This window comes from Takifugu flavidus, chromosome 11 (genome assembly GCF_003711565.1).
Source record: "Takifugu flavidus isolate HTHZ2018 chromosome 11, ASM371156v2, whole genome shotgun sequence".
In the NCBI taxonomy this organism is placed as follows: domain Eukaryota; kingdom Metazoa; phylum Chordata; class Actinopteri; order Tetraodontiformes; family Tetraodontidae; genus Takifugu; species Takifugu flavidus.
In genome coordinates this window covers 6,567,169-6,696,501 of record NC_079530.1, presented here as the reverse complement: position 1 = coordinate 6,696,501, position 129,333 = coordinate 6,567,169, and the positions used below count along the sequence as shown (strand labels likewise).

The window sequence follows — 129,333 nt, the reverse complement described above, 5'->3', positions numbered from 1 at the left end:
TTCTGAGTCTGGTTCTTCAACATCCACCGCTACTGAATATGGCTCTCTCTGCTCTCGGAGGCCCTTAAGTGTCACAATCCCTTCCTCTGGCCTGTTTCTAACCTAGATCAAATGTTAGGCTTTAAAAAGCTAAAGTGTGATGTGGATGAGCAACTGCCTAAGAAACGCTTTAATCCGAAATGGTGTAATGTATTTAATTTCACACCCTCTGATGGTGTTGCCCCCTTCTTAGGATTACCCAGGGGAAGCAGGGGGTGGGGATGAGGGCACGAGGGCATGGCGGGAGAAGAGGGGGTGGTCACTGAAGCCCTTGGTCGCAGAGAACAAGGCCTAAAATCAGAGGGAGAGCAAGACAATAAAGAGCTAAATAAGAGCAACAATGAAAACGGGAAAGGATGCAAAATTTGGGAGTCGGGAAGAAAAAATAAAGAATATGTGAGGGGAATAAAGCACCTCTAAAACCGAGGAGAAATCTGGCGACACGGAAAAGGAAGAATGCCACTTTACAATTTGGAATGCTTGTATTCAAATAGGAGGTCGGAGCTTTGCAGCCCAAAGAATGCAGCTATATCTGCATTGTCACATCCCCCCTGCTTGGATAAGGGGAAAAGACACCCTGGCAAATCCCATTGTAGGGCTTGGGAGCTTCATAAAAGTTAAGGAGCGATGGATATAGTCTTGGCCCCCTTATGAGATGAGGATCTATCTGGCCTGGCTTCGGAAGCCCCAGACGCATATGCAGGGATATTGGAGGCAATAATTCCCCGGGACGAGAGCACACACAGGCTCCTTTATATCACCCACTAATATCCAATTTACGGGCTCAGGCCCTGTGCCAGAGCAGCCCCCGAGAACTTAAAATGCACAAACGCCAGTGTGAGATGGAATTAGGGCCAAGTTCTTTTTTCTTCTGTTCGCCAAAAGTTTGAGGCTTACAGAAATATGAAACTATTTTGCTCCCTCCTTCCCTTCCCGCTCCCCCTCAGCATCCCTCTCATCTGTCCATTAGCCCGGTTCATCCATTAAACAGACAAGGAACCCAAAGTCAGGAAGAATCGGGGCCTGGGATGGAAAATGACCTGATGCTTTGTGGTTTTCACTTAATTTACAGGTTTTCCAGCAGAATGAGGAGGAAGCCTTGTAAACAAGCAACGCTGATTGAACGTCGCAGTCGATTAATGCGGGTGGTTTTTCTTTGAAAGCCAGCAGTCTCAGGGCAGTTGGCTATTGCCAAAGTCTGTAAATAAGGAAAACTAAGGGGGGAGGCGGGGGGAGTGCTGGGGCGTCGTGCTCAGATGAGTGGGGATTTATTCAGATTCTGAGCGAAGAAAGTAAAAGTTAGAAAGTGTATACATGCTTAAGAGGCATGATATTCTCCCTCTGCTGATCTCCTTATCCTCTCCTTAGTCTCCCTAAGCAAAAGACTAAATCGCGCACACACACACACACACACACACTGGATGAATCTCCCCTGAACCTTGCCAGCCCGCCCTGCCTGTGGATGTATTTACTCATAACAAGGGCTTAGGCCAATCAGAATATATGGTGATTTATACTGTGACCAGCAGGGGATGGTGCTGCATTGGTGCTTTAAGCATTTTACACTTTGCTAAGCTCTCTGACACCTCGGTGGATAAAATCTCACAGTTGTATCAGCGCCATCTGTACAAAGCAACACAGTCGGCGTGACGACGCCGGCGTGATGGTGAGAGGCGGCCCGAAAACTGCCGCTGCCAAGAGGAACTACCTAACGAGAGACTCTTCTCTGACAAGAAGAAAACGAGATCAATGATGATGAGTGTTTCTCATTAAAGTGACCTGCAGCAGCGGTGTAGTAATGCCAGGTTCTTGGCAGGTGAGAAGGAAGTGAGGTTTTGAAAAGTGAGGATCCACAGGAGAAAACTGGGCAGACTGATGCTCCTTCGAATAATTTAATATTAACACCGAGACCACTGGAGACCTCTGAACCCTGGTTATGTCCAAACTGAAAAATGATCCCAGCATGTCCTTTCAATCATAAAATATTCCATCTATATTTCATACAAATATCTTAGTATTTAATTCTAACTCCTGTCTAAAGAAGTCAACATGTTTTTCCTTCGCTGTTGTGATTCCGGAAGATTCCGATGTTCCAGGACAATTTTTAATTTGCTAACTTTGGGCAGCCGCTCGCTCATTATCTGTTAATCTCCTTCTGAACCCAGCTCTGTCTTAATTTACCAGCTCCATCAGGCCAAAGTCTCTAAATGCCATCACGCCAGAGAACCCAATGCCAATATCATTCATCCAACTCCCAGGAAAGGTCAGGCAGAGTGTGTTTGAGTCATAAAAATCCACCATCTCATTATTTGAGCATTTCTCCAGCAGGGCTGCAGCACCGTGGACATGGAATGATGTATTGGAGCTGGTCAATAGTCGATCTATAATGACTGTGTTGTCGGGCTTTCACTTTAGACTAATTTATAACTGTGCTGATCAATAACTAATCTTGGGCATAGTCAGCACTGAAATAAAGAGGAAAATGATGACAGCAGGAGGAGAGGCTCTGCTGGAATATGTGGGAAACTGATGCCCCTCTCTCTCACACACACACACTCTCTCTCTCTCTCACACACACACACACTCTGCTGACTATAAGACAACCTCAAAAGTTTGCCCTCTATGTAGGCGAATTGTTGATTCGTGTAATATTATTATCATTCAGATTGAATTTACTGAATGAAAATGAATTCCTTGTGATTCCACAGTGCATTGCTCGTGCGCTGTGTGCGTGTGTGCTGCTCAGTCAAGCATCTTTCCTTGCGCGGACGTGTGCAGTGGACGAGCTGTACCTGTGTGCGTGTTTACGAGTCTTTTGACTTTTGCACCTGTGCACCAATGCATGTGTGCGCACGTGCGTGCATGTTCCTGTGTGTGTCCCTGTGTGCATGTTGGCCTGTGGATCTGAGGGGGCTGAACCCCATGCCCTCAGATTAGCCCCTGGTTGATAGGATTAGGCTCTAATGACTGGGACTTGGAAGACAAAGGGAGTTTCTGCAAAGAGGCTTAGATATGGAAGAATTAGCAGCAACCTTCCATTGCTCTTTCTAGCTCTGTTTTTTTTAAACTTTTTTCCTGCCTTGTTCACCCTCTCTGTCCCTATTCTCCTCTCCTCATGACCTTTCCTCTCATTGTCTCGTGCACCAACTCCGCTGCTTTGTCCTGTTCCTGTTTCAGGCCCAACTGTTTAAATATGTCTTATAATGTTAAAGAGTCTCAGCAGAGCGAGGCCGCCTCTGCCGCCCTGTTCTACCTGGAGGTCATCTGATTTTCTGGTGTGAACATCGTGCGCGCTACGTTTGACGTGTAAATTGGATTTAGATTTGCTCCTCAACTCTGAGCTCTAAAACTTTTATTGTTATATCAAAGTTTATTACTTAACAAAACGGGCTTTGTCCTGAAACAACATTACTCTCTCCCGCCGGTTCTGTTGCTTTCACTTCACTTCCATTCTTCTCAAACATTATCTCTTTTCATTTGCGACGGAAAGGAACGAACAAGAGCAGCAGACGACTGTTGCCATGAGACTTCTTACTTTTGCTCTGGAAAAATGATCCAAATTTGAGCTCTCAAGCATCTTTAAGCCCTCTGATACGGCTCGGTGCCATTGATTTGATTTCAGCTCCGCAGCACCAGCGCGTCCTTCTCCCCTTTTCTGATAGCGGCCTTATTAGCGTCTATGCTAACTGGTCTGATGCCCAGAGGCCCCGCTCAGGTTCTAATTGCCCCGGTCTCAGATGCTGTCTGAGGGCGAGCACCAGCCGAGACGCAAAACAACAACGGCAAAAGAGAGGGATTTAAGAGATTTTATGCCAGCTTATGTAAGAGGAGCAGCTCCTTTTGGCGGCAGCTGAGGGGCTGCATGTGTGTTTATGACTGCAAATATAAAACCATTGGTGGATGGAGCCATTAGAAGAGCGTTGCTCAACAAGCTCTGGTTCTTTAATTTAGCACAGAGCATGTGTGTGACTGGCAGTGTGAAGAGCGAAGAAGTGAGGGGAGAACACTAAGCCTGTAATAAAGGAGGCTATGGGCGGACATCAAGACTGGTTTGGGAAGTCAAGTATGTTGGTGTGAGTCCGAAGGCTCGAGTGTTGGTTTACTGAGCTCCAGCTGGGCTCTAATCTGACTGACTTTCATAAATCTGAGTGGGCAGAGCAGACGAAAGCACTGGCATTAGCATGGAGGCAGCGATGTGAGGTTGTCCACCAGCCAATCTGCTGTCACTCCTAATCCTGTTACTCAGCTGTTTATTTAGCTTCCTGCCAAAGTGCCATGGCTTTAAGTTAATATTTTAGACTTTCTATTTTCAATACATAGGGCCCTATAAAGCATATTTAAGTAAGAATGTAACTGTGTAAAAAACAAGTTACTTCTGACTTTGGAGTGAAACTAAAACACAGAAAAAGGGAATAATTAGTGGGCTGCGATTGTGTTAATGCTTCATTTTTGATTTTTCGGGGCGAGGTTCAAAGGCTGGACGTGGACGAGGGCTCTGCCAGACAGCCTCGCTGCACATGTCTGAGAGGCCCGAGCCCTCAAAGCCAAATCAAAAGCGTTTACGGAGTAATAACGGTGACATCATACAGTTTTCCTTAACTACCCCGGGAGTTCTGTTCAGTCCAATTTGCCCTAAACACACACACACACACACACACACACACACACACGCACACACACACACACACACACACACACACACACACACTCTCTCTCCTCTCCTGCGTTGAACACTCGGCTGCGAGTGTTGGCTTTTATCGCCGGGCAGTAGATGAGGACCAGATGCAGCACAAATACAGTGTGGAGAATTGGTAGAACAACAACAGAACATTTTAACGGACCACAAATGCAGGTAAGGGTCTTTATTCAGCCGGATCAGGTTGCACTGATGTTGCCAGGCACAGAGTGGCTTTCAGGTGCACCAAGTGTGTTTAAGAGCGTGTGTGTGTGTGTGTGTGTGTGTGTGTGTGTGTGTGTGTGTGTGTGTGTGTTAGTGGACGGGCATAATGGCACATGCAGTCATGTATGATATGTTTTTCATGATAAATATGCAGCCTGTGAATAAAAGGGACCGATCGGCTTTACTTTTAGGAGCGTTGAGGTTGTTGGACCAACAGTTTGAGTTTCTGTGTCTGACTGTGTGAGGAGCTGACCTGGGGTCTGTAATGGTTTGGAAACGTCAGCCCATCAGGCTGGTTGTGCCCCGTTTCTGATGGGTGACACCAAAGGTCAGCCCACTAAAATGTTTGGAAATCACTCTGATGTCGCAGAGGCAACCCCAATCACCGCCAGGTTTTAGATTACCGCCGGCTGCAAAGAGTGCAAACTTATTCCTGCTTTCATATTTGTCACAAATGTGAAGCAACAACAGAAAATTCTGAAAAAATCATGAAATGTATTATTCTGATGTGTGTGGAGTATCGGATTTTATTTTCCTGTAGATATTTGTGAGGACAAACTTGAATAAATTACAATGGATAAAAGAGCATTTTAGATACTGGTGCTGATGTTACATAGTAAAAGAAAAGTACAACATAACAGATTTGTAATTTCATTATGGGTGTGATTAGAAACTCACATTATTTTGTTATTAATAGGTGAGAGCAGATATCAGGTACATGTGAGATTATGAGCAAATATTTGAAGTAAATTAGAGGCGTCACTCCTGGATCTGCTGCTGTGAAGGTGTTTTAAATAAATTTTTAAATTTTAAATTTGTGGGTTTTTAAATAAAGTTGCAGAAATCAACTTTTGCTGTATCCAAAGTGTGTTTTGCCTGATTTCTCTAAAAATGTGTAAGTGAATAAAAACACCAGTATAATCAGCTTTAAATATAGAAGAGGGATGGGATGTTTATTAGCGTAGATGAAGACCGGCCTTCTATGAGTAATAATCTAATGAATAATAAGTCAATTTGTGATAGTGGTTCTCTGTAATTCATCCATCCTGGAGAGGACGTATAATTACAGCTTCATCCTGCCTGGCTCAAAGTTACGACCGTTTGGGTAAACAATGTCTGAATTTAGCGTTTCTTCCTGCTTTTAGAAAATCAAGGATGAAGCAGGCAAGGCGACGAATAATTACCTGAAGCAGGTGTGTCGGAGCGTGTGATCAACAAAGGAGAACAGCAAGAGTGACAGAACAAAGGCGGGGAGTCTGCAACACGGATGCGAGGTCGTTTCTTGTCTTTTGACGGTTCTGACACTTGTGATAATTAACAGAAGCTAAGTGGAATAAATTTACAACAACGTGACTGTCGGACTGCGGATTCAGAGGAACTTTTCCACAGACAACAGGGATATCTGTTATCGTGCGTGTGTGTGTGTGTGTGTGTGTGTGTGTGTGTGCGTGCTGAATAATTGCTTCCATTTACTGCTGCAGCGGTTTGTGTGCGGCAGCACCAGCCTTCTGTACTTTCACTTACTTCTGGCCCTCATTGTTATGACAGGAATTTGTGCTTTGAAAGCTCCTTTATTGCGACGGCGCGGGGTCGTGCGGCGTGACCCCTGACCTCTTTATGATCTTGACTGGAGATCAGTTTATTTGGAGAGATGGCTGCGGGTTCAGCACTGCAGTCAATCAGGCTGTTTGGTAATCTGATTCATGCTACCCAAATGGATGGGTGCCCCTTTTCTGAACCGGTATTCAAGTATGTGGCCTCATATTTATTTATTCTTTTATTTATTTATTTCAGGTTGCCACAGCAACGCCATCAAACCTGCCTTCATCAGTGCGTTGTCAAGGTGAAATTTATTTTTTTCTGAAATCGGCAATGTGCAGCTTGACTGCAGGTCATTTAAACTGGTAACACATGGAGTTTATGGGCTTTTTAACAGAATAAATACCCCCCCTCTCGGTTTGCTCGTTAGATGTTGGACCTTCACCTCACAGGCAGGAGATTTTTCAGAGACGTGCCCAAAGACCTCAGTCTGGCAGTTTTTAAGGAGGCAAATCTGCTGCTGCCTTTTAGATCTCAGTTTTAAATGCAGAAAACCTTCTTTAATCTCACCAATCAGGGTTTGGTGCCACTTCTGTACCTGAGATTTCATCATTTCTATATAGAATAATAAGGAATTCTGAATGAAATCGGCTGTTACCTGGAACATTACCTGGAATATTAATAAAAAGGAGAACAAAACACTGAGCTCTGATTTGGAGGGTTTGGATCCTGCAGTGAAGGTTTGCTCACCACCGTTCGTGTCGACCTTCGTCGTGTAATTCACTTGTAGCTGATGTTTCTGGCCCTCTGCTTGGGCGGTGCTCCCAGGCCACTCTCCACTCCATTCCTAACTCACACCCATCCAGGAAAAGATGAGTCTTCACACCTCTGCCCCCCCCCCTCCGTTTTAAAGCCCAACCACAACAGCCAGCCTTCTCCACTGGCTCGCTCTTCATCCTCATCCTCCAGCACACTGCTTTGCCGCTCTCCTTTTTCTCACTTCCCCTTCCTCCATCCACCCCCCTCTCCAAGGTGCTGATCAATTCACAGTATTCCTGGGAGGTGTGAGAACCCCCCACCCTCCTCACCCATACACCCACTGCCACCCTTAACCGTGCAACTGGCTGCCCAGCGCAATCTCTCTCACGCCTTCGGTCAGCCGAATCACTCATCCATGGATTGTATTTTAGATGTGGAGGCCAAGTTCATGGGGGGGGGGGGGGAACTTCTCTTCTACTCTTCCATGTCTCCTTTTGTCCTGCTCTTTTCACTCTGTCCCTCCTCTTCCTCCCGCACCAAAAGTGTCTGCGACACCATTAGCACACCTGGAATAATAGCCGCGGCGACAAATGCTGCAGAAAGGGGGAAGAAAGAGGGAGGGGGGGTGTGATGGAGTGATGAGCTCTCAATCTATCTGTGGGGTTAATTCAGACCCAGCAGCCTTTCAGAGTAAAAGTGGAGCCGGTGACCTGGTGGCCGGTGGCACAATGTGAAAATTGATTTGGCAGTATTCAGCACAGCTATAATCACAGACCTCAGTGCGCGTGTGAGTGTGTGTATGTGTGTGTGTGTGTGTGTGTACATACATAATTCTGTACGTGTTTGCATCTAACTTCACACATTTCCCTCACCATATAGTAAAGCAGCTGTTCTCCACATATGTATCTGTAGGTGTGATGTGTTGATGTCACGCTCACTGTCACATCTGAGCAGCAGCTCTATAAGTTTCAGATCTATTCTTTGTAGTTCTTTACAGCCCACGGTCCACCTACGCAGAGAAAGCTATTCTCATTTAAATGTATTGTTTTTGTTGTAAAGTATTGAATGACTTGGTGTGTTAAAATATGATAATTAAAGTGTACATTTAACTCAAACAGTCCCATAAAGATTTGGAATAAAAAACAAACAAACACAGAATAACAACTAGTGCATTTTAGTGATGTTTAATGGTTCATAGGAATAAATAGAATTATGTCTACCTTACCTACAGGATCAGGCTGTGCGATGAATAAAGAAAGCAAACAATATCAATTAAAAATGGTTTAAGCAGTTTTCGCTCCGCCGGTCCTGTAATTTCCCACACGCCCGGTAGGAGGCGCAAATGATTAAGCATTAATGTGTGTGAGACGCAAGAGCAGCTCAGGAATTAACATTTGGGCCAAAAGTGGAGAATCCAGCAGGAGTGAATACTCCCAGAGGAAAGAGTCACACTTAGCAAAGGCTGTAACCGATTTCATGCTTTGAAATTAATACGGCGACACGTTATATTATTGCTATTGTACAAAAATATGGTTTTACTTCACTGACCACGAGGCAAAGTATTTACCATGATATTTGTAGCGCCGTGAAATTTAAATCTTTAATAGAATAATGGTTATCGCCCACCTTGTATTAATTCCAAACTCAAACTTTCTAATTATTTAGACAAAGTGTGGACCTTTCGTGCCTGGAAAAAAAAAAGTTAAAAAGATTATTTGCTTTCACAAAGACGATCTTGTAATTCTTGAATAAATAATTCCTAATTACAACAAGGGGTCTCCTCAGTCTTGTGTCGTGGGTGTTGCTGGTTACAGCTCAGATAAGCTGTGAAATGTTCCAGGTCTCTGCGCGCAACTGTGCCGCAGCAGCAGTGACACGAAGCAGAGCCAAACTGCGCTTGCAGATCCCGACACGTTTGGGCGCAGAGCTGCGGGGCTGCGAAAAAGTTTGACCTCACTTTGACTCCCTGGGTTGCAGCTACTCGTCGTAAACGGCGACAGAATAGATTCAAATAATTCGTTTAAAGTGTTTTTCTTTGAATTGAACAGTGAAGATAAGTGGAAGAGCGCATTTATTTCACCGATTTATGTCTGTGTGTTTCCAAAAAGCAACATAAAGGCTGTGACTTCTTTTTTGTTTCCAGACTGCAGCAGGTCGTGGCTCACAGACCTTCTGATGACGCTTCCATTTGTTTGGCCATTCACATGTTCTGTCAGTTTACATCCAGTGATGTGAAAGCAATACCTGCTGCTTTTATTGAAACGACCTACAGCATTACCGTCACTGCAAAGGGGATTAAACAGAAAAAGACGCCCCCCTCTCATTGACGAAGGCAAAACGCGCTGACCCCTCAGGAAACTGCACGACAGAGACAAGAGGGGTTGACTTACAAAAGTAAAGTCCCGTTTTTAAGCGTAAACCTCAGATTACTGAAGTGGCTGAATTATCGAATAATATATTTGTCATTATTTAAGGCGGCCCAGCGCGGAGTCGAGGTACTTTTATGTCAATTATCGTGACTTTTCTTCTGTGACCCTCTGAAATGTAGAGTCCTGAGGTACCTTGGGGGGCAGTGAGCTGTGCAATCCAGAGTCCTTTCACAAAAGCCACGACAGTGGATTTAAACGGCGCATTGCCCTTGATTAAAAAAAAACAATAATTGCGGAATAAAACGTTATAAATGATTAAATTCGCCTGCAATTATAGCAATAGTGTATGAGAGCTTCTACTCACCGTTAAGTTATTTACTTTACCAAAGCTGTACAGTTCATTATTTGCTCCAAACCCTCTGTGCGTAAAGGTCCGCGCGTTGCCGTGGCTCGTCCGCGCCGGGAAGTGCAGCAGGGCGCTTTGATCGTTCTCCCATGCCTCTAAATTTGTCTGATCCGTTGGCAGCGCTCAGGTCTGACCGCAGGAATCGCCTCTTAATGTGTGAAGCCGCATTCTCGTGTTATGACAACGTCTCTGGCACTGGGGGCACATGATCGATGACCGGACGCGCCGCATCGGAAAGAAAAAACTTAACGCAGGCTGTCACCGAGCGGCAAGACTTTATTAGCGTGACCGGAGGAGAGCGCGTCTCTTTTACACATCCTTCAAACCTTTAACAATTAAAGTTTGGGATCCTTCACACGAGCAGGAGTTAGAATTCGAAGAAAACTTACTCTTATTTTAAATTAAATTACTTTGCGGCTCATGAAATGCATCCTATATATTTTTGAGACATTTAAGGGTTTATATATATATATACTAAATTAATTATTGTTTAACACTCACTTTTATTCAGGTGAGCAATCAACCGAATAAACTGCGTAAATGTATACTAATTAGCAACACATTTATTTTAAATGATATCAGTACTTTACCTTGAATTCCCTGCAGTCGTTTATGAAAACTTTTTATATATTGATATTTTTTTCCTGCACTTTCTTTACGGCAACGCAACGAACGAGCCGATATAATATTTTTAGAGTAACTCTGTTTAAGTTGGGAGTGAGGATTAATAAGTAATGTGTGTGTGTGTGTGTGTGTGTGTGTGTGTGTGCGTGTGTGCTTGCGTGTGTGTGTGCGTGATAGAGGGAAAGATTAATAGAAGAGAGGATGTGGGCTCCGTCAAGTCTCTCCCAAATATTCCATGTTTTGTGGAGTTTATAGCCTGTAAAAGTTCACTTTAACGTAGATCGAGTTTTCAATCCGCCAACGATGTTTTGCTTTGAGCCTCCTCGCGAATGTGGCCTCAAACCGATCAATCAGACCCGGATCGATCATATGGGCAGCCAATAGGGGGCTCCCATTCCTTAGCCTGTCTGCCATTGGACAGCGCGGGCTGACTGGAGCGACCCATTCCGCGCTGCTGTGGGGGAGAAGGACGGAGGACTCAGAAGATGCTCCAACAGCGACTTATTTCCAAGAGACGCAGAATAAACTCTGATCCTCGGACCAAAACACTTATGTTGCTTTCACCCACAGCAAACGTAATTTCCCTAAATTACAGGCAGCCAATAGTCACGTAGAAACGGCAAAAGTGATATTTCTTTACATTAATTCCAATGAAAAAGTTCTTTTTTTCTAGTTGTGACGCACTTGGCCACTGGTGTAGACCACAGTGCATATAGAATTTAAAGCCAGTACCACACTGCAGAAACTACTGAAACTGTATTGGCAGTTGGAAACATCCCCAACCAGATCAGAGTGGAAAGATGGATCAATAAGGTGATAATAAAGTGATCACCGCCTGATCCCAGACGCGCCAATCTGCCCTAATCATGAGCAGTTTCTAGGAGTTGAGAGGTTGAGAGGAGTGGGAGAACAAACTTAAACGTTGCTCTTCCTCCCCGTGTTGTTGCAGCTCGCAGTGAGGCTGGCCGGGCTCGCCTCGCAGGGTCCTCTCACCCCCCCGTCCTCTCCGCGCGACTTGCTGCAGCCCGGTGCGTTGTGTAAGACGCGACCTGTTATGGCCACCACTACTTCCGGGTTTCGGCAGTCTGGACGCGATCCTCCGCTCCTCCTCATCTCAACACACACATCCATTGTACAGAAACGGACAGGCGGCTCATGCATACACACGCACTCGCACATACAGACGCATACGCACACACGCTCAGCATCGATCGTGGCTCCTTTAAGAAAGCCTAAGCCAGAATTATCACCCCACCTCCTCTTGATCTCCTGTAGACGCTTTTGCATAAGAAAATCAAGCCGGGATCTGAGAGTGATCAAAGAAAACGAGAGGAGAGCTGCTTCATTTTTTAACCGTGATTGTGACCATTAACATTTAGGTGGTGCCGATTCCGTGGAGACGCGCGTCGGACCATCATTCATCCGGCACTTTTGACAAGCCCTCGCGTTTTGACTGACAGGCGGAGTGGCAAAAAACATGAGAGTCTCCAGTTTTGTTTGAGGGCTTATTTTATTTCCATCCTGGTTTTTGAGAAGGAGCCTGACGCCGCTGCCCCGAGGATAGCCGAGGACCTATTCGCCGCGCCTGGGCTAAACTTGCACAGAAAGCGGGGTCTTGGTTTCACCGTTCTTTGGGAAAGAGCAGGCTACGGGATTTTGACTGAAACATCCTCCACGTTCATTTGGATTTTCTTTCTTCCCTTCGTCTCCACCCTGGCACCAGAGGGGATTTATCTAAACTGAAAGGACGACCAGGGAGTGAGGAGGGTTATGGCGCAACGGGTACGTAGGGCAATCCCCCCGCAAAAAGTTTCTCCAAGTCCGCTGGGCGATGTGTACGCGATTACTCACCGTGCCGTGGCTCAATGGCACACATTTCCGCACGGATTCACACTCGCGGCCAAAGTTTTTGCCGTCTTCGACACGCACGGAGACACCGTGTCATTTTTGGCGTGTTTTGGCACGGGTATTACGCACGGCCGGACTCGTTTGCTCTCCGATCCGGCCCGCCGAGGGACACTGGAAGCGCGATCATACCTCACGTCGACTGTGTTTTTTAGATTAGTTATGACAGGCCAGTTACTGGAAGCGAACTGGGGGAGGGTATGGAGGCAAAACAAACCTCCACTATTCTTTTCAGACAGTTCCATCAAGATTTTATATCGAGGGGAGCGTTTAGAATTAAACCAAATTCACCTTATTCCGCCATCGCCTCTGCTCCATCACTCAGATTTACTCCAACAAACCTTCCCAATCACCATCATAAAGCCAATGAGGTAATTTTTTGGTAATGAGGTGATGACAAACGCTTTGATTCATACACCCCAGGACTGCCTGAGAACAGAGGCTGGGATCTTCACACGGGGAGCAAAGAGTGCAAACGCAGGGACGTCAGAGACTTTCCAGTTTGCACTGAGGCTGCATCACGCTGGGGTTTGCACCTTTGCCTTCAGGGTGAAAATGCTTTGAGTGATAATGCCTTTTACTCTGTCCCCTCAACGCGTTTGGCACAGCTCGAAAGCTTTATCAATAATTCACGCTTTTAAAAATCCGTGAAGATTTTCTTTGAGGGATTCCTCTTGCTTGTCCACCATATTAAAGTATTTAAAATCTATAGAACAACAGCGCGGAGGTGATAAAGGCAATCAGCTCGAAAGGGAAAATTCAGATTAAGTGAATAACACGTTTATAAGCTCCTGTTGCTTCCACTAATCACAGTGTTTCTGATCCGTAATAACACGCTGCACAACTACGCGTCTTTCAAAATTAGAAAACACTTGCAAGGACCGAGATTTCAGGCGTTTACTCTTACACAAACAACAGCCATAATATTTTGAACAAATTCAACAATTCATATTTCATCCCATAAATATCCAAGCACGTTCTTGCAAATAAAAGAAATGCCTCCTTCGTCTGCTCAGCCTGAAGTCTTGATAGCAGAACTTGCAGAACTATTTTTTTTTAAACCCAAAGCTCTATTAACTCCTCTAAAAAAAATTACGACAAATATTGAAACGTGCAAATAAAAAGTTACCGTCGTTTTACTTATTTTTAAAGTGAGGAACTATAATTCAAACCTCAACTCGCCAACCTAAAAACTTTGAGAATATAGCACACACACACACACACACACACACACACCACACACACACACACACACACACACACACACACACACACACACACAACTGTAGTTTTTCAGTTCTGGGCATGTTTGACTTATTTGCCTCCTGTGTGTTTGTGCAGTACGAAGACTTGCCCCACTACGGGATGGACGGGGTGGGCATCCCGACCACCATGTACGGAGACCCGCACGGCGCCCGGTCCATGCAGGCGGTGCACCTCAACCATGGGCCCCAGCTGCACTCTCACCAGTACCCGCACACCGCCCACACCAACACCATGCCTCCCAGTATGGGCTCATCGGTTAACGACGCGCTCAAGAGAGATAAAGACGCGATATACGGGTAAGTGCGAGGCTGCAGTCCGCGGGCAAACGGACTGTCTGGCGGGGCTGACGTGCGTGATCCAGCCTGACGTGGGACAGTCGTGAGTGCTGCAGATGCAGAGTGACTGCCGTGCAGGAGAAAAGAAGGATAATCATGGCCGGATCGCGCCTGGGACTGCAGAGCAGAGCTGGAGCTGCAGCGCTGGAGAAGAAAACTTTGGTTCTAACTTTAATCTGGGGGATTTTTTTTGGGATTACTATTCGGTTTTTTAATCGCGTTTCTATTGAAGTAACAATTAGACAAATTAAAGTGATAAAGAAAATGTTGAGATATTTTTTTTTCCATTTTGGTGAGAATTGTTTAGGAGCCCATGCAATATATTAAATTAAATTTTAGAATGACCTTGTCACGGTGTAGGGAATTAAAACTTCCCCCCCAACAAATGTATCGGATCCAAGTATCGCCCGTTAACTCTTAGAATAACACACATTTAAGCAACGGGGTTAATCCGTTTTAATTAAAATTACCACATAAAAGGTTTACGTGTCACCTTTAATTTATTACAGTTTATTTTAAATCCGAGCATGTTCACTGCTATCAAAGCTAATAGTGCTAGTTTGACCGTCGTAAAGTTTGGATCCCCTCGTCAAGAGCTCCATATTTACTCTTATGTGTTCAACAACAAACACTCATCAAATGTGCGCGCATTAGGGCGCCTGCAGCCCCCAAACACATACGCGCGCCTACTGGATCCAAATGGAGACTTGAGGAAGAAAGTGTTTGACTGACTCTAAAGCTTTTATACTATTAGGTGCAACTAGATTTAATCACAGAGTCTGCTGGCTGTTTGCAGCCTTTCTCCGAGCGTCTGCATAATATAATAGCAGGGCTGCTGCAGCAACAGTCCCCATGGGCGAGTTGTTGAGGAGTAGCATGGCTGGCTAAATCTAGCCTGGAGTAGTCTTGACCCCGGCGCTGTTCTCTCTGGTGACATTTGCTATTGTGTGTGTTCCCAGGCACCCCCTGTTCCCCTTGCTTGCACTGATTTTTGAGAAATGTGAATTAGCGACTTGCACCCCCAGAGAGCCCGGGGTGGCGGGAGGAGACGTCTGTTCATCGGAATCTTTCAATGAAGACATAGCAGTGTTTGCAAAACAGGTCAGGAAAGTTTGACTTTAAAAAAAAAAAAGCCTGCGTGGTGGAATCTTTATCTGACACTGACTGCGTAAAGTTAATTATGGTTTCTGAGAACAAAGCGTGAGTTTTAATGTAGATTTTTTTATACTCGCTGTGCGTAAAAGACGATTTAATTCACCAATTTACATTTTACCTTAATTTGTATTCACATGTTTTACTGAAATGTTTTTTTTTAACTTTTAGATTCGGGCGGAAAAACCTTTATTTTCATCAAATCCAGAATTGGATAATCTGGTAAGATACATACTTGGTTTCAATAATTCAGATCGTATCTGCATGTTAATTACGCGTGTGTCAGAGACGCGTGGGGCTGTAAAGTAAGGCAGAACTGGAGGTGGTGTTCTCTGTTTGGGGCTCTTTGATATCACCCCCGGTTGAATGTGCAAATGAAGGGCGGCTGTTGGACAGCTGTCAGAAACCTTTCAGCTGCCTGGAAAAACAGTCAATTCCTGGTCCTACTGTCCGGTTTGGTACAGTTGGTGGCTGAGAGAAAAGCTCCAGCACCGGTTTCCACGGTCTGCTGACCATATTACAATACGTCCAAACTGTATCAGTTCTATATAAAACCCATCACGTCAAATTTGTGTCGAGCATAAAACTGTTTATCACCCAAAGATGCGAGTGGCTTATTTATTCCATTGTGTTATTGTTATTTGAAAATTTTCAGATGATTCAAGCCATTCAAGTTTTACGATTTCATCTTCTGGAGCTGGAGAAGGTAATATTCTCTCATCATCTCTTTCCAACGTGCCTCCTCAAACCTACATGGGCCGCACTTGCAGAAATGCATTTTTGCTCGTCGCTTGTAATTAGCGTCAAAATCAATCACGGGGCCATTTCTCCTCCGCGTTTAATCACGACGCAAGCTGTTACAAGTGGAACGGCCAGCGCAGAGCTCCCAGCCCGAACCTCTCCGCGCGTTTTAATGAAATTTTATGTCGGCAGAAATTGCACGCAAGGTGAACCATACATGCGAACTTTGTAGGTTTTAGAAACAAGTCTTCGCAGAGGGTGAAAAGGCCCCGGGCAGCCTTGTGTGGGAGGGGGGACGGGGGGCACTGTCTGAAGGGCTGCGTATCAGATGGACTCCAGTAGCATGTGCCGTCAGTCTAACCGTGATGTGAACCATCATCAAAGCAGTTTAAACGGTTTTTTTTCTTTCCCCTAAGCGTGTTCTCGCGCACTCGCTCCTCTTTGGAAATGTCTGGAGCAAAAGAAACTCCAAATGAACTTGCCCTGCGCGTTTCTCCCCACGGCTGACCTTTCCTGGGCGCCAGGATGCGCCGCGTTGGCAGTGATAATGTAATAAGCAGCAGAAATTACACAGTTTACCTTAAATGTCAGTCAAGCGGGTCACAGTCCTCTAATGGCCACTACCCGGGGCACCAATGGCGGATTTAACACGGATGTTGAGTGCGTTGTCGCCCCTGAGCCCTCTTGTCACTGTCAATTTTCAACGATATCTCTATTTTGAGTGCAGTAAGAAAAAAAAAAAGTTATTAAAAGGTTTCTGCGGAGCGCAAAGCTCTGATCTCCGCGCGCAGGATTTTACATGGAAACATTTTTGGAAAAACGGGAGAAAAACACGGACTTTGGAAGGTGGTAGAGAGATCACACCTGTGAAATTACCCGTTTGCCTCAGCGTGTGCGTGTATGTGTGTGATGCTCTGTTTAGGGTGTGTGTGACGGTCTGCCACTCTCTCTCTCTCCACCCCCCCCACCCCCCACCCCCCACCCCCTGTAGGTACACGAGCTGTGTGATAATTTCTGTCATCGGTACATCAGCTGCTTGAAAGGAAAGATGCCCATCGACTTGGTCATAGACGAGCGGGAGTGCGGCTCCAAATCAGACAGTGAGGAGATCACGAGATCATCGGTGGCCCTCGATCAGGTACACCCCCCCTCCCCCTCCCTTGCTGGCTATTCACTCATTCTGGGTCACTCCTATTTGCATAATGATTACGGCCTTTTACATTCCATCCATCGGAATGAAGAAATTGGGAATAATGTCGCCATTATTGGCCCATTAAGACCTGAACCCGGGACCGACCCGGGGAGATTAGCTGGAAAAATCGCCGCCACAAAGCTGACCCGCTTCGTGTCGATTTTAATTTAGTGCCACTCTCCACTTTTCTGGCCCCTCTTCTCTCCCTTCCTGGACCCAAACGGAGCGCTGCCGGCTCGTCAGTCCTGTGCGGCCCAGGAGAGAGCAGCAGCAGGCTGGGCTGCAGAGTTTGAGGTGCTTCGGTTCCGCCACTGCTGAGTTCACGGTTCATTAGGCGTCTTGTCAGTATTTTTTTCTTAGACATGAGTGCACATTGCTTATCGAGACCCCCGCGTCTCCTCCTCCTTTATTTCGCTCAGGGCGCACAGATTTAGCAGCAATCAAAAGGTTTATATTTGAAAGCTATAGAAACGGCGGACATTAAAGGTAGATTAGGGAGTGTTTCCTTTTGTGCCGATTTCAGAGATAACCACAGTCTTCATTATGTGCTCCACTGACTGTTGGCACTCCGGGGACATTGTAGTGTGCGCGCAGGCATGACCCTAATGGCCCATACACTGCCGTTAAATAATGATAACAGAAACCAATGATTAGAATTATGCAAATCTGGGTTTTCAGCCATTAATAGCTGCAGCCATTTGTGCTGCACTGACAGGGTTGCGGGCTATGAGACGACTTTTCACCAAGTTAAACTCTCCCAGTCAGAGTCGCGCGGAGAGCGTCGGCTATGGATCCCGACGAGGGAAAAGAAATCAAGTGTCCAAATTAAAGGGATTAGTCGGATTGTCCGACATAAAAAGTAATGAAGCGATTAGACTAAATAATTTAAATCCGTGGACTTCCATATGGTTGAGTGGCTGGTCTGAGAGAATCAGCCACTGGCTTTTATGTTCTGTGCTGAATGGTTGGACTGGGAGCCCGTGTGGGAAGACCCCCACCCCGCCGCGCATGCACTCTTCCATCCCAGGCCCTTATGGCTGATTATGTAAATGAGAAAGATCACCCGGAAGATAATACTTCATTTAATCCAGAAGCAGAATTAAATAACACAGACGCCACTTGTGCATTTAAGTGTCTCTTTGAAGGGTTTATTGTTCTCACTGGGAGATTTCAGTTGTCAAAAGTTTTTTTTTTTCTTTTTTAATAGATAGGTCAAGGCATAGGCTTTATGATATATAGATATGGAAATAGAGTCTCTTAAAGCCCTTGGGTTTCTAGGTATATGAAGAAAATTATGTTGTGCTCGGGGCACTTATCCAGATCTTTAATTGTCTGTAAGATGGAGACATGGCCTATTTTAATACGCGACAGTCCCCACGTATGGCCCATTCAGGGCAAATCCACGTAAGCTCGTATTAATGCCGCTATGTCAGGGTAATAAAAATGACCTACAGGCAGAGTTTGCATCATAAATGCAAAGAAAACTTTCTGACAGATATGTCAAATTGAGAGATGGGCTCATGTTCCAATAGGATAACATGGGGAGCGTCCACAGAAGCAGGCTGTGTGTAATGGGCATATCCAAACAGGCAGAGGGTGCGTGCCTCTCACTCTGAATACTTACATTGTCAGTGTAATGGAAGCACACTTCAGAACTTACTAGGGGTTTGAATATATATATTTCCAGTGTTGTGGGCTATTTTTGCGTGACATCTTATCTGCTGTTGTTAGGCAGCGACATCCTTAACGAATTTGCGTTTTTGTGTGTGCATTATCTCTTCCCATATGTATTTTTAATATATGCCCTCGGGCATAAAGTTGAAGTGGACTGGAAAAAAATGCTGAAAATTTGCACAAAAGAACAATGTTAACAAGAGGGAGACAGCAGGCTCATTTATTCATAAACCAATTTATTCCAGTAAGGCGACTGTGGCAGCCCAGAAAAAAAAATACTTTGAATTTATTAAACTCAACAATCCAACAACGCTGAGTCTTGCGCTGCATTATACACCCCTGCGTCATAAGGGTAATTTTCCAAAAATTCTCGTCTTTACATTGTTTTTCGAGTCCGCCCCTGCGCGTATGGAGGAGGGAAAGCAGCATAGCTGAGAGGTGAAGAAGTCAAGGAGGCTCTGCACTGGCTTGTGAATGTAGCTCAGCCAGTTTGGGCTCACCCTCCTCTGTTTGTGTGTTTCTTTTTTCTGTGTAGGTGTGTATGTGTGCAAATATGCTCAAGCTGTGTGCATGCATCTGTCTGCAAGCGTGTGTGTGTGTGTGTGTGTGTGTGCATGCGTGCGTGTGTGTGTATTCAGACTGGCTTGATAAATGCAGCACCCCCCTCAGGTGCTATGTGAGTGGAGTGACTGCTAGCACCAGTTGGACTTCTTTAACTCTTTCCTTGCTGCTCTCTACCAATCCTCCCCTTCCTCAGCTCCAGCTGCATATTTCCAGTTGTCCCATTATTGGTACGAGCATTAATTCGAATCCGGCTGCATGTAAATGAAAAAAAAACAGCACAATTTCTACTATTGTAAGTGAATCTCACAGAGGCATTTAATGACCAAAACATATTGCTCCTTGCTGTGGAAATGTGGCATCACTGGTGATTGTGTCTCCTTCTACCGGGAACACGGGTTCACTTGATCCCACGGAAGTGCAGAGGAACGGCAAGGCTGCACATCGTTTGCACAGTTGTCTTTAATTGCACAACGCACATGGGGAGGGACTCTGCAATTTGCTAATGAACTCCAAGGGCCCTGGCTCTCTGCTGTAGAGCAGAACACCACTAATAGTGTTGAGGACTCACTCCAAGTCTCAAGAGCTCCTCTTCCTGATTGAGCCGTGCAGCCTGAAGTGGGGTGGAAATAATTGAAATTTCTCTTCAAAATATTCTCTGCCTGCCTTTTTTGTGGGCGCCAGAGTCGTCAGCGAGTGCTCAGCAGTTGATTTGTTGAGAGTTTTTTTTTTTTTCACAAGAGAGGCGCTGATTTGAACGATTTTGTTGAAATCATCAAAAGAATGCTGTTGAAATCTAAGCAGGTGATGCTCATTTGTTGGTTAGCTTTAGCGTTGCGGTCAGGGTGTAAGAATTTACGCTTGATAACGCTGTTTTGGCATCTTTTTACAAACAATTGTCACTGTTATTCCATACAAGTGCTGGTTTCCAGGTCAGTGAGACCCAGCAGTGTTAGTTTAGGTAACTTTGGTAGTCAAAGGGTGACCCCTACTACCTCCCCCAACAATTCAATAGAAACCCTGACCGCTGGGGTCAGCCACTCTTTTCCTAATCAGTACACCGCTATCGCTAATCTATCCGCCTCTCGTTTAAGTATGGATCGAGTTTCAGTCAGCTTCACGGGCTCGCACACATTCCATCCCTCTCCTACAGTGGCACGCTGCTGCTCTTCATACAAAGTTGAATCGTCGCGGCAATTGTCGGTAATAGCAGCTTTTGTCGTTGAATAGAGGAGAGGTTTGAACCCCCTCCCTCCTCTGCACCCCTTTCTCCTCTTCCCTCCCATGAACTACCCCCTTTTTTCTCCTACTGGAGAGTGAATGCGGGGCGGCTGTTAAGGATTCAACAAGTGATACAAAGAGGCGACCACGTGACTTGTGTGTTCCTTAGCCTCTTTATTATTGCGGTGGAATAGCAAGTAGGGGTGATTCTGATTAAGCAAATCAGGGCCAGTGTGAGTTCAAAGAACATGAATATGAGGAGCTAAGTCTCTACTTCTATATGGAGTGTCAGAATTCTGCTCTTGGCAAATGTAGAAGTTGTCATCTTATAAATGAACACAGCCCACCAAAAAGTCCTCGGCTTGTGTATCCAGACACTTATGATGGGGTGGCCACGTATGTCCGAGAGGCCTGCTGCGGTTTCTTTGGTTAAGTAAACAATAACCTGGCTTAACACGTGTGTATTTAGCTAATGGAAAGTTCCTCTCCCCCTTAACCCCCTGCAAGCTTCTGACAATGGCTGCCGTCACAAACAGCCCGTCTCCAAGGGATCCGGCGAGAACATCCCGTGGCCCTGGCTGCGGCTCGGGCTAAGCTAGGCTAATGAAGAAGCCGCAGTAAAACATGTCATTAAGAAATTACGGCTGCCTTTTCACCAACAGCTGAAAGAAAGGGAAAAAAAGTGCTTTGTTTGGGGTTAGGTAGCACAGAGAGCACTCGAGTTAATGTTTCTGTTTGGATTTCAGCTCACAGCAGCTAAACAAGGAGCCTGTAGTGAGAACTGAAGCGGAAGAGGCCTCAGAGGAAAAAAAAAATCAGTTTGTGAGTTTTTGCAAGTGTCATCTAAATTTAAAAGCTTGGGTAATTATCTTAAACATGTAATTATCTTTAGTTGTCTCTATGAGGTTAACGTACTGGTTTTCAAAAGCCGATTGAAGAATACCTGAAGGCTATTCAACGTAGCATACTTTACTTACTCAAGAGACCAAATCCAGTTTTCTCCCTCACCCCCTTCAGCAATTATAAGGTTATTTCTTCTTCTTTGTCTATTGTGAAGAGTTGGGGAGGAAGGGAGCACCGAGCAGAAGAGAAGGGAGGGGTGTCTTTTGCTTTCTCGCTCTTTTTTTTTGACCCGTGCATACCATTATCAAACCCTCTTTTCATTTTGGAAAGCGCTAATATTGCGGCGAGGGGAGAGAAGGGGCGGAGAAAGCGGAGAAAGCGGAGAAGGAAGAAGAAGTCGGCCCAGTTGGGCAAGCACTCGTCTGGCTGGTTATCAGAGAGGCAGATCCTGCTTTATCTAGTCACAGCGAAAGCAAAGTAAACAGGAATGTACAATAGCTGGCCTTTCACTGACAGCTTCCCCGCCAACATGCAGCTGAGTGCGGGAATGTGTTCGGAGTGAGCGCGAGCCATCTCGCTGCCGCTGTAGCGCATGGCATTCCCGCAGCTTTGGACCGCAAAGGTCAAAAACGGTGTTAAAGAAAACAACTACAGAGAACAGATGCACCAAAGCATTCTGGGGAATGGAGTAGCCCAACTGTCATCTTTGATTCAGATGTACCACCACTGAAGAGTGTTGCCGTGTGGGGGGTTATTTGGATATTTATGTCTGCGCCGTTAAGTATGCACATACGATTATTCCTGCACGCTTGCTGGCACCGAGTAAATATCCATATCACCACAAAAGATATTTCAGAGGGGGGGAAAGAGCAGAGGGTGGTGGTGGAGGGGGCACAACAACAACCTTAGCCATTTTCTTTATTATGGCAAATGAATTGGCAAGGCAACATTTTTTGCATGAGTGCTTGTATGATATGGGGCCTGGCACAGCGCGAACCCCCCCCCCCCCCCCCCCCCTGCATCTTAGACGCAGCACAATGAGAAGGCACTGGATTGGAATGCCTCACCGATCATAGCGGAATCAGAATTTCCAGCAAGGAAAATCTTTTCACGGCGAATTAGGGTGGTGGAGAGAAGAAAAACGGTAATGAAAAAAGAGGGGTGGGGGGGGGAGGCATGTGTGGCTCACAAACAGGGTTCCCTCTGCTTGGCGCGGCAGATTTAAGAACTTTAGCTAAAGCTAGACAGAATAGAATGTGGAAAATTGAATTTACTAAACAATTAGGCATTGAATTAATCTACATCCTGCACAGGAGAAAGAGAGAGAGAGCGAGAGAGAGAGAGAGAGAGAGGGATGGAGGGAGGTAGAGAGAGCGAGAGAGAGACCATGGTGGCTCATTAAGGGGACAGAATAAATGAGGTGTGTGTTTGTCCTCTGTTTCCTCCATCTTTCTGTATTCCCATCTATCACAGACCATTTTGTTCCATCAGCACCGTGAGCACTAGTTTTGTTGGCACATGGTGCGCGTGTGTGAGTGTGTGTGTGAGTGTGTGCGTGTCTGTGAGTGTGTGTGCTTTAAACACAGTGTGCTGTTGTTAAATAGGACTTTGACTACAGCAGTTGTGTGATGTTCTGTTTGCTGTTCTGTTTGCTAAAGGTAGTCTTAGGCTCTGTGCAGGTGAGGGGAAAAAAAAAGGGGTATTTTATTTGTGCACGGGTGTGTGCACGGGTGTGTGCACGTGTGATGTGCGCCTGGTGCGGTTTTGTGTGATCTCAGCCGTGTGCGTATTAATTGCGGGTTAGATCAGCGCCTGGGCCCGCTCTGACCAAGGGGTGGCCTGTGATTATAAATAAACTTCCTGTCCCCGCGGAGATGCCACCAGGTCCTGTCTCGGCCCCACCCCCTTTCCCCGTGGGGCCTCAGCGGCCAGCTCCCGGCAGGCTCAGCTCTCTTTTGTTCAATTACAGCAAACGCGGTAGTTTGCCATCTCTCCTCCACATTGTAATTATATTTTCAAGTGGAATTTGTTACAGAATTAAAACAAAAAGAAAAAAGAAAAAGAAAAAACATATCGTTTTCGCGAGCCGGGGCTCTTGGGTTCTTGAATACTTACTGTCCGGTCCCCGGGGTGCTGTGCTATTCTGTTTCGCAGAGCTCTGAATAAACAAGCTCTGCTCATTTTTAACAGCTCCACATTTGGAGGAGCTGGCAGAAGCCGAGGTTAACCGTTTGCTTGCCGAGCATGTGGTCTGGATTACCTCACTTCTGAGGTTCTCTGAAGGTTCGCGCTCATGCACGGGTGTTTCATTTTTCGCGTCCCGCAGTATGAAAAAAAAGTCTGTGAGAGCTGAATTTAAAAAAAAAGAATTTCTTTTCTTATCCCCGTGAAAATCACAGTTTATCTCCCTGATCACAATCCCAGTCATGGCTTGTTCCGTGACTTTCCTCTTTATTGCAAAGCCTCAGAGCTCACTTTAGAAAACAATGATTTTATCATCCATGTAAGCGCGAGGATAATCTCACAGGCCAGGAACATCCAACGGGCCCTAATGCACCCCAAAATGAATTTTCTCTTATTCTACTACGCTTACATTTAGTTTAAAGCACGCGCCTTTCCTCCAAAATCAAACAAAAAGAAGTCTTTCTCACCCTGGCATCATAATCCGATTAAAACCAGTTGCTCCGCTTGAGGTTTCTTGGACCCTCACATGTAACTCAAACATCCCGTTGCCCTTTAATATCAGTTTTATTTGCTTAGTATAAAACACAGATAGGCACATGCTTGTGGCAGAGGAGGCTCAAAGTGTGTGTGTTTGTTTGTAAGATGTTTCCTTGTATTGTGAAATCCTCTTCTCTCCCATCTTGCATTAATGTTGCTTCTCTGAATCACAAAGATAAGATGTTACATCTGCTTTAGTTTGTGTTTTATACATTGTTTATCTCTCTCTCCCGCCCTCCCTCTCTCTGTATGTGTGTATGTCTTGTCTGGACCACCTGGTCCCCACTAGACTGCTATGTTGTGTCCAAACGTGGGTCATCCATCTTTTTTGTGTCTTTCTGGTCAGCTCAGAGCGCTTTTACAGACGTGTGTAGCAATACTTATTTATCTCTTTCTGGTTCTGCTCAGTTCTGCTCGGATGACATCACTCTCTGGCTCTGGCTGCAGTCTATCTGAAGTTGTAGCTGTTTTGTATTTTCATCTGCTAGCGGTTTGAGCCAAATGGAGGCAGCCGTGGGTTGCATGCCTTTGAAATCCAGGGGAAACAATGCAGCATGTTTGCTTGCTGTTTCATCCAGGCTCTTCTCTTTATTAACCTCTGAAACCGTTTCACACGTTCAACGCCGACTGATTTCTTCCGTCTCCAACAGACGTCCTGGAACAGAGATCACGACGACACGGCGTCCACGCGCTCTGGAGGGACGCCGGGCCCGTCCAGCGGCGGACACACGTCACACAGCGGTGACAACAGCAGCGAACAGGGTAAGATACCCCCCCCTCCCCCGGAGGAATACACCAGGAGATATAGGGCTGGTATGTTTTGGCTCAGAGAGAGGTCAGAGGTCGTAACCAGGGAAACCCTGTCACTGTACGGCTCGTGGGTGCTTTGGCAGAGCAGACTCGGTGTGCTGGAAAGCTAAATTGAATTAGCTGTTTCTGTTTTCAGTTCTTTGGCATCCAGTCACATCACATCAGAGCAAACGTCTGTGTTTGCGGTCTCAATATTCAAGACTCGGTTTCGATTTTACGTGCTGTTGGGTTGACTTGCAGGAGTCGATCTGATTACAAGGATTCACACCCAAGCGACAGCTTGCAACTTTGTCTACAAGTGGATTTAATGTCTCAATTTGCAACATATAAACGTTGCGTGTGACATAATTAAGGTTTGTTCAGAGCTTCGCATTCTAAGAATTAGCATGTGTGTGTGTGAGAGAGAGAGAGAGAGAGCGAGAGGAGGAAAAGCAGAGGCAGCAGAGGGAGAATGGGCTGTTATTGGGGGCAGCGCTGCGAACAAACTGTAGGCAAAAAAGCAACTTCATATATTATTGAAGGCGATGTCAAGGCAAACAGTTTGCAGGGTTGCCAGTGCCAGGAGGCAGAGCCTGGGTGGGAGCAGAGAGCGCCGCCATGCCTTCCACTCCAATGAGCAGCCATTTATATAGTCAACCCACACACACACACACACCACACACACACACACGGTCTCTCTGCCTCTCTTTGTCTGTCTCTCATCCTGTCTTTTTGTGTCTTTCCCACACGTTCTGTCTCTTTCTGAACATTGAAGCTGAGAGACTGAGAGGTCTCTGAGAGACACGTGTGGTGGTAAAAACAAGGAAATAGACGCATGACGTGGAAGAGGAGAACACTGATAGAAAAAGGAGACATCACAGGACAACACAAAGCGTTGCTGAGTGTGTTTCTACGTGTGTGTATCCGCTCACAACGATGACTAATCATCTGAGGGAGGAGCCGATTGGCTGTGCTAATGAGCGTGCTCTTCATTGGGTTCTTTCCTCCTGTGACCTTTGTCTTACATTGACCAAAACAGTGCTTCATTTTTCACATCTTTGACAAATATAGGGCCCCCCCCCCCTCCTCTATCCGGACCTCCTCACTGTCATAGTACATTTTAAGTATCTCTTTGTTGCTGAAGTTGATCAGAGAGGAAAATTTAGGCTTGCCTGTGTTTTGTGTTTTTGTGCATTTTGTCAATATGTGTGTTTGGGGTGTGTCATCGTATTGAACGGGATTCTTTGAAGTGTTTGCCTCTAAAATGGTGCGTTTAAGGTCCTATTGGTGAACTACAGAGATTCATATGATGTAGGAATTTAGATTATCGTTTTAGATTTTAGAAGTGGCTACTATTGCACAGTAACAGGAGACATTACAGTCTACACACACACACACACACACACACACACACACACACACCCGGGAGGCCATCTTGGATGGCTTTCAGCTTCATTTGGGTTAAGATATGTGCCACGTCACGTTGACTCTGGTAAACTGTGTGTCAGTCACTCAGTAATCCCAGTAAGCTGGTTATTTATCTGTTTGGCACTTTGCTCGCTCTCTCCCAGACTGTGTCTCCTCCCTCGTTCTCTCTTTCATCTCTGCATCCTCCCTCTCTTCTCCAGTTTTCCCTTGTCTCCCTCCTACTCTCTCGTCTCCCTCTTTTATTTTGCTCTCGGTCGGTTTCTCTTTCCTTGTGATCCCCGATGCTTCTCTTTCACTCTCCTCCCTCTTTGCTTTGCTCCATACCTCCCACTCACTCTAAAAACTCTATCTTTGTTTATCCTTCTTCTTTTCCCACCTGTCTTTGTTCTTTTCGCTCTTTGTCTTCCCCGTCTCTCTCTCTCTCTTGCGTTTTTTAAAAATCTTGTCTGTTTTCCTCTGTCCTTTTTTCTTTAGTTTTATTGCTGTTTCCCTTTCACACTCTCTCCTCTCACTTTATCCTCATCGTCGTTCTCTTTCTCTTTAACCTTCTTGCATTCTACATTCTTTCCATCCAGCCCTCTTTTCTTATTTCAACTTTTCATCCCCCAACCTCCTTCTTTACCTTTTACAGATTACTCTCGGACTGACCTTTCCCTCTCATGTCCCTCCTCTGCTTTCTTCATTTTCCTCTCCATCTGCACAGCTACAGGCCACCTTTCTCTCCTTCAGCCATTCCCCCCTTCTTTATTTCATCTAACCTTTATTCTGCCCCCTTTGCTCTTTCTCCTCAGTGGATTATAACATCTTGCTCTCCCATCGTTCACTCAGCATCTTTCTGAGTTGATCGATAAGCTAACATTTGTTGAGACACCGGAGGTGATCTGACAATGAGAAATTAAAGCGTAAATGCTGTCCAAACAGAACATGCTGCCTTTATTTTTGCCTGTGGTGACAGTTCTCCCCTGCTGGGCTGTGGGTTATGGCTGCTTATGCTTTTGACCACAATACCGATGGTATTTTTTAGCGCTGAATTCCATTCACAGAAAAAAGCGAGAAAGGCTTTGTATTTGCCACACACGTCATTTAAAACAGTCCTGCGTGTTTCAGTCTTTCTCTAAGAGAACACATAAGACAGATTTTTGTTTATTTATTCTTATTTCTCTGGGATGTCTTTGTAAACATCCACTAGCTGTAATGGGGAGAATCACAGAGACTCCCTATAGTTAATTAGTCCCACTCCATTAGCCAAGCTGTTTCCTTGCTAGGTCCAACCAACAGGCTCCTTTGTTTTGTACCCAGAGGTTCTCTGGAGAAGCCTCATGTAGCTGTTGTTGCCTTGGAACATGCGTTTCTGTAAAGAGCAATGCTCGAAGGGCTGAGGAAGAGGAGCCGTGTTTTTAAGCGAGGGTCTTTCCCCCAGCATAAGACACTCCTCTTTGGCTGTGTGAATTTACAAAGGACATCCTTGGCTTCTCCGAGGGTCAGCGAATAACGTTCAGGCACTGAGTTGGGCAGCTGCAGCCTTGTGGATGCATGTGAGCTGAGCAGGGGATGCAGAACAGAGTGTTTGCTATGTTTTGGAAAAATACAGGGTTTCCCTTTCTGCTTGTCAGAAACATCCAGGGAGTGAGGCGATGACTGGTGCGATTAGATATGTATCACCAATTACCCAGACCGTTTGTAAAGAGCCCGGTGTGCTGCGCCAAGGCAAATAGCTCCCTGTAAGGCTATGTGTTAGCGTCTGCATAAATTTCTAATGTCTGAGTGGTGGCCTGTGATTTCTGGTGGTGGGATTGATATCTAACACTGAGAGTTTTTATCCTTTCGGCTGTTGCTGGAGGAGGGATGCCCTTCGTTAAACACACCTTTAAAGGTGCTGAATGAAGAGAAGGCTGTTAGTAATGGAATGTTCTGTGTCACTGCTGCTTCTTTCTCAATAAATGCGATGTTTCCATGTGTTTAGGGTCAATCCAGCCTTTATAAATGACTGTATCGAAGCTCATCATCGAAATACTCCCGATTCCTGTTTTCATGCCTCCATCCTCACTTCGACCTCTATGCCCTCCAATAAGGTCAGGCCACAGAGGGACTGTTGCTTCCTGCCTCCTCATTGGCCAGTTTCCAGCGCTGGGGCGAGCAAACGGGGACATGTGCGAGAGTGCCAGGCAATCAGTTGTTAAAGCCGGCTCAGCCAATCATTCGGCATCACGTGGCCCCCTCAAAGTCACCAATTAATTGGTCCGATTGTCCAGTAGACTGGAAGGGAGAACTGCGAGTGTCTGTGCGCTTCGTGTGCATTCCCATGCATGAACACAGTCACTTAATGAGCACGCTCCGAAGTCCTATACATGTTTTTTATACACGTTTTAATTCATCCTGTAATTTCATTACATTTAAATGACTGCAGAGGAAAATATAGAAGCAGTAATTAATTTCATATGTAGGTTGTCTAGACATTGTCTAGACGTCACAGAGGAAGGATCCTCGGTCCAGTAATTGTCTTATGGTGTCCAGCTTTCCTGGTAATCTCTTTAAATGTGAAGCTTGATGGCTAGATAAAAGGTATGTGGTTCCCTTAGTCTGCAGTCTGTATTACTGGAGGTGTGTGTGCATGTGTGTGTGTATAAGAGAGAGAGCGAGAGTGGACAAGGCTGCAGATGCACATATCTCTTTGATATCAGAAATGTGAATAAAAAGACAAGGAAATGGCAACTAAAGGGCAGAAAATGCAAGAATGGGACTGAAAATATCTAAAGACAAACAGTTAAGAGCGTAAAGTGCTGCTGAGTGTTGTTTTTTGCCAGCCCAATTCTGAGTGTTAGTTTGTGTGTTTTATTAAAACCATTTAATGTTTGCAGGCTGTTAATGAGAATCAGTGTTTGAGAGGTGCAAAGAGGAAATGCATCTTAAAACAGCTGGGGAGTCTTCTCATGGCAACCCGGGAGGAATGTTTATTCAGCTTCAGCTTCAGCTTCAGCTGGATTTATTGCATCTCAAACACGTCTACCTGTGGTTACCTGGGAAAAGAGATGTTTGACTTGTCAGTGCCATGGCTGGGATTCACTCACATCTTTATGATGTCGCTCCATCACAGAACTGGAGGCGTTGCCTGAACACGCAGCAACTCATCCTGCAGAAAACGATAGCCCCTTTTATTGCCTCACGGGCAATAAGGATGCAGAGTGGCCTGAGTTTGCCCCTCTTGAAAAGAGGAAATTGTATCAGGTTCCCACAGTGAGGGGCCAGTTTGCTTTTAGGATTAAGGCTGGTGTCACTGGGTGTCTGGGGTCATGAGGAAGAAAGAATCAGAAACATAAGTAAACAAAGTGACTTCCTCCTCTCCTCTCCTCTCCTCTCCTCTCTCTCCTCTCCTCCTCTCCTCTCCTCTCCTCTCCTCCCCTTCTCCTCCTCTCCTCTCCTCTCCTCTCCTCTCCTCTCCTCTCTCTCCTCTCCTCTCTCCTCCTCTCCTCCTCCCCTTCTCCTCCTCTCCTCTCCTCTCTCTCCTCTCCTCTCCTCTCTCTCCTCTCCTCTCTCCTCTCCTCTCCTCCTCCTCTCTCTCTCCTCTCCTCCCCTTCTCCTCCTCCTCTCCTCTTCCTCTCCTCTCCTCTCTCCTCCTCTCCTCTCTCTCCTCCTCTCCTCTCCTCTCCTCTCCTCCTCCCCTTCTCCTCCTCTCCTCTCCTCTCCTCTCCTCTCCTCTCCTCTCCTCTCCTCTCCTCTCCGTGAACATATCCTCCATAAGAAGGGAGCTGTCATAACACAAGCAGGATGAGGTGTCAAACCTTATTTGATTGTTTGACTTTGGGATTTCTGTCCCTCCTAGTGCTGACTGTTGTTTACAGATTATTGTGTGAGCTTGACACTTGTACATTTTGTCGACGTGTCCTTGTTTGATTGCTGTCATTCGATTCAACCATAATTAGCTGCATTGCTTTTTCCCGTTTTGATCCACAAACGCACCTGAAACGTATCAAGCGTGCTGCTGTGCATGAAGGAGCACAACAGCTGTTGTATTGGGAGAAAAAGCCGAGGTTCTACATCATTTGCTTCAGCGAGGGGAGAGGAAGGGAGGGAGGGAGATGTATCTTTAGCTCCCATGTTATAATTGTGGCGCGCTAATGATGTAGACACATTCTCACTCTCTGTTTACAGGAAGCGCTCTTCTTTAATTTGTGACTGACATGAAGCCAGATGCCTCCATCTAATTACTGGTGTTTGTTAAAAGATACTATTTACACACACTTTTGCCTCATATAGGTCTCTTGTGTGATGGGGTGGGGAGATGTGGAGCGCCAAAGACAAGGTTTTTATATAGAGTAAAGAAAAAAATAGTATAGATAGTGATGGCGACAAATTCCTGGTATCAAATGAGACCTTTTTTTGTCTCTGAATCATCGGACCTCATTTAGCGACGCGTGTACAAAACTCACAAACAAGCAGAAGCTGTTGTGGTTCCTCATCATGGCCGGAACACTTTCACGGGGAATCACAGCAATGTGTCGCAGGACATTACATCTGGTTGAAAAACCTTGAACTCTCCACACGTCCTCCCTCCTCATTTTCTCACCATCGCCTCCCTCCCTCCCTCCCTCCCTCCCTCCTTCCTCCTTTCTCCTTGAAGAGGAGCTGAGCTCAGGGCCCAGGAGGCCCGAGATCAGATTGATGTTAACTTTTCAGGGAAAAGGCTGATAGCAGGCTGGATGGTTCAGGCGATCAGATCTGACGGTGGATGTGAGGATCACATGAGCTTTTCTCTGGAGCAACAGAACCCTGCCACGAAACCCTTTATTTCTTTTAAATGTAGTTTGGGCATGTGGAGGGAGAATGGAAGGAGAGAGAGAGGAGGAAAGGGGGTGAGAAAAGAGAGGGGGTATTAACACTTTGTTTAGTGGAGAAGCATTGTTTGGCCTCTTGGCACGCATGAGAACACACACAAATAAGCAAGTCACACACACACACGTTTATTTAAGCTTTTGATGAAGAGATTAGCCCCATCATCCTACGCTCCTAAGCTAGCTGAGGGGGTCCCTGTTCAGGAAATCCTGGCTTTCCTGAAACACAGTCAAACCTGGCTCAGGCAACACATACATGATATTAGTGCAGTTCCTCTTGGTCAGGTTAGCAAGAGTTTCTGGTGGGTGCAGAGTTTTCGGGGTCCTGAGAGCATTAAAGGAGAAAGGGTCAGGTGGATTCACTGGTGAGGGAGCAAACTGGAACAAAGGGGCAGAGTGATCATGCCAGCTGGACTGTTTTTTCTTCATTATTAGGCCTATCACAGTAGTCAGAGTCCAGCTTAAGGCTGCAAACAGCGAAGTGCTAATTTTAGCCCACAAAGAGGATAAGGATAAATAGCTTGCCGCCAGTTTGCCATATGGTCCCCTGGTGATTGTATTGTGTCAGGAATATTTTCACCCCACATGCACACGGACGCAGACTAGAAACAGATGAACACGACAAACTGACACGTCTGTAAAAGCGTTTAAAGGTCCCTAAAAAAAGTGACAATTTGTTTATATTTTCTGAAGCGGAGCTCTTTGAAAGGAGAGAAACACATGCCACGCTGGTACAGCGGTAGCACTCGTCTTTTATCCACTATAGCTCCCAGCTGCAAGGTAACACTTGGCCTCTACTGTAATCTCCTGCAACTGGTTTATATTCCCACTTGTAAATGTGAGCCCCGTCAAAGAATAAAAATGAGTCTCTTTCTCACCCTCCATCAACACACACACATGTGTTTCACATGTAAATGCATCACACACTCGCACAGCCACTCTCCATTATTCTCCCTCTCTCTTCCCCTCAAATTGAAATAATTCAATTTATGGACACAGTTCCAGACCTCCCTGGCTAAGACTATTATGCATGGAGCACCCCCCCCCCCCCACACACACACACACATACATACACACACACATACACAGTCTTTTCCAACAAAAGAAAAGGAGACTTTACCAGTTGGCTCTCCCAACAACACTCACACAAAGCCAATTTCATGCCAGGAAAGCACCAGCAGAAGTGACCAACATTCCCGTGGACATTTCTTTGACTGGAAATTGAACATTAATTGAAGTATGTCGTCTACATAGGTGAGCGCTCATTATGGCTCATTGCTCCTTTCAGAATGAACACAACATGCACCAGTGACACCATAGCTGAAGGACGGAACTCTGGTTTCTACAGTGTTGCTGGAAAATCATTCTGGGATGCTTGTGAAGATGGCCATGGTTTCCAAAAAAAGAGTCTATTTTGAATACCAGCGTGTATTTTAAGCTAATATGACTGGTGACCCTGGAGGCTGAAGGCAGGGTGTGTGTCAACTGGGCAAATGTTTGACCCAAGGTTGACCTGCACAAAACATGCAGCATCCCCCCGAGGCTGCACCAACCAACTGACATGGATACCTGCTTTAGGGACCCTGCTGGGAGATAAGACCTCAGCTGAGATTCTATTTGGAAAGGAAAAGGAGAAAGAGAAGGGAGATAACAAATACCTGTAGGTGGATTCAAGAAGAGCAGGTTGAGCCGGAGGGCAGCGTCACTGTTTACTCTGTATGTTTGCAGAACAACATAAGGCAGGCCGCTAAATGTACACACATTCCCCAACACACAGTTGGGTGTAACCCGATCGCCTCTTCGCCCTCCAAACCAGCGAGACTCAAAAAGAAGAGCAGGGATTCGGGACCGAGAGCCGAGATGCTCCTAAATGATAACCTTAAACACACACACACACACACACACACACACACACACACACACACAGAATAATATTAGGGCATTCTCAGGTCCCCACTGAGATTCACTTTTAGCAGAGAGGTCATAGATTTAGAGGAAGTCACCCTCAGACATGGCTGCCTCCCTCAGGAAGTGACTCGATGGGACTATGCGGCATGAGCACCAGTGTCCACAGGAGGCATATCATTGCCGTCCACATGGACATTCTCCACAGGAAGTGAGCCTGCTGTAAAGCCACTCACTTCCCCTTCCTCTGCCCATACCCCCCGAAGCCTTATCAGGGTCGGGGAGTGTGATAGGACTACAAACACCCCACAACCCTATATCACCACATCCTGTGCCTATTCACGGGGTGGAGGAAGCCAGGAGAATATTACAGGTTTGTTTATCTATCAGCGTCAGTCGCACTAAAACAAAACTCTTCACAACAGTTGAGACCTTGTTTACTTGCTACAAAATCCCTTAAATATGTGTGTTGTCGCTCTGATTATGACTGATCCTGTTTTTCTAACCACCTCTTCAGGAACCGGAGCATGTGGGTGCAGACCGTGCTTCCCTCCACAGCTAAAATCTTCTGTTATTCCCCCAAAAAGAGGAAGCTAATCTGCTATTTTTAGCATGTGCCACCGCAGGGTTAGTGTGCCTGCATTATCTAACTCCACACCGCTGTGTGACTGCTGCCTGATAGGTTCGTATGAGTGGGAAACATTAAATGTGTTTATCAGGGGGTGTGGAGCTAAACACACATGCAGAAGTTTGGTTAGTGGATCTACAATCCAAACATGAAGGACTCGCTCTCAGGCATGGATCTTGCTAAAGGTCGATTGAAGCGGTTGCTTTGATCAATTTTGTTGAATTGAATGTGGTGGCTCCAAAAGATGCAAAGGAATTTCACCAAATTTAGCTCGGAGGAAAAACGCGATAATCCAACAAGTTACCTGAAAGTGACGCAATACTTGGATCTCCGTGAAGCTGGACACGAGATATTTTTTCCCCCTCCTCTTAAAAGAAAACATCCAATAATTGTACTGCCAGCAGAGATTTCTGTTTTATCTTATTTGCTACAGTGTGAATTTGTGACAAAGTTCAAATGGGATGTGTTTTCCTTTTGGTTTGGTGGAAAGTCCCGTCTCTTTGTCTCGTTTCTGCTCTGAAGGATTTCTGAACACCCCTCAGCCCATCAGCTGACTTTTGGAAAGGGCCGCCGTGCTATTGTGCTGTTAAGTGCTCTTCGCTTTTGTGATAGTCCTTGTCCTCTCTGCCGTCCCTCCCCCCTCTTTCGCTCATCTTCCAGTCGGTGTGACTCTTACTCTCCATGCAAGTGCTGAGTTTTACGGAAACCCCACCAATAAAAAGTGTTGAAACGAACTGAGAAAGTTGGAGCTGAGAGTGATGAAGCAGCAGAAGAAGCAGGATTTTAGCACGCACACGCCCCTGCCTGTGTGTGTGTGTGTGTGTGTGTGTGTAGGCCGCCTCATGACTGCACCCGTTTGAACTGAGCCTGGCCTTCTGTATTCAGGTTAGAAAAAAGAAAACAACAGCGCAAAAGCAAGAGGGGAAAAATCAATAGTCACACAGCAAAAGTGCTCAACATGAAAGGACCCACACTTTCATTGCAGTCTGTCCGCTCTGTCTCTTTCCCCTCGTTCTTTTTCTTCTGACTGATCTGGAAGTGGGATTAAAGGGCGGCTGCTGCGAGTGTGCACGACTGTGCGTGCGTGTGTGTGTGTGTGTGTCTCCGCGCCGAAGCATACTGGAGTGTAATGTCGTGACGGTGCCCCACGCTGGAGGCGCTTTCCAGCGTGTCAGGCAGCCTGTGGTGATGACCCTTTATGGGAAAATGGCACAGAGAGAGCAGTCACATTTACACTGACATTTTTGCCATCACCTATGGCTATGTCAACAGGCCTGTTTCCACCCCCCACCCCCCGCCCCCCCTCTCTCAGCAGTGGATGGGCCTCACCCCTAAGAACTCTCCACAATGGCCGCTAACAAAAGTCAATGTTTTCTAAAGGACTCCATCCCACCGCTGAGAGAAGTCTGCGCGTCTGTGATGATGTTGTCATGTTGTTTATTGCGCGTCTGAGTAATTCACTGGTTTGACTTGACATCACACCTGGAAAAGCCGTGCGTGTTGGCACAGTGTGCTCCAAACCCTGCAGCAAAATCCAGCTGAAGCTCAAAAACCCCTCGCTTTGGCTTTTAATTAACTCCTAAATATTTTGCCCTGTCTCTGTGTTTTTAATCTTTTGTTATTAGCTAAACACGCCCTTTGTCTCCAGCTTCCTGATTTCCTCCTCATCAAATCACCGTAAATGAAATAATGACTCCAAACTTTGCTGGGATCCTCATAACAAGAAGACTCCAGCGTGCCTTAATTACAAATAACCTGTGCAGGAACCTCAGCCGTGACTGTAATTATTGAATCTGTCAGGGCAGATCCACAAAACTGTCATCATCCCATATCTTTCTTATTAAAAACGTATTTCTTATTTATGGTAATTACTCCAATAGAAGTCTTTGATCACGCGGAAGCCTTTACTTTGCTCTCCTGTTTGCTGTACTTGAAAGACTTCTTTTCCTTCAACTTTTTCCCGCCATCGGATCCATTTTGCTTGTTGTTTTCGGTGTTTTGCCGAGATTAATCTGCTCTTTCGGTGATCCGAGTGCATACGCTGCAGTTGTGAGCAAAGATCTGGAAATAGGAAAATGTGTCTCTGGCAAAGACAGGAAGGGACGTCTAGACTGGTCGTTTTGTTTTGTCGACAGCGCATGTCATTATCCGCCGAATAGTTGAGGGGATTTCTCTGTGTCGCTCCAAATAAAGGGAGGAGAAACAGCACCGGCCACAGAGAGGGGCTTGTACTGAGGCGAGTGCGCGTGTGCGCGCACGTTCCTTTAGAGTAAGACGCCTCGAAGTGATCGTGTTCGAGTGGGAATCTGATTTTGATTCAGCAAAAGTTCAGATGTTTTGGAAATGTCTCCCCTCTGGTCGGGAACGTGCAAAGAATTCCTGGATGTCCAAAATATTTGCAGGTGGGAAGGGCCTCCAGTGCCATGCAAAGGGAACCCCCTCCTGCCTGCAACCCCCTCTCAGAATCTGGTGTGTATGAATGGCTTGAATACAATAAGTGCTGCTTTTTTCTCCTCTCCCCCCTCTTGTGAGCCTGCCTTTACCTCTCTAAGGATTTCTGGGAATGCGATGTATGTGCATGTGTGCAAAGAATGTGTGTGTGTGTGTGTGAGTTTTTGAAGTGTGACCAGGAGGGCACTTCGGTGGATGTGCGTGCCATCTATATCATGTTTTGATGTACTATATGTGAAGGTATGTTTTTTTTTTCATTTCCCGGCCAATATCAGGTCTATGTGTTCCGAGTGGAAGAGGATAGCAGCTCCCGGAGGCCTGGGACTGGCCTCGGCAGCCAACACGGGGTCATGTGAGCTTTCTGGGGTGTGAAACACTAGGAGTGGCCCATGAGAGATCAGCTCCGGGTCGCACTCACAATGAAAGACATACTCTTTCTTTGACAATAACAAAATAGCTCATGGAATACATGTGGTGTCATAAACTGCTTCCCAGGCAATTTGTGACCCAGGAAAGCTTAAAGAAACCTTACAGTATCCTTCAAAAAAAGAAAAAAAACCCATCTTGATTCCTCACACATGATGCTGCTCGTGACATCTGGCACAAAGCTAATATTCAGAAGCCTTATTCCTGCTGTGTTCCTGTGATGATATTCTTCGGGAACTGAATGTGGTTATTCTTTGGCCGTGCGTTAGAACGGTGGTGTCCGACTGCTGTGTGCAGATGACTGATTCGGAATCTCTGGCTGCTAATTTGCCAGGCGGCAGAAAAATGGCTGACACCTTAGCGTGGCACATTTGCCTGCTTGGAGGGGCCGGGTCACACCAATCTCCGCGTTACACCCAGAGATGGTTTAATCAGATCGTAACAGATTAGCCTAGATACGGCTTGATAATGTCAAGGTATGCCTCAAGACACGAACGTACAGCTGTGAGAAAGAGATCCAAGGGAAAGATCATTGTTACAACTGAACCAAGGGGTAGTATATAAAAATACTGAGGTTGCATTTCACGATGACTTGTGGATTTATGTTTAGAGGAAGAGCAAAGAAAAGAACAGGCAAGCAATGGGAAGAAAATTAAGCAATGTACAACTCTAAACACACACTTCAGCAGTCAGAGGGAACGAGGGCAAAATAATGAAGTAACAAGGAAGTTGACGTTCGAGTGGCTTTAAAAAGACTATTGAAGCTGAATGAGCATTTCTATTTGGCTAATGCTAGCCAGTCTACTCCAAATGCATAAAGAAAGCTAACCTAGTTTTTACATCATTATCTGTTTGCTTAAATGTATGTGTGTGTTGGTGCAGGAGTGTGTATTTTGTGTACAGCGTGTGTGGGGACTGATAAAATATTCCTTCCCTTGGTTGGCCCCGGGGCATTTCAACTGCCCCTGGCTCCTTCCAGTCACTGGCCTGCTCCCTAATTGCAACACACACTCACACAGACACACACACATGCACAAAGGCGTACGACATTCAGAGCTCCGCTGGCTGGAAACACACATGCATAAAGAAAGGCAGAGACAGACACATACAGACGAATGCACACCCATGCATGCATGCTTCCCTCCTATACGAACATGCACCCCCACCGTCTTGTATTGATTCAGCCCCCACCCCCCAGCCACTAACTAGTAGCTGCAGAAATGTTGTCATGGCTAATCAGCGGACCAGGCCTAAAGTTGTTCCTGTAGCTCTCGCTGGCAGGGAAACTGAAGCTTGCTAGCTTAGCTGCTGTAGGCCCGCTAATGCTGTTAATGAACCTGGTGGTCTGTGGCTGGATCATTGGTTGACTAACCTACGTGCTGCCTTGCTACCGATGTTACGGACTGTGTACTGGCTGAATAAAAGGCCTAGTGACAGATGTGATTAATATATACGTGTTGTAGTGGCTCTGTAGCTTAGCTGGTGCACAGAGTCGAGAGTACCTGTTGGCTAAATCTTGTACATGAAAATAGCCACAGCTAAGGCCCCTCCCACTTATTTGGTCTGACTGGCTATACTGTGTCTGAGTTCTTTCAACTGATTAACTCACTCTATTATTTTCTTTTCCTCCATTTCCTCCTTCGTGGCCTCACTGAATATTCATCCCCCCTCTCTCTCTCTGTGCCCTCGAACATTTCTGATTTTTTTCTCTTTTATATACTTTGTTCTTTTTCCCAGCATCCCTCTCTCAGGCTGTTTCACTTTATCCCTAACATGGATGCCAGACGTGGCTCTGACACCTTTCCCGGCTCGCTCTTCCTCAGCCAGACAGCTTCTCTGTCATCTCCTCCCATCTCTTGCACCATCTCTTGGGCTAGAACAAATGCAGAAATTAGCCCCAGACCTCACAGGGGCAATTGGCATCAAATTGCAGTGAAAATGGAAATGCCAATAAAATTGACAGCCCGTCTGCAGCTCTCCTTCCTTTTCACCCTTCAGGTAAACTCGGGTGCCTATGGGTCAGACCTGCTCAAATGTACTGGGAGAGGAGAAAAGACTGGACAAACCTTGTTAGATCGGGATCAAAGCAATTCTTTTTCCTTCTATTATTCTAAAAATGAACAGTACAACATCATGAAAAATGAGCAGACGGGAAAATGACCAAATTATTCATTCATTCAATAATACCAAATCATTACCAGTTCTTTTCTTTCTTCTCTTTCCTTCTTGCTCCCTCGCTCACGCCACATCTGAGCCCATGCTTTGGCCATTTGCTTCTCTTTCACGAACTCGCATGGGACGAGCCCCTGGGTTTGTTATTGTAGGCTTTGCTGAACATGAGCCGGTCTTTACCACGGATTGAAAGCATTTGCTTCCAATGAAAATCTGGTCTTAGATTACAGGGTCTCGGCTCGGCTCACCTCCTCTGTTCCAGCAGAGATGTGCAGACGGGAACGAGGGAGGGAGACGAGGAGCGGTGGGCGTAGTTTAGCCCCCGAAACAGCAAAATCTCGCTCGTTAAGCCCAGACTGCGCTGTCTCAGGCTAATGATGGAACTGAAGCTGGTAACAAGAGGGTGTATTTACACAGGCTCAGGCCTGGATGCTGCAGATGTGGCGTCTCTTGACAAAAGAAAGAGCAGATTCATCAAGGGACTTTGTTGTGGAAGAAATCGGCGATGGCTAGTGACTTATAGAAGGTTGCTACTCCCTCAGTGATGTCTCCGTGCGCAGGGGGGGTATTTACATTAGTCCCTATGAAAGGATAAGCCCTTGTTCTGTCCCTCCCCCACCCTGCAAGACTATCACCTCTACTTCCAGGGAGGTTCATTAGAAAGCCTTTGCTACATGTGCATATGTATCGCCGTCTGCCAGAACAGTCGGCGAAAGAGAGAGAGAGAAAGAGCGAGTGGAGGCGGAGTGAGAGGTAGCCAACAGTGTTGTTTCGTATGGATCATTGCGAGCCTCTCTCTCCTAATGGTGTATATAATTCAGGTGCCCTCCAGGCATACTTTCAGGAATTCTTTTGCCTGAGGTAATGGGGAGCAAAGGCCTGGGTTTTAGGCCCTTGATTATTCCATTGATGTGGCAGCCTGGAAAAAAGTCATCTCCAACCGGATTAGCGCCAATATCCCCATTAATTATCGATGAATCGGGGCTCAGGGTTTAGCTAGGTGCTGGTTGTCACCCCCTGCAAGTTAGAGCACTACCAGCCTGTTTGAAGGCGGTTATCTTCTCCCGCTGTGGTGAATAGACTGAGGAGCTTCAGACGCGCTTTGTGTGTTATCAATAAATAACTGGGCTCAATTCTGCGCAGTGCTCTGGCATTTTTCCTTGTTTTCCCATTTTCCTTTTCCCCGTTTTCAGCCAGCCGCTCAGCGCCGGGACGAAAGTCAGGCGTCAGCAGCTGAAATTTTAACTAGCGAGGGTGCTACTTGTTTATTGCGCCTCATGTTTCTTTTATGATCATCTTCATTGAGAGTGGATCGCACTTTTGAATAATAACAATTAAGCTGTTCGCAGACGGAAAGGGCCCCTTTCACTCATCGGTATAGAATGCATACAGTAATTGGGTATTTTTGAACGCTTGCAAGGCGTGTGTGTATGCGCGCGCGTGTGTGTGGCTTCGCATTGATTCTGAATCCCTCTTTTCACTTTTCCTCTCGCTGCTCCAGTACTCTAAGCTGTCCCAGTGTTCCCCTCAGGTGAGGTTAACTGGCCTTAATAGAGTCTTATCAAAGCCCTACAGGTTGCTGTAAGCAGCCATGACGCCATTGTTATGAAAAGCAGCTAGCTTTGTTAGCGCTGTTTGTGCCTCTGACTTCCCCTTTTCCACCTATTTTGCTTTTATTTTCCGCCTAGCCCCCCCTCGCAGCCTCCCCTTTTGTAGTGCCGTGTTACTCTTTCCACCTCAGGTAAAATGGCAGAATGCGCCGGGGCGATGCTTCAATAACTATTTTCCCCTCAGGATAATAAAGACTAAATCTCTCTGTCATTTTCAATTCTGCGCCAGCTCGGATGGGATAGAGGGGAAATGCGACCTTACAAGTCCTTTGTGCTCCCGTTCTCCCGCATTTTCCTGGTAGAGAGACGCAAGCGCCTTGCTGTGTTTTCCAGTGGCGGGGTGGCGGGGATGGGGGAAATGAAAGGCAGGGTTATTTATAAATATATTAAAAATGAATGCATTTATGAGGTGCTGTTTTCCAGCCATTCTCCGCTCGCCATTGTTGCCACTCTATACCCCTCCGTCTTTGCATACAAAGCCCCCAGAATTCCTCCGAAAATCGCATTTATTCCCTTTGATTGCCGGAGCGCAGCGAATGCAGGAAGTAAACAAACTGTGAGTCTGATCGCCGCTGTCTCTTCCTGTTTATCGTCATGTGACAGGCGACGGCCTGGACAACAGCGTGGCCTCGCCGAGCACGGGGGACGACGATGACCCAGAAAAAGAGAAGAAGCACAACAAGAAGCGAGGGATCTTTCCAAAGGTGGCCACCAACATCATGAGGGCATGGCTCTTCCAGCACCTAACAGTGAGTCTTTATATCACATGTGCAGCCACAGGCTTCTGCTCTCCTGCTCCACACACAATGTTGGTGTGTATTTACACACTTTGTGCCGCGCTGACACATCCAGTGACACTCATGCACCCCCCCACCCTGACACAATGCATCCATCTTCATACGAGGGAGACTTCAAAGCAGCAGTGTAATCTGCTGCCTCTGGCCATGGCTGCAGATGCACAGATGAACCTTATTAAGAACAAACCTGTCATTATTTAACAGATTCCTAGAATGCTGCGGAGGCTTGTGGTTTGGCTGTACGTCTCTTCAATTCAATGCATCTCCAAGTGTTTGGTGGGAAATAAGATGGGGGGAGAATGGAAGACGCCGAGGCGCCATATGAGATGATTTAACTCAGATTTCTTCTTTTTTTGCTCATCTGAGTGGCCGTAAATTGAATTGTTTGTGATGTACAAGGACATGAGGTTTAAATGCGACTCTGCTTAAAGCTCCGGCAGCTTCGGGATTTCTTTTTTAGCGCGCAGTCAGTTAGCAAACAGCGTTTAAGACTCTTGTTGTTTTCACTGGGATTCGTTTGCTGGAGCCTTCCTATGGAAAAGACCTCGTAGGATCTGGATTCCAGCATGTGTTGAAACGGAATTCCAACTGCATTAACTTCTTTTATTGCGTGTACAAAAGTGCAGAATGTAGATACATGGGGTATTATTCCCCAGAGCTTTCTTCCACTTTCTCTTTATTCTTTCCTCCTTCCATCTGACCCTGATCAACCAAACGAAACACCCCCACGACACACACACACACACACACACGTGCGCTAGCAAGCACGCCCACTATAGCCTCTCTTCCAACTCCCTGACCTCAACACATACACCCTCTGAAACCTTCAGGGGTACAGAGGAAAGGTGTTTGAAACATACACTCATCCTGTCTCAGACACGCGCGCACACACACACACACATTGTGTCATATTACACCGTGAAGTTGTTCTTATTTGAGGTTTCTGCTCTCTTAGCTCTCAGACAGAGGGGAGGATGTAGGTGAGTGTGGAGGGGGTGAGGGATAAGACAAGAAAGAGAGGGTGAGGAGGTGAAGAATGAGATGAAGGAGCTCCCTCTATCAGAGGAAAAGAAAAGCAACTGAGACCCAGCACATCTGTAATCACACTATTAAGCTAACCCTGTCTAAAGGAGGGCAGCAGATCTGAAAAACCCTGGAATATTAGATCAATTATAATCAAATTCAGATTAGCAGCACAGAAATATAGTTTCTCTATTTATATAGAAACGTTCAGCATCTGCGTGTTTATACATTTACGGCATCTCTCCCACCGGCGGCAGGTTGGTGGTCACATGACCAGCTGATGAAGGCTCAGCTGCACCGTCATCATCAGCAGGTGGAGCACAAACGTGCTGATTAGGCACGGAAACGTATGCGCTCAAACGTATACGAGCACAGATTCTCTGTGATTCACTGACGATAAGGATTCAGGATAGCGGGACAGAAAAGGGGTAAAAAAATGGAGAATGAAAGCTGTGGCTGCCCACCTTTGTGCATTGTCTGCAGTTCGCCCTCACACTTGTACCCTCAGGGGAGCTCCCATTGTACCGAAGCGGAAGGGGAAGGTGGGTGGTGAACCGAGGCTGCGAGCGCTTCAGCAGGCTGCATTTGCTACGTGGCATTCACATGGATTTTAAGGGCTGTTTTGACGACATTTCTGCATCTCCGTCAAATTAAGGCTGCTCGCGCGGGGCTGAATCTGAAGCGGACGCCGTCGTGTTTACCGCGGTCACCGCCGTTTGTTTTCCCAATAGACCGCCGACCCGGCGGTCGCCGGGGTCAGAGCTCGGCGCTGCCACGGAGGGAACAATGGTTTGATGACAGGTCGCAAATGACTGAGAACGACACCCAGCGGTGCCTTTAGGGCCCGGTCCCATCAGAACTGTGGCTGTCGCATCACTGAGGGACGCAAATATCATACTAAAAACATGCGTGAGTGTGAGTGTGTGTGTGTGTGGGGGGGAAAATAAACAGTTATTTGCCTGACCTCCTGCGTTTCGCCATCCTACCTGCCCCTCCCAAAGCAAAAGTGGTATTTTCTTCTTTAATTTAACAAGAAATGAGTGGTAAATGAAAGCTCAGGCCTGAAATACCCAAAGCGCCCTGCGCACCGCTCTTCAATCTCCTATGAAAAGGCAATTTGTGAAATTATGTGATGGAGTAATTACAACTCACCCCCACCTCCTCGCGTCTATGCACCCTTTCCCGTATAGATCGTTGCCTCGCCAAACTGCGGCACGGGCGTCGAAAAAAAGGACTTTTGGCACTTGGAATGCTAACACTGGCAGACGGGGACACACACCCTCATGCACATTATCACCTACTCTCTCGTTCTGACGCTCCTCCCCACCTATTTGTACACAGGCTCGGCGTAACGAGGGGCAGCCGTGATCACAGCTCGTAAAAGAAACCAACCCGCAAACCCTCAATGAACTGCTTTCCCCTTCTTTTCTCCTCTTAAAACGTATAAAATGTACAGTGAGAGAGACCGACTATAAAACCAACTGGCAGGCATAATCCCCTGTTAATACAATTAGAGGCTAATTTAACCGCTTGTATTCGCAGATGTAGCCTAGCTGGGGGAGCGCAGCCACACTTTTCAGGTTTTTCTTTTACCTCTTTTGTGCAACGCAACAGCTTTCAGCAGGATTTTTGAACAGAAACAGGTGTGAAGAGGCAGTATAATTCATTTCTACGCTGGGGAAGGAGGCCTGGTGACATGACTGTAGTAAACCCAAAGGTTTGGGGGATCCAGAGTGGGTCTGTGGGGGGGTATATTATGACGGATGGCATGAAATTCAAACACTCTTCAATAATGAAAGTCAAGATTTTTGTTGCACTTGAATCTGAATGTCTGGACGGTTGATATTTTGGTCATTTTTATTCAGCAATTGTAAAAAATGCTAATTAGAAACTGCTTGACCCAGACAACTCAGATGGGTAGCCAGCTAGCACTTAGCCTGATGCTAGCAGCAAAAACTGAGGTAAAATGGCAGCGATCCAGAGCTTCTTCTCACATGACATGTTTGACTCACAAAGAACTTATGAGGCCTCCTCAAACACTGTCTGTCCTCCATTTGATCAACAATGTTGGCCTTTTTCCACTCTTGCTTAAGGAAGAAATGTGGGGACTTTCCTAATTAATAACCCAATGAATTGATAACGGGGCTAGCATGTGTCAAGCGTCGCTCATCGCATGGTGGATCTGACTGAAATTACAGTTTATTTGCTCTGTAATCTGTAAGAAGAGGTCGGATGTAGCCCCGAACTGCGGCTCTCGCGGCTGAACGGGTTTCTGGCCTTTATCTATGGGCGTCCTGCGATTGTTGTCACACTTGTTTGTCTTAGCTATCCACTGCACAAATGAAGTTTCTCATGAAAGCTAATTTCTGTTGATTGTTCAAGTCGCCGGGGCGCCTGTGAATAATTCTGATGCGAGGAGTCAGGCCTTTTTTGGGAAACATCTTTGAATTTTTATGCTTTTATTAGTTTATTCATAAAAAGGGTGCATTGTCGGTTCAGACGCTGTGGTAATGTCGTGGTCCTTGTGGCCTGGTGTCTCCTATTAGGTCCTAATTCAATCTGAGCGATGGTCAGAATCTCCGGCGCCACTGCGTCATGATTTCAAAGAAGTCATAAGAGACGACGGTCGGATCTGCCAAAGGGACGGCGTGACACTGATTTGGGATCAGCGTCTTCGGTGACAGGTTCCAACAGTTTTGCCTTTGGAAATGGATTTTATTCTGTCCTGACAGGCCGGGATTTGTTTTTGACTCCTTTTGTGCCTTTGTGTTAGTCTAAGAAAAGGTTTGTCCAGAGCGTTGCTGAAGTGGTCAAAGAGGAGGCAGCTGAGTCAACCTGCCCACCCCCACAACACCCACACACACACACACATGCACACACACTCATACTGTGCCCCAACCCCCACGTTACCCCACACCTTGTAATGAAAACATCATCAATTATCCCTCTTGACAGGCCCCAGGGACCAATGGCAGACAGCTCTGTTTGGGGGTCTTCTCTTTGTGAATGGAACCTCACTGATATGGAGACCTTCTACTTTCTGACCTTCTCATGAGGACTTGGGTGTTTTTTTTATAGTCCAGATCGGAAAAGGACGTCCCGGGAAGAGTTGATGGGAGTTAATGGTGGTCCGGGGCAGTTGTAGGAGATGGCAGAAGACTGGACCACGTGGTGGGGGTGTTTCTTAATATGTGTGCTATGTGGGTTTCTGCAGGTGTTGATGGAAAGGGGGAGCTGTGGGGGGAGTATGGCCGGGGCACAGGGAAGCCATCAGTCCAGACTCCTGAAAGGCCATCTGTTTCATGATTGATGTGTGAGGTGATGGATGGAGGAGGAGGTGAATAGATGGGTAGAGGGCTACAGTAGATGGAGAAAACACATTGGGAGCTGTCAGAAGGTCCAACTTTAGTAAAGAAATGTTGTATTTGTTGTTTGGAGACTCCACTTCAGAGGCCGTTGTGGCAGGAACTCACAAAGGTGGACGTACACCCTAAGAAAATGACTCTTGAGACCTGTTTAATGCCTAAATATCAATTCATCCCTGTTAGCTTTTCTCCTATTTCTCTTCTCTCCTTGTATTGTTTTACTCCTGATTTTAAAATCCCTCCAGGCCAGTAAACATTTAATTCATGCAACCTTTGAACCTCTCTAAGATGTCTGCTGTGGTGGTAGCCTGTGTACGTGTGTGTTATAGTGTTGATCTTGGCTTGCTAACGGGGTTGTCTGTGCATTTACTTGAGAAAGTGAGAACTTTACAGACCCTTAAAGTCAGCCAGTAGCCCGGTAATATACCTCACCCTTATACCTACATGTCTCATATCTGTACTAGCCTAGCCAGAGCGTTTTTATATGTAACTATACCACAGATTTAGCGTTGACTTATGAGGATTTTTAATCATCACATCCCCGCGTCGTCCGCTTTTTATTGCTTTGCTGTCCTTCCTCTGTCCTTGTCCCCTCCCCCAACCCTAATATAATTTCATATTTGGGAAACTATCAGCGTCTGGCTTCACTGTTGTACGTTATGATTGATGGTTTCATACCAAAAGAGCGTTACACACAAGTTCTATTTCTCATTATCAGCTGTGTGTGATAAGTACACTTATGTGTGTGAGTGTGCACGTGCTGTGGCGTTTGCCTTATACATAGTCAGAAGCCAAATAACTATAAATAATGTGAAATCATTCATGGTTTGGCTCTCTATAATCAGTTTATGATGATTTGCAAATCCAAAGAAGGGGCCCTCTCTGAAGCTTAGGACACATGCAAATGCAATCAGATGTAAACACGTATACCTACGTGCGCGCACACCCGCGCACATTGAGGAGGCCACAGTCGTCACGTCAGTGCTTGGGTGGGGTGTGGAGTTTCCCACCATCCCTGTGGTATTTACTGAGGAGTGTGTGGCAGGTCTTGGAGGAAAATACTGTCATATGTCTGTGGTCGTGTTGATGGAATAATTCCATCCAGCCTATAAAGATTAGCAATGTTTGCTATGCCAGCCTTCATTTCATGCATTTCAAGTGCTATAACTTTAAATGTCCCCCCTTTTAGTTTTACAAGTGGAGCATCAGAGCATCGTCTAAGAAACAGACTTGAGCAGAGATTCTTTGCATAGCATGAGTTTGTTCAGCCAGTGATATATTAAATCTGTTAAGTGTGAAATCACATTAGCACTAGCTGTTAGCCATTATCCATTAGGCTGTATTTGGTGATCCAGAGGATTGTGGGATCATTTTTGGGCTGGAGTCAGCAGCTCGATACCTTTTACTTACAGCAACTGCAGCAGGCTGCCCTAGATAGTGTACATTTAGCGTGTGTGCGCGCGTGTGTGTGTGGGTCTTGTGGCTTTGCCATTCTGGTAATCAGTCTGCACATTGGCTGAACTAATTTATCAGTTCAGTCCCCCCCCCCCCACCGTATGCTCTTTATGCATGAACCGTCTCCCTTTTTCTTACACTCTGTCTCCCTCCCAGACAAAACACTCCATAAAGGTTGACTATCCTCTAAGAGTTAATGCCCTCTGCCTTTCTAACACCCCCCCCCTCCACCCACCCAATCTCCATAACTCTCCCTTTTTCCTCTCTCGAGCACAGCTGTGTTGCCGTACACGTTAATGGCCTCGAACCATGATACGGCAGCAATATTGGTGCACTTTGGCGGTTGCAAATGAAGAGAGCTATGATTTATAGATGAAACATCCACCCATAACTCATGACGTTGCGCGTCCCTCTCACATAATGTCGTAATTGGGGCTTTTCTGCACCGAACTGTGTGAGACTCACAGAGGCAGCAGCTATCGGAGGCACGGACTGGTGAGCTGACCCAAAGTGCCCCTGCGGAACAGCGTAGACAGGTGTGTGTGCACCTATGACGCATATAAACACACATGTCTGCTTGCACGTTGTGTGTGTGTGTGTCCAGTGAGGTGAATTAATCATAGCTAGTCAACCAGGTGGTGAATGCAGAGAGGCAATAGATCAAGAGGACTCGGACTGAACTGAGGACTTGCATAGAAGCTGTGGTGGGAAAACCCACACCAGTGCACACACACCTTCCTTTTTCTCACTTTTCACATGCTTTTTCTATCACTCTGCTCTCTGTGTGACATCTTCAGGACAAGAGAGGAAGGGGATGAGGCCGAGAGCGCTGCTCACTTGTTTGTTTCGACAGATTAGGTCATTGATTTGTAAACGGGGTGCACTGATGGAGAAGACCCCGCACCGCCGAAGACAATGAGACAGAGAGAGAAGGAGGAGGAAGCTGGAGGGAAGAAAGAGGAGCGGGTTAAAACTGCAGACAAGAGGCAACAGGAAAGACAGGAGCTAAGTGGAGGTGGAAGGAAAGAGGGGAGTAAAGGCAGCAGCGAAGATAGTTAAGAAAAATTCTAAATATAGAACAGAGGGTCGGCGGAGGTGGAGACGGGTGACAAAGATATGAAGATGGAGGAATGAGAGGAAGGAGGCAGGGATCCTGAGCAGCGCTTTGAATAACAGCGTGGAGTGATACTTTTTATCATCTAATAGCACAAACTGTCCTCCTTCCCTTTCATGCATGTCATTCTCAAGCATAAGGGAGCAATTGTGAAACACCCTTACCTAGTTTCAACACCCCCCCCCCCCCCCCCCCAATCCAGAGGGGCCAAGGGTGGAGTTTCTAATTAAAACGTTGGGGGCAAAAGGGTAATTATGATAATAACATAATAATATCGCCAGGGTTATTAGAACATTCTGTGGTCCCCAAATTGCTTCCTCAAAGTGATCAGATTTCAGTAGCATTATGTAAAGACAAATTTCCTTGGAAGTCAGGTGAAATGAAACGGATTCCCATGAGGTCACGGTGCTCTTGGAGTGTACGATTCCCTCTTGTGTGTCACAGAAAAAGCCCCTTTCCTTTCGTAACACAGCATCATCACATTGTCACACGCACGCGCGCACACACAGATCCACACTCTAATAGTTTTGAGTTGCTCTGAGCTCTCCCACGCTGCTTCTCTGCAGACGTCTGTAACAAGCTCTCTGTATCATCGTGCGCAACTAGAGAAAAATTGTTTTTAAGCCCATAGATCACCGCTAGAACACTAGCTCCGAGCGCTGTGGCTCACAGCGCTAGCAAGCTGCTGCTCTGAGGGGCATCATGCTGTTTTCTCTCAGCTGTCTGTGGTACCTGACTGGGATGAGCTTTTGTGGATCCCTCCTACTCCCCATTTACCCACCCTCCATCCCTGGCAGCCCTGAGGCATCCCACCTCCTCCAGCTGTGGCTGCCGCTCATTGCGCTGCTTGGTGCAATACCAATTGCTTTGGAGTGCCTCCCCTCACTCAAATAGGCAGTAATTACGGGCTTAAAGAGGTTTAGTGGTCCAGCAAACTACATAATAACCCCCTGAATTAGCGCTAGCTCATCAGCCTCAGTCCAACGAGCACCCCTTACCGTTAGGGCTAGCTACCACGCTGCACCTCCTTCTTTTTATTGTGCAGAGGGAAGCACAACAGCAGGTGCTGGGCAAAATCAACCCCCCTAATAAATTTAGCCTCCCCTGAGCTGAAATAAGGAGGGCTAGCGAGGCACGCCTCCACGGTTAGTGGGCTGGTGCTCAGACACAACACAGTTTAAGATGCGTTCCACCAGGATCAGAAGACTTCGCTCTTTTGATTCTGCCTATATAAACGCAACATACGACACCTCGTTAGGACTGGGCCAACAGCGCACGCTCTTTAAAGCTGGAGAACACATCCAGAAATGGGAACACCCATCCAAATGTGAAGCACGGATCATTGTTTAGACCCTCCACCACACCAGGAGCGGCTGCCAGCTCATATTCTGCATGTGGGCCCCGAGAGGTTTAGAAACACAATGAATGATGCTAATAATCAATTATCATAGCTGAGAAGTCCAGGACATTGGCTAATCCACTTTGTGCTAAAACTTTAATGGCGTGCTTTTCACAACGGCTTCAGCAGCTAACTAGACGGACCTTACAGCCATAGGCAAGAGCGCCGAGCTTTCGTTAAGTCAACAAAAGCTGTTTTTTTGAGAGAGAAAATGCTCATTAATGAAGGAAAAGCGCCAAAACTCATGTTTCTTAACATTCTGAAGCGATGGAGAGATTTAAAGTGGGTTGCCTTCTCCATTCTGGTGCATATATATTAAGGTTTAGAGAAAAAAAAAATTCAAACAAGCGGTGGTGAATTATTCATGCTACAGGCTTTGAGTTGGTTAACCATAGTCCAACACCATACGTCTCAAGGATGGGGGGGCTGTTTATTTTGTGCAGGCATTACAGAAGGCACGCTGAAACTCTCCTCCCATAGTTGGCTCATTTTGAATTTGAAGAATCAGAGGAAATTAGGTTAGAGGTGCCTTTTTTTTTCTTGCTCCTGTTGTTTTGTTTTTGTTTGCACCGACTCTCTTTTCTATTCCCCCATCCTCCCAAAGCCAGTTTTGTTGCCGGGTCCCTGCTCCCTAATGAAGTCAAAGGGATGTCAGTCGATGCCACCTACACAGAAAGGAATTTGAAATGCTGCGGCTCTGCAACATGAGCACACACACACACACACACACGCACAGATGAAAATTCCATTCAACAAGCGACAACTTTTTTTTTTTAAATTGGAAGGTTGTTTGAGGAACAGGAAGCTTGTCGTTCAGAACGCTTGTTTTAAAGTCTGGATGAGCGGTTCTGGGCATCTGTGCTTTGCTCCAAATCTGCAATCTCATACATGTCTGGCAACGGCGAGTCTGCACTTCCAGTAATCTGTGTGTTTGTGGGCGTGCATGTGTGCGTGTTAACGATGATACTCTGTTGCCCTTCCAGCCAAAAAAGGCCTGCGGATTAGCCGTTAGGCATTCCTGATAAGCGCCTCGCTTTCCAGAGAGAATTGACTTGAGACTAGCACGAGGACCAGCTAGTCAAGGCCTTTCACTAGTACCTCCGCTTGGGTTTGCAAGTCAATGACTATTCCTAATGGCCCTCTTACCTGAGCAGTTCTTCTGATTCTTTTTCTGCTTTATTCCAATTAAAGGAAATCACAGGAAGCCAGCCAGGGAAAAAGTAATTGCACGTCGCTCTTGCATGTTTGCGCCTTCTGGCGAACCTCAACCATCTGTAGTCAGTAAGTTGACTCAAACAGTCACCCGTGTGCTTGATCCACAGAATCTGCAGAGTCACGGCCCCTTTTTTTCTGAGACAACATATGATTCTCCTTGGATTCCCCCTCTATCATGTTTTATGGCAGCAATTTTATCAAGCTAATGTGGCGTGGCGAGCTCTTTTATTAGGATGCGAGAATGCCTAGAATGTGCGGCTTTAAATAACAGTATATGCAGCGATAACCCCATAATGGTAACATCTAAAGGGCCGACAGATGGCGGTTAATCACATAAAGTGATAAAGACATTCGGCTGGTTACATATACACTTAATTAACACATGAAACGTGACCATGTTGGAGTGTGTGGCGACAAAAATGTCTGACTTGAGCCTCTTTTGAACGTCTTTACTTCGCTTTCATGTTGCTGTTTATAAGATTACACAGACAGAAAGTTGCAAGAGAGGCCAACGATCCGAAAAATGTCCTGTCCGTGTTTCTACTTTACTATCAAATCCTCCTTTGAAGAAGCCCTGATAGAGTTTGGTAGGGTTAGGTAGGGAGGAACAGCGGGTCCCCGGGAGTACGTATGCGCTTATCTCGTCATTAAATCCCCGCGGCTCCTGCTATCATTTTCCATCTACCCCCCCTCCACACACACACACACACACACACACACACACACACACACACACACACACACACACACTCCTGGCTTCTTCCCTTCTCCTCCTTTCAGCCCTTCTTCTCTCCATCCTGCTCTTGTTCTTGTCTTAGGGGGTCAGAAAGGAAGATGGTCAGACAGGGAGGGGGATGTTCCTGATGCTCTCTTCCACACCCACACAGACATCTGGAAACACACGCGTGCACGCACGCACGCACGCACGCACACACACACACACACACACACACACACACACAAAGGACTGATAAGCCTTATAGTAAAAGGAACACACACACACGAACACACACACGAACACGAACACACACACACACGAACACGAACACACACAAACACGAACACACACACACCCACATGCTCAGCGCCGACTCTTCGGCGGAGAGCAGAGTGGAAATTCTCATGAAAGCAGTTGTATATTTGGCGAAGACGTATCATTAAGATAGGCGGAGGGAAGAGGGAAGGGAGGAAAGGATGCACAGAAACTTTCCATCTGTTCTTTGAAAGAACATGTTATTGCTCTCCTCTCCGTGTCTTTCCCTCCCTCCACCCACTGTCCCGCTGCCAAAAGCCTTGCAGACTCTTAATCTGCCGAGATAATATTAAAATTGGGTAACTTGTTGCTGGGAAAGAAGCTAAATCACAGTGTTTTGACATATGGGAGCTTATTTAGTCAATCGAAAAATAGGAGAACTCGTTCTGATGTCTGTTAATTTTGTATTTCTGGGACCAGTAAAATGCTACAGAAGGAACGGAATGACTGAAAATAGCATTGCTGTATTGTAAAATTCATATTATGTTTATCAAATTGAATCAATCCGACTGATGTATTATTGGCGGCGGTGATGATGATAATGGTTTTTACTAGTTTTATGCATTCTCTCTTATGTTCTTGGATTTTTCATTGCTATAAAGCCTTTTTACATGTTTCTATTATTGTCTACCGGCGTTTCTGTAACAGACATGTGCATGTCTGTCCTCTTGTGACCAGTTGTTCAGTCTCTCACGCCTCTGTCTCTCTGAGCACTGAAACAGGCTGCATTTGTCTTGTTTCGTGGCCGCTAGCATGGCCGCAGCCTTCCAGCATCACAAGGCAGATACTCCTGCCTCCACAGCTCTGTGGCGTTCAAAAAGGAAACAGTCAAATTTTCATCTTCAATCAACTTCGATAAGAATTAGGCTAACGCGGGCAGGGCTAACATGTTAGCATAGAGTGGTTGCGCATCCACATCCTGCCTCTGAAGAAAGATGTTCTGTTCCTGGTGTCTTGATTTAAGGCTATTGCTGTTTGCTAATGCTGTTTACCGGTGTAGATGCTCGTGCGCACGCAAACTCAGGAAAAGGCTGACAGTTCACACTCACGCCCTCAAAAAAGGTGCAGACACATATTTGGCCAGAGGCGACAATGCAATTATAACTATGTGCATGGATTCATCTATCTTGTGTCCTCAGTCCCCACAACCAATCACATGGACGAGAGCAGGCTGGGAAACCATCGGCCTCCTCCCTGGCTTAGCTTTAAAGACAATCCCGTTCATTATGCCCTGGAAAAACTGCAGCGTAAAAAAAAAATAAAAAAACTCTGGCGCCGCACTGATTTTACACGTCTGATTGACTATTAAATGTGCACTTTTGTCATCCGCATGAAAGTATTCTATACTGCCCATATTAGGTCATCACGAGGTAAAGAAATAGAAAATAAGATCATCTATCATTTTTTTAAACTCTTGTGGACTTACATTCTGAGTTCATGATGTTTTAAATAACTCTAATTTAAATTTGCTTTCAGATAGAAAGATCCTTTCAACATCTCTTCTCTCATCCTTTTTTTATGGCCATCCAGCACAGTCAATGTCTTGTCTCTGTCATGAACGGCATATTGTCCTCCATGAACAAGGCTCCGTGCAACAGCGACCCCCCCCCACCACCAAATCAACAATCTCCCCAAGTTTTGGCTGCTTTATTCATTCTATATATCTAAACATGTCTTTACTTTAGCGGCTGCACAGAGTCACACATTTCAAATGTTTGGGACCAAATTAAGCAGATTTAACGAACTTTTAATGCTGAAAAACACCGTTATAGGAAACATATAAAATGAGAACTGAATCTTCTTAAAATGCAGGTCTTCATTTTTTTGATTATAAAGTCAAAAAGGGCTGTGTTTAAAGGAAAAACGGGGATTTTAGAAGGCACTGATGATCCTGCTGCTCTCTTCCTGCAGCGTCTCTCGTAACCCTTTTATCCAGATGCAGAAAAGAGAAAATCAGCAGTAAAACAAAAGCTTTTTACATCCTCTTGTGTGTATTCCAGCAGGTTAACACCAATATTCCCAGCTCACTGATTACATATGCAGCGGGGTGAAAGGCGGGGCATCAATGCGAATACATTTGTGTAAGCGGCTGCCTAATTACCAGAGCTGGTTCTCCACTTCACTTAACTTTCTAATTGGCTTGCCTTTTTGGCTGCCATTAATTACAAGATTTCATATTTCATTAACGATGGGGAGAGAGACATGTTAACGTGCACACGCTCATACATACGTGCAGACAGGCAGAGGGACGGGCGGGCACTCGGTGACACCTACGCACCACTGAACATCTCATTTTCTGCCTCTCATCGCTCAGGTTTCGTCTGGGTAAACTGTGTTCTGACACCAGGGTTTGGTCCCGAAATGACGCATTAAAGCCTTTGTTTGGAAGAGGGGACGGGCCGCCTTTTCTCACGGATGTTGTCGTTCTCTCCTCCAGCATCCGTACCCGTCAGAGGAACAGAAGAAGCAGCTGGCGCAAGACACGGGCCTCACCATCCTGCAAGTGAACAACTGGTGAGTCCTCGCAGAGTTTACGCGCAGTCAATTTCAGGAGTTAGTAACCTCAGGCGATCCAAGTTCTTAATGATCGGAATTAATGCCGCCGCTCCTCCTGCTATCCCCCCAACACACACACACACACAGACACACACACACACACACTCGCTGAATAATCCTCACCTAGATCAATCCATCCAAGATATGGCCCGAAGTGCTTTTCCAAATCAACAGCCTAACTGAGCCTGAACATCAGTATTTTAATTAAGAATCAAACTAAACATCCAATAACATCATTTACCATTCAAGTAAAATGATTTTACTGGATGTTCTCCCTGTTATACCAGAATGTTTAACGAAAAGCTGGTCCTCTCAGACTAATTACAAGACTTAGCTCTGACATATTGTGCCTTTTTAGCACCTTTTTAATGCAGTGCACATTTGGTTTCAGACTGACGTCTTCTTTAACGTCCATTCACTCTTTGTGAATATAAACAAATGCAGATTTTCTCTTCTTAATTGATGTTTTAAGATGGATAAAATGGAGAGCTCATCCCAAACTCAAATGTGCACTTTAGCCTTTGCATTTGCGATCATAGCCTAGCAAAGGAAGGGTAGGTGAGTCCGTTAATTAGCCACATGTCTGACTGGCACACATCTTATATGAAGCTCACTAACTATTTTAACCTGAGGTAGCTCAGTTGTAGTAGAAAGAGCTTCTGTGTCCTTGTGCTGGGAGTCTTATCAGAGCGATGGCTATCAGCGCATGCTTAGTATTATTAGCCATGTCTAATTAAAGGGGCTGGAATCCTGGTAATGGAGGCCAGGTCCAGAAAGAGGGTGTTTGATCTTCAGAGGCCTTAAAATAATCCCTGACAGTATCAATCATTCACCACAGGTGATGGTGCGATCGCGAGGAATGCACAAAGGCGAGAAGTAAAAGGAGAGGGAGTTAAAGAGGCAGATGAAGTGAAAAATAGATGAAGAGGGAGAATAAGAAGATAAGGAGAAGGGGAGCGAATGAGATGAGACGGAGTAAATCCCCATTACTAGCCAGCTAATGATGTTAACATAATTCTCAGCCATTGTTCAATCTCAGGCCTTAGAGACGGAGAGACGTTAGATTAGACTGTGGCACATCAGTTAATGGAGAATTCATTTTAGACTTGGCCACAAATAGTACACACACACACACACACACACAAACGCACACTGAAGAAAAAAAAACTCTTCGGCCCACATGGAACCTGTAGAGGTTATCAAATCACGTGACCCCATTGAAATCCATGGGGGATCAATTCTTACAGCTGAGATAAAGCCAAGTTGTGTGTGTGTGGTGTGTGTGTGTGTGTATGAGAGAGAGAGTGTCTTTCACACAGAGAGTCATATGAACAGTTGCTTGGTCACTTAAGGCTGACTGTGCTTTCACTCTGTTTGTTGTTTTTATTGGTAGGGCGATACCAACATACCCCGAAGGTGTGTGTGTCTGTGTGTGTGTGGGTATTTGTGCATGACCAACACACACTGTGTAAATCGTGGGAGGTTAATCTTGGTTTGTGGAAGATGTGTGTAAAAGAGGGAACCGGGGGTGGTTAATCTAAGGGGTATTAGCTGCTAAACCCTGCATGCTGGGATCCTGCTGCCCCCTCACATTTTGTGCTCTACAACTTTGTGTGTGTATGTGTGTACAGTATGTGTGTGTCCAGAAGCATATGTCGGCATGTTTTTGAGTAAACCCCCCCCCCCCCCCCAAAAAAATGAATAAATAATTTGCAGTGACAAAATGAAAAAGAAGCGCTAAAAGGAGAGACAATTGCAGAGGTAAAGCGAGGTTACTTGAGGGGAACTGCCATTTCACAGGCGCATTGTTGCGCTGGTTCGGAAGACCTGTCATTGGGTGTCTCCATGGCAACCCTTGCTGATGTTACCTCCTGACCCACTGATTTGGTGAAGTCAATTTCCCTAGATGTGAGTCGGCTTGTCTGGTCACACACACACATACACACACACACACACACACACACACACGCACGCACGCACGCACACACCACATGCACACGTATACACACACATAAAAATCACGTCTGCAGCTATGTCACCATACATCAGCACTGGCTTTAGGCTGAACAGCAGGTTATCCATATTTGTTGTCCCAACAGAGAAAAATCTAAAAATAGCTGCAGCCACATATGATAATCATAAATATATGCTTTTCCTGCACTCCCATTAGGTCTATCTGAGGGTTTCTGACCCTCCCCTTCTCTCTCTCTTACACACACTCACTCATGCGCCATTGAAGTGTTAACACACATGTCGGTGTGTATTATTGATGAAGGAGCACACAGCAGAGCCCAGCAGATTAAATAAAAATGCTAAAGGCCGGCAAGGGGTGCAGATCACTCATGAATTATTGGCAGAAATACGCAGCACTGGGGAATCTCAATTTGAACGGAGAACTTGCACGTGTCTGAATGCGGGATAATAACCTGCAAGTTCTCTGCAGAATACAGACAATATGCATACGTGACAATGGATGAGTGGATGAACGCATCTGGAGTGTTCGTACAGCCGTGCGGTGATGGGCCGTTACACAGGATAAACCACGTTCCCAATGTTTACTTTTTTGAAATTTACACAGAGGTAATGAGGTGGAACAAATTAGGACCTACATGGTAAACACCCAACAGAAATAGGTGCACTATTTTAAATGAACGGGCATGAATGTTCCCTTTACTTTGTCGTAAAGCATAGCAATGTCAGCAAATTATCTTTGATGACCCTGAATAACTGAAAGGAGATAAGCCTGGAGGAGTTTCTCCAAGATCGTAATGTGAACAGTTGTTTGGCTATCAGGAATCCTGCTGTACAGCAAACATCCTGAAGAAGAAGTGCTTCTTAAGGTGACGTCTTTCATGATAAACTACATTCCAGCCACATTGAATAAACTCAGAATTTTATGTCCTGGAAGTATCTGAGGTGCAGAAAAACATGGTTTGGTCCAGATTTAGCCGAAGCTCCTCTGAATCTGGAAGAGTTACGTATAAAACCTTCCTCTGGCGGCAGCCAGTAGCTCTTTGCTAAGTTCTCCTAACGTTTCTCTGATGTGAAAATCGATGGCAAGGTCATCAGGTTTCCCTTGTTGGCCGCCCCTCCCCTTCCTGCCTGCAATTTAATAATGCCCCTTTAAAGGCAGTGTTTAAGCCTCGCCGAGCGATTGTTTTGTCAATAAGACCTCCTTTTACGAACATCTTAAAAGCATAGACAGGGAGAGAGACGGGAGGAAGGAGAGGGCGAGTAGTTAAGAGGGCAGAATGGACTGATGCTGAGGCTACTTAGGAAGCAGCGGCGTGGCACGCACGTACCGGCCGATTATCAGGTTTCAGAGGGATGAGCAGAGGGGAAGAAGGAGAGTCAAAGAGGTGAGGAAGGAGACTTGGGGAGGATGAGGGGATGTTCTGCAAGAGATCCAATAAACTGGCCAATTTGCATGTTCAGTTTTGGGATAATATGGTTATTTTGGGCATCTGTGCATCATAAAAAGCCCCTGTAATTGAGTAATAACTGATTATTTGTAGATGCGCATCATTTATTACAAATAGAGTCTAAAAAGGTTACATTTCCCCACAGATCTGATCCTTTCCTCAACTTTTTGTATCCTTTTAAAAGGGTGATCAGTAGCTGCTTTCACACTAAGTGGCTTCCTGTGTCTGTTGTGGGACTTGAAAAACGGAAAAACAAATGTTTTAAAGGTCATAAACGATCCAAAGGCCTAAGTGGTGTCTTTGATTTCAGCCAAACACACAAATGTAATGTGATTGTGTGTTTAAGTTTTCCTGTGTCACCAAGACTCATTAGCAACGTTGCAATTTGACAAATGCAAACAGTTACATCAGGGTTCGACAATCAAAGCAGACAAAGCAAGAGAATGAGGGAGACCTTAGCTCTAATGCCATAAAAGTTCAAAATTAGGCCTTAAAGCATGTGTGGGAGAGAAACAGGTCGAGTGAGATGTGTTGCATGATTCTCTGTGTTGACAGGCTAGAGAGAGATGCTAGAACTTGTTTGCAGAAGGCCGCTGAGGTGTGTGTGTGTGTGTGTGTGTGTTTTGGAATTAGCCGGCCCAGTTTCAGTTCATGCCCTAAAGCCTGTTTGAAACAGTGCAGCTCTGTCATGTTGCTTAGGCTCGAGACTCCTTGACATTACAAGAAATACCACACACACACACACACACCCACACACACACACCACACACACACACACATACACACATGCACACATACATACACACATACATACACACCCACGAACACACTTATACAGACACACTCACTCACACACACACACGCGCACACACACTGACACCGACACACACGCACACCCACACCCACACACAGGTGCATGTATCTTTGCACATACATGTCCACATAAGCCAAACACCTCTCTCCTTCCTCCTCTTCTTCCTCTCACACGTCCTGTTTCTTTGACATCACATCCGGCTGCCTGAGGCCAAACTGGCATTTCTCTTCTTTTCCATCTTTCTACTTTTATTCACCCTTTTTTCCCTTCATTCATCCTGCTTTCGCAGAGGGAGACCAACAGAGTCTGCACTCATATACACATGCACTCAGATCTTGCTTTAATGGGGAGTTTTTGGTGCAGATATTAGGTACCGATAAGGGAAAAAAGGACCTTTGATTTGAGAGAACAACACAAAAAGGTGGAGGTTTCATTCAAAACAAACACCTTCTTATTTTGTTATTTTGTCTATAACAGAAAACGGATTTTCCTCACTTTCAACTGTGTATTAAAGCCTTTGTGACTTTCTGGCCATTGAAAAGATCCCACTGGCTTCTGCCACTGTGAGCCAGCAGGGGAAGTGACACGGGCAGAGACAGGATATGACATGGGGGATTTAGGTCAACCACAGCCCAGTCAGCAGTACGGATATTGTGTGACATACGTGGTGTCGTGTGTGTGCAGGAATGCTTTTTTTGTGGCTAAGTTTGTTTATTTGTTTGTGAATATGGCAGTTGGGAGCAGATCTACACACATTTGATCCAAGCCCAGAAGGCTAAAGGACAGAGTCCAATGTTTATATGGGCAGATCCAGGCTTGCAGCCATACCCAACTGTCTGGCACTGCTGCAGAAACGGCCAACTCTGTCCAAGAGTGTCTGAGAAGCAGAACAAGAGCAAGAAGGCAGCGGAACACTCGTGTCTTATTATTAGTAGTAGTAGTATGACCAGCATTAGTAATATTATTCATGGTTGCTTGTTTTTACTCTTTTCCCTCCTGCCTTTTGGCCATTTTGCTCCTTCAGACTAAGTACATGAGTTCATGTTTTCAAATGGCCTAAATTTCATGTGGAGCTGACAGGCGAGAGGCACCTGGTCATCATGGAAACGTGTGTTTGTGTGTGGCCGCGTGGTTACTCATCCTGTCTTTCCACTCTGTAAAACCAGCTTTAGTGGCAGTTTCATGGCTCTGTTAATGGACGCTGGACTCGTGAAGCCATGCGGTGTGTGTGTGTGTGTGTGTTTGTGTGTCGTGTGCTCACACACTTTTGTAGTGTAATGGGCATTAAGTGAGCCCATTCACACTGCTTTTCCTGTGCCTCCATGGATTGTCTCAGTCCAGCTGAGGAACTATCAGAACAAGCCTCTGCATTGCTGGACTTAAACCACAGGCTGTGTGTCTAATAACAGCCTCACCGCAGCACACAGGTGGTCATGTGACTTCTGTGTGACCTCATGGCAAACTAGCCTTTGCGTCACATGTGCTCTTTTTGTGCGGGTTTCATTTTTTTGTGTTTGTGCATGTGCAAGCTTGAATGCGCGTTTATGTCTGCCGCCCGCTCCCAAGGCCCCCGCTAACCCCCGTGGTAATAAGTGAGGCACCACACCTTCTCTGTAGACCTAATTCACACCATCTTTCGCTGAAGAATAAGCTGGGGGAGAGGAGAGGATCATGGGACTTAACTGTGAGTTTTGTAGATCCACAACTTGAAGCTATTTGCGGCCATTTGGTTGATCTGGCCAGATTTAGGAAAAACACTCAGTATGAGGCTGGACAAGTGAGCGCATGCATCAGAATGAGTTCCTGAGTGCATTTATTAACTCTTTGTATACATCAGGCTGTTTCTACGCTTTGAATGGTTTTCCCTACATAGTTCGACATTTTTCCCCCCCTGCAAATCGAGCCTTCGAACAGCTGCGTCGGATCAGTTTGGACTAATCTAAAGCATCTAATCCAAGCATCTGACCCGAGAATAGCACCGAGGAAGAGAGAACGGAATGGAGGAACATGTGAAGGGGGGAAAAAAGGAGGTGATTTATGAGTTAAATTTACTGAAGAGAACAAGGGGAGAAGGTCGTAACTGTGTTCCCTCACACACCCATGCGCACATATACGCTCAGAGAACACGCCGCTACCAACGCTCAGATGCACGGCCGCCTCTGCTGCACTCGCACGTAGGTTCTGTAAAAAAATGAACCACTTATTTACCGAGCATCAGTGTTTCACGGATTACGTTGTGTCAGATATTATGCGGTTACCATGGATTTGAAGTGCAACTTTGAGGCTTTGTTGCTTTTTCTGCTGTTAAAAAAAAGAATAAACCTCAAAGTTTAAACATACATATATGGCCCAAACGTGACACTGTGTGTGTATCTGTGTGTGTGTATTCACCAGGAGTAGGAAGGATATGGTCCAGGCGTTAATTGTGGTTAAGCAGCAGACAGCCCACGCTGGCCACGCAGTGACAACCTGATGATAAGTTACGTGATTCTATCAGTGGTCGCTTTCTGTCGAGGCTTTTAAATCACACTGATTGGCAACCCGGAAGACCGTGTGGTTATACAGTTATTTTAGGAGGCTCTCAGATTTAAATATCCATGGAAAGCCACCTGCACCACGTGCACTAAAGCCCACCGCTCTCTGCGTACAGTATGCATACAGTCTGTGCATAGACCTGCACATCCTCTCAGGTTACTAATATAATAATACAAGTAAGTGGAGCAGATATGTGTGTCCGCTGTATGTGCACGTGTGTGTGTTTCACTCTGTCTCGTGTTACTGCTGTAATATTGGTGAAGGCTCAGGAGATGTGCCTGTGTGTGAGAATGTGCGCCGCAGAAATTGAGAACTCCACATGAATGTAAATCAATGAGCTCGCAGGGTAACCTTTTGTATATCCAATCTGCATCTTTCCACTGCTCATTATTAAATTATCCCCTAATTGGTCACGCAACAAAGGCAGCTGATGAAAAAGACAATTTCTTGCTTTTAATTGGGCATTTCACGTGTGCTTTGCGTACACCTGTGTGCGGCTGCCTCCTGCGTGCGTGTGTGTGTGTGCGTGTAATGAGAATAGGACATTAGCAAGGGCTTGGCAGACGCCGTCGCAATCAGTTCCACTCTTTCGAGAGAGAGAGCAGGGTGGGAGGATTAATCCAGACATTAGCAATCTCAGAAGGAGGAATAGATCGGAGAGAGAAAAACAAAAGAATGAAACTCGCACAGTCGCATCATGTGACTTCCAAGCGCCTTCAGTTGTGGTAGAACATATGGCTGACGTTTCTGATGGGCCGTACCACGAGTGCGTGCATATGCACAACATGTGTGCCCGCGGTGGGACTCCTGCTCTCACCCCTGGTGGTGTTCACACCATACGCGCCTCTGAGAACGACGCATTTTTATTTCACGACTTTTTCCCTTCCTGACGCTCGCCTTGCTGTTTTTATGCCCGACTTTAGTGTGTCATGGCAAAATAGCCCAGCTATTGTTGCAGTGAGCAGACCTGAATAGTGTGGCTCATTGTGTTGTGATGGGAGGCCGGGGAATGGACAGACCATAAACACGGGCCCTATAGCACCCAGGGGTCGCGCAAAGGTGAAGCCTTGTACCCCTGAATGGGGTGCACCGCTTTTTCCCCTCTCTGTCTTTACATCACTCGTTCTTATATCCTCTTTCTGGACGCCAGTCTTTCTGTCAACTTATTAACAGTCACAGCAAGAGTTTCTGGTTTGCAGACCAGAGCCCCTTGCCCCCCCCCCCCCCAACCACTCATACTCCCACATTCTCCCACTCTCCATTGCTCTGTTCCCCTGGCTGCTATTATGAGAGACATTTTATCCTTTGTTCCAGCCCCCGTGGTGCATCTGGCCTCAGATATGGGGACAGCGGGGACAGGAAGCCAGTGAGAGTTTTTGCAATGAGGAGGGGGGAAGGTTGGCGGGTTAGTCCCTAGGAGCCGAATCGCCTGTTTCCACCATAAGATAAGAAGGGGGCAAGAAGGAGAAGGAAAGAGATACTGAGAGTCACAGTGGTACACGCTGTTAGTGGGATTATTACCTCACTGATACAGTGGTAGGTGAGAATTTTCCATCAGGCCTAGATTCAGTCTTTGTCTTTTCCTAAAACAGAACCTTTACCAGGCATGACTTCCTCTCTTCACTCTTCTCTCCCACTTTTCAACAGACCTGCTATCAGCTAGCTAGCAGGTCTCAAGTCTGCACCGTAGTGACCAGAAAGAGGAGCCACCGACAGGTTTTAGCTGTCACTCTTCAGGTTTCACCTGTTATAGAGCAACATACCAGTGCACTGATCCACAACGCTCTCGCACGTAGCTGTGATGACGGAAATAACGTGCAAAACTAGACCGGAGTGTTTTTATTATATAGTTTTCTGCATGATTGATATTGTTTGGGATTTCTGAAGGCTCAGCTCACGCCATTTTGGAGCTGCAGCAGGAACCAATGCCGCCCTTTCTCAACAGCGCAGTTCTGTTGCTGCCGTGTTACATCAGCGCTTCTCTAATGGCGGCAGAAGGAGTCTCGTTTTGCAAAAGGGAAAATTAAAGGAGCAAAGGGGCAAGGAGAAGAAAAAGACGAAACGGAGAAGGTGAAGAGAAGGAGAGGTCAACAGTTAGTCATCGCTGGCCTCCAGCTGACCTTGTCCTTCTATAAAGGGCTCTGAGAAGAGGAGATGATAGGCGAGTTAAAGGAATGCTCAGGCCTTGCCTCCCCACCACCCCCACCATGCCCCCCCCCCCCCCCCCCCCCACCACCACCCCTCATGCCTCCTCTCATATCTACCCTAGCAAAACAGGGTATGGGAGGAAGGGAGTGGGTGTCGGTGATAAAACTCCAGACGTTCTCTCATTTGATTGTGTGCAGCCATGTCAGTGCATTTTTGCATTCGTGCATTCCTCCCTAACTCTTCTGGTGTTTCTCTCTCCGTCCCATCTTTAAATTGAATCACAAACGGAACACATTTTAATTTCTTGAGTTGATAATGATATAATCTGAGCAACTCAGAGGCTGACAGGGCCGCCGTATTTGTTCTCCTCAGATCATTTCACCTGAGAGAAAGAACAAAAGTGGAACCGCCATGAAAGAGAGGAAATATTAAAGGGTTAAAAAGCAAGAGGGTTCTGTTCAGTAATCAGAGGTCAAGCAGATGCCCAAGCTGGGCTCCTTTTGTTTTCTGTTCCTCCTCCCCTCTTCTTTTCTTCAGCCTCAGAAGCTGCACAACTATTGTTTCCTTTAAGTTGGGGTAATGCTCATCCTTTCAAAGATGAAATAGAAGTCTCTGCTGCGGCAACAGCAGGAACACATAAATCAAGTCAGAAGCCCCAAGAGTCCCTGCTCCTTGGGGTCATTACAGGTCAAAGGGTCATTTCGTCAGGGGTTAGTGTGAGCAAGGCCAGAGCACTCCTGCAAGGGTGTGTGCAGTGGCCTGAATGCATGTGAGCAGAGGAGGAGGTTCAGACTCGGCAGCTTGTTGTTCAACTCCGGTACATTGAAATTTAACTAACGATGCGTCTCTGTGCACAATTAATGGCCTGACCGGTGTGTTTTTTTATCGGCGGTTGCAGGGTAAATGTGGTGTTCAAGGCTATAAGCACTAAATCACACTCCCAATGTAAACACACACACTTCATAGAGCTCCTGCGGATATTGAAGCGCACGGTCACCTGCCATAACAGCGCAGCGCCCAAAACAATGGCTCTCATCGGTGGCAGGGCGACACGTCTCTGTCAGCAACACTTCCCACTCCGAGCCAAGTGTGTTAAACAGTCAGCAGTCTCCTCGAGAGGTGGAATGTCTCCAACAATGCGAGATGGCTTGACGTGTTTGAAACAGGCAGAGAGAGGGGGAAAAATCCCGCTTAAGCCTCCCCCCACAAAGACCCCACTGTTCAGCCTGATGTGGCTGTATAAGCCCAGGCGGCGCAAGTTTGCACAAGTCGGAGACTTTTTACATTTTGACAGACAACCGATTGGTTGTTAATCCTGTTGAGATGTAACGTTGGCCGTGGCTGTAGGGCCCTTCGGAGGAAAATCATTTCCTGTTTGCAGTTTTGGTTTCTTTTGCTGAGAAATAGAGGGTGCTTTGGCAATACGCTTGTTTTTGTTTGGTGCGCCAGTATTTTCTCGGTATTTTCTGAGTCAGCGACTTTGCGAGCTCTTGGTGTTGTTTGGAGGATCGCGCTGATATTTTCTTTCCTGTGTCTCCTTTTGTCTTCTGCAGGTTCATCAATGCCAGAAGGAGAATAGTCCAGCCGATGATCGATCAGTCGAACCGTGCAGGCAAGTCTCTCGTAATTACTGCGTTTAAGATGTGCGGACATGAGCTGCTCCATGCACTCAGAGCTCCCTCAGATAAACAAAGGATTTCCCAAAATACCCAGAAACCTCATCGCTCATTTACATGCACCGCAACAACCGCAGCTCGACTAAGCTGTTCAATTATTCTATTGTCTGTGTCCCAATATACACGAAGGGGAGCGTGATCGATCCATTATTGAAATCATGTCACCTTCACTACGATAGGTGGCGTTTCACGCTGTTCCAGCTTGTTTCCGGTTGACCTACAACGTCACAGCCCACAACAATAGTCAATAGCCAGCTAGCACGTTAGCAGCTGAAGCATGTCTCTATCCAAAAACTTCGGCTAAAACTCCCCTGTTCATATTTGTACATGGTGTTTGCTGTCCGGGTCACGACAGAGGTGTAACACATGCTAAGGAGATCTAGTCCGACAGGTCTGCAGACGTGCAGGAGGAGATCAACTTTGCCTTTATCTGGGTGTGCTAGGAGTCAATTGATTTCAGTTAGGCTATTATGTTGTGCACACTTTTAAAGTCCAGTGTGAGTTGGACTAATGAAATAATTCATATTTTAGGTGTCATGTACAGGTCACAACAAACATATCAACAAATATTGCAATATTAGCAACCGCTATGAATTAAATTGACATTCTATGACCAAAAAAGCAAATCTCACCCTCTACCTCCCCTAAAACACACACTCAATTCTTCATCCCCGTCCCAAACCAAAACATAAGAAGAACCATTACCGGTTCTTTTTTGGGATTGACCGCTGTTTGGCTTTTAGGCTCCAGACCTGTTTTACCCACCCCCTCTAAAGCAACCCCCATGCCTATTTGTGGCAGTTACAGGGAGTGAGGGGAGTGAGCGAGCAGTCCTCCGGGTGCATAGCTCAGCTTGGACTGCCGTAAACTTTATTACCTGTAATAGGGGTCAGAGGTCAGGGTGGCATTAGGGGCGCAGTAAAGTTCAAAGGCATTCAGTGGGGGCTGAGTTCTTGCTTTTGCTTGACTGACCCCCAAACAGCCTGAATCGGAGGTAAGTGGATTTCTATGAGAGCAGAACAATGGAGGCCAGCAAAAAACCAGGAACCCTATCAGGTTTCACTTATTGTCGCTGCTCAGTTATAGGCTGTATTTATTAGATAGAGCATTTAGGTAGGAGCAGCTTCTGAGGCCACTCAACACGACGACTTATCATTGACACGGAGGAAACATGATCACGGCTTCGCTCCGGAGCTTTTTTTCTTCTGCTAGACTTTGTGCGGGACAGTATAGGAGCCATACTTAAATCCACAACTTATTTATCGTTAACATTCTAAAGGCACATCTGATTCAGTGTTTTGACGGTTGTCAGCAGGGATGTTTGATATCGGCTTTTTTTTTAGCAACATCCTGATATTTTCAAACTTAAATCGGGAATTCCGATATCAACCAATTGCCTTTAAATGCCAATATCGGCCCAAAGTATCTCTAGTTATAATTCAATAAAAACAATGACAATAAAACCCAACTTTCAGGAAGGCTTATTTCTTTATTAGCATCATTAAAAAACGTATCACCATTCCTCTAAAGGAGTCCGTGTGTGTCGTCTGTGTTGAACTCTCCGCCTGAGAGTAGTTAGACCTTCTCAACTAAAGCCGGGTGCACGGAGACGCCACAGAAGTACAATGGAAGGCAACGATGGCTCCCTGTGCGTGCGCCGGCCAACAGATGAGCCCTCTCCGGCCACTGAGCCTTAATTAAAAGCACTAATTGACCACTCCGTCCCCTCCCTCTATCCCTCCCTCCCTCTGTCTCCTCCTCAATCCACAGTAAGTCAAGGAGCTCCCTACAATCCAGATGGCCAGCCGATGGGGGGCTTCGTCATGGACGGCCAGCAGCACATGGGAATCAGACCACCTGGTAAGGCTCTCCCTGCGTGTCCTCTTTTCCTCCATCACTTGTTTTCTTCTTCGCGCCGTCTTTTCTTCCCTTTTGTTCGAGCCTCGTCTCACTCTTCTCCCTCATCTTCTCAGTGTGTCTGAGGGTGCTGCTGTGTTTGCAGCAGTACTGATGGTGTCATGCTGCTTTAATTAAGCTTAACCTGGACGGTGAGGGAACTTAAACATGGCACATAGATAAAACCTGCATAAACAGACACAGACAGACACACAAACGCACACATAGCTACCCCTCCTCCTTCCACACAGCAGAACAGGTGTGGTCAGTCACATTACACAACCATCTCCTCCCTCGCTCCCTCTGCCTTCCTCTCAGTCCCTCTCTCTCACGCCATCAGGCCTAATCCCAGAGTTTGTCCTTAAGCTTCTCTCCTTCTCCTTTATCCCCTGTTTTCTGGGATTCTCTCAAGTCCCTAACCCTATCTCACCCTCTGCTCAAAGTCAGCAGGTTTGGATGAACTTCCAGGCTACTTAAGTCCCTCTCCTCCAGAGTTGAGCCAATTCCCTCCATCAGAAATATAAAGTTTCTTTGGAAAAAAAAACAAACAGGAAAAATGACTTTTCAGCTTTATTTTTTTTTTCTCTTGTGAAATCGTGTAACGATGCTAAGATGTTAACTCGATCTCGCTGTTTCCAAGGACCCATGGGTGGAATGGGCATGAACATGGGGATGGAGGGTCAGTGGCACTACATGTAGCCCCGCCGCAGCCTGACCAATCGCAACACAACCAGGGATGTAAGTATGCAAACACTCCCCTCCGCCTCATGTTTGTGCCGTGTCTGATTTCACGGACGACTTTTGTCTTCGCGTTAATATATAGAGGAATTATTCATCTGCCCACATCTCTCGAGTTTTTGTCAGACTTTCCTTCATTTCTCGGGCTGATCTCTCGCTCACACTTTCAGCCTGGTGATAAAAGCCTTTGATCACAACCTTGTAACTCTTTTTAGATTGTGTGTGTGTGTGTGTGTGTGCGTGTGTGTGTGGGTCCTTGTATTTGACACATATTGAGTATCAAAATGCTCATCCTACATGGAAAGTGGGTGCATTTTTTTAAGTGGGGCCAGTTTTTCTGGTCCCCACAACATCGAAGGACTGTGTGAGGGTTAAGACAGTTTTAAGACTGAGGTTGGAACTGGGTTCAGATTATGGTTGAGGGATGCGTTGGGATGGTTAGCAACTTAGCTTCAGGTTTAGGAGCTGGGTAACTTGTCTTATGTAGAAAAAAGTCCCCACAAAGATAGGAATACAAGTGTTTGTGTGCACCAATACTCATTCCAGGGAAAAATAAAAAATAAAGACAGGATGATTTTCTGGCTACAAAACTGACAAAGAAGCAGACAAGAGGCCAACAAACCAAACCCCAGTTTGAACTTAAGTGTCTTCATGTGCCGCATTAGAATCACGTCGCATATTAAATGGGTAACTGCAAATTTAAAATGTTAAAATGAAAAGAAAATCAAGTGGTGTTTCAGTGCAAATGGTGGGAAAGAGGGAAAAAAAGGTGGGGCTGGAATGGGACAGAGGGTGGCGTTCACAACTGCAAGGTGGAGGGATTCTAAGGGGGCGGGCAGGTAGGATGTTACCATAGTAACAGACTGATTGGCAAAAAATGCAAGCGGTTGTCATTGGTGCACAGAGTGCTAGAGAGAAGAGAGGGGCCCTTAAGTGTCATAAATCTGCTGGGTTGCCAAATTAATACACACACTAACAAGCCAGAGTCGCCCTCACCATCTTTCTTTCTTAAATTTGCACTCCTTTGTTTTTTTGCTCTTATTTCTCTTTAATTCTTTCTTCCTTCTTTCTTTCATTTCCTCTCTCTCTCTCTCCTTTCTCTGCCTCCCTCTCTCCCTCTCGCCCCAGGGCCAAATAGACTCCCACATGATTCTGGATGTATACAGCCTTGGTGTTGTCACAGTGCTCAGTGTGTAGAAACTAGCTATGGGTCCAATCATTGTGCAACATCATTGTGTGTGTGCGTGTATATGTGTTTGTTCTTTTGTGGGTCCCTGTATATTGTATACAAATTTTAGCATAGGAAATGCATGCATTAGGACATGTGTGGGTGTGTGCATGCGTATGAACATGTCTGCATAACTGTGCATGTATGTGCATGTGTGTGTATGGTAATAGGATTACTGCTGGCACAGGGAGGAGACACAAACTAGTGCAAAATGGAGGAGGTAGCCAGCAGGGTATGGAGCTTAGCTGGGCCTAATTGACTAGATCCAAATTAAATATGCCATCACCAGAGGTGTGACCAATGGATTTGACTTATTCGGTTTACAAAAATAGAGACCATTAACCCTCCACAGAATGCGCGTGCACATTCGCGCACGCTACTGTGAAAATATGCCGCCCTTGTTTCAGCCCCAAATGTCCACTGCCAGAGGAGGCCGTGGGCCACGCGCCGGTTGGCATTTTCAGGTCTGAAACGCAGGTAGACGCGGCGATAGAGAGGCTCGCGTGAACGAGTCGCACGTCTGTGTTTACGTGTGCGAGTGTGTAAACAAAACGAGAGGACTGGTTCGCCCTGTCCAAGCTGCTTCTTTCCAGCAGCTGCTAGCCTTCCCAGCAGACCTTGCTTTAAACAGCCTCAATTTGCCTGCTGAATCTCGTAATTGGGCCACCAGAGGAATCCTTGGTGAGACGGGCAAAGCACAGAGAGGACGAGTAGATGGTGGAGGGGAAAAAAGAAAAAAAAAACGGAGGCAGGCAGACAGAATGAGGGAGGGGCAGATGAACGAGAGAAGCGTAAAGAAGGAGGGCGGGATGGGTGAGTGGGGGAAGAATTGTAATGGAAATATGTCTGCACTTCCTCACGACAAGTCCTTTCTTCACAGCTTCATTAGCTAGCCGCTGCTAGCTGTTCTTTGCTCATCTTTGTGAAAAAAAAAAACTTTCCTTTTTAGGTCAATTAAACGTCCGTGATGTGTGTTATCCTTTCACCACCAATTAAATTAATAGATTTTCTGGGAGGCAGGCTATCTTATTTGATTAAGAGAGCACAGGTTCATCATCTTCTATAAGCAATTTTCATTAGCGGAGTTAGGTTTTGTTACCACAGGGCTAAATTGAGTGATTATTGTGCCGAGGCTTGATTCAGAAGGCGTGCTTCGCAGTCACACCGCTACGTTATTTAAAACTACAGCCAATTAGTGCTGCTTAGTGAAGAGAGTTGTGCTCTCCACCCAATGATGATTACAGAGCTTATATCCCCTTGTGAAACAATACACCTGTCAGCAGAGATGAAGCCCAGCAAGTGAAGCAGAAGTGAGCCGAGCCTTTGATAGTGCCGAGAATGACTCCCGGCTGACCCTATCGCCCTTTCCCTTCTGCCTCTCCCATGCTTCCCCTCTTCCATGAAATTAGCCAGGAGCGGCCCCAGAAAACTGCAATTTTCCGTTTCAGGACAATAGTTATCACAGTGTGGAAGAATTAATCATGGCACGGAGCATGTGGAATTTCTTCCACCCAAGCCCACTTTCGGTTTCTCCAACATGCCGGCTACAACGCTTGAGTGGATGCAGCCCATAACCCTGCTGCAGCCAGTCTCAGCTGGAGACCCTTTGTCCCGGGATTCACTACTCCAATCATTAAGAATAAATTTGTTAACCTTCTGTTGTGGGGTCAAGATCGCTTCCCTCGGTCCCCACTGCCCCCACTCTCAACTTCTCTTTCTGGTGGATGAACTTTTACTATTAACGAACATTGGATGAAGCAGGTCCCAATGGGGATTTTGTGGCCCCTGTATTGTCCACGTGAATGTGTGTCCCTGTTGATTTAGTCCCTTTGGAATCCCGTTCAGAGTCTACAAAGGAAGCCTGCGGCTCAATGTATTGATTGGCTTATTAAGTGAAAAAACCTTATTAGCAGCATGGAATTTTTCAAGCACACATCGCCGTCATTACCTGCTTGATGTGGATTTGCTTCATTTGTCAGGACGCTCGTCCAGCTCGACGTTTTCAGGCCCATGTACGGCACATTAACTGTTTTGATTTCAGAATAATTACCGTTGAATTAGCATCTCTGGCAATTTTTCAGCAAAACAAATTGACTATGATTGTTCGGAGGCCGACCGTGTCACTTTTCCACAATCTAAGCTAGCATCGATAATGATATGTATCCCACAAGTTATGTCCCACAATAGTAAGGTCACAGGTTTGGCACAATTAGGTCCAGAAGAAAAGATGGATGCATCCCTGACCACCTCACAGGTTGAAAGGAAGCTAATTGAAGCTTACATAACACTCCCCCCCGTTTCTTCAGGAGCCCAGGTGAAAACTGATGGATGACGGGAATGACAAACAAGGGTCCTTTGCATTCCCCTCCTCTGTTGTCTCCTTTGTCTTTCCCACCCTGCTGCCTTTTGTGTCATCCATCGTGGCCCTTTTATGTGCAGGATGATCGCGTGGACGGGCCCTGGGCGCTCTCAGGTGACGGCTGGCTGGGAGTCTCACCTCTCCTCTTTGCTTCTGACAACAATGGCGGCAGAATGCGAGCGGTGGCTCTCCATCAGCAGTGATGGATGGCGGTTATTGTCAGCCTTAAAAAGACGAATCTAGGGAGAGCGCGGGGATGGACTTCTTTACTGCGTTTTTCTTTGTGTGTGGAGATTTGATGCAGCAGGTGTCCGGTATAGATGATACGCTTGATATGTAGTTTGGGAGGAAATGCGGAATTGCAATGTGATTATTGGCTTAGGGATTAAACGGGTCACGACGTGGCGACGCTAACCAAAAGGCTGACTCGGTCAAAGCATAAACCTAAGGCTAATTTCAAATTTTCTTGTTGTCCAGTTAAACAGATTATCCAGGAAACGTTAAGTAGTGGACCTCTGTATCACTTCAAGTCGATCGTGTGTGTTTGGTCTCTAAGTCCTCTCCTACTGTTTAAGTAGCATTACTGGGGGTGTAGGATTAACTCACTAAACCCTCCAATGCGCTCTCATACACCCGCAGTCTCGGTGAAGGGCAGTCTTGGGTCTGTATCTTGACCCAGATTAGCGCCGAGCTGCATTCACAGCAGCAGCCGCCTACTGTACAGGGCCGGGAGACTCTGTGCACTGTTGTCAACCGCTAACACCACCTTTGCTTCGCCATTTAACTTTGTTCGCACTGTAAAATGATAAAGTCGCCGTTTCAGATCAAACGCCCAATTTGTTTACACGTGTTGATCTCCTCTTTCCTCAGAACTGCAGGACAAACCGGGGGATCACCTGCCTCTCAGATGACTCCGGAGCACAGCTACGGGACTTTAACGCAACCACCACCGACAGCTAACCCCCTCGGACCACTACCCAGACCCAGCAGCATTTTCCTCGGCTGGAACAGGGAAACCTCCCGTGACTGCCAACAAATCCTGGCCACAAGATTGAACTCGGTTCAATCCAGTTAGGCCCCAGTCCTGACAGACGCTCGCTTCTTCTCCGGCGGGCGCTAGACTCTGCCACCGCCCGCCGGCGTTCAAACGGATTCCTCTGATGAAAGTGATTGCGATTGTGAGTGTGGATGACACAAAAGACGCTCTGTGTCCTTGGACTTCACTGTACCTTTGGCGAAGGCAGCACCTGTGATATATTGTAGACTCAAAGACAAGAGACTTCCTGTGAGGAGCACTCGGCTCTTTGGAGCGAAGGAAACGGACCAAGGAGAATGTCTGTATCTGTCAGGATGCTAACCGAGCAACATAGGTGCCCTTTAAAACATATAGCGAATTGAAAGGTGGAAGGAGGGAAAGTCTGGGAAGAGAAAATAAAAGTATATCAGCCCCTAGTTTGGGAGGCGAGCGGAGAAATATACTGTATACTGTTGTAAAATTATGCTGGACTCTCACAAGAACTGGGAATTTAAGTATTGTAAATGCTATTGTATTGTTCTGCATATTATGTTGTTTCTAATAGATTTTTTAAAAAGGATGTGAACTTTCTTCCTGTTTTTTTTCTGATTTCTTTCCACACTATGTGTGTGCCATTTCTCTATCAAATTTGACCCTCTGCCCCCCCTCCTCCATTGAATCACGATGCATTTTTTTAAAAAGAGAAAAACCAGAATAAATGGACAATTCGATCATTTGAGCATGATGTTAATTTGAATCTCTTTTCTTCAACAAACGCACTCACAGCCGAACCCACGCACGGGCCGGGTGGAAGCTAATTTCCTTTACCATCCACATGTTTGCACGTTTTATGTCCATTTCCTCTTTGATTAATCGTCAGATCGGTTCTTAATTCGTGACTTGCAGAAAAATTTTGTTGCTAAAACTGTAACATCATTTGGAGTCATAGAAGACTTTATGGCTAACCTTAACATAATGGCCTCCTTTTAAATGCGCAAGATTTTTAATCAATTTGTCTTTTTTTAATTTTCCATTTTGTACTCTGTTCCCGAGAGGACAAGCAGAGGTCTGCTCACATCGCGGCAGAAGAGCAAACAAGACACAGAGCTGTGGTTGTTCAAAAACAATGAAAAAAATCTCCCACTGGATGGGGATCCACCAGCCGACGTCCTACAAATACGCCGTTTCCTGTTTTTCTCCACGGGTGTGTGTGATGGAGGCGCTCTGAAGATCTATTCCAGTGTCCCGTTGATGTGTTTTGTGTCACAAGGCCGAGCACTCGCAGAGCCAATGGATTCTCCTCAGTACAGTGTTGAATGTGGCCTGACAGCAGAAAGAGGCTGCCTGGATGGGAAAACACCATCTACACAGGTTCATTCACTTTGATTTGAACAGATGATGTCATGCTGATCAACAGACAGGAGAGAATGTAAAAGATGCGTGCGCGTGCGTGTGTGTGTCTGCACATGTGGGGTATCAATGCGTCCCATTATCCATTGCTTCAAACATGTATTACGCACATATTTTACTTCATTTGAAGGCGAGTTATGTTCCATATGCTTTTACTTTGAAGGGTTTATATGTACATCTGTGCTGTAAATAAATACTTTTTGTTCAAATAACCCCATTAATAACTAGTCTCACCATATCTTCTCCACGCAGACGCGGTTTATGACAACCAAAAAGCATCTGACGAGCTGAATTATGTACCACCGTGTTTTCACGTCGCGTAATGGCCACTGAAAAAAGCACAAGTCCATTTATTCTTAAAGAAACACGCACTTACAGCAGCCGCTCCTCTCATTGCTGTGGATAATGTGCAGCTAATTCATGCGTTCTGCTGTAATTTTCTCTCACGTGGAGAGGAGGAGGCGAGGGGAGAGAAAGCGAATTATCCTTCATTTAGCATTAAAATTCATTTAAGTAAAATTGCTACAAACATGTAAATGGGAAGATTAGTTCTCCCTCACGCCTTGTTGCCCGCAGTCAAAGGGCTCCGCTGCGCGCCGCAGCCGACGGAGAGCTCCGACTCGGGCTCCACTTCAGGAGACAGAGGAGACGCCAGAGGAGAACTTTCACGTAACTGATATATTTCAGGCAGCAGCCTCGTATCTCAAAGCCAATATCTTCTTCTTTTTTCACGTTAAGCAGTGAACAAGAGAGGCTCTGTTTGGTCCGCGCGTAAATCAATACACTCCCCGTGTATCTCTCCGCTGCGTAACTATTGTGTTTTACTACCTTTACCCGAAATGAATGCTAATTACACCAAAACGGAGAAAAAAACTTGCTCTTAAAAAAAGCAAAAAACAAAAAAAAAGGCGACGTTTTAATTGCTTCGCCTCTTCACCGTAGCTGGAAAATCCGAGGCTGTGAAATGTGAATTCCTGAGCCCGTGGCCGCTGGGAGCTCTGGAGACAGGAGGAGAAAGCCCATGCTTGACTGCCCTCTTTAGGGAGGCCGGGTAACTGTCCGCGGCGGGGCCAGTGTGAGCGCACGGTTCCCGGCTGTCCTTTCTCAGCCCGGCCGGACGCAAACACCAGAGGCGCCCGCAACATTAAACTCGCTGCAGGATCGATGGTTTGATATAAAACAAAAAGATCATTCAAAACACGAACAAGTTTGAATTTGGGGGGGACACAATCGAATGTGAAATAAATGTGAGACCATATTAAAAATGAAGTAACGCCGCAACGGAAAGCTTTTGTTTAATCAAACTGTTTGAATGAATCTTCTTCCATTAGTTAATAACCAATCGTGACTAAATGTTCTATCCACGTAGATATGTGCGGAATGAAACTCTTTTGTCATTGTGTGTTACGATAATTGTGTCACAACTGACCTACATTTGTGCAGAGAAGAAATCCAACATGCGTGTTTGACCCGCGTCTGAGTTTCACGCGTGTTTCCTCTGCGGGAGAAACTCCGTTGAGTTTGAATTGTGTTTTGTGTTGATTGTGAAGTGGAGAAGACAAAAAACATAGTTTGAAAGTAGCTTAGTAGCACGCACACACACACACACACACACACACACACCACACACACACACACACACACACACACACACACACACACACACACACACACGCTGACCGCGGAGTGAACTGTCAGTGTAATGAATGGAGCAGAAATGTGTTCCAGAGCCGCGGAGGTGCCCGAACAGGCCTGTCTTCCTTCCACAACAACGCAGATATTTATGCGCCTGTTTGGTTGAAAAGGGGAACTCTGGAAACTGAGGCTCCTGATCTCTGCCTCACCGCGAGTCCCAGCTAATCATGGCGTGAATAATGTGCGTAGCCTGATTAATTTAAATGAGTGTCTGTTGGTTAATCACCGGCGCAATCTGTAGGAATTGATGTCGAAACTGGTTTCGTTTGTTTTGCCTGAAAAGTTTTTAATTCCAGTTTGCAATTCCCGTTGTGCATTTTAGGAAATTATTGACATATATTCTGACTCATTTTTCACGTTTAATGTCGTAAACATTCGAGGTGAATTTATTCTTCCTATTTCAAGAAATGAAAGGAAATGTATTTCGTTTGTTTGGCCACAATAACGCGCGTAAATCTACGTCATCACGAATGGCAACATTTCTTTATTATTCTCCAGACAATCAAAGTTAAATTCTCGACATTTATGCCCAGGCAACGCGAGTCTATTTTTTTTAAAAATCAACGCGGACATAAACATTCTCAAAGTCCCGGAAGAAAAAAAACGGCGCGACAGCTGGTTTCAAAACAACGGGAGAAAACTTTGAGAGAGGGGGAGAAAAAAATCTGTTTGTTGGTCAGAGAGAGAGAAAAGGGAGAAGAGAGGAGGACTGTTGCGCGGGGGCCATTTTGGATTTCATCTGTCTCCTTGGCGACGGGCCCCCGGCCCTCAAAAGCCCCTTGGGCGCACGAATTGTTCGAGAGGAGCCCGCTATTTTCTGCAGCATCATTTATCACTGTCACCACATAATGATTCCCCTCGCAGCTCCTTATTGATGTTTGTAATTGCATTATCTCATAAGGGGGGATGATCAATGGAGCCGAGAGGAGCATCGCGGGGTCAGGAGATGTCGCATCGCTGTTTGTCCATTTAATGCAGCCAGGCTCTCATTATCTGGAGCCTATCTGCGTCCCGGCTAAGTAACGTTCGGTCTGTTTCCCTCTGAGCTTCCACAGAGAAGAGCGAGGAGGAAAAGAGAAGAGGGGCGGCTCGTTTCATTTGTTTAACCCCGAGTCGCTGCAGATAAAAAACAGAAATGCAAAAGAGAGAGAAAGTGAAAGTAGAGCCATTTGTCTTATTAGTTCCATTACAGATGATGGATTAAGGCGCGCAGCTTTAGACTGTTGGGACAAAAATGCCACGTTTCCTATTTCCAATCGGCTACATGTCTGTGACGCGACATTAAGTCAAAACTTCAACATTGTACATGATAGTTTGTTAAATTCTATACTAAACCGCCCGGGCTTGTTGGAAAGGTAGTGGTATAAAGTATACACTTAATTTGACGTTTTTTTCCCATTGACTTAAAATGAACACGTGACACAAATGTAATGTTTTAATAAAATGGAAGCGGATCCTGCGTAAAGTCCTGCAACACTGTCAAACGACCGCAAAAGCCGTGCGTCATGACGCACACGGCGGCCTGTCAGCGGGTATGTCTGGGCCATTTCGGACATGCGCGCCAGTGTGTGCCAGGCAGTGGGGGAACCTGGCTCCGAGACATTCAGGCGGTTAACAGGTAGTCTAAACACTCGGGTTTTGGAGAAATTACGCACAGCTCGATCACAGGAAATGTTTCATCCCGGGATGATCTGGGGGCGCATGGTTCATTCCTGCACTTCCCAACTCACGACCAAGAACACACGATGCTTAGAATAACACAGCTTTTAGCCTCAGTGTTTTTCCAGGTAGCTGCTCCCGCTGCGCGGAGGGAGTCGCCACTGGCAACGCACCGTTCCCCGGGAAGAGAAGCAAACCGCGGCTGGCTCATAAGCAGGGATGTTCCTGTCAGCACCTTCGGTTCTCTCCACCTTTGGAAGGTCACCTTGCCAGCTCCAGAGAAGGTGGTAGAGCCAACCGGAGGTGGGGGTGGGGGTTCCTCGCTCACCTGGCCATGCGCTTCAACAGAAATACCCCTTCCTCCCCACAGTCTTTACCTGATCAGACAGAGGCTCGGGCAAAGGAAATAATCTCAGAGACTATATTATTATTATTATATTATTATTATTATTATTATTATATTATTATATTATTATTATTATTATTAGATGTCCTACGGGTGTCCCTGGACGGTCCTTCCCGTGTTTTAGCATAGTTTTCATCCGGACCCAAAGTGCCGCCTTCACTTTCTGCCGCACAATCGCGCCATTGAGACTTTTTTTTTTTTTTTTTTTTTTGCCTGCTTGGCCTCCGAAAGTAAACAGAGAGGTAGCGTGTCGAGACAGGACAGAGCAGCTGAATTCCAGCCACAACACAATACTGATAAAGTGCTGGCCCAGAGCCACGTCCTTCATTAGTTTATTTATATGCTGAGGCTGCTTCACCGGTCAGCCCGTCCAATCTACGCCCTAATCTCCCAGTGTGTTCTGATTGATGACGCTGGGGATTTGGGACAGTTTCTACATTTCTTACAATAAAGTGATAAAAGCTAAATAAAAATATCTTCTTGTAATATATTAGAACAGCTCGAGCCAGAGCAAAGAAGAAATAGTCGACATTTTCCAAAGTTCTACCTCAGTTCCAGCTGCCAGAGGCCGTTGATCACATGCACATTCCAGAAGAAGCTGTTCTTCATGCACAATAATCATTTATCCTGATATGTGAGTAACAGTTTTCATTGACAGAAAAGCAGGATCGGAGTCTGCATCTACGGAGACAAAAATAGTGAGCCGCCTCTCCCACACTTGTGCGTGGAAGCGATGGGCGCGGGGCTGTGAACGTGCTGCACCCTCTCACATATTCATCAGCTCCACATCAAGAAAAATGTCAGCTCCACGCGCTCTCACCCTGTCAGCCGAGGTTTTTCACCCTCCAACTGTGACAATGTGTGTCTTCATCTCTGCTGTTGTTCTGCCTGCATGTGGGTGTTTGTGCGGGTGTGTGTGGTGTGTGAGAGAGAGAGAGAGAGAGAGAGAGAGAGAGAGAGGACTTGGGAACTGAGCTCTGACCTGCTCTGTTGTATAATTTAAGTCGATAGTTTGCCTTTTACGTAAGCAGGCCATTTTCCCTGTCTGTCCCCTGTGATTCTGCTTCTTCTTTTTTACACTTTCCTTTAATTAAGTAAAGCTTTGATTACTGCAGGACCAACTTCAGACTATTCTGCTCCAGCTGTGGAGACACCAGTTGCACTCTGAATATAGAATCATCGTTTCTCCGAGGTGATTTATTTTAATCCAATCATTCTTTCACATGTTCTCCCGTTTTAGTTTGTTTTAATGTTGCTTAATTGAGGATGTTTGAATGTTTTTGTGTTGTTTTTTTCAAATGAATTTAGCTGTGTGCCACAGTTCATATTAGATTTTAGACATTATACAGTACATTTCAATCAGTACAAGTACACGCTTTTTCCGGTGCTATGTTGGACTTTGTCTTCTATTTTAGTAAACTGCAACTTGCGACTCTTACCTTTGCAAAACATTAAGAAAGTTCCATAAATACAACAACGCGCAGCTTCGACGGGGTCTGTGAGGCGTTCACTGTCAGTCGGGGTTATCTGCTCTGTTTTTCACTGGGAATCAGTGTCATCTCTGCAAGCTTGACTCACAGGCACAGAAAATGCGGCGTGTTTTGAATTTTTTTTTCTTCACGCCAATTTCCCCCGATGTTTTCTCTAAACCCGGGGATCTGATCGCATAATTGACTAAGTAAATCCTTGTCAAGGCAGAGGGAGCCGAGGCGGGGGGACCTCAACGTGCGTGTTGCTACAGGCCGATGCTGTGGAGTGTAACGCTCAGAGCTGCACAATTTATGGACCATGGACAGTTTATAAGAAGCAATGTAGTCTATCAGAACGGGGAACGGAGGACGGGTGGGAGTCATTTCAAAGCAGGAAGCTGAGTTTTAGAATAATATGTGCTATGATGAAGATGTTTCCCCCGTGACGTAAAATGGCGGGGAGTACCAACGGCCACTGATATTCCAACCAAAAAAGGAGAGGCTGAGATAGCTGTCATAATTACAGCGTTTTCTCATCTGCCTCCTGTGGAATGTTCACACTTTTATCCATCAGGTCAGTTTCAAACACAGTTTAAAACCTCCAGGAGAGTTTGAAACAGTGCAAACTTCTGAAAGAATAAGGAAGAAATCAAGTCTGACTAGGATTTCTTCCATGCGTGAACCTATATTGCATCACTTTACAAGGTTGTTTTTCTTTTTTATTGCAAATGTTTGTTCTCAAAATATACAGACTTTTCCCAATCTTCTAACGGTAAAAACTTGGGCTCTCTTTGACCTCAATAGGCTATAGGTGTATTTCTTAACATGTTATATATCATTTATAATACACGCTCTGACATGTTAGCAGAAACCAGACTTTATATTTGTTAAACCCAATAAAACTTCTCACAGTAACACACATCTTCCCTGGAAAAGAAGTGACCCGGTTTTATTGTCCTCCCATGATGTTTATTTCTGCCGTGTGACCTCTCAAACGCTCGGACGTGACTTCCCTTAAAGCAACAACGTTACTGCAGAGGTAAACAGGAGGGACAGCGACGCAAAAGCTCAGAAATGATGGAAGGACGAAACAAACCTCCCTCACATGCCTGACATCTGTCGAGGCGGCGGTGTCACAGGGAAGGCTTGTTATGCAAATGGCTAACGCAGCCCCCTGAGACGCAGCCTGACATCCAGGAAGACGCCATCGCTCCCTCAGCTGGGCAGCCTGCTGTTGCTCCCTCCTGGAGCAGGGAATCCACTGCTCGCTTTTCAGTCAGGTCAGTTTGCCCGCCGGTTTATACTCTGAGTTCTATGTTTTCTCGACCGCAGAGATATCAAACACGAATCTGATGAGAGGCTGGAGAGAGTGCGGGCCCAGGGACATGCTGCACAAACACGTAGACACACATGCTGCTAAGCTACAAAGCACCGACGCAGGCGAGCCCAGCGGCCAACACGGCCTCAGCAGGTCAGCAGGTTTCATGTGAAAAGCTTTTAGCAGCGCAGGAGCGGCTGAAGACGTGGCTATTGTTGGTCTCCGTGATGGATGAAGGAGCTATGTTAGTGTTAGCGCTGACTGAAACGCAGCTGAATTTATTAGGCTCCAGATAAGCAAGGTCACAACCTCCAGATGGAATCCCAGGAAACCAAACACAGTCTCCGAGTACACACAAGAGAGAAGGCACCATGCTAGCGAGCACGGGCGAGTTGAAAACATTACAATTGACAAGGAGCTATTTACAGTCAATGTAGGTCAAATTTAGCTTTACCACTCAAACCCTCTTTGTATCATTAAAAAAGAAAACATTCACATATGATAATCATCTGAGCTTATATGGCGACTCCAAAAAGATGCGAGCAAATATTGAAATGTTGAGCAAAAGTGAGTGGCCTCGTCAGATGGTTGTGAAAATCATGTGGGGGTTGTCAACACCCTGTTTGCTCCATGATTAAAGATTTAATCTCAATAAAGTGTTTAGTACCTGTTGGCGTTTAGTACCTGGGTCCTTGTGGTTTTATTAACACTGACTCGTCTGACGTGAACTCACGGGACGAGTATGAAACTGTTGCATCCAACCATCAAATTGCTCCAGTGTGCTGAGAGCAGAGAGGAATCAGAACTGAACTCGTATTCATGAGTGCAGAGCGCCGTGTTCCATAAGCTCGAACAGTTGGAGGATGTCATCATTGAAATGTGAATTTAGCAATTATGAATTTTACAGCAGCACCGGTTTAACCTCAGTGACAATAAAGTGACATTAAAGTGTTTAGCACGCATGTCTGCACACTCCTGTGTATCTATGCATTTGTCTTTCATCGTCCTCTTTGACCCCGAGAATGCGGCGAAGGATCCGGCCTTGGCGTCCCTCCGTGATGGCAGCGAGCCCGTTAGCGGCAGCCGTGAGTTGTGGCCCGGTGTTAAACCGCGCCTCAGCCACCGTCAATGTTTACGTCCCCCGATCAAAACGCAATGTGTTTATGTTATAGGGCATTATGGACACGGCGGCCCTCTGAGAGTCCGAGATGAAGGTTTTACGGTCGGACGAACATCTGAGACGAATGAAGTATCAGAGATGAAAGGTTGAAAAGGGAGGCTGGTTTTATTTTTGTGTTTTTGTGTTTGACCATCTAGACACGACATTCGGTTCTGTGTGTGTGTGTATGTGTGGGTGTGTGTGTACTTTAACTGTGCAGATGCAGAAAATCCCCCAATCAGTATAATATTCCACTCTGTTAGCTCTGAACTGCGCTGACGTTTCCACGCGCATCGAGCGTCCCATCACATGCTAGCATTTCTGAACGTTGGCGTTGTGTTTAAATGCCCTCAGACAACTCGAGCTGTTGCTGGAATCCAATGAATCCGCCCCGAGCTTTTGTGTGTTAACACAGATTAGCCGAACAGATTAGTCATCTGCGTCCCGTCCGAGCCTCAAACACTGGTCTTTGTGAGCCGTGGGGACGTGTGGAAGCTGTTTTGTTCTCGGCTCCACTTGTGAACGCAAAGCAAACAAGCTTAATCCTCCTGGATACAGGGACTTGACACCAATTTGTCCCTGTAGGGGAGGGGCCGCTGGGCCAGGCACACCAGACCACAACTCATCTCCGTGGTTGTGGGAAAGGTGTTCTTGTCCTCAGTGGTGTCTGTGCACGTGGTGAAGATTTCCTCCAATCAGCAACAGCGGACAAATCCATTCCGGTTGGCGAGGTCCGGCCCGGCTCTTTCTCTGCCCGCTGAATCACCTTGTGATAATCTGTTGTGGTCATTGCCATGGCGACGGCGGCATTTGCACTTCTTCTGCTTACGCAGAATTCATTAATAGCCGAGCACTTGTCTGAGAATAAAACGCAATCGGGCTGTGAGTAATCTGCCTGTCGACACATTAAAGCGCGCCTGCCCCAGCGCGCACGAGAAAGCCCCCAGAACCGCTTCGGTTCCAAATCAGCTCTCATTATTTCCTCCAGCTGTTTTCTCAGATTCTCACCACTTGAGACATTTAGCAGCCATTTACAAACAAGTTTTGGAAAACATCTGGAGGCTTAGCTCATGTCGTTGTGACGCTTAACGTCTACGATGAAAGGGGATGAAACGCGGGATTAGAGGATCCTTCTGTTACATGCATTCCATTTCACAATGGCCTACCACCGCTATCTGGACTTGGTTTGTCAGTGGGAATGGCTCAAACTGGTATTCAGAACTACAAAGATGGCTCCAGTGGAGGTCTCCTGCGGCTCCAGCTGGATCAGCTGCCAGACTTGTACAGCGAGGGCCACACCTACACACAACAGTCCTCTCCTACCTGATGGGAAGTACACTGGGAAGAACATCTGGCTAATCTGTGTGTCTGTGCGTTAATCTGTGTGTAAAGTGATATGTGTGATTCTTGAATGTCAGATCAATAATAAGCCACTTTGTTATGAGAATTAGTGACTTTTTTCATGAAACAAACACTTGAAAGTGCAAAAGGAAGAAGAGTTGGACCACTTAAATCGTGAGAGAGCTGTTTTTCCTCAGGATTCGTCATGTTTGCTAATCCCCTCTCATGATTTTCCTCTCAGTTTTGTGCCAGAAATTGAAAGAGGAGTAAATGGAAGCTAAAATGGGGGTGGAACTTCGACTCTTTTCAAGGTTCGAGGTCGCAGTTTGGGTCATTGGGACGTTTGGGACAACGCAGAAGCAGCGCGGACTCACGTTGGTTGGTGCCTTAATGTCGTGAACACGGATTGTCTTCGCCGTTTTTACTCAAATTCTACTCACTCTTAAAACTTAAGTCCATCCGCCATCCCCACCCAACCTGTTGAATGTCCACCGTCATAAACATCACACAGGTCTTTGTCCTGAAGCTTGTGTCCCTTCCATGCTGTCCTGGCCCGAAGAGAGAGAACGGTCTCTCGTTAACATCCAAGATGGATGATCGTGTTTTGTGATGAGCTGTGACAGACACAGTTTGTCCAGGTTAATGAACGTCTGGCTCCTCTGCACCTAAATCAACTGAGACAACTGACTGAATCAGGAATTAAAGGTTGTTAGAGTCCACCGAGGGCCGTCCTTCTTTTCTTTTCCCAGTAATTTCCCCTGACAAGCGTCCGTCACAGTCACTGGGGGTTTTCAGGACCAGGACGTTGACTCCCAAGAACAAACTCGACCCTGGTTGGTCTCATCAACATGTCAGAACGCAGCAAAAGTCCCACAGATCATAAAGGGATTCAAATCTTTCTGAGGAACTCATGTAGCGCCAAAGAAAATCACTCGCAACTTTTCTCAGATCTTCTGATGAAATTTCTGTTGACGTTGCTCGTTGCATCTTTATCTCACTCGAAACTGTTTTTTTCCTTTCTTTCTTTCTTTTTTTTGCAATTGCATAAATCTAGGAAAGCAACAAACATCTGGAGTAAATTTTATTGTATCATTCGGTCATGGAAAATCAGAGACAAATAATTTTTGAAGGAATGAAAGTACTCTTTCTTCATTCATCATTTGCTATCTGCAACATCTGAGGGGATCAACTCATATTAATGGATTTTCCTCATCTGAGTCATTTGGTGCACACATACAAAAACATCTGTTTGGGTAAATAAATAATAGATATATCAGAAATATGGAGGATCAGCGCTGTTAAACTTTATCCCTTTGTCAACCTCACATCAAATAATTTATCGCCCTTTTACAAGAAAACCATTTTTTCCCTCTCCACCGCTGTCCTTCAACGCAATCTTCGGCCTCAGTCCAAAGCAATATGGATCAATTTCTTCTGCTTCTCTCCCTCCATCCGAACATTCCTGTCCTCTTCGGCTGTAAGTTGCAGTTATAAATCCAGAGGAGTTTTCAGCCGGAGCTGAGTCTGAGCACAAGCCGACAGCCTGATGCAAACACGCTGCAGATATACGAACGGGCCGCTTTTACTGCAGCATAATTCATCCGAGGCTTCGCTGCGTCGCTTCTGATGTTTATTTTGCCCTCGTGAACCAAAAAGTCCTGCAGACAAGTCTGGAACAGTGGCTCCTCTGGTTTCATAAAAGGGGTATAAATAGACTAAATAATTAAATCCAAACACTAAAATCACAATTTTATGGCTTTAAAGTCAGAAACCGTTTGCAAACTTGCTAGTTTTCAGAATCAGCTAAACCATCGTGTTAGCCCTTAAAGGGCCGGTCTAATTAAACATACATGGATTTAACATGGGTAAAATAAAATTAAAATCAAAATCCTTAAACACCAAAAGACTTTATGAATGTAATGTATTATAGGGATTTAAATCAATAATTTGGGCAAAAAACTGTCTCAAGTTAATGATGATGATGACGATGATGATGCAAATTGTAGCTTTGAAACTACAAGATTAGCATCAGCAATGTGCTAAATGAAAGTCAGAAGGAGCAGAAAGTAAAAGGTCAGAAGAGCGTCAGAACCTGGGTGACCTGAGCCCGTCCTGACTAAATGAAATCCCATAAATTTCCCAGACGTTTTTCTGGTGAACTTCAAGAAAAAAATCTTTGCATCGCTTGTGTTACATCAGAGGTCCCGGCTGCGAATGCACGCCGGAGCTCGCGCACGTGCTCTTGAGAGACGGGGCTGGGTCAGAGCGAGGTCACGGGGAAGCTGAGAACGTGGCCGGAGCAGGTAGAACCCGCCGGAGACCATCGCCCCCCCATCACCCCCCTCCCACCCTCCAAACACTGAAGGATCCTTTTGAAGACAGATAAATGTAAACACATGCTTTCCAAACAGTTTCATCCCATTGTCATGATACCAGGACGTTATTTTCCTGTCTGACTAACTTAAAATCATCTGTTCCTTCTATAGGAGCAAAAGGACTTTCTGTTTTTTGGGATTAATGACCTTTGACCTTTAACCAGCTGGAAGACTACAAAGCCAGACATGCGAGGGAAACTCCTCTGTGCTATCTTCTCCCATTTATACCTTAACTCTCTTCTTTTAGGAAAAGAAAGAAAACAGACCGTGAGTGTGGGGGTGAGTCGGGGGACGCCGGCTTGTAAAACATATGCACTTAATATTCCAGCCGTAAAACTTGTAAAATTAAAAGCTATTTTGTAAAATAGAAACAGAAATATTTATGCGTCTGGTTCTGGATAGAAGGTGTTTTATCTTGAGGTAGCAGGGACCTGTGGGGGCACAGGTAACGACTGTCAACAGGGGGAGTGGGGTGTCTGTGTGTGTGTGTGTGTGTGTATGTCGGGGGGGGGGGGCTGCTCTCAACCAACCAGATGTCCACATGTGTGACTGGGGTTCCCCTGGAAGAGTGGCCAGTGTCGGGCCTGCAGAGGCAGAAATGTCTGCTCCTGATTATCACGAAAATATTTAAAAAAAATAAAAAAAGAGGTGGGGCTCTCAGTCCTTGTTTGGACCCGGGTCACAGGTTTGGTCGGGTCGCTACCGACCTCGCTGACGGCAGGGATGAGAAAACGTGAACCCCCCAAAAAAACTACCAAAACTACCAAAAACAATGTTGAACAAGTCAAGTTGATTGAAAAGCTGCAAAAAGCAATTATGATAGTGAGAATGTGCAGGCCCCTCGTCTTAGCAGCCAGCAAACATCATAAATCCTGTGCCGGTCTCTGTTTACATTGGGTTGACCTCAGTTTGCCCTCCAGGTCCTGGCTGGGTCCTCTGTGCCCTCCGCGCTGTTGATGTACATATGGAACATGTACATATGGAACATGTACATCAACAGTGTGTGCGGATCACATTTATTCTGGAGGATTTATTCTGTTTATCTTCAGATTTGACTTTGTTCCGCGGCAGCTTTCTGCTAAAAAATGAGACTTTTTCGGCAAAGACGGGTGAGAGGTGGGCCGCTCCTCCTGCTCATGGGCACTGGGTCAGGGTTGGCTGTCAATAACGCCGCTGTTTCTGTCAGTATTGCTGCAGCCTTCCTGGTTTGTGTGTGTCGGAGGTTGTCTGACACCGTCAGAAGGGTGTGTTCAGGCTGAGCGAATGTGTGTTCACACATATTCATCAACAACTCGTCATTTCTCTGCATTTAAAGAGGGTCTCGCCACATCCAGACTTCTGCTCTGAATAGAAAGGGATGGTTTAGGCCGGGATAATAATTCACTCAACATCTATACAGCATTACAGAGAGGCAGGCGGGGTCCTCAGAAGACTTTTGGAGTCAAGATAAACACTATTCAGCCAAATCTAATTATTTGTTGTAATAAATTTGCAATTACAGGCCTTAAACACTAGTGTAATAACCCACACTTTGTTACTTGGGTAGATAATTGCCCCCGAAAGCACTGATTTTAAAAGGTTTCTCACTCTGTGTTTAATTTAAAGAGGAACAATGATGTGAGCAGAATCCTACAGATGAACCGAAAATTTTGCCTATTTCGGTTTTATTCCTTGAACGCTCCAGATGTGGAAGAATCCATCCGAGCAAGGTCATCAAATCGAGGGTTTCTGGATTTCGTTAGTCGTAATGCGACACACATTTTTGAGAAAACATTTCAAATTGCTTTACGAACACTGGATTAGCGAGGCTGTAAAAGCGTTTGCCAGCTACAGAGCGTCTGAAAGGGTTCGAGACGCACTTCAACAGCTGTCAGGAGAGGCAGATTCATGCGAAAGACACACATGAAAGCTTCATCAGGAAAGATGCGCTTTCAACAAACCCTTTTAAAGGTGCTTCTGAGCTGGTTACATGTGGTCGATTATGACATTAGCGTGTGGATAACCTCTCAGATTAAAGCTATCAAACATAAGAATCAGACATGTAGAGAATGTTCCGCCTCTGAGCGTTGACGTGCACGTGTGTGCTCGCTGCACCTTTGTGGACGCGGATCATACGGCGGTGATTGTAAACCACACAGCATTTCTCTGTGAATCTTAAACATACACGCCAGTGCACATGCTCTTTACGTACACCCCTGCACACCTCAGCACGGCCAAAACGCACTAAAAATTTACGACCTTAACATTCCTGCAGGGTCAAGCAATTTATCAAGTCCTGCACATTCTGGTTTCAATTACACAGCCGATTGTAGAAAGCGGTTATTTTAGCAGGTTCATTTGGCCCAGTAGGGAGGTTGAGCGCCACCCCCCCCCTCTTTTTTTCCCCAACACCCATGAACACAACTGGGCATTAAGTGTCAGGACAGATGCTGGCCTTTCTTCGTGTTACAGATGGTGAGTGAAAAAGCACGAGGCAGATGAGCCACGGGTGTCTTCACACACACACACACACACACGCTTCTCACGATTTTGGCTCTTTCTGTGTATGGTTTCGACCTCTTTCCAGGCATTTCTCACAGAAAACAAACAACCACACGTACGGCCGTTTGCCAGATTCATCATTCTGAAGCTTGGAGATGCTGGAGATTCCGTTTTTCCCTTCCCTCCCTGCACTGTGCAGGTTTCTGCTTCACTGTCTGTGCATTTCCATCAGCACTCGGCTCCTTTTCTCTGCTTTCCACTCTCTCGCTCCATCTCTCCATGGTCGAGTGGTGATAAATCCCTATTTTATTGCTGGAGAATTCCTCTCTCTCTGCAGGACTGACAGCTCCCCACGTTCTAAGACACGGCTAGGACCAAACCCAATCCTCCCTCCCTCCATCTCACCATCGCTGCCTCCATCTGGCCCTGATTACCGAGATAGTGGAGGGGTGGTGGGGTGGGGGAGATGTTGGAGGAAGGGATCACACCATTACACCCTAGAAGAGGGAAGGAGGAACGGGAGGACGCACAGCATGTTGACATGGAGGACAGAAAAGGAGGAGGAAAATTAAAGCAGGAAGAAAATGCAGCAACACAGGCAGCGAAGCAACAGTCGAGTTCAACGTATAGAAGACGAGAATAAATGTGCAGGCGGGAGGGCTCGTTTGTCGCATTTCATGCATTGATCACTTTTATTTGGAGCAGCAAAAAACAGTAGTAAAGCTAGGTTATATGAAATTATTATCTGGTATAATTAAATACATTTGATTGAAGCTTTATTGCCGGCTGGTTGGTGCTAAGTCATGCTGTGTTTGATTACATTATGTTTCCACAGCACCGCGTGGAGCGGCCGCTGAGCACATCACAGCCAATAGAAAAGTGATAATGGGCATTATTTCAGCGGAAAGTGGCTAAATGAGGAGATTTTTGGAACTCTCCCTTTGTGTGTATGTGTGTGTGTGTATTTGTATCCTGGCAGGCTAACTGGTAGCAGCAGGTGCCAGAGGAGTGTGTAATAAACATGACTGCCAGACACAATTCTAATAAATGTGTATGAAAGATTTTCCGTGAAGTACCAACGAACATTTAAAAGACAAAGCTTTAAAAGTTTACAATACGTCGCCCAAAATACCTGCGAGTAGAAATGCGTGAACTCGTTATGTTTCACTTTCTAACATAAATGCAGCTTCTGTTTCAGCCAGTTCAAGATGTTCAACGTTAAAATGCACCTCGAATCTCTTTATTTGCTCCAGAACGTCAGCATTAACAGCTCTCTGCCTTTAAATAGATATTCTTCTATATTATTCTGTGTTTTCTCCAGCTCAATAAACAACGACAGGAAATGCACAAGATGCGGTTGACTCCACTTCATGTCAGATTATGAATCCCAACCACCCCCCCTCTGTCTCCCACCACCTCCACCAAAATAATCAGGATAATTTCTATTCATTATTACACCTCCATTTATCTGTGAGATGAGACGAAGGGAGGACGGGGTATAACTCTGAGGAATAACAATACCATTAAAAAGCCTGCGCGGCAAATATCAATCATTGTTGCCGTTAATGTCCCTCCAGCCTATTCAGATGGCCTCTCTCTTTTCCTAATGTCCACCCATCTGTGTGGGTGTGTGAGTGTGTGTGTGTGTGTGTGTGTGTGGTTCCATTGGAAGCCCTTTAATCAACAACCACTGCATCTGGGCCAGATAATGGATGGCGTTGTTTATAACCTCACTCCTGTATCGGGTGATAAATGCGCGTGGCGCTAATGCTATCATTTGAATAAGAAATGAGATTGTGATTCATTTTAATATGGAGGCGAGATGGCCTTAATATAAATTTCTTGGTGAAGTTGGGATGACGGCGATGACGGGGAGGATTTCAGCCAACCGTGGTGATTGTGCGTGATTCACGGCCTGTGACCATCACTTCTAAACAGGAATGATTACATGAGGATTTGAGTTCAAGCAGAAAGTATTTACTGAGTCACAAATCTGCACAAGAATCGTGATAAATAATAATCAAACTGCAAAACAGATTCCTCTGTATCCACTAAAAAGCATTCCTGGGTTGGAAAAAATACATGAAGAAAGTCTTTGGGGATTATTTTCCATTCTGACTCATTTAGTAAATCTATCACATGAATCTTTATCTTCATTAAACGCAAATAAAAAGTCAGTTTGTGTCTGCTGCTTCTATACATAAACATATAAATCTTCCTTGGTGGAGTTGAAATCCTGCACAGTTGCAAGGCAACTCTTTCCGAATTAACATCAATCTTTGCTAACTTTAACTTTAAAGACTTTATTTTAGCAGCCCTCCTGATGACCTCAACTCAAAAACGAGAGAATCTCCTGAACCAGCGTGACAGAACCATCAGAGGGACAAAAAACAAAACAACAAAAACACAGCCCAGATGATCTCCGGGTGCTTTTCCCTCGGCAGCAGATCCCAGCGGAATGGCAGCGTCGCAGCCTGTTATCGCGGCAGAAACAGCCAGAAAACAACCGGTCACCTGGGGAACCGGTCTGTGCAGACCTTTGAGGGTTTCTTAGAAGTTTCAGTCTGGTGATCTGAGAAAAATCCCAGCACAGATAGGGAATCCCCCCCCCCCCCCCCATCCCTGACACACACACAGAATCATTGATAAAGTCGGCCATTCAGGGATGACACTGATAGCTGTTCCAAAACCATTGGAAAAGTGATTTGCCTGCCATTTTAGCTGCTGCTGCCCTCTTTATGATGCACGCGTGTCTCGGAAGACAACGAGACGGCCGACACGGCAGGAATTATAGGCCCAACCTTAATTTTTGAAATACCAGCTGAGATGAACCTTTAAATGAACCAACTCTGAATAATTTCCAGGGGATTGATTTAATGTGTTGACATTTCCGCAGGCCTGGACGCCGCCGCTGCGTCTCTGTCAGACCCCATTTTCTCTTCTCTGCTACACCTGCTGTTGAAATATGGTGGAAATATTGTCCTTAAACAAAGAGCTCCCCAGACTTGTTTAAAACGCACACCGAAAATGCTGGAGCGTCAACGGCTCTGACAAATATATCAAACTCCTTCAGGCGGGAGAACCCTAAGAGTCCAAACTTTCACCATTTCTCTGTGAAAGCATAAAAGGTTTGATGGAGGCGTTGAGCCGCCGAATGTGAAGGCCGGCCGAGACACGAGATGGAGTCTCCTGCTCCTCTGTCACCTCGCCCCTCCTCTCGCCCTCCTTCCCCATCTTGGGTCCAAATGAATGACGCCAGCTGGGGTCGCCTGCCTGATGCTGCGCCCTGCTAGGTGGCATTGACAGCTGAATTATCCCACAGGCCGCGGCGGCTGATTATCAGCAGAGAAGTCATCAGGGCCTCCCACACTCACCCCCACCTCTCCAACTTCTCTTCAATCTCTCTATAGCCTCCTCTTGTCCTCTCCGCTGTCCCCCTGTCACCCCTCGTCAAGAGAGGGACGCCTTCCCCGAGCCTGCTGCACGAGTCCTCTTGACAGGTAATCTCAACAGTAACAATTACGGCCATTACTGGTGTCATAAACAAGTGGGCGACCCCAAGCCAGGGCGGGAACAAAGGCTTTCTAATCCAGCATGCAAGGCCGGATAAATACATGCCAACAGGTAACAAGAAATCTAACAGAGAGGGTGAGGGCCTGTGGACACGGCAGACGCTTCCGTCCAATGTGCGTGTGTGTGTGTTGCGTTCAGGAACACAGTGAGGCGGAGGGTGCTCACTCAAATTTAAATTTCAATAAAGTAAAATCACACGAGGAAAAGCCCCGTTAGGGCGCAAATCTATCTGATTTGGTGCGAGTCACCTTTAGTCGTGTTGGACTGCGTCCACGTGCACCCAAACACTTCTGTCAGGATATTGATGAGGCCATTTTATCCAAGAGGCTTATTGATTTTGTTCCTCGTGATTGATTTAGCCATGAAGCTAATATTTCAGAGTAAATCTCTGACTGTCCAGAGAGGAAAAAGATAAATCGGATTATTGTCATCCGCTCGTGAATGTTGAAAAGAAAACATAGATCTTAATGAGAAACTTCACAAAAACATTTTTAGTTATTACTAAATTCTGACGTTCATGTCAAAATAGTTGTGAGTTTTAACATTTTGAGATATTTTTAACGATCCTCTAATACATTTTTCACGATTCTATTTTTACCTGAAAAATCGATGGATGCTTTCGTTCAAAGAAATACGAATTTATTTTAATTCATTTGAATTGATGGTAAATAGATGAGCAGGGAAAACCCGAGGTGGGCTCGAGTCTGAACTTTGGGGCCAGATTGCTCCTTTTTTCCTCAGCAGGAAAACGCGGCGCTGTGGCCCGGAGCTAAAATAATTTGAGAGTCCTTAATGAGGAGAGCTGAGCAGCAATTAGCACGTGTCAGAGTCGCCATCATCAGGTGCGGCTCTCATCCTCCTCCCAACACTCCCAAGATGCTGCCGCTTGCTTCCTCCTCCCGTTTCTCTCAGTATCGGGACACGCAGACTTCCCGCATCTCGCGTGTCTCTCTGTGCGGGTTTTATGCGTGTGTGCGCGCAGCGGCCGGACGATTCCGAGAAGTCAGTTCACGGTGCGTAATCTGCTGTAAAACCCCGACGGATAGAAATGATGTTTTAGGACCTGTTTTAAAATGTTCAACATTTTTAAAAATGAGCAGCGGCAGAAATATTAATTTTGTCTTTTAAAACAGAAAATACTAAACATGTAAATCGGCGTCAAACTAAATAAAAACAGCGTCGTGAAGGAAATATTAGAACAATGTGGGAATTTTCTACATTAATACCGATGCTATTTATACTTTAAAATGGTCCGTTAAAAATACTGTTTTTCTGGAGATTGAAAAATATAATAATAATAATAATAATAATAATAATAATAGTAATAACAACAACGATAATAATAATAATAATAATAATAATAATAGTAATAATAATAATAATAAACGTATACATCTGTGTTATTGTCTTTTAATTAAAAAATATACACAGAAAATTCTGCCAAATACTGTACATTTAAAGAAAAAAATCACCATTAAATCTATAAATATTGCCGTTGCCATTTTATTATTTTTGAGCAAATCCATTAAAACATTTTAAACTTACATCCTTCCATATGCATGATTGACTAAATAACTCTAAATTTATCAGTCGTCAAAAGTTATCAGATCCATTTAAATACAAAATCATTTTTACAGGTCATAATAAAAGATATCTCTTTAATGATTGCATAACCATAAAAACATAACCATAAAATATCAGGAAATACTGAAACCTGAGAGTGTTTTAAATTAACTTCTAAATTTCAGATTGAAGATTTTTAAAAAAAAAAAACAACTCTGCCTAGCAACAGCAGTCTGGGGGTTAAAACATCTCCTGCGCCATAGAGGACACACTAAACTCTACCGTGTTCATCAGTTTACAGTTTTGATCTGATGGAAGAAAATAAAAACAAGCTACATAAATTTAAAAAAGTGGAGGAGACGTTTGGTTGTCATGCTTCTGACCTGAGCCGCTCATCTTCCTCTGAGCTCAGCAGGAGCTTGGCCGGCGCCCGCCTCATCTACCCAGGGTCCTTTTGGAGTGTGCATATCATTTGCATACATTTCTCCCTGGGTGACGAGGCCTCGCTCTCATTAAAGGCTCGTCCCGCATTTTTCCCCTCCCAGAATCCTGCTGGTCCCGGCTGCCATGAAGCCCTACCTGCAGTGGTGATGGTGGCCGCTGATGGCGGCGCGCCGCCATTCCAAAGAAACCAGATGACGACAGGGAGGACAGAGAGATGTATTGGGAGAAAGGGCAATAGTTTCTGCGAAGGGAAAACAAAAGAGAACGCAAAGGAGGGGAAGAAAAATCTGAGAGAGGATAAATGAGCCCTCTGTGTGCAGCTCTCTCTCTCTCCCTCCCTCCCTCCACTTCTGTGCATCTCCCTCCGTCCTTCTGACTCCTGAACCAGGCTCCATTTTGTGTTAAGCAGCTCCCGCTCATGACAGATCTCTGCTGGGGTTGGGGGTCAAAGTTGAGTACGGGGTCAGCTGTACGACACGCAATGAGACTCTGCAAACTGTCCCCCCGTCCCGACCGTCTCTGCCCTCATCCCTCCAGCTCTGGCTGGAGAAGTGATTCCCCAGCTCCAGGCCAAAGAGCGATTGCATCTCGCAAAAGATTGAGCTAACCGTCAACAATCCACAAGAGGCGTCCGACAACATGGCTGAAAGAAACAAACCCAGGGCTGAAGTGTGCGGGCGCTGTTCCACGTCCAAGGATTCCAGTTTTTGGATCTGAGCATTAACTACATTTAAAACGTTGCAGTTTATTATCCCATTTTTCAAAAATCTAAATGTAGCTCACAACGTCATGACAATGAGATAATTAGAAAAAAAAAAGTGTGACAACGCCATCGGGTTTGATTGAATTTTCACTTTAGAAAACCACAACGTCATCAGCAAACAAATCAAAGTGTGGCTGATTTGTTTACCCGTCAAGCTTTTTTTTAAAAAAAAAAAGTCTCTGCAAAATCTCTGTGACAGCCCGATGCAGATTGTCCTAAAGGGGGTGGAGCCAGAGCTCAGATAACTTGTCAGAGGTCAGCAGATACGGTCCAATTACCTTCCGCCGGGACAAATTCATTACAGATACCTCGAGTGTTGCTCCCATTGAGCAAAACTGTAAATAAATAAACAGTAACTTAGCTAATAAGCCTAAATGAAGAGAGCAAATGTTCATAGTTTCAGCCCGAGCTCTAAAATCTATCTAAAAGTTAACTGAAACACGAGCGCAGCAGGGAAGCACATGCACACACTTACATGCAAAATGAAGCAATGCACAGCACAAACATGCGTAGCAACCACATCAGTCAAGCCTCCACGCCACTGAACACAAGTGGAGGGCGAAACACTGAGAGCGAGCCAGGGAGGGAAAAAATGATGAAGTCAGACTAGAACATCAAACAATAAACAGTCCATTAAGTCTGTGGGTGGAAGGGTTTTGGGGGGAGTAGGGGTGTGGGAAGGCAGATTTTAGAGGGGGGTGGAGGAACGATGAGAGTTTATTTAAAGCATGGTGACCCCGTGGCCGAAGGCAGCCTCGGTGCAGGGATGAATAAAACTTTAATGGCTCATAAAACACAGCGACCCTTTATCCAAGCCCAGCTTCAGAGCGTTTATTCCTGCTGGGGCCGGCCAATCATGTCGCTCACATGTCCAAACACGGAACACAGAAGGGAAAAAACACAGTTTTAAATAAGATAAATGAATTCGTTCGCTTACGTATTAAAAAATGTCAGCTGCGCTGCAGAAAGACACTAATGTATGCCGCACTTCCTGTTTCAGTGAGCCTCCTGCCTGCTCATCTCAACAGATGCAGAGATGCGTCTGTGGCTGCCATATAAATATGCAGCAGCAATGTGCGCAGCAGCCCTCTGAGCTGGGGAACATTATCCATTTGATGCAGTAATTCTAGAACATCTGGAGGAGAATTGTGGAAAATCGCTTGAAGTAGACGTTCAACTTTACCAGAGCCGGGAATACTTGGCAGACATGTTCTTTCTTTGTTTAACCCGTATATCAGAATAATAAAAGAAACAACTGCAAATTAAGATCTGTGTCTGCTCAGTCTCAGTAGCAGCAAATTGGCAACGCTAGAAAATCAGGATACGGATGGAAGAAATAAAACACAGCTTAGTGGTTAATGAGCAGTAGAACATGCTGGGTTTTTTCCTGCTTTCTAGCTGATACTGCATCAATCACTAAATATCAAATCAATAAAATAGGAGAACGTCCATCAGTGGGTGGTGCACAATAAAAATATGAAGAAGAAGTGACCAGTGACCATCTGGGTGTCCCCACATCTGCCGGGTGTAAACAGTCATATTCAACAGTCGGCCATTTTGTCACTGGATCCCAGGATTGGCTGTGGGCCTACTGGTAGGTGGCACACACACACACACACACACACACACACACACACACACACACACACACACACACACTCACGTGAATGTGCCCTGATCGATGCCAGCCTGCGTTCAAACGCTCATCAGGCCAACCGAAGATGAAATATACACCATTGGATGTTTTTAATCCTGTATTCTCCACAGGGACAGAACATTCAGCTTGTTTTAGTGTGAGTGTGCGTGTGTGTGTCCGTGCGTGTGTGTATGTGTATGTGTGTTGTGCACGTTAAAGGCCGCGACCCTCCCTCTCTTCCCCCCTCGCCTCCTCACTCAGCCCAGCGGGTGTCATCCTCAGGTCATGAGACTGTAAATATACACAGTTAGACCCCAGAACCATAAATCAGAGAGCAGCCTGAACTCCTACACGCCGAGATAACACGAGGCAGACATGGTACGTCTGCAGGGATAAAGAACAACAGCACATATTCACAGTTTACAGTGAGATAGCAACAAAGACCATATTAACGCACAGGACACTACTTCTCTTACACATATAGACAAACACAAACATCCAACCCTGGTCACCTATAGGAGTTCCCCCCTGCGGAGCACATACCAGAGTAACCATAACCTGGAAAGTTGTGATAAAGATTTGATGGGTTGCAAAGTTTTAAAGCCGTCGTTTGGCTAAATAGAGCAGATGGGGGTGGAACGTTCCGCAGTAATGCCGAAAGAATCTGTGCAGATTGAGACACTGAAAAGAAAACCTGGCGCGGCTCGAGCGGAGCAAGAACGCATTTGAGCAAACGGCTGCGAGAGGATGAAACGAAAGTCAAAGAAATCAGAACAGATCATCCACGAGACGATTTATCATCCGTGATGATACAGGGGAAGAGTGAGGAAATGGCCTCAAACAGGCGTATATGCTGATGACTCGGCAGGCAACACTAACAAGGCTAACAATGCTAACAGTAGGTGTTGTCTTGCTGCTTCCTGTAGGTGCCTGTCTCACTGGATGATACGTTCTTTTCCCCAGATGCACGGCTGCAGCTGTGCATGTGTGCGCCTGCACTGCTGCACCGCATCTGCACATCTGACTAACTGAGAGATATTCACAGCTTAATAAACACTGATTTATGGGACGGCACTGCGGTAAAGTTGTCCTCACAGCTTTATGTTTGCGTCCTCATCACCTCACTCTGTCTTAATTCAGATTGAAAACACAAATCAGATATACAGACGGGACACTTTGACAGAGCGCTCCGGCGGTGACCCTGCGCCCTGTAGTTGAGGCGGGACGATGGCGCTGATGGAACGTCCTACAGTCAATGTTACCTGCCAGAGCTCGTCGCTGATGCCAGGTGTGGGGCCATAAAGAAAACTGTTAAGTTTTAAACACAGCCTTCAAACTCAGCTTCTCCTATTCTCACATCTTTCAGAGCCGTTTTATGATCCAGGAGGTACACTTGAATCGCTCGGAGGCAGCTGCCTCTTTATAAATACTCTTTCTGCGTGTCTCCTGGGGTGAAATGTGGAGCCACGGGGAGGTTAAGAATGCCTTCTGCCTAATCTTTTACACAGAAGTTTTATTGAATACATTCATAAAATATGTCAACACTAAGTGAAAACAGGGTCTCCTGGAAGCCCTTTTTGCTTCTTACATGCAGGCAAAATGTGTAAATATGCTTTATTTATCACCTTTGAGGAGAAATAGAGAGAAATCTGTTTTTTATGTCCATGTCAAAGACTGAAGATTTGAATTGAAATCTGGGTGTAAATCTTGGTCAACTTTCAAATCGACTGAGCTGAAACCAATGTGATAAATGGTAAATGCACTTTGTGCTGCGTTCATGTACGCCACGACCCAAAATCAGCTCAAATCTGCCGTCATTTGGCCTCTAATGATACCTGCCTGACCTCTGCAGCAACATTCGCTGTATTATGCTAAATACAAGTGTTGTTTTATGTCGAGCTTCAAATCATCAAATGTGTAAATGTAGAATTCAGCACCCTGGAACGTGCTGGTACAGTGGGACTAAACATCTGCACCTAAACTTTACATCATCTCCTGATATCAGGGTCGTTTAACTTCAACCGCATCACATTTACACGCTTCCATCTGTGATCTCTGTGGCGGTAAATGTTTTCGCAGGCATTAACGCGTCATTAAAGTGTCCCAAATCCTGGAGCGTTTGATCCTCTGGAGTCCCTGGAGGGTCCGCGGACACGCAGGCTGTAATTATCTGTCTGTTATGTCAAGTGTGCTTGAGCCAGAAATTGCTTGTCTTGGATTGTTCAGAGCTATCAGGTTCCCATGTGAAAACACAGGGATGGCAGCTATGACATCACTTAGCTCGCTAGCTACCTCACACACGCTTGCTCGCACACACACACACACACACACACACTCAAACCCTGCCTGAAGCGCGTGAGTCTGTTTAAGTGCCCAAATATCTGCCAAATTCCATGACTGGATGGTAAAGGCACCACCCTGAAAGCGTTCCAACATTATGGCATCAGAAGCTTTAAAATGTTTCATGACATGAGGAAAAGTGTTCCGATCACACACTGTGATCTCAACGGGCCAACAAAAGATTGTGGTAGGAGAAATGTGGAAAATCTGCTCAGTTTAGATTTTCATTAATAGAATACATCATGATTAATCGTAGAGCTTGTAGGATTTCTTGGGGAAAACGGATCTATCAGTTGATATTTTGCAGATACCATGCGAATGTGACGGGTTCCTTTCTGTGTGGAAACACGCTTGTGTACTCTATTTCGTCTCTGCATGAGCAAAAGCCTGAGAAACTGCCAAAGCAACCTATTATTTGAGTATGTTTGCACCAGTCATGACCACAAATGAGGTTAAAATAAAATAAGAGTGACTGCTACCGAAGCGAAAACCCACACCAATACACTCTAATTCAATATCGACTTCTTTGTTTTTGGTGTTTCTGACCTCCTGATGACTTCATGTGGTCTCTGACCGACCCACACATTTGCATTCGAGCTCCTCGTCCCTGTTTTGGGAGGTGGTTGTTGGGGAGTAGCGGAGTGTGTCAGGTCATGGAGTAGGCTCACTGTTCTGGGAGATGCACAGGGCCATTACACATGACCTCTGACCACCGCAGGCACCCGGAGGTGAAACAACGCAGGCCTGGTTTTACTCAGCCGGAACGCCAGAGAGGAGGGAGCAAGGCGACGATGTCAGTCGGACCACTGTGTGCGTACGTGTTTATGTTTATTCAGCACGTACTGATGTGTGAGTGTTCATACATTCTTAATAAAAGGGACATACCAGCAGCTGCAGGCCTGTCCTGTGGCTATGCTAATGTGACAGCGGCAGAAAATAGAAGATTTAATCACAGCAGCTTCCCGCTTCCAATTACCAGCCACCCCAGACAATGACGAGGACCAGACAGACAGACACAGACAGAAGGAAGGAAGGAAGGAAGGAAGGAAGGAAGGAAGGAAGGAAGGAAGGAAGGAAGGAAGGAAGGAAGGAAGGAAGGAAGGAAGGAAGGAAGGACAATAACTCTGTCCTTTGTTTAGAGTTTCCACAAACATAAATGTGTTACTGAATCATTTCCAACATGCAGAGAGTCCAGGTTTCCAGTCTAACCCGAATTTTAAGCAACCGTGAGGAATCTTTACCCGTAAATTTTAGGGTTCTGATGGTTTCATCTTTTTGTTCTCCATTGCAGGAGTTTTTGGGGTTTCGATGCACCCAGGGGGGGGACTTGCTGAATCTGCGAATGAAGTCCCCAATATGTCAAAGATGTCCAGCTCCTCATTAAACATGTCTGATATTTCCATAAACAACCTCGCTGTGAAAACAGATGAACTTCTAATACGTGATGAAAGGTCAGTCAGAAGGAAGTGGAGAAACCCGTGGATGTACTGAGGGACTGTGACATCGATGCACACGTTTAATATGAGAGATTCCTAATTAGTGAGGAGGTCAGCTCCTCTCCGGCCCCCCACGTCAGTCATCCGTGTGTCTGTCTGCATTAACGTGACCCTCCCTCCTCCTCGTCCAGGTCCTCCTCCTCCTCCTCCTCACTGTCCACTCGGCTGCTCAACACGCATCCGCTCAAGCTTGAACATGCTGCTAATTAAAGGTACGTGATGTGATGGCTGACACTGAGAACTACAGTGCTGCCATGTGCAAATGTTCTCAATTCATTAAAATCTGTCTGTCCATCCGTCCGCATGTCTGTCTGCCGCGTGGCTGCATTTAAGATAGAAGGATCAGACAGCAATGAGCATGTGTTCTATTTAGTCAGCTTTATTTTGGCATTCCAGGAATAATTTCAATGAAACATTTACATTTTCATTAAAATATTTAAACACTTTGTAAGTGGTTTGGATTTTGAATATATTTGACATTTATTGCCTATGCAGGTAATATTTCTACACTATGATCATATAAACTGCACAAAAGCTTAAATCTCAGTGTTTCGATTAATTTTGGCTTTGAACTCCATTTTTAACCCTTTTTCCTAATAAAAAGTGAAGCCTTTAACTAATGAATGTTTCCTGTAGTCACTGGATTTAATGAGGCAAAGTTGCTTTTGTGGCCATCGTCACGTGCGCTCATTCACGCCCAGCGTAAACTCTTCATTTCGCTGTTGAAACTTATCTATGACGGGGGGGTACGGGGAAGGTGTTGACATTCATATGTAAATACGAAGCAGGCCGAGCTGTGTCCGCAGGCGCCAGCACGCTTCTTTGTTCGTCTCCAGTCAGACACACTCAGGCGGGAACAATGCAGCGGGGGGTGGGTGGGGGGGGTAGTGCCAACCCAGCCTCCTGCCAGGGTGTGTGAGTGAGTCTGTGGGGCAGGAATAGGGCTGGAGGGGGGTGGGTCAGGCTGATCGGGTCAGCAGACAGTGGAAGGGGGTCAAAGGGCATCAGCCAAAGAGGGTGTTTTTTTGTGCTTCAAACTGATTTCCCACCAGCATGTGCGAGCGCGCGCATGTGTGAGCACGCATGTGTGGACGTCCCTCGGTGCCAACAAGAGTGAAATGACCTAAAATGAGAGTGATTAAAAGATCAGCCACGAGGGGAAAAAAGACCTAAAATGAAGGAATTATGGAATCGGGTCTGAGGGCGTCCCAGACAAAAGCTTTAGTGTCACGGCGTTGACACGGAGGTGGTTTGAAGCGGGAGGGAACTTTCTCACGTGGCCTCGACGACCACGTTACTGCACGATTATGAAAGTCATTAGGAGGAGCTCTAAACATCTCAGAGCAATTTAGAAAATACTCAAGGACACATGAGGTAATCACTTCAGGGTGCCAAGTGGCTTCAGGCTGACAGTTGTGATCAAAAAGATTTCCTCGCGCACACGTTCGCTCGCACACACCGAAAATATACATTTGCCGCACACGTACACACGTAGATCCATGCAAATAAACACACATGTGCACATGACACGTACAGGCTCACAGCTCCCAACTCCCACCGCTCTGAGCTGATCAGACATCCCCTCCCACACACACACACACACACACACACACACACACACACATGCCACCGTTATAACCAGCATAAACAGGAATGACAAGTTGAGATTAATGAAGGGCGCAGCAGTGACAGCCCAATTTAATTGTCAGCCATGATGGTTGTTGAACTCCACCAGTGTATTTGTACAAGGTTACCGTGGTTCCCTAAAATGTCACTAATTGATGATGACCAATTAGTAATTAGAAAAACTGCCCCCCCACCACCCCCACATGTGTCAAAGACACAGACCCACAAGGGAATGAGCAAGTGTATAAAAATATATATTAAGCGAGTGATGCACAGCTGGTTTCCAGTTGTTTCTTTCCTCTGTGTAATAACTTTAAAAAAAGCAAAATTTATGCACATTTAGGGGACCAGATTTTCAGATAATATGAAAATTCAAAGCAAAAATGGGGGGGTGGGCTCTGTGAACCAAACACGGGTCAACATGTTTGGATTAGGGAAAATATAAATGTGAGGGGTCCAGTTGTTGGTGCCATAACTCACTGCAAACAGCTGTGGTGATCCCAGCACTAAATAATAAAATGACTCAGCGAGTGGAGGGAGAAGTCTGTGCTGGTGCTGACAGAATGATCGTATCGTTAGCCGGAGGGTTGAGTAACCGTGTAACGTTCTTAAATTATTAGACTTCTACAGGGTAGCGTTCAAATACTGCGGGGAAATTGAACTTCTCAGCCCACATTGGGCTGCTGAGTACATATGGACGATGGGATTTACTGCATATCGTCTAAAAAACGATCTAAAAATCTTTTGAAAACAATCACGTTCGATCCATCTACGCCGCCACCACCATCCCTCTTTCATCACACCTCTACTTACACTGCTGTGGTCCAAATCTGGACCCCTGGAGATTTTTCCCAGGTCCCTCTAACCTAACCGCTGAGGGCTGACAGTGGCCTTGGCTCTGGGTTCGACTTCACATCCTCCACTGGCAGCCCAAGGTCTCATTCACTGGGAAGGAATGTGTGAGAGAAAGACAGTTTAAATAAATACTCTGTACAACACCACCGAGGAGACCCTGGTCATGGACGTTCTAGGGTCAAAGAAAGAAACAGAAAGATGACAATCTCAGTTTTTGTATCTGCAGCACATAAACGGCTCCTTGGTCAGAACTGATAATGATACTTGAATATATAAACAATATCTGGACGTGTGGGATGCAAGTAGGTCCTCCGCTTATTCGCCGAAGTTGAAGCGTTGTTTACTGAAAACTAACTTCAAACTTTCCTAAGGCTCAGCCTTCCAAGTGTGAGTGCTGCATCGGGTTTTACGAATGCTAATTAACTGAAGTAGCAACACGTTCGGGAAGCAGCTGATGCGCGCGCCGTAAATCTATCACTTAAACCATCTCTGCCAACAAGAGTCATCTTTATTGGCACCTCGCGTTGCTGACATCACAGCAACAAATGCGCAACACTTACTTCTGTGTGCGTCGCTAAAAACGTGCTTGGAAATGAACGTGACCTCCCCGTTTTCCCACATTGTCTTGCTGCCTGCTGTTAGCATAAAAGCTAATGATATCTAGGGGGCTGGGTGCGAGCACGACTGTTGACACAGGTGTGCGCAGAGAAGGAAGAGGTTTTCGCCCTATCAGTTGTTGGAGTTGATACAAACCTCTGCAGACACCTTTGCTGAGGAAGAGACGTGTAACCTCACCCCTGACACAGGAGCCGACACCTGTCACAGACATTAACACTCCTCCATGCAAACATACAGATGTGCCTGTCTAAATGAGTATTGTGCCATCACCACACTTCCATCTCCAGCGTGCAAATACAAATCCAGCGCCGTCTGCCACCTCCAGCTCTCCTGTTGGCATGTGGCTGGCATGCGCAGTGGGTGATGTCACAGAGAGGGTGTATGGAGGCCGTGTTGCAGAGGGAGACGCGTGAAGGCGCAGGAAATCTGGGAGCTGATTAAAGCCTTTCAGATGAATAAAACATTCAATGGTGCGTTATGAGCGAGCGGAGGAAGTCATGGGGTGAAAAGGAATCGGAACCGACCGAATGAATGCACCGCTTCAACCGTGCAAGGCTACAACGGCATTAACGGCAGCGGTTTCCATTAAAAAAAAGTGCATATGTGTGTGTGTGTGTGTGTGTGTGTGTGGAGGGGGGGTATCAACAACAGAAAACTGTCCTCAGAGCAAAGAAGAAAAAAAGCTTCCCCTTATTTTTTATAATGACCTTCGCTGCCAATAAAAACAGATTGTATCACCGTCCTTGTACAGCCGAGATGTAACAGATACTCCGAGGTGAACGGTGAAAAAGATAGATGTGCCAAAACTAATTCAGGCTGTGTAACTCTCCTGATGGTCCAAAATAAGCACTTGACCAAAGCTAACATCATAGACTTGGACTATATTTATAGTGCAGATAAAATATTTATACACTGAGTCATAAAGTTCTGGAAAACAGCTGCAGGGATGTCAGACACTCACTGCAAGAATCCAGTAAATGAAGCACTAAATGTGATTTAATCCTTCTATGATATGAAGTCAAGGTTGTTGCTACATGTTTTGGTCCCATTAGCTTCAGTTTGTCTCGGTTAGGTGTAGTCATATTTATAGTTTTCTCTCATTTCTGATGAAAAACAAGCTGAAGAAAAAGGTGGTGAAGAGAAGATGATAGATGGAGCTCACATGAGGAAGGTTTGTCCAAGACAATCAGTTCTGCCAGATTTCCGGGGGAACGTGGAATCCAGCAAAGAGAAAATGTTTCCATTATAGGCTGTAGCATTTAAATCATACCTGAGACGACGCTGAAGTGTAACACTACTGTTTGAACTGATGGAGTGCACCGAGAGGTCAAACATCTGCGGAGCTGCTTTCAAGCAATTCCAACTTTTCAGGGAAATATGGAAAATATTTTAGATTTTAGTGACACCTACAAAGTTGAGACAAACAAGGGTATAACAGAAATAGCCCAAAATTGTTAGACCGGTTAAATGAATTTAACATAACTTTTCCGACGTGTAAATAAGGTGGCTGACTGCTTTCTACACTAGTCTGTAGTTTCATTAATTTAAAAAAAAAGGTAATTAGAGATGAATTAATCATGTGGCCTCTCTGGCTGTGGGGCCGGTGTTTGGTGTCGATCTGAAACTTGGTCCAGAATAACTTTAATAATGTAAAACTGCTTATTCAAGCCCTCCACATTACATAGATATATGGTTGGGAAGCATTTACATGTGATATATTTATGCATTTAACACCTCTTCATTGCCACAGCTAAATATACAAACTTGATTTCATTTAGATCAGATTGGCATGTTTCTTTTTAAGTGAATTCACTAAATTTATGGAGATAAAAGTAAAAAAGTCTTCTATTGGCTGGCTTATTAAGCAACATAATGTGATATAAAGAGTGAGTTTGAAGGGGAATTTAGCCAAATATTCACAGTTTCCTCCCCGCGTGTTCTCAGACCTCATTTAAAAATGTCCTCGATGTTCAAATGTACCACAAAACGGGACAAAATACCACGAGGGGCTATAGGGCTGTTATGGAAATGATGGAAGAATCAGGTCATGTTTGAATTTATGCACTGCCTGTTTAGAGGGCTGGAGAGCAAAAGAGAACATGAAGGCATCTAAACGTGTTTCAGTTGTATTCATCAGACATATAAAGTTCCCACATTCAGTGAATCCCCCATGAGGTGAAATCTTAATGTGATACTGGGAAAACTGGGACAATGGGAGCGTTCAAAGCTGAGTGCGTAAACATACGCACAGTGGGAGACATGATGAGATGCAAACTCAGATCCTGATTATTTATAGGGCTCTGCACAGCCTGTTGCTGGGTCATATTCACACAGGCTGAAATCACACCTTCAAACAGGAGATAAGAGAAAACATCAATGACTGACAGGTGGAGAAGGTGGACCACAAACTGGACTTGAGCAAAAGAGCTAAAAAGCGCAAAAGTGCTGTTTGTCAGTTTGGAACAGTGTGGCCGAACATGTCTGTGGCCATCAGGAACGGTTTGGGATCAGACTGGGAATTAAAGCAGCAGGACTTTTGCACAGCAGAAACTTTGCTTTAAAGCTACACTTCCTGTCACTTCCTTAAGTTTCCTGTGGGACAAAGATCTAGACATCATCTTCTCCACCTGAGAATCTGTCCATGACCTTTTCCAGGTGTGACACAAGACACCAAAGATCAGCTTGTTGTACGACAAACCTCTCTTTCTTCTACTGCTTTATTTATTACGTGTAGATTCAATCTGCTGAAATCCAATATTTTAATTGAAGGTTTAGAGTCGCTCCGTGTTCGGTGATAAATTTCCGTTGGCACCCTGAGCTCCGCTATCGTGTTTCCCAGCCTAATTACATTTGCATAAATAATGTTCGTCATTAGAAGTCACCAGAGGGGCATTGTGACGGTGCTAGGACACGTGGAAACCACAAAAGTGCAGAAGATCTGCAGTGTTTGTGCTCCAGCAACATTGACATGAATGACGAAGCACCAACAGTTCACCTCTGACAGAGCCTCTGACATATTCCCTCCGATCAATGGAAAAAAAATCCAATCAAATCTTGATAATGTCAAGCAAACCTCATATAAAGACAGTAGAGTTTATTACAGGTTGACCTTTACCTGTTGTTCATTCATCATTGTTACACTAGAGCTCAGGGATACACGTCATTTAGGACCGGAAGTCCCATAATGTAAAACTGCTCATTCAAGCCCTCAACATTATATAGGTAGATTTATGCATTTAACACCTGCATCATTGCTACAGTTAAATATACAAACTGGATTTCATTTAGATCAGATTTAGGACCGGAAGTCCAAAATACAAAAAAAAGCAATGATTATTTAAAAAAGGAGGGGGTTTGGGGGAATCGACCCAGGATCGGGACGTTCCATGCTGCGCTAGTGACAAAACAGAGGTGTTCACAAGCACAGACATGTGGAGAAAGTTCAGCCTCAGCATAACGTAGCAGCACCTTTGGTTTGAAGAGAAACGCCACCCCGCTGTGCCGTGATGGGTTTGAGGAAACATGTCATTCGAACCCCCCGAAGAGGGCACCGAGACAGACCCCGCGGCCCCGATCACAGCGCCGTTCCGTCAAACTGACTTCTGACAAATAGACGGAGGCTTTTCCAGTTGGGTGTCCTCCGCAGTTTTGTGACTAATTTTCTGCTCCAAAAGAGCCAGAAATGGATTCGGGAACCCCCACGTCTGATTTATATCATGTTATACGACAAATATAAGCATATGTGCTCTCTGTGCAGCACATCCATCAAAAGAAACTCAAAACTGAGGGAAAATGGTGAAAGCAATGTGTTATCCCAGCACCCCTTAACCCACATGTCGGCTACACGACTAACCAACAAGGATAAGGTGATCCCACGGCAGCTGTTGCGTGGCCAGATCTATGCCAGCAGGGCGGAGGGATTCTCTGTTCCTGAGGAGGAGCGATGAGAGATGCGGACACGAGCGAGGATGCGAGCCAGGATGAGAGGCGAGCTGCCATCTTAAAGGGATTAGCGGTTAGGTGTCCACATCCAGCGTGATTAGGTTGAGGATGAAGCCTGACAGGTTCCGCTGTGACCTGTTTCCATTCCGGCGTTCCCTTTACCAACGGTGAATGTGCCCATTATATAACCTAGAAAGTTGGAGGAGATGGTGGAAGAACGCTGTTGGTGTTTTGGCAGCTATTGAATAAAGAGTCGGACCAAATCAAATCCTTTACATATCAGATTTAGGTCAATGAACCGTGTTTGAGCTCCAAATGATGAATGATCTGCAGCGGACACTGAAAGCACGATGGGTAATAGGAAACAGGCCCGAGCGTCTCACCGTGACGTCAGAATCAGCCGCCGGTGTTTGATTTAAAGCCCGCTCGGATTTTCTAATAGTCTTGCCCAACCAGATCCCGTTCGGAGCTGGAAGACGGGTTCCTCTTCTTCACCACTCTGGAATGTCTCAGCTCCTCCAGGATCTCCGAAGTTCCCATTTTTCTTTGGTCACAGGGAGAAGAGAAGGCGGGAGACAAATGATTAAATGGTGTTTTCTGTGGAAGGTGGCTACAGTCGGAACAGACGGCGGCTCTTAAAACAACACGAGGCAGGTCGTCAAAAAGCCATTTTGGCACTTAGGTTACAGCAACTGGCAGGCCGTTACACGGCGCCCTGCGGTGCGTGGCTGCGGCTTAAAATATGAGCGAGTCTCCTTATAGTGATTGAGGAGGATTCCCCGCCGTTTGGGTCCAGCTCGGGTTCGACAGGCTGCATTCGGCTCTGCTGGACAGGATAAATCCGCTTTCCCCTCAAAACAATACCAGTATTATGTGATGGGATTGAAATTGACTCTATTCCATTAAACACAGCGGACGGAGATTCATTTAAATACTGGGGAGAGGGAAAAAAAACACGCTTACAAATTCAGATCAACTTTGATTTGATGGACTCCAGACGCAATTCCAGATGAGAAAATTCTCCAGGTTGAAGCCAGACATGCAGGGAAATCTGATAGCATAATTTGTCCGCTTAGGGAAGCTCCCATCGCCAGCAGGCCTTTGTTGGAATTAAAGCCCACAGAGGGTGGAGATGCCCAGAGGAGGCCTGTGTTGTCTGAAAAGTCAGGCGTTGAGTTACTAGAAAATCCCTCCCCTGGAGTCTAAACCCGACTGTGACCCCATTCCAGCTCAGACGGCTCAGTGTTGGCCTGCGCAGACACCAGACAGCCGAGTGGGAAGTGTCGTCTTTGAGCGAGACCCTCCAGCAGGTTATCAGACGGATCAAACCGGACCTTCTCTTTCATTTGATCCTGGATTACAGGAGCACCGAGGGCTGTGTTTTGACACTCTAGGACCCTCTGGATCTCTCCTTTTTACATCCCTGACTTCAAAGCCAAGGTGTACGCCTAGCGGAGGCCGCCATATTGTCAGAACCGGCTACCTGGGCCCCCTGTATGATGTGACGCCTGCCGTGGCCTCAGAGCGCCCGCTGTAACGAGTGCTCTACTTCGTCTCATCTTACCTTCTTTCTATGAATGCCGGCTTGTCTCTGCATTCATCTATTTCGCCCCACTTGTTCCCGTAAAGGTTGGAAATATTTGAGCGCATCTCCTGCGGAACTCTCTGGTTTCCCCACAATGACACGAGCGGCCAGTCTAACATTAATCGAAATCAGCGAGGAGCCCTGAGAGGGGCACATATGGACATTTCTCACCATGGTTCCCTCCTCATTCAACACCATTTCTGCCTCTTCGTTCTCTCTTTCTCAATCTTCTTTCCGCCTCAACAAAACTTTTCCCTGTCACGGCACATTAAAAGTGGTTAACATGTGCATGTCCAACACGATGAATATGGATGTGACCTCTTTCTTTGGCGCCTGGCCGCCCGCCTGCCCTCATGCCGGTAGCCCCCACCCCGACTCCCCCCCAGGCACAAGACACTACTTCTGAATGAGCACAGCATGCAGAGGAGACACACAGACACACACGGAGGAGTGATGCGACCATAATCACGGGCACACCCGCACACATCTCTGCGTACGTGTCCTCTTGTGCTCTCGCTGCTTCCCGTGTGCTTTTCTTCACTGACCTTTCACAGTGTGTTCTACGTGAAAATAAAGGACAGAGAAGAGGGAAAATATTAATGTAGTACCTCTTTATGTGCATTAATTTGGAGAGTTGCTGCACATGTGCATGTTTGTAGGCCGTGTGCATAACAGATGCTTTCACTACCAGTAGTTATGTTGTCTCATTGTTATTTATTGTATCCTGCAGCTAGCATAGCCACAATACTAGCAGAGTATTACAGAAGGATATTACTGTTGGTATTTGGTCCAGATTCATAATCAGCGGTTTTAAATCCAGCCACGGCCACTGCTAATTCAGTTAGCATCGCACAAAGTTAGCATTGTACAACCTAGGCTATAGCGACTTCGTGGTGATCTTCAAAGTATCAACAGTTGACTCAGAACTCACACACTTCTTAAACACACACAAATGAATGAGAAATTGATGTTAATTTGTTTTAATAGAAGGAAAATGCCACAGAAAATCGTAGTTTTACTGATTATACATATTACATTTCAATGCATTACACATTGAGGTAAACTAAATTGCACAAAACTGTATTTAATGACATTTTAGAAAAATACATTAGGTTATCATTTTCCTCAACATTCATGTGTATTTAAGAATCATCGGACAGTGATTTTTTGTTCACCTCTTCTGAACGGTACTTTCCCAGATGAATTATCCCCATTTTAAAAAGCCCAAATTTCATAAACGCTGAATGAGTAGGATGTGAACCAGAGAGGGGGAGGAGGGAAATTATACATTGTGACTATTAATGTCCTTGAACTCTGGTCTTTCCCAAGCTCGGTGAACAATATGCCCTCTGTGCAAGTTCGTGACACCGCGGGGAGAGAACGGGAGCGCTGCGAGCGGTACGGCACCGCCAGAACTACACAAGCGTCTGTGGCGGGTGTCTGGGGTTGAGTCATGAGTCAAGCACGTCTGGCCAAATTATGAATGTGTGTATACATAGCAGAGGGGTTGCACCATGGGATGGACCATCGCTGGTGGTTACGCAGATATGATGATTGAGCTCAGGAAAAAGAAGCAGAAAAGCCAAGTGGGGACTATCCTGTACGGGGAAAGGAGCTTCTGTCCAAGAGTGTGTGTTTGATGAATATTGATAAATGTGTGTCCAGGCCATGTGGTTTAGGGACACGTTGATGATGCTTAGCTACATTTAGAGCATTTAGGGTAGAATTGATCTCTTGTGATGAGGCTTACAAAGGCTAAGGATGAAAGCGGTGTTGGAGAAGTCTAGCTTTTCCTCGAAAAAAACAATCAAATCCTGAAAGAGAAGCTGATGCAGCACTTCTCTTAGCAGTTTTCTATCATTCACGTCTGCTTTTGGAAGAGAAAGTACAGCTTAGTGTGTGAATGCACATCTGAAAGAGCCTTCCTAACCGGGGTGAACGCGTACACACTGAGAGCATCGTCTGCTCTATCACCCATCGGTAGATGGGTTCCTGCACCACTTCCGTGCATGTGCGAAGTTCAAAGAGCAAATTTTCTGGGCTGTGATTGTTTTCTTTCCCACCAGACAGCTGCTGACTGATGCTCAGCATATCTGACATAACCACAATGTTTGTGCAGCATTTTAGACGAGGCGGGAGGTGAAAAATGGCAACAGAGGAGGGAGAAGGTTGTACAACGCTGAGAGCATCAGGTGGTAACGGAAGAACTGAAAACCAGGTACTGAAGTGCTCCTTCTCTTTAATTTTTGCTGTACCTCTGATCTTTGATGAAAATTGTGCTTTTTTTGATGTACTGTATTTAAATAAGTGTTCAGTCCCCCATCAGCACCAGAAACCCCATCAAGCTCCCTCCATCCCTCCATCTGCTCCTCAGTAAATGAGTGTTAAAGGTAATTGTCCAGTCTGGAACGATATCATTACTCATTCAGGACTTCAATAATGCTGCAATACCCCCCCCCCCCAAAACACACACACACACTCTTGCTCTGCCCACTTGCAGATCTTTACATTGATTTTGGTCCCTCCACTCCCCCCAATGCTCAATTTTTCATATTCAATGATTGACTTGTAGATTGGTGGATCAATAAATATACATCTCAATTAAGTCCAGACAAAGGTCTGTATTGATGTTTGCCCCGGCCAATCAGCAAGTAACAGTTTCAAAAGTCGCCCACGTTCAAACGGGAGCATGCAAAGAAGATTTGAAATGAGGAAATCACCATTCATTGAAAGTTTCCCACAGAAACATCTTGTTTGGGGGATTTCTGACTGTCGGTCATTTAACAGAGAGTAGTTTTATGCAACTCTTGAGACAAATGGCTATAAAAAAGATATAAAAGCAAAAGAAAATGTGCCCATCCCCCTCCCCAAACCCTGTATTGTAACTGACCTCATTTGGGAGAGGTCAAGCTCCCGGCTGATCAATATCCCTGTTAAGACAACGCAGAAAACAAAGGATGAGGACGGAAACAAAAACGCAACAACGGCGCTGGAACATCACCTGGAATCCAGTGAAATGGAGGAATTAAAGGGAGGACAAAACGGTGGAAGCAACTCTGTCTTGAAGATGTGAGGAGCCTCGTGAAGGAGGCAGCTGAGAGCAGCAGTGAGTTCTGCCGTGGGTTACGCTGCATCTCTCTGCGCTGTATTTCACCTCAGCTATAACAGCGTAATAACGTTTCTCCGGAGACTCAATTACAGACTCTCCTTCAGGAATGTCCTATATCGGTAGGCTCACAATCAGCCAGGGGTGCAGAGCTCAAGGGTCAGTGTCACTGTCTCCAGACTGAAATAGACTTGCTAAACCTGGATGTTGGACTCTGCAGGGGGGGGCTGGGAGGAGTGTGTCCAAGCAGCTGATGAGTGGTGCTTTCCTACGTGTCTGCTGTCAAACTGCCCAGAGAACCTCAAGGAAAACAGAGCAGCCTGGGAAAAGCAAAGGTAGGATGGTGTGTGTAGGAGGGGGGACACGCACGCTGATCGACACCCACTGATATGAGGGGATCCTGGGGGGGCAGCGTCTGAGAATCATAGACTTTTATAAGAGCAAACGCAGAAAGCAGAAGGAAATTTAAAAAAAATGTCCATGTTGGACAAACATTTATGTAACTCATAAATCTGTGGGACCGTAAAAGGTGGGAACAAAAGGCCTGCACGCTGGTGGGGGGGGGGGGGGGATTCACTCGCAGACAATTGTAAATATTAACTGTCCATATCAAACGAGCGTCGCTGTGAGGACCAGTGTAGTTTGACGCCGTGCAGGCACCTGACAGAATGTTTCACACTGACACGCGTTATTATATTAAGTTGACACGTGTTTTCACACGCCCTCAACAAAAAAACCCAAAACAACAATAGTAAATTGGTTTAGCACCTGTTGCAGGTATAAAAGAGCCAGGAGACTCCCGGTTGACGTGTCCACCTCCTGACCGCTCTTCACACATCTTCACGTCGGTCCCCAGCCTCTGTTACATCGTCTCTCCCAGCTTCCTGTCGCTCTCTCCCCCCTCTTTCTTTACAAGCTTCAGGAATGTGAGGTCTCCTTAGTGATTTATAAACATACACATAATAAATGTGGCTGCAGTTTAAGCGGTGATGAAGCATTCTCTCTCTGGGACACAGCACTGCTCTGTGTGTGATTTAAAGGCCTGACATTTACGGCTCGCAGGCCTATTATTCAGAGTGACTGTCTGTGTACAGACCAGCGTTTTACAGCGGCTACACAGAGGTGAGCCCAGAACGGAGCTTGTGTCCGACGCAGGCGTAGCTTCGCGTAAAAAATGCAAAAAAAAAAAAAAGTCCTGCAGCAAAACGTGACGAGCTGCCGAAGTGGCGGGCGTTTGATGAGAAAACACGCTCGCAGTTTCGGCCAGTCTCTCGGTAACATAATCTCTTCGCCTTGGACGTGAATTTATGTCCGCACAATCCGTCATTGTTTTCTGCTTCCTTTCAATAACACCAAATGATGCCAGTTGTAATATATCTCTTTTAACCAAGAAAACGCTCCGACCCATAACATCAGGTTGACTTAAGCAGCCCGCGTGGGTGCTGTGAGGTCCCGGATCCTCCCACATCTTGCTTTAATTATTAGATACTCTCCCTGCAGTGAAAAGTGGGGCTGCATCATCTCCTTTACGCTTTCCTGCGCTACTTTGTTTTCACATAACCAATAACCTGTCTGCCCGTCGCAGAGGCACAGCGCATCGCAATCGACGACTCGGTGTCCGGCATCACTATCTGTCCGGGATAATAGATGACAATAATGGGAAACTGTCCCTAAGCACTCGTTTGGAGTCTTCCTGCCCATTTACTGATACCCTTCATATTTAATTCCCCCCCAACAGCCAGGAAAACAGACACTTTAAGTCCATCTAGAGGGAGCACATTTACAATAAATGACCAGCTGAATCCACGGCTCACGTTTCCTCCTAACTGTGGCAGAACATAAACCTTCGAGCCAGACCTCATTTTCTCGGCGCCATCTCTCGGACACTGCTAAAAAAAAAAAAAAAATCAATAAGGCTGCAAGAAATCCTCTTAACTTCAGAGGATTGTGATAATGTCGTTGTTGCAACAAAACGAATATTTTACATTTTGTTCGTGACTTGTTTTATTAATGATTTTCCTCAGAGAGGAGACTGTAGCTTCTCACCTGTTGCTAAATTAGCATCCCGCCAGGTTGCTGTGGCTTCCTTAGACAGACCTGTGACAGAGGCAGTCTGTTGTTGTGCATTATTGTAACTGTAACTCAATTCCTCCACCTGAGCAAGAGGGAATAACTCAATCGCATAGCTAAGCTGAAGATCCCCAGAGCACGGTGGAGAGATCTGCTAAGCCTGTATCAAGTTACGCTCTGGAGATTAGCACGTAGCATGTTGTTTAGCTGCTAGCTACACTGAATCAAGGCCGACTGAGAATCACATATAGTCAATAAAACAGGTTGGCTTATTACATCACGCTGTTCATGTAGGTTAAAGTGTCACAACATAGCACACATGCTTTCATAAAGAGTGCCTTCCAGGCCGGGCTGACTTACTGTGTCCGTGTGATAACGTCTGACACGTCCCCGGGGTTTTAGCGCTTCGGAGGGAAAAGTCATCAGCTGCTACTTTTCTGTGATAACACACCCGCAGCATAGACAGACATAGAAACAAACATCACAATACAACTTTACGATGAAATTATTATTATTATAAAAAGAATGAATCTATTTTAGTATTTTAGTTTTTTTTTTAAATGGGAGCGTTTGGCGAAACACTTGTACTACCAGAACAGCTGGGCTGCATTAATTCTCTCCCCAATAGTTGTAGTAAATGGTACATCATGAATATCATTTGTAACCGATGTCCTCTTTTTGCATCATTTATTCTGGGGGAACTGTGGCTCGGGCGGTACAACAGCCATTAATCTGAGTGTTGCTCCCCAGCTGTTGCAGTCAACCAAAGTGTCCTTGAGCAAGATGCTAAACCTCCAATTGGTGAAGTTGATGAGTAGGTTGAAGTCCGGAGGGGAGTTGTGGAGTGAAGCTCGTTTACTGGTCAAAGTTGATGACAGAAGCTGCAATAATTAATTTTCCTGAAACGGGTCAAACCTGTGTGTTTGGGGGGGTCGGGGGTGCGCCGCCTTCTGCCGTGCATCACTCTGACAGCAGAGATTTGGGAATCTGGGTGAAAGATGTCTTCGAGGTTACCTCGGGTGATGGACGTGACGCGTCTGGAATCCCCAAACGGAAACCACCTCGCATTGACCTCATCCGACCCCCTCAACCTATGACCCTTGACCTACTTTGTCAGATTGGATAAAATAAGTGAAGGAGGTAAACGCTTGGAGTATAACTTATTTAGATTTTTATTATTTGTTGATGAGCAGATTTGTTTGATATGGGCTTTAACACATTTGTGCATCAGGTTTTTGGTAAATCAGGTAAATCTGCCTCAGCTCAAGGGGTTTAAGGCAATATTCATCGAATAGCAGCCCTGTATCTGCACAGTTGTGGCGATATCCCCCCCCGTAAACAACAACGGCACCAGAAGTGGCCCATAAATAAAAGTGGCAGCATGATTGATGGTGCCGCGAACATCAGAAGTGGCGTTCGCGTCGCCGTTTTGTTGCGCTGGGAAATATGCAAGTCCTCCAAAGAACAGGCATGCCCGTGTACCCAGACACACACTGCATTCTCACTCACACACACACACACACACACACACCAGTTTACACACAATTTTCCATGTGTAAGCACATCAATCTAAAAGCATCTGCAACATCTTAAATACACCCTTGAGAGCTGGTGGTGGGGAAAATTAGGATCGAGAAAGCGTCTTTGAATACTTCTGTGTGCCCGTGTGTGTGTGTGTGTGTGTGTGGTGTGTGTGTGTGTGTGTGTGTGTGTTCTTTGTGCCAGCCGCTCACATCCTCTAAATGAGCTTCATGCAATATTAAAGGATGCAAAATTAGTCTGTGAGCGAGAACATGCTTGGAGCTCCGGTGGTGGCTGACCTACCAAGGGCACCAGGGGAAATAAGCAGACTGGGCATGCAATCGCAACACAGACCGCTGGATATTGTCTCTCTTACTAAACCTATCCATCATTTACCCTGCGAAATGTTAATTCTCCTCCAGACCGTGAGCCAGCCACGGGGGACACCCATACGACCAGAGGGGATGGTGGACGTATTGACCACATTACCATCTTGACCATTTACAGTCTCGCTGTGCTCTACAGCGCAGCAGCCAAATATAATTTGCTACAACTGTTGATGCAATTACTGTTACTTCCTCTCTCACACTCATCATGGTAAACTTGGTGCTCATCATCCCAGTAGTAGTAATATAATATTCTTGGACATTAATGTTGGTCTCCATGGTGATGGGGAGGTGGGTGTTAACATAAATATGGAGCAGCTCACGGAGCTGATGCCGTTTAGAAGTAGGATGCCAAGTGTTTCTTATCATTTAGGATTTTTTTTCCCCCTTTGAAAATAGTGTTTTACCAGAGAGGCAGCATGTCCAGACTTTTAAATACATAAGCAAATGTTCTTTCCTTTCAAATATATGACCAAAACACCACAGCAAACAGCATAAGTAGAGAAGATTAGGACGCGTTAATGTTGTAAGCCTGATGTCAGAGGAACACTTAACACCAGCAGATAATGTTCCAGGTTGTACGTTTGGGGGGGTGCGGCGTTAATGAAGGGGCAGAGCAGCATGAGATCAGCCCTCACCTTGAAACGTAATGGGGAGGGAGGGGGGGTTACTGCAGCTCTGGCTAGCTAGCACACATATACTCATGTACATAGGCTTATAGTTGATGTTCTGCTGGTAAATTTAGTCTTTTTTTTCAAAAAATATATTGCAGTTTGTTAGAAAACAAAATTTCTTTCACAGTTTTGTCTCCAACATTTTGATACCAACATTATAGAGGCATTAGCAGAGATGTGACCTTCTGTTTGGACGCACAAATCCCGAAGACAGATGCGCGAGCGAGAATCCTGTGTGTTATAAAGACAAACGATCTTTGTAACACATGGGAGGAGAAATCGTTCAACACATTCCAGAACAACACATCTACAGCCAAGAGGGCCCATGTCTAATTTTCCATATTAGCTTTAAGACACAGCGCTGTACATGTGGCAGATTAATAAAGTCAGGGAGATGTTGGCATCGAGTGTGAGCGCACGCACGCAGAAACCAACACAAAAAGCTCTGAATTATACATCGCTGCCATTAGTGACAAATTGAGGGAGGGATTTGTCATAAATCATAAGTATGCAAACCTGCCTGCAGAGAGAACTGCTTGGTCGGCAGGAGCCAGAGATTTAGGAGTCTGTTGCTGCTGATTCTGGAGCCTGAAGCTTTTCTCATGTGTTCAACGCTTCATGTAAGCCTCAACACAAATCAGCCGACAGGAAACGTGAAAGGCCGTTGTTCTCGGATGTTTATTTACGTGCTTCATACTTTTGGGGGCTGTTGGTTGAAAAAATAAATGTTTTCTGCTTTTACGTATGCGTTGTCTTAGCTTTCGTCACAGTTTTTGATGTGCATTTAAGGTCAAACTAAGGACAAAACACACACACACACACACACAACACACACACACACACACCAGTTTACACACAATTTTCCATGTGTAAGCACATCAATCTAAAAGCATCTGCAACATCTTAAATACACCCTTGAGAGCTGGTGGTGGGGAAAATTAGGATCGAGAAAGCGTCTTTGAATACTTCTGTGTGCCCGTGTGTGTGTGTGTGTGTGTGTGTGTGTGTGTGTGTGTGTGTGTTCTTTGTGCCAGCCGCTCACATCCTCTAAATGAGCTTCATGCAATATTAAAGGATGCAAAATTAGTCTGTGAGCGAGAACATGCTTGGAGCTCCGGTGGTGGCTGACCTACCAAGGGCACCAGGGGAAATAAGCAGACTGGGCATGCAATCGCAACACAGACCGCTGGATATTGTCTCTCTTACTAAACCTATCCATCATTTACCCTGCGAAATGTTAATTCTCCTCCAGACCGTGAGCCAGCCACGGGGGACACCCATACGACCAGAGGGGATGGTGGACGTATTGACCACATTACCATCTTGACCATTTACAGTCTCGCTGTGCTCTACAGCGCAGCAGCCAAATATAATTTGCTACAACTGTTGATGCAATTACTGTTACTTCCTCTCTCACACTCATCATGGTAAACTTGGTGCTCATCATCCCAGTAGTAGTAATATAATATTCTTGGACATTAATGTTGGTCTCCATGGTGATGGGGAGGTGGGTGTTAACATAAATATGGAGCAGCTCACGGAGCTGATGCCGTTTAGAAGTAGGATGCCAAGTGTTTCTTATCATTTAGGATTTTTTTTCCCCCTTTGAAAATAGTGTTTTACCAGAGAGGCAGCATGTCCAGACTTTTAAATACATAAGCAAATGTTCTTTCCTTTCAAATATATGACCAAAACACCACAGCAAACAGCATAAGTAGAGAAGATTAGGACGCGTTAATGTTGTAAGCCTGATGTCAGAGGAACACTTAACACCAGCAGATAATGTTCCAGGTTGTACGTTTGGGGGGGTGCGGCGTTAATGAAGGGGCAGAGCAGCATGAGATCAGCCCTCACCTTGAAACGTAATGGGGAGGGAGGGGGGGTTACTGCAGCTCTGGCTAGCTAGCACACATATACTCATGTACATAGGCTTATAGTTGATGTTCTGCTGGTAAATTTAGTCTTTTTTTTCAAAAAATATATTGCAGTTTGTTAGAAAACAAAATTTCTTTCACAGTTTTGTCTCCAACATTTTGATACCAACATTATAGAGGCATTAGCAGAGATGTGACCTTCTGTTTGGACGCACAAATCCCGAAGACAGATGCGCGAGCGAGAATCCTGTGTGTTATAAAGACAAACGATCTTTGTAACACATGGGAGGAGAAATCGTTCAACACATTCCAGAACAACACATCTACAGCCAAGAGGGCCCATGTCTAATTTTCCATATTAGCTTTAAGACACAGCGCTGTACATGTGGCAGATTAATAAAGTCAGGGAGATGTTGGCATCGAGTGTGAGCGCACGCACGCAGAAACCAACACAAAAAGCTCTGAATTATACATCGCTGCCATTAGTGACAAATTGAGGGAGGGATTTGTCATAAATCATAAGTATGCAAACCTGCCTGCAGAGAGAACTGCTTGGTCGGCAGGAGCCAGAGATTTAGGAGTCTGTTGCTGCTGATTCTGGAGCCTGAAGCTTTTCTCATGTGTTCAACGCTTCATGTAAGCCTCAACACAAATCAGCCGACAGGAAACGTGAAAGGCCGTTGTTCTCGGATGTTTATTTACGTGCTTCATACTTTTGGGGGCTGTTGGTTGAAAAAATAAATGTTTTCTGCTTTTACGTATGCGTTGTCTTAGCTTTCGTCACAGTTTTTGATGTGCATTTAAGGTCAAACTAAGGACAAAACACACACACACACACACACACACACACACACACACATACAGGTCTGTCCATCAATCAGTGAATAACCCAAGTCAGACCGAGTCACTTCTGTATTTACACGGTGATCTTAAACTAACCCAAGCAAAATAAATGATTGCACGGATTATCCACACACATGCACACGTACAGGGAGGAGACGTGAGCCACATGAATGAAGATTGGAATTCAAACTTCGGAACCAAGATGTAGGTTTGCTACACATTTAGCATTGTCTAGGCTGAGACGCAAAACTGCTGATGCAACAAGCGGAGCAAAGTTTTGCTAAATCAGTAAATTCAGCTTTAATATGGGGGAAAGCGTAAGAGTGATTCCAGCTGTCTTCTTCTAATCTCGTGCTGTTTTCTGCGAAACTCAAACACGTGTGACGGGGTGATGAAAGGGTAAATGGGTCTTGTGTTCTGACAAAGGGTGTGCTGAAGTTTATCGAGATTCCGGAAAGAAAACAACCTACGACGGGACCCGTCCAGAAACCGCGCGCTGTCACAGGCTTCCTGATGATGATGGGATTATTAGGCAGAGCTTTAAACAAGCGTCTCTGGGTCGGGAGCAACTCTTGCGCCTTCAAAACCGGATCCAGCAACACCTCTCGCTAACTATTGGAAGGAAAATCGAATATTTTGTTTGGATCTTGACTAATATCAGCGTTTCTTACTCCATCCCTAATGGCATTTTTATTGATCGGCTTCCTAATGGCAGGCCCCATATATTTGACGGCACTCATTAAAAGTAGTAGTGAGTAATAGCTGTCTGAAGGAAGGCAGTAAAGCAACGACCGGCTTTTTTCCCCCTTTATCTTTATCTTGGTCATTGGCCGAGATGAAGGAGAAAGAGAAGAAACAGAGGGGAAGGGATGGAGTTCTTAATTTACGGAGCACAGGAGGGCAAGGGGAAAGAGGAGAGCGAGTCCCTGAGATGGAGCCCAATAAAAGGGGACTTTCTGAGTGGCTGGAGGATAAGCAGCAAAAACATGTTTTCCATATCTAACAAAATTTGTACTGAAGCTTTTCTGCAAACGCAAACCATTTCATGAACAGAGCCTCATACATCACTTCTACCATTTCACAAACAAACCCCGCCGCCCCCTCTCCATTCCCTTCTTCATCTCTCTCTCTATCCCTCCATCTCTCTCAGGTCATCAGCGACTGAAACCACAACAAAGGGGGGCCGTTGCCGCGGTGACCTTGGCTGTGACATCATGTGGCGGCAGAAAGAAATGAAGCCATTAGGCCGAGGCAGCGCTTGCCCATAAATCAGACTGTTTCCAATAAGCTGCCTTAATGGTCATCCATCACCCCGCCAGCCAGCGCCCTCCGCACCCAACAGCCTGGGGAATGGCCACGGGGACAGGGGGGATGGGGAAGGAGCCCGGGTAAAATCTGTGGGTATAGGGGGACGGAGAGGGGTGGTAGAGGTGAAGGGAAAAGGAGAGGGTGAGGAACCAAGCACAGATGGACAGGAGGGAGATGGAAAGATGGCGGCCTGGAGGAGAGACGTGGATACGGGTGAAAGGGGAAGATAAATGGGGAAAGATCAGGTAATGACAGGCTAATGAGGGCGGCGGAAGAAAAGGTACGAGGTCGGCAAGAGGCGTTCCCTGATTGAAGAAAGAAGAGAAACGGAATGAAAATGTTTCAAAAGAAAGGTCGGGATGGGGAAGCGAGGCCCTGACTCAGGAATTTAATGACGAAAGAAGCGAAACGCGACGAGGGACGGAAGAAACGAAGGGTGGGAAAATGTCGGGAGGGTGTGTGTGAACGCAGAGTTTACTCTGCCGCCAGGCGAGTCCCTTCACCACCACATCATCAGACCGAGTTTGTTTATTTCTGCAACCCTGTAACCAGGCAACAACAGTAACTCTGAAAGACATTTTTCACATTACGATCCCACATTTTTAAAGACCCACTTAAAAAAAAACGACATCACAATCTCGTTCTAGTTCAGATCGCTAAAGCTTACTGTAACTTTAAAGGGTCTGAGATACCTGCCAGTTTAAATGTTGGGGATTTACTTATGTTTTTATCTAAATCCACCAGCTCTCTTCTTGCACTGACGCGTGTTTATTAAGCATCACCGTGGTTATTAGTTCTAAATCGCCGCCCTTTTATACAGGAATGTGAACAGCTTGTTTTGTGGATGTATTAATGGTATTAATGGCATATTTCCAAGGTCACCGATGACGTGAACAATGAGCAGATGTACGTTTATAACACATATGTGATGTGAACCATCAGCGTTTGCCAAACCCATAGTCCACCGTGGGCTGTAGGAATTCCTGCACACACACACAGTGTGTAGTGGTGTCATCAGGAAGCGGGTCGAACAGGTCCGGTTTGAGACCCAACCACAGCAGCCACGCGCTGATAGCTTCCGTCAAGCTGATGACGGCTGGACTCCGCAGTTGTGGTTCCACTTTGTCTCTGGGTTTGCTGGACGTTCCTCCCGTTGCTCTCTTTCTTCCACATTCCCGTCCGAAGTGCTCGCGCTCATTTTCCATTCACTTCATTTCTTATCATTTTATTTGCTCTCACCACTCTGTTTTCAGGTCCGTCACCGCCAGTGGGAGTACGTGCATTGGCGCATACTCGCGGGGAACACGAGGGCCTATTTTGGCCAAAATCAACTCACCCAGGAGTCATTTTACAGCCGGAGCTCTTAGAAGCTGTAAACGCAAGCTGAAAAATAATGTGTGCAGTGCCGCTCTCCTCTTAGGTTTCCATAAGTACGGTGGCCAAATTGTTTTCGTGAGGCACCGCGAGAGGTATTATCCATCATTTAGAATGAGCTCTGTAATTGGGATTATAGCAGCAAAACTGCAAAAATGGACTTTGAGAGTGAGAGCATTACAAGTGGGTCGTTCAGATGACATAAGGGTGCGTGTTCTTTCAGCACATGTTTGACCCAAGTTATCACTGAAACCCAACGCAGTGGGAGTGAGGTTTGAAAAAAAGGAGCAAATTAAAACCGCCTACAATAAACCGGTGACTTTATGACTTGTACCTCAGCTCGTGTCGAGGTCAGACTTCCATCTCTCTTTGTTCTGTAACGAAGAGAACCAGCTTAGCAAAAGCAGCATTTGATCATCATTGATCAAATGATGAACGTTGTCAAGTTCCATTCAGCATTTACCGTCTCTCATTGACAATTTCATCTCCTCCAATCATTTAGGTTCATTTTCTTGTTGGCCAGAGTCAGTAAAAATCAACTCCAACATAATACGGCTTAAATAAAAGGCCTCCTTAGCTTATTAACCTTTCTGCAACCCTGATTTCACCCCTGCTGCTATCACAAATGTGTTCTAATCAGGTTAAACCACACAACCAGCACACGTGTGGATACTGGCGCTGAGCTTATTATTAGATCCGACCTTTGGAACAACTTATTTTCAAGTTTAGCTTGTCCCAAAGATCTGCAGAGGTTTTTAGCCATTGAAACACGTCATTAGACACAGACAGACTTGATCATTTTCTTTCCAGATTTGCAGCCAAACGTGCTAGTGCGATCACTGAAACCTCGTGCAGCACAGCTGGCGATTGGCACATGTCAGTCAAAGGTCGTCTCGAGCAAATCGTTCTGACGGCTCTGATGAGAATTGTTGTGCTTCTCCCACAAAGATAGCAAACCCAGAATGAGTGTTTCTGTGTGTTCAACTGAGAGTGACTGGCTTTTGTGAGGTGTGCAGAGCAGACAAGCAGACAAGCTAACTCAGTGGGCGCTGTTTTATTCACAGCGGGTAATCTCTGCTCTTCACCTCCTTAATCTGCTGCCATGGGGAGTTGAGTTCTGCTCCGTCTACGCTCAAGGGTTTAGAACTCCCGCTCCTTTGCCTGATGTTGTTTCTGGACAGTGAAGAGATTTTAACAAACCGCTGCAAATCTAACCGAGCATCAAGCATCACCAAAATAAAATTAAAGGCAAACAGCCAGGCTGACGCAGCAATTCCATCAAAACGGGATGAAACACAGCTTTACTGAAATGTGTCAGGAGACAGATAGATCCTTAGAGGAACACGAGCAGATGTTTGGTGATTGGATGGGTTGGGCTGACTTTAGATCTTAGATTGGAAGAGTTATGCAACACAACTACTGCAACTGCGGACATCTGGAGGGGGGGAATCTTACAGTTAGTTTGGTCACCCCTTTCTCAACCACATGTTAAACTGTTCTTATCTCTCCACCAAGCTTATCCTCCACCCCCACCCCCCCACACACACACCTCAGTGGCCCTTCTCAGCTAGTACAGAGCCCCACATGCTCTGATTCCTCTTGTTGTTGTTTGGCTGCCTGGCTCATTTGACGGGTAGGCCCACAACATTTCCAAGTCCTGCCTGTGCCTCTTTGCATGTTTGAGTGTGTACGCATGTGCATATAGTGTAATTACTGATTGTGTATTGCGCTGAATGCAATAGGCCGATCTGGTACATGTGGCTGGAGTTTTTAGCTTAGCTTTACCGCTAACTAGGATCCACGCCCAGACACAGCATTCAATATCTAAGCTGTTGTGTTCATCCCCCCTTCACAAGGCTACCCAAGACATTTTTATCATCCAGAAATTCTCAACTGATCTGGAAAGACACATGTTTTAATTAGGGGACTTATATAAAGGAAAATAATGCACCAACGTTGAATTTCTGCTCTCTGGCTTTGTATCTGTTTCGTATTCTCATGAAATATCATTATTTGTCATTGAGACAATAAATAGTGATAATCTGTCTCATCAACAAGTCAACATATGTGCCTGAATAAACATATAAGCTTTTACTCTAACACACACTATAAACTGCAGGACGAGTGTCAACACTGGCCCTAGAAACCACAGCCTCTACCCCCTCAGCCCCACACTCCCTTCCGTGTCCCTCTCAGGAGCCAAAATGGCGCCCATAAATCAAGAAGCGAGATGTAATCTGCAGTGTCCAGAATGCAAGGAGCGCGGCTGCAAAGCATAATGCGACTGGTCCTCTATTGTCATTCAGGCGCAGGCAGAGCCGTGCCTGCACCTGATAAGGGCGCGCACGGAGTGAGCCATAAATCACAGATGGTGCCAACGGTTACTCTGCTGATTTCACACACCGAAGGAGACACAGAGTGTGTGTGTGTGTGTGTGTTTGTGTGTGTGTGAGAGAGAGAGAGAGAAAGAGGCAGAGCAAGGGAACGGCAGTTTAGAATATGAGCAGTAGATGGTCAGAGATGAGGATAAAAATGTGAGCATATGGATGAAAGAGAACATTAGGGTAAAAGAGAGTGCCAAGAATGAGAGATGGCGTGAAAGAGAAGAGAAAAGGGAGACGAGGGAGAGCGAGAGAGGGAGGGGATGATAGATCTGCAATTTACTCCTCTATCTCATCTGGCAAGAAGTTTCTCCACACAAAAGGCCTGACCTTCAAGAAATAAACACCTCTGCCTCCCACAGAGCTCCGCAGATGTGTGTGCTGCATGTTAATGTGGGCGCAGGGTTTTCAGACAAACGTTCAAAATGTGTTCGGATGAATCGATTTGATAGTTTTAAGTCCCTGCTTGTGAGGAAAATCTTGGATTCCCAAAGTCATTATAGGCCCCTGTTAATCAAGTAATCCGAATAAATTCATCATTTTTAAAATGTTTGAAGATCTTTAAATATGTTTTATAAGTGAGATTAGAAATATAATACACATCCAGACTGAAATTCTCAAACCAAGTCAGAGAAAATGATTAAGCTTTTCTTTTCGTTTCAGCCCATCTCGTAATGTCTCTACCCCCACCGCTCGGTCTCGAATGGCAGCTCTCAATCTCAGCCCGGCCTCTATTCAATCATCCCCTTATTCCTTATTCATATGCTAAACCCCTGTAGCAGAGCCCCTTTGGCCAAGCACACTGACAGATAGATGTTAACATGTGTAATCCCCCATTAACGCCAACGAGACAACGTATCCTCCATGGACGCCCGCGCTCCCCCTGGGATTAGCCCTCTGAACATGGAGGGGCTGACGGGCACCGGCTCAGTGAAGCTCCTAACACAATCAAAAGACTTTAACCCCCCCTCCCTTTCCCCTCCCCAGTCTAAGGTGAGATCACTGGGGGTGAGCATGTTTGCCTGAAGGATTTAACTTGGAGAGCGGCGCTATTCTCTCACATCAGCTGATCACTAGCCAAGTTCTTCTTCTCTGGTCGACCAGGGATTGACACTTCTTCCGCTAATTCCTCACAAGTTAGCAGTTTTGTCCAAAACGTTGAATCGTGCGTGACGCCCCAACGCACCTGCCGCTGATCAGTGTGACCTTATTTGACTTTTCAGGTGAGATTTTGCAGCAAGTTCAGTGGCCAGAATGTGTGAAGATAAACTTTAAAAAGAGAAGAGTAGTTGGAGAGACGCTACTTCTGTTGTGTGGATAACAGCTGCTGTAACATTGTTTCCTGAGCTTGCGACGCTAACTCTCCAGGTATTTGCCAGGGAACAAACCTCGGCAACCTTTCCTTCACTGCAGTTCTCCTGGTTGCATTCACGCTATCAGTCAGAACTGTGAGGTGAGCTAAACGACGAGTGTCATCGCGCACTGTGACAGCAAAAACCCTTTTAAATCTTGCATGTGATGCTAGCATCTAAGCTGCCACCATTCCGTCTTCATTGGTGATCAAGATTATATCATGGGAAGCAAAATCAGTTACCGAGACGGCGGTTAGACCTGATTCTGGGTACGAACACACAAATGTAGAGTCAAATCTGTGTTTTGCTGGATCATCTGTACCCAAATCTAAACTTCTGAATACAGGTTCCTCAGAACAGTGGAATATAAGGGCCTCTCTGTGGACTGGCTGGTAACCATACTTCTGCTTCCTAAATGTTTGATAGCTCTAAGGCTCCTTCAAATATATGAATATTCTGTTATGGTTTTAAATAAATCTAATGGTAGCAAATCTAGTCACTGAATCTACCCATGAAGGGAGCTCTTGTTCAGCAATCTGCAGAAGCAGGAAATGATTTTCACTGAAGCATGAAGTGAGTTTAAACCTCATACGACTCTCCATGAGTGCTATTCTTCCAAATTCCTCCCCCCTGCTCATTTTATCCTCCCCTTACCCTGTGGAAATGTGAAATTAGCTGAAACAGCAGAGCAATTACAAGAAGGCCGAGCAGAAAACTGGGAGACAGTACTGGGAAAATAAACTGATCACAGACCTCAGAACCAATCTGGTTTACTTTACAAAGCCTCCTTTGAACCCCTGCCAGCGTTCTGCCCTCGTATATTTCCTCGCTGAGCAGTATTCATGTTTACACCTTTAGAATCCTTGGATGATCAAGGGGAACAACCGCCGTCACCCCCTCGTTGCTACAGTGCGCTTGGCTGAACATCACACCTCTAAAGAAACATTAGACATGTCTAATTGTCTAAAAATATGTAAGTAATCCTCTTGAAGTCATGTTTTCTAACTTTTATGGTTCATGGACTTCAACACATTTACAGTAAATCGGTGCTGATACACCCCCCCCCCCCCCCCCCCGTGTCTCTCTATGTATTTATACACTATATATATGACACTATATATATATATATACACACCCACACCCACAAACACATACATACATATACTGTATGTGTGTGTTTGTGTGTGTGTTAGTGGCTCTATCTCGTTTTAGTGTCTCCGGTTCAAGATTGGATCCTGTTTTTTTCCTCTTTGTTTTCAGCACCAACGACCATTGAGGCCTTTTATAGCTTTTCTCATTACTGGTTTTCCAAACAGTATGCGAGAGGCAGCCGTGCATGGTTGAATTATTCAGGGCGAGTGGGGATAACGGCGCAGGGCTGATATGTTATACTGCGCTGCTGTTAGGGGTCCTGGGAGGGACATCAGAGAGACTGCAGTGTCAGAATGTAAACCAGCTTTTATAACATACTGAGAAACGAATAAGAAACAATAAAAACTGCAAATGAAGGCTTTATTTAGTGAAACGGGAGATAAAGAAAGCAGCTCCAGTCTCTTAGTCTGCCGCACAGTAAATGAGAGGGGACTCGTTCTGCTGTTGCAGCTGATTTGTCTGAGCAGCGTATTGAACGACTTCATTACTTTTGCTTTTCGTAACATGGATAAAAATATGGAACCTGTAGCATTTCATATCATTTGGTGTCTGTATCTTAGCATCCTTTTAGTATAACCTTTCAATAAACATTAGCACCATTTTGGATGTATAGACTCTGTCACGTGACTACGCTGAGATAATAATGGCCCCAAAACAATCGTGAAGCTTCAAACTTCTGGCCAGTGTGTGATTATTTGATGATGGAGTGAGAAAGATCCCCTCCTGTACTCAGGCCGCGCTTCATAAAATGTCAACATCTGCAGTTACACCTCAGCTCACATGGAAAAACTAGAGCTCCGAGACCAGAATGTTGTCTTCATTGTTTGGTGGAGTAGCATGAGCAGCCACGTGTAGGGTGCTGTAGGGTGGGCGCATATGGCTTCACTGGATGACATTCAAGTCCAAAAGTGAGGCGTGTGTGCCATATGTGAAGATATTCAGCATGCACAATGTATACAGCCTTGGAGCTCCATCTCATATCACAGGAGACAATTGATACTTATTCAATCAAGAGCAGAATCTTGTAAAAAAGGCATTAATTAATGAATCCGGGTCAAATGAGACGTGATGATGTTTCTTATTAACGTGGCTCTGCAGTATTTTCAGACTATTACGCAACCTTCGGCCTGGAATCACCCCATGTAGCTGTGAACCCCACAGAATCCTCCACAGGGCAGTTTTTTCACACCTCCGCTCATTTCATTTTGATGCTAGCGTGTGACGGAGGCCCAGCAGGACGCCGCTCACATTTCCAATAAGGTTGGCACAATATGGCCTCGCACTATTAATATCCTAAAATGCCACGGCCGCAGTGGTGGCATCTGTCTTCTCGTGTCTCCCCTCTCCCTCATCTCATCTTCCTCACGGCTTCTCACCCCCCCAGCTCCGCTCTAAAGCTGCTCTCTTCTTTCGCTCACCTGATGGGCTCCAGGCTCGCGACCCCGCACGGTTTGGTGAAAGGCAGTTGAACGCCTGCCAGCTACGTCATGCTGCTCGGGCTCTTCGTAGAGTGGATATGTCCAACCTTCTTTCCTTCTTTCATGTCTAATTAATGTGTTTTTCCTGTATTTCAGAGGTTAGAGCTCTTATTTTGAAACTCAAGCACGTTTCCATGTATTTGGTTATATATTTGGTCGAAGGTCACCGTCAGTCGTTACTGTGTTGTTTCAGCTTTAGAGGGGAGTAAAAGAACTTCATAGAAACATAAATCTTGCAGATTAAAACTTAAATAGGAATAAATTGGCTTTTGGATCAAACCAAATGTGCCTGCAGGAAAGCCGTTAACAAAGTTTTATGTTCGGATCAGCACTCCTTCAAACTAATGCTGCCTCAGAACTTCGTGTTTACGATGGGAACCATTTTGGACAACTGCCTGGCTGCCCATGGTCACTCATATTTCATTAGTTTTAATTGTGCTTTAAGTGATCTTTATTTCCCCTGATTATGATCTTAATTAAACACCAGAAAAGCTGTTCAAGCTTCCAACCATCTGCCAGGTTGGATGATGGGCAGATTGGTGTGAAAGCGTGGATATGAAGCCACTCTGCTGAGACTCCTGCCTGGAAATGACCCCTTCGTTGTGTCATCATAGGTTTATATCTTATTCTTTGTTGTCAGAATAGGACAGAAATTCAACTGAATTTCTTTCTGTTGCTGGAAGGGAAATGGTAACTATAGCCGAGACTGTAAGATGAAAGAGGTTGTGGATCACCGGTATCAATACTCCTCCATCCAAAGGGGAACATTTTCTTAATGAAAAATATGCCATTAGAACATCTGCATTTTAATACTCTTCCTAGCTCTGGATTTAGACGCTCTCCAGTTTTTATCGTCCTGGTTCCACGTAGTTGAAATCGAGTTATGAACTTAATCAATCCCCGCTCTCCTGCATCGACTCTTTTATGATTGGCTGAGGTCACCGTGCTTTATTGACCCCCATGACCTTTGATGAAAATGCTTGCGTGTGGTCGGAGGGGATAAAGAAACGGAGCTGCAGAAATCCATCTCCTCTCTGTCTCTCTCTGCTATTTTAAATCACCTTAGATGAGAGCTGACGTGAACAAATACCTTCCGGTGCATTCCCTGATCCCCTCGCTATCGTTGGCTGATGGCTAAGAGCAGTCAGTACCGACAGTCAAAGAGCAGAGCGGATGTGTAGATCAGGGGGGAGGGGACCATCCCTGCGCAGAGTGATGGATGAGGCAGGAATCCCACCCTTTTCTCTGTGTCCTACTCCCCATCTCGGTGACCTACTCCATCTCCTTCTGCAGTGATGAGGAGAGACGTGGCTGCATTCTTGACCTCCATGAGGAAACAAGGTAGTGTTGCTACAGCTGCATGCTGAGCGGACCCTCGCCTGCTGGGAGCAGGCCCAGTCCTGGAGAACGTTTGAGGAGTTTCTGACTCTCCCAACACATCCTCGGGTGATCGATTTCACAAGAAATTTCTAAATTTGAAAAATACGAGTGGCAGGAAATCAATTAGTGCACGAGTTAGGTTGTTAATTAGCGAGTACATTTATCATCCTCAACATTTTATGTCACAGCAAGGACCTTCCAGCTACATCCTGCTTGGGAAACAAATGTAATCACAGCTTGCTGTGTTTTAAACATCCCACAAAGCATAAAGTAGGACCTCTTGGAAAAATGTTTCTGGAAAGCCAGTTTGGTATCACAGGGAACGCACCTCTTGTTCCCTAAATTCACCTCTGCAGTTCTTTGGACTCTTGCAATAAACATTAATTATGACATTTGATTATCTTGAA

At 45.7% G+C, this 129,333-nt stretch overlaps 1 protein-coding gene across 3 annotated transcripts; it reads left to right on the top strand.

Annotated features, from left to right (window-relative positions):
* Positions 1–11,738: 11,738 nt before the first annotated feature.
* Positions 11,739–73,012, top strand: meis1b (Meis homeobox 1 b). Of its 3 annotated transcripts, none has more exons than XM_057047213.1 (13): positions 11,739–12,418; positions 13,883–14,103; positions 15,102–15,243; positions 15,466–15,516; positions 15,950–16,000; positions 17,027–17,173; positions 24,898–25,009; positions 41,089–41,234; positions 54,324–54,400; positions 64,915–64,973; positions 66,808–66,897; positions 67,574–67,671; positions 72,129–73,012. In XM_057047213.1, the coding sequence occupies exons 1-12, from the start codon at positions 12,407–12,409 to the stop codon at positions 67,630–67,632; spliced, it is 1,167 nt and encodes a 388-aa protein (XP_056903193.1). In that variant the 5' UTR covers positions 11,739–12,406; the 3' UTR covers positions 67,633–67,671; positions 72,129–73,012. The 3 variants fall into 3 exon arrangements, with proteins under 3 accessions (XP_056903193.1, XP_056903191.1, XP_056903192.1); XM_057047211.1 differs by lacking the exon at positions 11,739–12,418 and adding an exon at positions 12,727–12,912; XM_057047212.1 differs by lacking the exon at positions 11,739–12,418 and adding an exon at positions 12,727–12,912 and having other exon boundaries at positions 64,915–64,977; positions 66,812–66,897.
* The last annotated feature ends 56,321 nt before the right edge of the window (positions 73,013–129,333 follow it).

Bases quoted from the DNA above. Each gene is read 5' to 3' on its own strand.
- meis1b (XM_057047211.1), top strand. From the start codon at position 12,742: ATGGAGGCAAAACAAACCTCCACTATTCTTTTCAGACAGTTCCATCAA. The intron at 15,244-15,465 runs GTCAGGAAAGTT...TTTAACTTTTAG, and splicing joins TAGCAGTGTTTGCAAAACAG to ATTCGGGCGGAAAAACCTTT. The intron at 41,235-54,323 runs GTGAGTCTTTAT...TCTCTCCTCCAG, and splicing joins GGCTCTTCCAGCACCTAACA to CATCCGTACCCGTCAGAGGA.